Source organism: Ranitomeya imitator, chromosome 8, assembly GCF_032444005.1.
Source record: "Ranitomeya imitator isolate aRanImi1 chromosome 8, aRanImi1.pri, whole genome shotgun sequence".
NCBI classification, from domain to species: Eukaryota; Metazoa; Chordata; class Amphibia; order Anura; family Dendrobatidae; genus Ranitomeya; species Ranitomeya imitator.
Window position 1 is genome coordinate 10,673,565 of NC_091289.1, and position 135,470 is coordinate 10,809,034.

Sequence of the window (135,470 nt, forward strand, 5' to 3'; positions counted from 1 at the left end):
AACTAATTATTGTTGTCTAATGGAGCAGTATTATAGTAGTTATATTCTTGTATATAGGAGCAGTATTATAGTAGTTATATTCTTGTACATAGGAGCAGTATTATAGTAGTTATATTCTTGTACATAGGGGCAGTATTATAGTAGTTATATTCTTATACATAGGGGCAGTATTATAGTAGTTATATTCTTGTACATAGGGGCAGTATTATAGTGGTTATATTCTTGTACATAGGGGCAGTATTATAGTAGTTATATTCTTATACATAGGGGCAGTATTATAGTAGTTATATTCATGTACATAGGGGGCAGTATTATAGTAGTTATATTCTTGTACATAGGGGCAGTATTATAGTAGTTATATTCATGTACATAGGGGGCAGTATTATAGTAGTTATATTCTTGTACATAGGGGGCAGTATTATAGTAGTTATATTCTTGTACATAGGAGCAGTATTATAGTAGTTATATTCTTATACATAGGGGCAGTATTATAGTAGTTATATTCTTATACATAGGGGCAGTATTATAGTAGTTATATTCTTATACATAGGGGCAGTATTATAGTAGTTATATTCATGTACATAGGGGGCAGTATTATAGTAGTTATATTCTTGTATATAGGAGCAGTATTATAGTAGTTATATTCTTGTACATAGGGGCAGTATTATAGTAGTTATATTCTTATACATAGGGGCAGTATTATAGTAGTTATATTCATGTACATAGGGGGCAGTATTATAGTAGTTATATTCTTGTATATAGGAGCAGTATTATAGTAGTTATATTCTTGTACATAGGGGCAGTATTATAGTAGTTATATTCTTATACATAGGGGCAGTATTATAGTAGTTATATTCTTATACATAGGGGCAGTATTATAGTAGTTATATTCTTATACATAGGGGCAGTATTATAGTAGTTATATTCATGTACATAGGGGGCAGTATTATAGTAGTTATATTCTTGTACATAGGGGGCAGTATTATAGTAGTTATATTCTTGTACATAGGAGCAGTGTTATAGTAGTTATATTCTTGTACATAGGAGCAGTGTTATAGTAGTTATATTCTTGTACATAGGAACAGTATTATTGTAGTTATATTCTTGTACATAGGGGCAGTATTATAGTAGTTATATTCATGTACATAGGGGCAGTATTATAGTAGATATAATCTTGTACATAGGGGGCAGTATTATAGTAGATATATTCTTGTACATAGGGGGCAGTATTATAGTAGTTATATTCTTGTACATAGGGGCAGTATTATAGTAGTTATATTCTTGTATATAGGGGCAGTATTATAGTAGATATATTCTTGTACATAGGGGCAGTATTATAGTAGTTATATTCTTGTACATGGGGCAGTATTATAGTAGATATATTCTTGTACATAGGGGCAGTATTATAGTAGATATATTCTTGTACATAGGGGCAGTATTATAGTAGTTATATTCTTGTACATAGGAGCAGTATTATAGTAGATATATTCTTGTACATAGGAGCAGTATTATAGTAGTTATATTCTTGTACATAGGAGCAGTATTATAGTAGTTATATTCTTGTACATAGGAGCAGTATTATAGTAGATATATTCTTGTACATAGGGGGCAGTATTATAGTAGTTATATTCTTGTACATAGGAGCAGTATTATAGTAGTTATATTCTTGTACATAGGAGCAGTATTATAGTAGATATTCTTGTACATAGGGGCAGTATTATAGTAGATATATTCTTGTACATACGGGCAGTATTATAGTAGTTATATTCTTGTACATGGGGCAGTATTATAGTAGTTATATTCTTGTACATACGGGCAGTATTATAGTAGTTATATTCTTGTACATGGGGCAGTATTATAGTAGATATATTCTTGTACATAGGGGCAGTATTATAGTAGTTATATTCTTGTACATAGGGGCAGTATTATAGTAGTTATATTCTTATACATAGGGGGCAGTATTATAGTAGTTATATTCTTGTATATAGGGGCAGTATTATAGTAGTTATATTCTTGTACATAGGGGCAGTATTATAGTAGTTATATTCTTGTACATACGGGCAGTATTATAGTAGTTATATTCTTGTACATGGGGCAGTATTATAGTAGATATATTCTTGTACATAGGGGCAGTATTATAGTAGTTATATTCTTGTACATAGGGGCAGTATTATAGTAGTTATATTCTTGTACATACGGGCAGTATTATAGTTATATTCTTGTACATGGGGCAGTATTATAGTAGATATATTCTTGTACATAGGGGCAGTATTATAGTAGATATATTGTTGTATATAGGGGCAGTATTATAGTAGTTATATTCTTATACATAGGGGGCAGTATTATAGTAGTTATATTGTTGTACATAGGAGCAGTATTATAGTAGTTATATTCTTGTACATAGGGGGCAGTATTATAGTAGTTATATTCTTGTATATAGGGGCAGTATTATAGTAGTTATATTCTTATACATCGGGGCAGTAGTAGTTATATTCTTGCAGATAACCATGTATTTATTGATTCTAACTAAATATCCTTAGTCTCTGTTTTTTTCAATACTAAGAAATTCCCCTAACTGTAATTGTAAGACTTTAGTTTTTTCACATGACAGGACTATATGTGCACACTATTAACATTATTATCTCATGCTGCAAAAAGCCATTGTATAACTTTGTTCATTTCCTTCCAGCACTGTCTCGCCAATAGTTTGACAACATGTCAGGACTTATACATACTTACATAATAGTTTGTGCCTCCGGGGCACATTGCGGATATCCCACAATTCGGGATGTAAATGTTTGGGTTCCTAACTTTGTAAATGTTTTTTTCTTAATCCATGGCGATTGCAGTAATGTTTACATAGATGATTAACTGAGAACTAGAGAGGGAAAAGACTGGAGAACAGAAAAAGCACCAGGGTATAATCCAGTTTGACAATAAAGAAAAATATAAATGTGATGCTAAACTGATGATGTTGTGTTCACACATTATTGAGGCATATGATCCAGCTGCTGCAGGTCCACGGGTTCTCAGGCCAGAATTTCTGCATAGATAAGGGGAGTTTTGTGAAAATTTGGAACTCCTGTTGGGGATAGGGGTAAATCCAGATACACAGAAATGAATTTGCGTTTTTCTATTTCGCTATGCGTTTCGAACTACACAAACTTCTTCAGGAGAAAAAAAAACATTTTTTATATTTTTTGTGTCCTGAAAGGCATAAACAAATAAAAAAAAAACACAAATCCATTTTTGTGTACCTGGATTTACCCCTATACCCAACAGCAGCGCGGAATTTCCTCTAAATTCCCTCTATCCTTAAGGGTATGTGCACACGTCAGGATTTCTGGCAGAAATTTTCCTGACAAAAACCGGACATTTCTGCCAGAAATCCTTTTCATAGTAACATAGTAACATAGTAACATAGTTAGTAAGGCCGAAAAAAGACATTTGTCCATCCAGTTCAGCCTATATTCCATCATAATAAATACCCAGATCTACGTCCTTCTACAGAACCTAATAATTGTATGATACAATATTGTTCTGCTCCAGGAAGACATCCAGGCCTCTCTTGAACCCCTCGACTGAGTTCGCCATCACCACCTCCTCAGGCAAGCAATTCCAGATTCTCACTGCCCTAACAGTAAAGAATCCTCTTCTATGTTGGTGGAAAAACCTTCTCTCCTCCAGACGCAAAGAATGCCCCCTTGTGCCCGTCACCTTCCTTGGTATAAACAGATCCTCAGCGAGATATTTGTATTGTCCCCTTATATACTTATACATGGTTATTAGATCGCCCCTCAGTCGTCTTTTTTCTAGACTAAATAATCCTAATTTCGCTAATCTATCTGGGTATTGTAGTTCTCCCATCCCCTTTATTAATTTTGTTGCCCTCCTTTGTACTCTCTCTAGTTCCATTATATCCTTCCTGAGCACCGGTGCCCAAAACTGGACACAGTACTCCATGTGCGGTCTAACTAGGGATTTGTACAGAGGCAGTATAATGCTCTCATCATGTGTATCCAGACCTCTTTTAATGCACCCCATGATCCTGTTTGCCTTGGCAGCTGCTGCCTGGCACTGGCTGCTCCAGGTAAGTTTATCATTAACTAGGATCCCCAAGTCCTTCTCCCTGTCAGATTTACCCAGTGGTTTCCCGTTCAGTGTGTAATGGTGATATTGATTCCCTCTTCCCATGTGTATAACCTTACATTTATCATTGTTAAACCTCATCTGCCACCTTTCAGCCCAAGTTTCCAACTTATTGAGATCCATCTGTAGCAGAATACTATCTTCTCTTGTATTAACTGCTTTACATAGTTTTGTATCATCTGCAAATATCGATATTTTACTGTGTAAACCTTCTACCAGATCATTAATGAATATGTTGAAGAGAACAGGTCCCAATACTGACCCCTGCGGTACCCCACTGGTCACAGCGACCCAGTTAGAGACTATACCATTTATAACCACCCTCTGCTTTCTATCACTAAGCCAGTTACTAACCCATTTACACACATTTTCCCCCAGACCAAGCATTCTCATTTTGTGTACCAACCTCTTGTGCGGCACGGTATCAAACGCTTTGGAAAAATCGAGATATACCACGTCCAATGACTCACCGTGGTCCAGTCTATAGCTTACCTCTTCATAAAAACTGATTAGATTGGTTTGACAGGAGCGATTTCTCATAAACCCATGCTGATATGGAGTTAAACAGTTATTCTCATTGAGATAATCCAGAATAACATCCCTCAGAAACCCTTCAAATATTTTACCAACAATAGAGGTTAGACTTACTGGCCTATAATTTCCAGGTTCACTTTTAGAGCCCTTTTTGAATATTGGCACCACATTTGCTATGCGCCAGTCCTGCGGAACAGACCCTGTCGCTATAGAGTCACTAAAAATAAGAAATAATGGTTTATCTATTACATTACTTAGTTCTCTTAGTACTCGTGGGTGTATGCCATCCGGACCCGGAGATTTATCTATTTTAATCTTATTTAGCCGGTTTCGCACCTCTTCTTGGGTTAGATTGGTGACCCTTAATATAGGGTTTTCATTGTTTCTTGGGATTTCACCTAGCATTTCATTTTCCACCGTGAATACCGTGGAGAAGAAGGTGTTTAATATGTTAGCTTTTTCCTCGTCATCTACAACCATTCTTTCCTCACTATTTTTTAAGGGGCCTACATTTTCTGTTTTTATTCTTTTACTATTGATATAGTTGAAGAACAGTTTGGGATTAGTTTTACTCTCCTTAGCAATGTGCTTCTCTGTTTCCTTTTTGGCAGCTTTAATTAGTTTTTTAGATAAAGTATTTTTCTCCCTATAGTTTTTTAGAGCTTCAATGGTGCCATCCTGCTTTAGTAGTGCAAATGCTTTCTTTTTACTGTTAATTGCCTGTCTTACTTCTTTGTTTAGCCACTTTGGGTTTTTCCTATTTCTAGTCCTTTTATTCCCACAAGGTATAAACCGCTTACACTGCCTATTTAGGATGTTCTTAAACATTTCCCATTTATTATCTGTATTCTCATTTCTGAGGATATTGTCCCAGTCTACCAGATTAAGGGCATCTCTAAGCTGTTCAAACTTTGCCTTCCTAAAGTTCAATGTTTTTGTGACTCCCTGACAAGTCCCCCTAGTGAAAGACAGGTGAAACTGCACAATATTGTGGTCGCTATTTCCTAAATGCCCAACCACCTGCAGATTTGTTATTCTGTCAGGTCTATTAGATAGTATTAGGTCTAAAAGTGCTGCTCCTCTGGTTGGATTCTGCACCAATTGTGAAAGATAATTTTTCTTGGTTATTAGCAGAAACCTGTTGCTTTTATGGGTTTCACAGGTTTCTGTTTCCCAGTTAATATCCGGGTAGTTAAAGTCCCCCATAACCAGGACCTCATTATGGGTTGCAGCTTCATCTATCTGCTTTAGAAGTAGACTTTCCATGCTTTCTGTTATATTTGGGGGTTTGTAACAGACCCCAATGAGAATTTTGTTACCATTTTTCCCTCCATGAATTTCGACCCATATGGACTCGACATCCTCATTTCCTTCGCTAATATCCTCCCTTAAAGTGGACTTTAGACAAGACTTTACATAGAGACAAACCCCTCCTCCTCTCCGATTTTTACGATCCTTTCTAAACAGACTGTAACCCTGTAAGTTAACTGCCCAGTCATAGCTTTCATCTAACCATGTCTCGGTTATTCCCACTATGTCAAAGTTACCTGTAGATATTTCTGCTTCTAGTTCTTCCATCTTGTTTGTCAGGCTTCTGGCGTTTGCGAGCATGCAGTTTAGAGGATTTTGTTTTGTTCCAATCTCCTCACTGTGGATTGTTTAAGAAATGTTCTTACCTCCCTTCAGAGTATGTTTTCCTGGGTCGTCTTTGTTCGAGTCTAATGTTTTTCTTCCCGTCCCCTCTTCTTCTAGTTTAACGCCCTCCTGATGAGTGTAGCGAGTCTTCTGGCGAATGTGTGTTTCCCAGGTTTGTTGAGGTGTAGTCCGTCTCTGGCGAGGAGTCCATCGTACCAGTAATTCACACCGTGGTCCAGGAATCCAAATCCTTGTTGTCTGCACCATCGTCTTAGCCAGTTGTTTGCATCAAGGATCCTGTTCCATCTCCTGGTGCCATGCCCGTCTACTGGAAGGATAGAAGAAAAAACTACCTGTGCATCCAGTTCCTTTACTTTCTTCCCCAACTCTTCAAAGTCCTTGCAGATTGTCGGTAGGTCCTTCCTTGCCGTGTCATTGGTGCCAACATGTATCAGAAGAAATGGGTGGACGTCCTTGGAGCTGAAGAGCTTTGGTATCCTATCGGTCACATCCTTTTTTTTTTCGCGTTTTTGATGTGTTTATTGTGCGTTTTTTATGCGTTTTTTCCAAATGCATAGAATAGCGGGGGAAAAAGCGAAAAAAAACACAAAATTAATGAATATGCTGCTTTTTTTACCGCGATGCGTTTTTTTTTTTCGCGAAAAAAAACGCATCATGTGCACAAAAATTGCAGAATGCATTCTAAATGATAGGATGCATAATGTATGCGGTTTTAATGAGTTTTTATAGCGTTTTTATCACGAAAAAACCTGAAACGTGTGCACATACCCTTAGAACTACAGCACTTTTTTGTTCTTGCACACCAGAGTTGTAGAGCATGCTGGGAGTTGTGGTTTTTCAGGAGCTGGAGAGCCGCAGTTTGGATTCCACTGGGCCAAGGTTTGTTCCTGTTGGTGCAGGTGATTAAGGACCTGGGGACCTGGTATTGTGTTTTACTCTGGGGTCCTGCCTAGTTAGGATGCCCCCTAGTGTCCAGCACCAGTACAGCTGTGTGTTTTTCTCCCTTTCCTCACCTGATCTCTCAGTTTTTCCTAGCTCCTGCCTTCCCTGCAGCCTGGGGCTTTGCTCTGCCTGCTCTCTCCTCCTTACTCACAGTAATTATCAGTAAACCCTCCTGGATCTTGTCCAGCTCCCAGTCTCCTCCTCTGCTCCTTCACCTCCTGCCTCTAGAAACCTGCTCCAAACTCTGCTCTGAGACTTTCCAAGCAGGACCTTTTGCTGTGTCCTGTCCCAGGTGAGTCCTATGGGGGAGATTTCCACCTATGTGGGGTCTTTTTGGCACTTGTGAATTACAGGGGGTTTCTAATCCTTTGTAAGTAGAGGTCAATCATTCTATACAGTTATGTAACTTTCTAATATAATTTGTGCACCAATTATTTCCAAATGTTCAAGCTCTCTGCTTGCTGCCAGTGAATGCAAAGTTTCTTGTTTACACACAAATGCTGAAAAAAGTCACAGATCTGACATTCCCACAGCTGAGGGTTTGTTACAGTTGTCCCTAATGTAGACAATTATAACTCTAAGCACATCTGGAAAACACATTTTTCCCGTTGTCCTGATTAATTGTTACTAGGTATCAGTGAAGTCCAGACTGTGCAGCTGCCACCAGAATGTACAGAATGGAAACAACTGCAGCTTGTGTCTTGGAGACTGCATGATGATACATTTGCTGCACTGATACATTGTAGCAAACAATCAGGACAGGAAAGAGATGGTGTAGACTGGATGCATTGTACATTGTCGGCCTTCAGATGTCAACAAGAAGGTTCTCATTTACTGACAGCAAGCAGAGATCTTGGAAAGCGTAAAGAATCTAAATCCAATGTGTATTAGAGAGTTTTAGAACTTTTTGCAATACAATGAATAAACTTAATTTACATAAAGCCATTTGAATGACCAGGACCCTGCATGTGACATAAGAAGCCCCCGAAACTGCGGATTATTGGAGGTGATCGTGGCGCAGTTTCCTGAGGCTTTTCCAGTTCTACAGGTCACCAGTAAATATGATCTGTGCAGTCATTAAAGGTCAGCGAGTCAGGAGCTGCCAGGACAGTCAGGGCAGCGTGGACTGTCAGTGTTGTCATAGGCACGCAGGGTAACTGCACATTAAATTTTACACTATTTGTTCTCCTACATCAATGAATTTTACAGTCAGTTTATGGTTAATGAATCACAAGTCACTGAACCCGAGTAGCCTGAAGGGTTTACACGTCCGTGTCTGATTGGGCAAGCCCCTCGAGGCTGCGATGGATCGCTCTCCTGATTGGTGAACCCGAGGCAGCGCCCTGACGACACCCCCCAATGTATGGATCATAGGCGACGTATACAGAACAGCATGGCGGACAATGCGGAATGTGGCCGACGAGGACTAGAGACCGTCATTGTACAATAGGTGTTCAAAAGTTGGAGTTTTTTCTTAGGTTTTTTTGTTTTGTTTTATTTGACATAGAGTACCATAAACACAAAAGTTGACGAAGCGGCGCTCCATGGTGTTAAAGTTTTGGGTAAATGTAGTGACCCTGAAAGTTACTGAAAATGCAGACCTTAGTGAGATAAACTTATAAGAGGCACAATTGTCTGAGAACTTGTAAATGATGGACCCAATGCTGCTCCTGTGTCAGATGGCATCTGAACTAACAAAAACAATAATGAGGTAAGGAATATAACCAAGGTCTGACTAATCAAAATGTCCCCCCAATAAAGGATAACCTTTATTTATCACAATTGAAAGGAAAAATATCACAGAAGTCTCTGAAATACCCAAACAATGTTGGCCTGAGTGTTCTTTTGTTTATCCACTACTATGCCAAATAAACTACAGGGTTGGGTAGAACAGGATGGAGGACAATGACGGGACCCGATGCTTTCCCTCAAGGATGTCCTACCTGACCGCACAGGTTGGCACCATACATTGAGGCACTGAAGATTAGCGCCTTCTAACCCTAGGAAACCCCAAGGAGCGCTGTACTCCTATAAGTCACCTCTAATCTGGATGAATTTTTTTTAAAAAAGCAAAAAAATCCATAAATATGGACAGAGTGACTACAAAGGTAATATGTAATTACCGGTAAATATAGATGAAACACACGAATCACATATAGAGGCTGTGAATATTTACTGCCACAACCTACACAGGGGTGTATGATAAACCTTTGGGGGGTATAGAAACAGCCAAAGAAGCACACAGCAAGATACCGTATGACAAAGGGTCAGTGCCGACCATACAACATGATAATATCACAATGATGGTGCAAATAGTGCTCAGGTTGTGAGGATACCTGGTGAATGACCCCTGCTGGATCCAGTGCTTAGGTTGTGAGGGTCCCTGGTTATCACAGTAAATGACCCCTGCTGGATCCAGTGCTTAGGTTGTGAGGATCCCTGGTTATTACAGTAAATGACCCCTGCTGGATCCAGTGCTTAGGTTGTGAGGATCCCTGGTTATTACAGTAAATGACCCCTGTTGGATCCAGTGCTTACGTTGTGAGGGTCCCTGGTTATTACAGTAAATGACCCCTGCTGGATCCAGTGCTTACGTTGTGAGGGTCCCTGGTTGCAGTGAATGACCCCTGCTGGATCCAGTGCTTAGGTTGTGAGGGTCCCTGGTTATCACAGTAAATGACCCCTGCTGGATCCAGTGCTTAGGTTGTGAGGGTCCCTGGTTATTACAGTAAATGACCCCTGCTGGATCCAGTGCTTAGGTTGTGAGGGTCCCTGGTTATTACAGTAAATGACCCCTGCTGGATCCAGTGTTTAGGTTGTGAGGGTCCCTGGTTATTACAGTAAATGACCCCTGCTGGATCCAGTGTTTAGGTTGTGAGGGTCCCTGGTTATTACAGTAAATGACCCCTGTTGGATCCAGTGTTTAGGTTGTGAGGATCCCTGGTTATTACAGTAAATGACCCCTGCTGGATCCAGTGTTTAGGTTGTGAGGATCCCTGGTTATTACAGTAAATGACCCCTGCTGGATCCAGTGCTTAGGTTGTGAGGATCCCTGGTTATTACAGTAAATGACCTCTGCTGGATCCAGTGTTTAGGTTGTGAGGATCCCTGGTTATTACAGTAAATGACCCCTGCTGGATCCAGTGCTTAGGTTATGAGGGTCCCTGGTTATTACAGTAAATGACCCCTGCTGGATCCAGTGTTTAGGTTGTGAGGGTCCCTGGTTATTACAGTGAATGACCCCTGTTGGATCCAGTGTTTAGGTTGTGAGGATCCCTGGTTATTACAGTAAATGACCCCTGCTGGATCCAGTGTTTAGGTTGTGAGGATCCCTGGTTATTACAGTAAATGACCCCTGCTGGATCCAGTGCTTAGGTTGTGAGGATCCCTGGTTATTACAGTAAATGACCCCTGCTGGATCCAGTGTTTAGGTTGTGAGGGTCCCTGGTTATTACAGTGAATGACCCCTGTTGGATCCAGTGTTTAGGTTGTGAGGATCCCTGGTTATTACAGTAAATGACCCCTGCTGGATCCAGTGTTTAGGTTGTGAGGATCCCTGGTTATTACAGTAAATGACCCCTGCTGGATCCAGTGTTTAGGTTGTGAGGATCCCTGGTTATTACAGTAAATGACCCCTGCTGGATCCAGTGCTTAGGTTGTGAGGGTCCCTGGTTATCACAGTAAATGACCCCTGCTGGATCCAGTGTTTAGGTTGTGAGGGTCCCTGGTTATTACAGTAAATGACCCCTGCTGGATCCAGTGCTTAGGTTGTGAGGATCCCTGGTTATTACAGTAAATGACCCCTGCTGGATCCAGTGCTTAGGTTGTGAGGGTCCCTGGTTATTACAGTAAATGACCCCTGCTGGATCCAGTGTTTAGGTTGTGAGGGTCCCTGGTTATTACAGTAAATGACCCCTGCTGGATCCAGTGTTTAGGTTGTGAGGGTCCCTGGTTATTACAGTAAATGACCCCTGCTGGATCCAGTGCTTAGGTTGTGAGGGTCCCTGGTTATTACAGTAAATGACCCCTGCTGGATCCAGTGCTTAGGTTGTGAGGATCCCTGGTTATTACAGTAAATGACCCCTGCTGGATCCAGTGCTTAGGTTGTGAGGGTCCCTGGTTATTACAGTAAATGGCCCCTGCTGGATCCAGTGCTTAGGTTGTGAGGGTCCCTGGTTATCACAGTAAATGACCCCTGCTGGATCCAGTGCTTAGGTTGTGAGGGTCCCTGGTTATTACAGTAAATGACCCCTGCTGGATCCAGTGCTTAGGTTGTGAGGGTCCCTGGTTATTACAGTAAATGACCCCTGCTGGATCCAGTGCTTACGTTGTGAGGGTCCCTGGTTATTACAGTAAATGACCCCTGCTGGATCCAGTGTTTAGGTTGTGAGGGTCCCTGGTTATTACAGTAAATGACCCCTGCTGGATCCAGTGCTTAGGTTGTGAGGATCCCTGGTTATTACAGTAAATGACCCCTGCTGGATCCAGTGTTTAGGTTGTGAGGGTCCCTGGTTATTACAGTAAATGACCCCTGCTGGATCCAGTGCTTAGGTTGTGAGGGTCCCTGGTTATTACAGTAAATGACCCCTGCTGGATCCAGTGCTTAGGTTGTGAGGATCCCTGGTTATTACAGTAAATGACCCCTGCTGGATCCAGTGCTTAGGTTGTGAGGATCCCTGGTTATTACATTAAATGACCCCTGCTGGATCCAGTGCTTACGTTGTGAGCGTCCCTGGTTATTACAGTAAATGACCCCTTATGGATCCAGTGCTTAGGTTGTGAGGGTCCCTGGTTATTACAGTAATTGACCCCTGCTGGATCCAGTGCTTAGGTTGTGAGGGTCCCTGGTTATTACAGTAAATGACCCCTGCTGGATCCAGTGCTTAGGTTGTGAGGGTCCCTGGTTATCACAGTAAATGACCCCTGCTGGATCCAGTGCTTAGGTTGTGAGGGTCACTGGTTATTACAGTAAATGACCTCTGCTGGATCCAGTGCTTAGGTTGTGAGGATCCCTGGTTATTACAGTAAATGACCCCTGCTGGATCCAGTGCTTAGGTTGTGAGGATCCCTGGTTATTACAGTAAATGACCCCTGCTGGATCCAGTGCTTAGGCTGTGAGGGTCCCTGGTTGCCGTGAATGACCCCTGCTGGATCCAGTGTTTACATTGTGAGGGTCCCTGGTTATTACAGTAAATGACCCCTGCTGGATCCAGTGTTTAGGTTGTGAGGGTCCCTGGTTATTACAGTAAATGACCCCTGCTGGATCCAGTGTTTAGGTTGTGAGGATCCCTGGTTATTACATTAAATGACCCCTGCTGGATCCAGTGCTTACGTTGTGAGCGTCCCTGGTTATTACAGTAAATGACCCCTTCTGGATCCAGTGCTTAGGTTGTGAGGGTCCCTGGTTATTACAGTAATTGACCCCTGCTGGATCCAGTGCTTAGGTTGTGAGGGTCCCTGGTTATTACAGTAAATGACTCCTGCTGGATCCAGTGCTTAGGTTGTGAGGGTCCCTGGTTATTACAGTAAATGACCCCTGCTGGATCCAGTGCTTAGGTTGTGAGGGTCCCTGGTTATTACAGTAAATGACCCCTGCTGGATCCAGTGCTTAGGTTGTGAGGGTCCCTGGTTGCAGTGAATGACGCCTGCTGGATCCAGTGCTTAGGTTGCGAGGGTACCTGGTTGCAGTGAATAACCCCTGCTGGATCGAGTGCTTAGGTTGCGAGGGTTCCTGGTTGCAGTGAATGACCCCTGCTGGATCCAGTGCTTAGGTTGCGAGGGTCCCTGGTTGCAGTGAATGACCCCTGCTGATCCAGTGCTTAGGTTATGAGGGTCCCTGGTTGCAGTGAATGACCCCTGCTGGATCCAGTGCTTAGGTTGTGAGGGTCCCTGGTTGCAGTGAATGACCCCTGCTGGATCCAGTGCTTAGGTTGTGAGGATCCCTGGTTATTACAGTAAATGACCCCTGCTGGATCCAGTGCTTAGGTTGTGAGGATCCCTGGTTATTACAGTAAATGACCCCTGCTGGATCCAGTGTTTAGGTTGTGAGGGTCCCTGGTTATTACAGTAAATGACCCCTGCTGGATCCAGTGTTTAGGTTGTGAGGGTCCCTGGTTATTACAGTAAATGACCCCTGCTGGATCCAGTGCTTAGGTTGTGAGGATCCCTGGTTATTACAGTAAATGACCCCTGCTGGATCCAGTGCTTAGGTTGTGAGCGTCCCTGGTTATTACAGTAAATGACCCCTTCTGGATCCAGTGCTTAGGTTGTGAGGGTCCCTGGTTATTACAGTAATTGACCCCTGCTGGATCCAGTGCTTAGGTTGTGAGGGTCCCTGGTTATTACAGTAAATGACTCCTGCTGGATCCAGTGCTTAGGTTGTGAGGGTCCCTGGTTATTACAGTAAATGACCCCTGCTGGATCCAGTGCTTAGGTTGTGAGGGTCCCTGGTTATTACAGTAAATGACCCCTGCTGGATCCAGTGCTTAGGTTGTGAGGGTCCCTGGTTGCAGTGAATGACCCCTGCTGGATCCAGTGCTTAGGTTGCGAGGGTACCTGGTTGCAGTGAATAACCCCTGCTGGATCGAGTGCTTAGGTTGCGAGGGTTCCTGGTTGCAGTGAATGACCCCTGCTGGATCCAGTGCTTAGGTTGCGAGGGTCCCTGGTTGCAGTGAATGACCCCTGCTGATCCAGTGCTTAGGTTGTGAGGGTCCCTGGTTGCAGTGAATGACCCCTGCTGGATCCAGTGCTTAGGTTGTGAGGGTCCCTGGTTGCAGTGAATGACCCCTGCTGGATCCAGTGCTTAGGTTGTGAGGATCCCTGGTTATTACAGTAAATGACCCCTGCTGGATCCAGTGCTTAGGTTGTGAGGATCCCTGGTTATTACAGTAAATGACCCCTGCTGGATCCAGTGTTTAGGTTGTGAGGGTCCCTGGTTATTACAGTAAATGACCCCTGCTGGATCCAGTGTTTAGGTTGTGAGGGTCCCTGGTTATTACAGTAAATGACCCCTGCTGGATCCAGTGCTTAGGTTGTGAGGATCCCTGGTTATTACAGTAAATGACCCCTGCTGGATCCAGTGCTTAGGTTGTGAGGATCCCTGGTTATTACAGTAAATGACCCCTGCTGGATCCAGTGCTTAGGTTGTGAGGATCCCTGGTTATTACATTAAATGACCCCTGCTGGATCCAGTGCTTACGTTGTGAGCGTCCCTGGTTATTACATTAAATGACCCCTTATGGATCCAGTGCTTAGGTTGTGAGGGTCCCTGGTTATTACAGTAATTGACCCCTGCTGGATCCAGTGCTTAGGTTGTGAGGGTCCCTGGTTATTACAGTAAATGACCCCTGCTGGATCCAGTGCTTAGGTTGTGAGGGTCCCTGGTTATCACAGTAAATGACCCCTGCTGGATCCAGTGCTTAGGTTGTGAGGGTCACTGGTTATTACAGTAAATGACCTCTGCTGGATCCAGTGCTTAGGTTGTAAGGATCCCTGGTTATTACAGTAAATGACCCCTGCTGGATCCAGTGCTTAGGTTGTGAGGATCCCTGGTTATTACAGTAAATGACCCCTGCTGGATCCAGTGCTTAGGCTGTGAGGGTCCCTGGTTGCCGTGAATGACCCCTGCTGGATCCAGTGTTTACATTGTGAGGGTCCCTGGTTATTACAGTAAATGACCCCTGCTGGATCCAGTGTTTAGGTTGTGAGGATCCCTGGTTATTACATTAAATGACCCCTGCTGGATCCAGTGCTTACGTTGTGAGCGTCCCTGGTTATTACAGTAAATGACCCCTTCTGGATCCAGTGCTTAGGTTGTGAGGGTCCCTGGTTATTACAGTAATTGACCCCTGCTGGATCCAGTGCTTAGGTTGTGAGGGTCCCTGGTTATTACAGTAAATGACCCCTGCTGGATCCAGTGCTTAGGTTGTGAGGGTCCCTGGTTATTACAGTAAATGACCTCTGCTGGATCCAGTGCTTAGGTTGTGAGGATCCCTGGTTATTACAGTAAATGACCCCTGCTGGATCCAGTGCTTAGGCTGTGAGGGTCCCTGGTTGCCGTGAATGACCCCTGCTGGATCCAGTGCTTAGGTTGTGAAGGTCCCTGGTTGCAGTGAATGACCCTTGCTGGATCCAGTGCTTAGGTTGTGAGGGTCCCTGGTTATTACAGTAAATGACCCCTGCTAGATCCAGTGCTTAGGTTGTGAGGGTCCCTGGTTGCAGTGAATGACCCTTGCTGGATCCAGTGCTTAGGTTGTGAGGGTCCCTGGTTATTACAGTAAATGACCCCTGCTGGATCCAGTGCTTAGGTTGTGAGGGTGCCTGGTTGCAGTGAATGCCCCCTGCTGGATCCAGTGCTTAGGTTATGAGGGTCCCTGGTTGCAGTGAATGACCCCTGCTGGATCCAGTGCTTAGGTTGCGAGGGTCCCTGGTTGCAGTAAATGACCCCTGCTGGATCCAGTGCTTAGGTTGTGAGGGTCCCTGGTTGCAGTGAATGACCCCTGCTGGATCCAGTGCTTAGGTTGTGAGGGTCCCCGGTTGCAGTGAATGACCCCTGCTGGATCCAGTGCTTAGGTTGTGAGGGTCCCTGGTTGCAGTGAATGACCCCTGCTGGATCCATGCTTAGGTTGTGAGGGTACCTGGTTGCAGTGAATGCCCCCTGCTGGATCCAGTGCTTAGGTTATGAGGGTCCCTGGTTGCAGTGAATGACCCCTGCTGGATCCAGTGCTTAGGTTGCGAGGGTCCCTGGTTGCAGTAAATGACCCCTGCTGGATCCAGTGCTTAGGTTGTGAGGGTCCCTGGTTGCAGTGAATGACCCCTGCTGGATCCAGTGCTTAGGTTGTGAGGGTCCCCGGTTGCAGTGAATGACCCCTGCTGGATCCAGTGCTTAGGTTGTGAGGGTCCCTGGTTGCAGTGAATGACCCCTGCTGGATCCAGTGCTTAGGTTGTGAGGGTCCCCGGTTGCAGTGAATGACCCCTGCTGGATCCAGTGCTTAGGTTATGAGGGTCCCTGGTTGCAGTGAATGAGCCCTGCTGGATCCAGTGGGCAGCAATACAGCATCCCATGATCACATGGAATATACGGTAAGTCACTCAATTAGTAAAAGACCCCACATAACTACCAGCTCACTGAGCCCTCGACGCGTTTCGCCATCCTTGACATTGGTTCATCAGGACGTATTAGAGGGTAGCCCAAAACAGTTTCTTACAATCATGATGCCTAAATGAAAGCAATAAAGTGATTGTCTGGTCTAAAATGAAAAGTCTGCAGTCTCTCTGCGCTGCGAAGATTCACCGGTCTCTGAGCCAGGAACGGTGGTGACATAAGTGATGCGCAGACTCCCGGGCAAAAGCGTCTAGTGGACGCGGAATTGCTCCATTCAAGTGTATGGAATAAGGGTACAGCCGTCCGGTGGGCGCAGTCTCCTATTGGGCACGGCCTCACTCCATACACAGTTTCTGCCCAGGAGTATGTATATCGCATATATCACCGCCATTCCAGGCTTAGAAACCAGCAAATCCTCACGGCGCACAGTGCGTGTACTGGGTGGATTCAACAGTCTGCAGTCACACAGAATGAATTTAGATTTTTCGTTTTAGACCACACAACTCCATTAAATAATCACAGCGGTCAGTTAGGGAAAGCATTGGATTCCTTCATTATTGCTATTATTTATTATTATAGCGCCATTTATTCCATGGCGCTTCACATGTAAGGAGGGGTGTACATAATAAAAACAAGTACAATAATCCTAAACAATACAAGTCACAGCTGGCACAGGAGGAGAGAGGACCCTGCCCGCGAGGGCTCACAATCTACAAGGGATGGGTGAGGATACAGGAGGAGTGAGGACCCTGCCCGCGAAGGCTCACAATCTACAAGGGATGGGTGAGGATACAGGAGGAGAGAGGACCCTGCCCGCGAGGGCTCACAATCAACAAGGGATGGGTGAGGATACAGGAGGAGAGAGGACCCTGCCCGCGAAGGCTCACAGTCTACAAGGGATGGGTGAGGATACAGGAGGAGAGAGGACCCTGCCCGCGAGGGCTCACAATCTACAAGGGATGGGTGAGGACACAGGAGGAGAGAGGACACTGCCCGCGAGGGCTCACAATCTACAAGGGATAGGTGAGGACACAGGAGGAGAGAGGACCCTCCCCTAGAGGGCTCACAATCTACAAGGGATGGGTGAGGATACAGGAGGAGAGAGGACCCTGCCCGCGAGGGTTCACAGTCTACAAGGGATAGGTGAGGACACAGGAGGAGAGAGGACCCTGCCCGCGAGGGCTCACAATCTACAAGGGATAGGTGAGTACACAGGAGGAGAGAGGACCCTGCCCGCGAGGGCTCACAATCTACAAGGGATGGGTGAGGATACAGGAGGAGAGAGGACCCTGCCCGCGAGGGCTCACAATCTACAAGGGATGGGTGAGGATACAGGAGGAGAGAGGACCCTGCCCGCGAGGGCTCACAATCTACAAGGGATGGGTGAGGATACAGAAGGAGAGAGGACCCTGCCCGCGAGGGCTCACAGTCTACAAGGGATGGGTGAGGATACAGGAGGAGTGAGGACCCTGCCCGCGAGGGCTCACAATCTACAAGAGATGGGTGAGAATACAGTAGGTGAGGATAGAGCTGGTCGTGCAGCGGTTTGGTGGGCTGTTATGAAAGGCAATTCAGTATAACAATGGACATAGCGGTCAGAGCACACACAGTGATCTGACAATAACCCAAAATAACAGAACGAGCTCTGAGACGTGGGAACTCTGCAGACCGCAATCCCTGATCCTCTCCAAACACAACTAGAGGCAGCCGTGGATTGCGCCTAACGCTCCCTATGCAACTCGGCACAGCCTGAGAAACTAACTAGCCTGAAGATAGAAAAATAAGCCTACCTTGCCTCAGAGAAATACCCCAAAGGAAAAGGCAGCCCCCCACATATAATGACTGTGAGTTAAGATGAAAAGACAAACGTAGGGATGAAATAGATTTAGCAAAGTGAGGCCTGATATTCTAGACAGAACGAGGATAGGAAAGATAACTTTGCGGTCTACACAAAACCCTAAAGAAAACCACGCAAAGGGGCAAAAAGACCCTCCGTACCGAACTAACGGCACGGAGGTACACCCTTTGCGTCCCAGAGCTTCCAGCAAAACAAATAGACAAGCTGGACAGAAAAAATAGCAACAAATAGCAAAGAAGCACTTAGCTATGCAGAGCAGCAGGCCACAGGAATGATCCAGAGAAACACAAGTCCAACACTGGAACATAGACAGGAAGCATGAATCAAAGCATTAGGTGGGGTTAAGTAGAGAAGCACCTAACGACCTCACCAGATCACCTGAGGGAGGAAACTCAGAAGCAGCAGTACCAGTTTCCTCCACAAACGGAAGCTCCCAGAGAGAATCAGCCAAAGTACCACTTGTGACCACAGGAGGGAGCTCTGCCACAGAATTCACAACAGTACCCCCCCCTTGAGGAGGGGTCACCGAACCCTCACCAGAGCCCCCAGGCCGACCAGGATGAGCCACATGAAAGGCACGAACAAGATCGGGAGCATGGACATCAGAGGCAAAAACCCAGGAATTATCTTCCTGAGCATAACCCTTCCATTTAACCAGATACTGGAGTTTCCGTCTTGAAACACGAGAATCCAAAATCTTCTCCACAATATACTCCAATTCCCCCTCCACCAAAACCGGGGCAGGAGGGTCAACAGATGGAACCATAGGTGCCACGTATCTCCGCAACAATGACCTATGGAATACGTTATGTATGGAAAAAGAATCTGGGAGGGTCAGACGAAAAGACACAGGATTAATAACCTCAGAAATCCTATAAGGACCAATGAAACGAGGTTTAAACTTCGGAGAGGAAACCTTCATAGGAATATGACGAGAAGATAACCAAACCAGATCCCCAACACGAAGTCGGGGACCCACACGGCGTCTGCGATTAGCGAAACGTTGAGCCTTCTCCTGGGACAAGGTCAAATTGTCCACTACATGAGTCCAAATCTGCTGCAACCTGTCCACCACAGTATCCACACCAGGACAGTCCGAAGACTCAACCTGTCCTGAAGAGAAACGAGGATGGAACCCAGAATTGCAGAAAAATGGCGAAACCAAGGTAGCCGAGCTGGCCCGATTATTAAGGGCGAACTCAGCCAAAGGCAAAAAGGACACCCAGTCATCCTGATCGGCAGAAACAAAGCATCTCAGATAGGTTTCCAAGGTCTGATTGGTTCGTTCGGTCTGGCCATTAGTCTGAGGATGAAAAGCCGAGGAAAAAGACAAGTCAATGCCCATCCTACCACAAAAGGCTCGCCAAAACCTCGAAACAAACTGGGAACCTCTGTCAGAAACGATATTCTCTGGAATGCCATGCAAACGAACCACATGCTGGAAGAACAATGGCACCAAATCAGAGGAGGAAGGCAACTTGGACAAGGGTACCAGATGGACCATCTTAGAAAAGCGATCACAGACCACCCAAATGACTGACATCCTTTGAGAGACGGGAAGATCTGAAATAAAATCCATAGAGATATGTGTCCAAGGTCTCTTCGGGACCGGCAAGGGCAAAAGCAACCCACTGGCACGAGAACAGCAGGGCTTAGCCCGAGCACAAATCCCACAGGACTGCACAAAAGAACGCACATCCCGCGACAGAGATGGCCACCAAAAGGATCTAGCCACTAACTCTCTGGTACCAAAGATTCCAGGATGACCAGCCAACACCGAACAATGAACCTCAGAGATCACTTTATTTGTCCACCTATCCGGGACAAACAGTTTCTCCGCTGGACAACGATCAGGTTTATTAGCCTGAAATTTTTGCAGCACCCGCCGCAAATCAGGGGAGATGGCAGACACAATTACTCCTTCCTTGAGGATACCCGCCGGCTCAGATAAACCCGGAGAGTCGGGCACAAAACTCCTAGACAGAGCATCCGCCTTCACATTTTTAGAGCCCGGAAGGTACGAAATCACAAAGTCAAAACGGGCGAATAACAGCGACCAACGAGCCTGTCTAGGATTCAAACGCTTAGCAGACTCGAGATAAGTCAGGTTCTTATGATCAGTCAATACCACCACGCGATGCTTAGCTCCTTCAAGCCAATGACGCCACTCCTCGAATGCCCACTTCATGGCCAGCAACTCTCGGTTGCCCACATCATAATTCCGCTCAGCAGGCGAAAACTTCCTGGAAAAAAAAGCGCATGGTTTCATCACTGAACAATCAGAACCTCTCTGCGACAAAACAGCCCCTGCTCCAATCTCAGAAGCATCAACCTCGACCTGGAACGGAAGAGAAACATCTGGTTGACACAACACAGGGGCAGAAGAAAAACGACGCTTCAACTCTTGAAAAGCTTCCACAGCAGCAGAAGACCAATTGACCAAATCAGCACCCTTCTTGGTCAAATCGGTCAATGGTTTGGCAATACTAGAAAAATTGCAGATGAAGCGACGATAAAAATTAGCAAAGCCCAGGAACTTTTGCAGACTTTTCAGAGATGTCGGCTGAGTCCAATCATGGATGGCTTGGACCTTAACAGGATCCATCTCGATAGTAGAAGGGGAAAAGATGAACCCCAAAAATGAAACCTTATGCACACCAAAGAGACACTTTGATCCCTTCACAAACAAAGAATTAGCACGCAGGACCTGAAAAACCGTTCTGACCTGTTTCACATGAGACTCCCAATCATCCGAGAAGATCAAAATGTCATCCAAGTACACAATCAGGAATTTATCCAGATACTCACGGAAGATGTCATGCATAAAGGACTGAAACACTGATGGAGCATTGGCAAGTCCGAATGGCATCACTAGATACTCAAAATGGCCCTCGGGCGTATTAAATGCAGTTTTCCATTCATCGCCTCGCCTGATTCACACCAGATTATACGCACCACGAAGATCAATCTTGGTGAACCAACTAGCCCCCTTAATCCGAGCAAACAAATCAGACAACAAAGGCAAGGGGTACTGAAATTTAACAGTGATCTTATTAAGAAGGCGATAATCTATACAAGGTCTCAGCGAACCATCCTTTTTGGCTACAAAAAAGAACCCTGCTCCTAATGGCGACGATGACGGGCGAATATGCCCCTTCTCCAGGGATTCCTTCACATAACTGCGCATAGCGGTGTGCTCAGGCACGGATAAATTAAACAGTCGACCTTTTGGGAATTTACCACCAGGAATCAAATTGATAGCACAATCACAATTCCTATGCGGAGGTAGGGCATCGGACTTGGGCTCATCAAATACATCCCGGTAATCAGATAAGAACTCTGGAACCTCAGAAGGGGTGGATGACGAAATTGACAAAAATGGAACATCACCATGTACCCCCTGACAACCCCAGCTGGACACCGACATGGATTTCCAATCCAATACTGGATTATGGGCTTGTAGCCATGGCAACCCCAACACGACCACATCATGCAGATTATGCAACACCAGAAAGCGAATAACCTCCTGATGTGCAGGAGCCATGCACATGGTCAGCTGGGTCCAGTACTGAGGCTTATTCTTGGCCAAAGGCGTAGCATCAATTCCTCTCAATGGAATAGGACACTGCAAGGGCTCTAAGAGAAACCCACAACGCTTAGCATATTCCAAGTCCATCAAATTCAGAGCAGCGCCTGAATCCACAAACGCCATGACAGAATATGATGACAAAGAGCAGATCAAGGTAACGGACAGAAGAAATTTTGACTGTACCGTACCAATGGTGGCAGACCTAGCGAACCGCTTAGTGCGCTTAGGACAATCAGAGATAGCATGAGTGGAATCACCACAGTAGAAACACAGCCCATTCAGACGTCTGTGTTCTTGCCGTTCAACTCTGGTCAAAGTCCTATCGCACTGCATAGGCTCAGGTTTAAGCTCAGGTAATACCGCCAAATGGTGCACAGATTTACGCTCACGCAAGCGTCGACCAATCTGAATGGCCAAAGACATAGACTCATTCAAACCAGCAGGCATAGGAAATCCCACCATGACATCCTTAAGGGCTTCAGAGAGACCCTTTCTGAACATAGCTGCCAGCGCAGATTCATTCCATTGAGTGAGCACTGACGATTTTCTAAATTTCTGACAATATACCTCTATCTCATCCTGACCCTGACAAAGAGCCAGCAAATTCTTTTCTGCCTGATCCACTGAATTAGGCTCATCGTACAGCAATCCGAGCGCCAGGAAAAACGCATTGATATTACTTAATGCAGGATCTCCTGGCGCAAGAGAAAATGCCCAGTCCTGAGGGTCGCCGCGCAAAAAAGAAATAATAATCAAAACCTGTTGAACTGGATCACCAGAGGAACGAGGTTTCAAGGCCAGAAATAACTTACAATTATTTTTGAAACTCAGAAACTTAGTTCTATCTCCAAAAAACAAATCAGGAATAGGAATTCTTGGTTCTAACATAGATTTCTGATCAATAGTGTCTTGAATCTTTTGTACTCTTGCCGAGAGCTGATCCACACATGAAGACAGACTTCTAATGTCCATCGCTACACCTGTGTACTGAACCACCCAAATGTCTAGGGGAAAAAAAAGACAAAACACAATGCCAAGAAAAAAAAATGGTCTCAGAACTTCTTTTTTCCCTCTATTGAGAATCATTAGTACTTTTGGCTTCCTGTACTGTTATGAAAGGCAATTCAGTATAACAATGGACATGGAGGTCAGAGCACACACAGTGATCTGACAATAACCCAAAATAACAGAACGAGCTCTGAGACGTGGGAACTCTGCAGACCGCAATCCCTGATCCTCTCCAAACACAACTAGAGGCAGCCGTGGATTGCGCCTAACGCTCCCTATGCAACTCGGCACAGCCTGAGAAACTAACTAGCCTGAAGATAGAAAAATAAGCCTACCTTGCCTCAGAGAAATACCCCAAAGGAAAAGGCAGCCCCCCACATATAATGACTGTGAGTAAGATGAAAAGACAAATGTAGGGATGAAATAGATTCAGCAAAGTGAGGCCCGATATTCTAGACAGAACGAGGATAGGAAAGATAACTTTGCGGTCTACACAAAACCCTAAAGAAAACCACGCAAAGGGGCAAAAAGACCCTCCGTACCGAACTAACGGCACGGAGGTACACCCTTTGCGTCCCAGAGCTTCCAGCAAAACAAATAGACAAGCTGGACAGAAAAAATAGCAACAAATAGCAAAGAAGCACTTAGCTATGCAGAGCAGCAGGCCACAGAAATGATCCAGAGAAACACAAGTCCAACACTGGAACATAGACAGGAAGCATGAATCAAAGCATTAGGTGGGGTTAAGTAGAGAAGCACCTAACGACCTCACCAGATCACCTGAGGGAGGAAACTCAGAAGCAGCAGTACCAGTTTCCTCCACAAACGGAAGCTCCCAGAGAGAATCAGCCAAAGTACCACTTGTGACCACAGGAGGGAGCTCTGCCACAGAATTCACAACAGTACCCCCCCCTTGAGGAGGGGTCACCGAACCCTCACCAGAGCCCCCAGGCCGACCAGGATGAGCCACATGAAAGGCACGAACAAGATCGGGAGCATGGACATCAGAGGCAAAAACCCAGGAATTATCTTCCTGAGCATAACCCTTCCATTTAACCAGATACTGGAGTTTCCGTCTTGAAACACGAGAATCCAAAATCTTCTCCACAATATACTCCAATTCCCCCTCCACCAAAACCGGGGCAGGAGGGTCAACAGATGGAACCATAGGTGCCACGTATCTCCGCAACAATGACCTATGGAATACGTTATGTATGGAAAAAGAATCTGGGAGGGTCAGACGAAAAGACACAGGATTAATAACCTCAGAAATCCTATAAGGACCAACAGTGGGCCTGTAGTTTATTTGACATAGTAGCGGATAACAAAACCTCTCAGACCAACATTATTTGGTATTTCATAAACTTTTGTGATATTTTTCCTTTTAATTGTGATAAATAAAGGTTATCTTTTATTGGGGGCAACTTTTTGATTAGTCAGACCATGATAGCAACTGCAGTAAGTATGGTGCTGAAACGCGTAGCCCCAATTAAGTGACACTACCTCCACCTCAGTGCCCAGAAGTTTCATATTTTTCTTCTACACCCTGCAGCGCAAGTGTTTTAGGCAGGTGTGGAGAAAAGGCTGCACAGTAAGATGCTTGCCCTGATAGAATTGTTTATATTTTATTTTAACAATGAAATATAAATTAACTGAACAAAAAGAGAAATGTAAATCCCATCAGTATCTGGTGACCGTCCATCACCTCCATCATCAGTATCTGGTGACCGCCCATCGCCTCCATCATCGGTATCTGGTGACCGCCCGTCACCTCCATCATCAGTATCTGGTAACCGCCCATCACCTCCATCATCAGTATCTGGTGACCATCCGTCACCTCCATCATCAGTATCTGGTCACCACCCGTCACCTCCATCATCAGTATCTGGTAACCGTCTGTCACCTCCATCATCAGTATCTGGTCACCACCCGTCACCTCCATCATCAGTATCTGGTAACCGTCTGTCACCTCCATCATCAGTGTCTGGTGACTGCCCGTCACCTCCATCATCAGTATCTGGTGACTGCCCATCACCTTCATCATGTATTCTTGGTAACTTGACACAGTGTTTGAAGCATCTCGGCAGGAGAATGTTCCAAACATCTTGGAGACCTGACCCCAGATCTTCTGTGTATGAGGCTTGTGCGGATCCTTCTGTCTCCTCATGTCACCCCAGACAGACTGGATTATGTGAGATCAGGGATCTGTGGGGCCGGATCATCACCTCCAGGACTCCTCGTTCCTAATGACATTATCTGGATGTTTGGGGTGGTTGTCCGGCTGCAGAATACATTTTGAGCCAATCAGATCCCTCCCTTATGGTATTACATAATGGATCAGTATCTGCCTGTGTATAATGTAATACCTTAAGGTCGCATTCCCACGATCAGGATCTAGCAGCATTCTGGATGCAGTGTATGTTCGCTGTATCCAAAGCGCTGCCGTCTATTGAACGCAGGTAAATCCACATGTGTTCACTGAACCGTGCGGATTTACCGCAATCAATACATTTCTATTAGTGAAATTTCTGTTTCGGAGAATAGCTTTTCCGCAAGAGGAATTGACACGCTGCTGTCTTGAAAGACGCGTCACATGTCAGTGTCCACGGATGATCAGCAGGCTCACCTGCACAAATAGTGGACATAATTTCTAGAAATCCCATCCACTATGCTAAAACATCTGGCCGATGCGGATTTGACGCTACAAAAATACACAGCATCAAAGCCGCAGCAGTTCCTGATCGTGGGCACGTACCCGTAGGGAGGCGACTGACTGGCTCCAAATTTATTCTGCAGCCGGACAGTAACCTCCATCATCCAGCCAATTCCTGAACGTGATGATCTGTCCCCACAGATCCCTGATCTCACATGATCTAGTATGTCTGGGATCACATGATCCTCACAAGTCTCATACACAGAAGATAGGGGGTCAGTTCTCCAAGATTTGGAGCAATCTCCCGCCGAGTTTGTTCATAATTCGTGTGCAAGTGACCGAGAAGAAGTGATGGAGGCGACAGGCGCTCACCAAATACTGATGGGATTTGCTCTTCTCATTTGTTCATTCTCTTTGCATTTTGTTAATTGATAAAAAATAAACTATTAACACTTCTAGATTTGGAAGTTCCTTACTTTGCAGTATTACAGGATGTGAATGGAGTAGACCTATGTACAATGTTACTACTTACAATGCTCATTGTTTACACTATATCTATCAATGAGTCACTGATTATCACAGGTATCTGTTAAAAATGCTAAATAGGAGGGTGAACAAAAGGCAGTGAGTCCAAAAAATACAATGTTTATATGAGGAGTCTCTGAAGACATAAACAATGGCTGACAAGCATCTGGCATCAGTCTTTTTATAACATGAAAAGTCCTGATGATAAAGGGGAGTCTGAGTCTGTGGACAGCAGGAGAGCAGACAGCTGTATATTGGGGTATTAAAGCCCCAGGCAGGGCTCAGATGGGGGACGTGCCAGGAAGGGGCTTATCCAGGGGTGTGACAGGGGGACTGACCAGGAAGGAACTAACTTGGGGAACTTCTTGCTCAGGGAGAAAACATTGACTTGACACCGCGTGTATGTGACAAGCTCCTGTATGTTATTTATAATATCACTTCTATGATATTGTGATCATTGTGTCTGTTCTGTAATATTTATTGTTTATGCCGGTAAGTGTACATATATACAAGCGAATCTCACAACTGTAGGAGGAATGTTACACTTTACGCTATATATATATATATATATATATATATATATTTATAGTTACTTACTCTTAATTGTCCAAATCTAAACCACCAAGAAGGGTGAGTATAACAATTATATCATTGTGCATAGAAAGTGATGATGTAGTAGTTATATTCTTGTACATAGGGAGCAGTATTATAGTAGTTATATTCTTGTACATAGGGGCAGTATTATAGTAGTTATATTCTTGTACATAGGAGCAGTATTATAGTAGTTATATTCTTGTACATAGGGGCAGTATTATAGTAGTTATATTATTGTACATAGGAGGCAGTATTATAGTAGTTATATTCTTGTACATAGGGGCAGTATTATAGTAGTTATATTCTTGTACATAGGGGCAGTATTATAGTAGTTATATTCTTGTACATAGGAGCAGTATTATAGTAGTTATATTCTTGTACATAGGGGCAGTATTATAGTAGTTATATTATTGTACATAGGAGGCAGTATTATAGTAGTTATATTCTTGTACATAGGGGCAGTATTATAGTAGTTATATTCTTGTATATAGGAGCAGTATTATAGTAGTTATATTCTTGTACATAGGGGGCAGTATTATAGTAGTTATATTCTTATATATAGGGGCAGTATTATAGTAGTTATATTCTTGCACATAGGGGCAGTATTATAGTAGTTATATTCTTATATATAGGGGCAGTATTATAGTAGTTATATTATTGTACATAGGGGGCAGTATTATAGTAGTTATATTTTTGTACATAGGGGGCAGTATTATAGTAGTTATATTCTTGTACATAGGGACAGTATTATAGTAGTTATATTCTTGTACATAGGGGACAGTATTATAGTAGTTATATTCTTGTACATAGGGGGCAGTATTATAGTAGTTATATTCTTGTACATAGGGGGCAGTATTATAGTAGTTATATTCTTGTACATAAGGGCAGTATTATAGTAGTTATATTATTGTACATAGGGGGCAGTATTATAGTAGTTATATTCCTGTACATAGGGGCAGTATTATTGTAGTTATATTCCTGTACATAGGGGCAGTATTATAGTAGTTATATTCTTGCACATAGGAGCAGTATTATAGTAGTTATATTCTTGTACATAGGGGCAGTATTATAGTAGTTATATTATTGTACATAGGAGCAGTATTATAGTAGTTATATTCTTGCACATAGGGGGCAGTATTATAGTAGTTATATTCTTGCACATAGGGGGCAGTATTATAGTAGTTATATTCTTGTACATAGGGGGCAGTATTATAGTAGTTATATTCTTGTACACAGGAGCAGTATTATAGTAGTTATATTCTTGCACATAGAAGGCAGTATTATTGTTGTAATTTTCCTTCCATCCTCTTGGCAACTAGGGTCACTATCCAGCAGGGGGCAACACTGAACACAGAAGAATGTTGTTCCCGCAAAACTAAAATAAAGAGGATCTGATTATTTTTAATCTCCAGATATTTTTGTTCAATTGATTACTTGATTTGACACATTCTTCTAATATCACCCTATTTCTTTTTAATATATTTTTTTATTAGCCCGTTCCTCCAGCTTTCGTCATGAAGATTGCAGTGATTGGACAGAGCCTGTTTGGAAAAGAAGTGTACAAGGAGCTAGTAAAGGAGGGACACCAAGTGGTTGGAGTATTCACAATTCCTGATAAAGCAGGTGGCAAGCCAGATCCGCTGGGTATGTGCTTCATCGTCATCACTATCACCAGAGTTCTGCTTTTCTGTCTCTGAGCTCTTTTTATTTTTCAAAGCTAACATTATTATTTCTACCGGCCACCACTAGGGGGAGCTCACTGCATACTGATTCACTCTATGTAAAGAGGTCCCTCTAGTGGTGACTGCAGGCATTAGACAAATGTCATTATTTTAGAATAGAGCTGTGTGACTGCTATTCCTTATCAGCGCTCTTAGATGAAAGGTCTATGCACAAAGGTGTAAACCCTTTTCATTTTCTTTAACTTGATGTGGTAGAGCTTCCTCTTGAATTGCAGCTCTAATAAAACATCTTCTTGCTCCCGTAGGAGTAGAATCAGAGAAAGATGGCGTTCCTGTTTTTAAATTCCCGCGTTGGCGAGTGAAGGGTCAGGCTTTGCCGGAGGTGGTGGAACAATACAAATCGGTGGAGGCTGAGCTGAATGTTCTTCCCTTCTGCTCTCAGTTCATCCCCATGGAAGTCATCGATGCTCCGAAACATGGATCCATCATCTACCATCCATCCATCCTGCCTCGTCATCGGGGGGCCTCCGCAATCAACTGGTCAGTATGGGGGCCGTATATGTTATATCCACATTGCACAGGTGAACATTCAGTGTGGAGGAAATGAGATACTTTGCATCACTCTCCTTGACTTATGTAACCTCTAGTCACATCCAGAGCTGCATCGAGTTAATTTTTCTCTTGCAGGACGTTGATGCAGGGAGATAAGATAGGCGGCTTCACCGTGTTCTGGGCTGATGATGGGCTGGACACGGGCGACATTCTACTGCAGAAAGAGTGTGAGGTCCTGCCAGACGACACCGTCAATTCTATATACAACAGATTCCTCTTTCCTGAAGGCGTTAAAGGCATGGTCAGTGTAACATGTGGCCAGGATTTGAAAAACATGGCTTTTTTTTTCTCACAAATAGTGCCACACCTGTCCAATGGTTATATGTGGTATTGCAGCTTCGCTCCATTCACATCAAAACCTGCAATACCAGGCACGACCACTGAGCAGGGGTGGCGCTGTTCCTAGAAGATTTTATAGATGCTAGAAACTCCACTGTGGTCATGGTGGTCATTAACCCCATCAGTGTCATTATTTTGATGCACAGACCAGGTAAAGACCCCACAGGTTGTCTGCAAAAATTCCACGCTTGTTCTGATGTCTTGTGATACTTTGCAGATACCTAACTTTGCTTATCTGTACTGTAGTTCTAAATGTGATTGCAGCTTTGGATGTGACTGGAGTGTTATGTAACCTCGCATTGCTCTCTGTGAAACATCCTTGACATGAAATAGATCCAGAGACTACATTTTTTTTCTTAGGTTAGTAAATATTCATTTTGGCACAGTAAAGAGTAAATGTGATCGGGGTCACGGTCTCATGTTCAGCGGCCGAAAGGTGATTGTTACTCAGCATTTTCCATGCAGAAGACCAGTGGCATCCGGATTATCAGACATTCCACCCCACTAATTCAGCACAAGAGGGCGCTGCTGAGGCCGGAGATCCGTGACTCCCCATGTAATGACCTTAAAGTGAATATGTCATCAGAAAATAACTAATTGTTTAAAACAAGTTTTGTGTTTTATTTTTAAGACAATTTTGGCGGTTTATTTTTTTCTCATATCACGATCTTTATAAAAAAAAATAGTTCTCTTCCAATTCTCACACTGATCACCGGGATTTTTTGAGCCTTGTATAGCCCGTCCTTTCAGGAACAGTTTTCAAAAGTTGTCTTATCATGAGAGACAAGATAACCATGACAGATAACACAGGATCCACAATTTACAATAGGTGATGTCACAGCTCACTTCCTCCTCCTGTACAATGACTGATAACACCTCTATATACAGTAGATAACACAGGATCCACCATTCAAAATAGGCGATGTCACAGTTCACCTCCTCCTCCTCCTGTACAATGATTGATAACACCTCTATATACAGCAAATAACACAGAATCCACCATTCACAATAGGTGATGTCACAGCTCACCTCCTCCTTCTGTACAATGACTGATAACACCTCTATATACAGTAGATAACACATGATCCACCATTCACAATAGGTGATGTCACAGCTCACCTCCTCCTGTACAATGACTGATAACACCTCTATATACAGCAGATAACACAAGATCCGCCATTCACAATAGGTGATGTCACAGCTCACCTCCTCCTTCTGTACAATGACTGATAACACCTCTATATACAGTAGATAACACATGATCCACCATTCACAATAGGCGATGTCACAGTTCACCTCCTCCTGTACAATGACTGATAACACCTCTGTATACAGTAGATAACACAGGATCCACCATTCACAATAGGGGATATCACAGCTCACCTCCTCCTCCTGTACAATGACTGATAACACCTATATATACAGTAGATAAAACAGGATCCACCATTCACAATAGATGATGTCACAGTTCACCTCCTCCTCCCGCTTCACAATGACATTTGCACACGCTCATTAGATGCTTCATTACAAAAGATAAGGTCGGGGTCTGTTCATTACAACTAATGTGCATATGGATTTCCTGAGTTTAGTTTAGTCGCTTTGGTCAGTGTGAAAATTTGCAATTTCTATTTTAATTTTGAATAAAGTTTGAGACATGGGGAAAAAAAACATTTCCAAAAATTAAAAAAAAAAAAACATTTAAAACAAAAACCTGATTTAAACAATAGATTATTATTTAATGACGCATTCCCTTTAAGGAAGCAGAAGGCCCAAAATGTGCTCAGAACAATAGTATTCCCAGCACTGGGATAACTGGATGCGGCTGCAGCCTCGCTTGTCTCTGGTCTGTGACTGTTTGCTGTGAGAGGGGAGAGGGAGCATCCGGGAGGAGACATCGGCCACTGATGAAGACTCCTATGAGACGTTACTACCAGCGATGAGATTTTGTTCCTCTGCCGTCTGTCTTGCAGGTGGAGGCCGTGCGTCTGATTGCACACGGCTCGGCTCCGAGGATCCCACAACCCACTGAAGGGGCCACATATGACCCAATACAGAAGAAGGAAACTGCAAAGGTGACCTGACCTGTTCTACTGGTTCACTCTTACTCTGCTCCACCTCCGCAGGGCTTCACAGTAACATGGCGCCACCCGCCAGTTACCGTCCAACCGCTTTGATAACACCTGTGCCGCAACGTCAGTACTTCTATATAGTAAAAAGTTGCTGATTAACCGCTGCAGAACGTCTGACCATGGACATTCGGAGGTTGTGTCGTTGTTCAGCCCAAGCATGAAACGTTAGAGAATGTGGATTTTTGTAGTTAATGACCGAGTGGGTGATGAGGAATTATTGGGATGGTCGGCCCTTACTCAGGTTTCCTTTGTCCAAATCTGTAGATTAATTGGGATGAGCCGGCAGAAGCGATACACAACTTCATCAGAGGGAACGATAAGGTGCCGGGCGCCTGGACCGAGCTCAACGGCAGCGTAAGTGCAGAGTCTACAGCGCCATCCTCTGGACACCACCGGTGCTGCAGAAAACACGGCAGTGATGAGCGGATCAATTCACAGGAACCGGGGGCCACGTCAGTAGTCCACGGCCGCCAGATGGGAGCCCTGCGTACCCCCTAACTGCTGGCATCCCGGCTCGTCTTCAGATCAGTAGCCTGCCGCGACGTCATCATTGTGGGGTGACGCACACACGACATCCTGCCAGGCGACTACTTATCAGATGCCGGTGAATCGAATCTCTCACCTCCATTAGATACACAGATAATTTACTGATTTATTTATTTTTTCTCTAGAAATTGACTTTTTTCGGTTCATCCTTCACCCCCAATGGACCGAGCCCGGATGGAGAACCTCTGGAAATCCCTGGGGCGTCAAAGCCGGCTGTGGTCACCAAGAACGGTCTGGTGCTTTTTGGAAATGATGGGAAAACTGTAAGTGATGTGATAAAATCTCATCGGGTGATTATAACATCCCGCACTGTAACAACCATAATGTCAATAATCCAACTTTCCGCCATGTTGTGACCTGGGACTTGTGGCGTATTGTGTGAGCGGGTCCCTCAGGGGGAATAATGGGGACACCACAATGTGGGGCCAGTCGGTTTCCATTGGCCGCGTGTCACGGGTTTATATTTCTTCGCAGCTGACAGTGAAGAACCTTCAGTTTGAGGACGGGAAGATGATTCCGGCGTCTCAGTACTTTAAGTCATCGGACAACGCGTCCTTACAGCTGTCCCCGGAGGAGCAAGCCGTGGCGGATGAAATGCGGGTACGTGAGTCCCAGACCTTCCGCCATGACTGTCATCTAGGCCAGTCGGTAGTCTGGTAACCGTCTCTGTGCTTGTGTCCTAGGCCGCCTGGAAGCGCATCCTCACCAACGTCCCCCAGGTTGAAGACTCCACTGATTTCTTCAAGGCCGGAGCAGCATCTATGGACGTTGTCAGGTTAGATAACGACCATCAATAAGTAATTAATGGGAAAGCTACAGAACGTTGTATCTTAATAATCCTAGGATGGTTTAATTCTGGAGTTTACTGCTCACTGCCTGGTTACCGGCCACCTCTGCAGTCTTATCAGCGGAGGTCAGTTCCTACACAAGGAGTGCAGCGATTACAAGCTCTTTATGGAGCTTGTAGCCGCTGCTCTGAAGCTGAATGGATTGCTGGATTCTCTGTGCTCCTCCGATGTTACAGTGACAGGGCGACCTCTGTTTGCCGCAGTGGAGAGTGCAGTTTGGGCCGGTTGGGCAGCGATGCCGCCGGCCTCCACTGCCGGTCATTCAGGAAGCCGGGCGATAGAGGAATGGTGACACGTTGGGAACAAGTCTGTCTATCTCATGGGGACGGAGGGGTGTTTGGACTTTTACGGTGGGCTCCCATGTGCCCTTGATGACTGTCCTCATGTCTCCAGGCTGGTGGAGGAGGTGAAGCTGAAGTGTAAGGGGCTGCAGCTGCAGAATGAAGACGTCTACATGGCCACCAAGTTTGAGGAGTTTGTGCAGATGCTCGTGAGGAGACTGAGAGGCGAAGACGCGGAGGACGAAATACTCATAGATTACGTGAGATGTGTATCAATGATCAGCGTGGAATGTGCAGATATCGCCGTGGTCCAGGAAGCTGAGATACGTGGGGCTGTTTGTTGAGGTCTTCGCTTCATCTCTCCGTCTGCAGGTGGAGAAGGACGTTAATGATATGAAGATCCGGATTCCTCATCAGCTTTTTATCAACGGACAGTTCACAGACGCCGAAGGCGGGAAAACCTATGAGACGATTAACCCCACGGATGGAAATGTAAGAACCGAAATAATACGAGCGCGCTCATAGGCCAACATGGCAGATGGGGCGACTCGCTGCCCTGTGTTCATCCAATTCTCCTCTTTATAGGCCATTTGCAAAGTGTCTCTGGCCCAGGTGTCGGACATCGATAAGGCTGTAGCCGCTGCCAAGGACGCCTTCGAAAAAGGCGAATGGGGAAAAATGAATCCAAGGGATCGAGGCCGCCTGATCTACAGGTGAGTTCCCTGCCAGGTTGGTGCCAGTGTTCCTGCAGTGTGAGATGGTGGTGGTAGCACCACACTGCAGTATCCAGGCACCTAATGCTCAGCACTATATGGCGTAGTGATTTGTATGTCAGACCCCATATAGGACGTAGAGGAGTAAACCTGAAGGCGCCCCGGCTCTTATCCCATGTGCCCTTTTTCTTGCCTCGCTCCAGGCTGGCAGACCTCATGGAGGAACATCAGGAGGAGCTGGCCACCATTGAGTCCATAGACTCTGGAGCGGTTTACACGTTGGCCTTAAAGACCCACGTGGGGATGTCCATACAGACCTTCCGATACTTCGCCGGCTGGTGCGATAAAATTCAGGTAATGGCAGATGTGTCTAAAAGTTATTGCCCCCCAACAGGTGTTATTACGGCACAGTTACTTTATATCGGCGGTGCACGATCCGCGGGGCGATGCCGTCCTGCTGAGCAGAAACTAAGCTGCTGCCACTACTGCTGGTCCGCTAGGGGCCGGCCGCCGGAGCTCTGACATGAGGGTTAAAATAGATTTTAGTTTTAGTGCCCCCTATTGTAAAAATAAATCACTGCACAGTGCTCCCCATTATTAACTACCTAGCAATGCACCATACATTTACAGCCGAGATCTGAGTTATCTCCGATCTCGGCTGCGGCCTCTGGCAGCCGGCTCTCAATGACATCCTTTGGGCTCCCTTCAGCAGTAGCCATACATTTTCCGCTTCGGGTCGGCGCCATTAATGTACGGCACAGTGATGCGGACACAAAGCTTGACGTTGATAGTTGGTCTTCATGGCAACAGCCGAGATTGGAGATAACTCAGATCTCAGCGCATTAGATCTCACTCGGATCATGTCCTCCGAGAACCAACAGATCCACCCATTGTTCACCCCTGTAGACGGCATAAAAAGCACAACAGAAAATGGTGCAATTGATGTTTTATTTCATTCTCCAATAAGCTAAACTGTAGGTGGTAATAGAAATCAGATGTCAGGGAGGCAAAAATCCCCAAGGTCAGGGCCATTCAGGTAGTAAAGGGCACTCTGCAATGTCCTGATGCCCAACGGTGAAGCCTTGACATCCACGAACTGATGCCAGGCAGATCCGCAGAGCCAATATTAGGCAAACGGAGCAAATAATGGCAGAGCAGCGCAATCTATGAGCGATGCGCAATGTCACAGTTTGACCATAGAGGGCGCTCTTCTGTCCGCTTCCTGATATATAGTACAAATATCCATGTTTGTGTCTCCCAGGGCTCCACCATCCCGATTAATCAAGCTCGACCAAATCGGAATTTGACCTTCACCAAGAGAGAGCCCATCGGGTAAGCGCGCCATGCCGAGCTGAATTTCATGCCTGCGTTACCCGTCCGTTAATACAATACAGAATCTTTATGGACTTCAACTCAAGGGATTGACGGGCACCGGTGTATCAGCGACACAACTTTCTTGCACTAATCCCTACAGCGCGAGACAAGCTGAGAATTCTGAGAGATTGAAGCTCCGAAGCGGCAGAATAAGAACCGCAGCTCGGGAATATATTCCCTAAATAACCAAAATGTCTCCATGGGGGAGGAAAGTGGTGAAATCACCATAGATCATCCCCCATAACTGACCTTACGGCACACAGTGGGCACAATTATACAGACATGACACAGGATCTATGAGACACTATAAATTAAAGGGGCAGTTCTGCTGTCAGGTTCCCTTTTAAATTTTCCCGATGTATGCAAAGAATAAAATGTGAGAAAAATGAAAATAATACAGAACAAATGGTAGTAACCTGCGATATTTCATGCAGAGTCTGTGGAATCGTCATCCCCTGGAACTATCCACTCATGATGCTGGCGTGGAAAGCAGCGGCTTGTCTAGCGGCAGGTAACACGGTGGTGCTGAAGCCGGCCCAGGTGAGTGATGGCAGAAACAGGTTGTGAAAGCATGATGGGAGTGGTAGTTTCCAATAACAAGCAGAATAGTGAGTGCAGCTCTGGGGTATAATACATGATGTAACTCAGGGTCAGTAATGTAATGTATGTACACAGTGACTGCACCAGCAGAATAGTGAGTGCAGCTCTGGGGTATAATACAGTATGTAACTCAGGATCAGTAATGTATGTACACAGTGACTGCACCAGCAGAATAGTGAGTGCAGCTCTGGAGTATAATACAGTATGTAACTCAGGATCAGTAACGTATGTACACAGTGACTGCACCAGCAGAATGGTGAGTGCAGCTCTGGAGTATAATACAGTATGTAACTCAGGATCAGTAACGTATGTACACAGTGACTGCACCAGCAGAATGGTGAGTGCAGCTCTGGAGTATAATACAGGATGTAACTCAGGATCAGTAATGTAATGTATGTACACAGTGACTGCACCAGCAGAATAGTGAGTGCAGCTCTGGAGTATAATACAGGATGTAACTCAGGATCAGTAATGTAATGTATGTACACAGTGACTGCACCAGCAGAATAGTGAGTGCAGCTCTGGAGTATAATACAGGATGTAACTCAGGATCAGTAATGTAATGTATGTACACAATGACTGCACCAGCAGAATGGTGAGTGCAGCTCTGGAGTATAATACAGGATGTAACTCAGGATCAGTAATGTATGTATACAGTGACTGCACCAGCAGAATAGTGAGTGCAGCTCTGGGGTATTATACAGGATGTAACTCAGGATCAGTAATGTAATGTATGTACACAGTGACTGCAGCAGCAGAATAGTGAGTGCAGCTCTGGAGTATAATACAGTATGTAACTCAGGATCAGTAATGTAATGTATGTCCACAATGACTGCACCAGCAGAATGGTGAGTGCAGCTCTGGAGTATAAGACAGGATGTAACTCAGGATCAGTAATGTAATGTATGTACACAGTGACTGCACCAGCAGAATAGTGAGTGCAGCTCTGTGGTATTATACAGGATGTAACTCAGGATCAGTAATGTACACAGTGACTGCAGCAGCAGAATAGTGAGTGAAGCTCTGGAGTATAATACAGGAGGTAACTCGGGATCAGTAATGTAATGTATATACACAGTGACTGCACCAGCAGAATAGTGAGTGCAGCTCTGGGGTATAATACAGGATGTAACTCCGGATCAGTAATGTAATGTATGTACACAGTGACTGCACCAGCAGAATAGTAAGTGCAGCTCTGGGGTATAATACAAGAGGTAACTCAGGATCAGTAATGTAATATATGCACACAGTGACTGCACCAGCAGAATAGTGAGCGCAGCTCTGGAGTATAATACAGGATGTAACTCAGGATCAGTAATGTAATGTATGTACACAGTGACTGCACCAGCAGAATGGTGAGTGCAGCTCTGGAGTATAATACAGGATGTAACTCAGGATCAGTAATGTAATGTATGTACACAGTGACTGCACCAGCAGAATAGTGAGTGCAGCTCTGGGGTATAATACAGGATGTAACTCCGGATCAGTAATGTAATGTATGTACACAGTGACTGCACCAGCAGAATAGTGAGTGCAGCTCTGGAGTATAATACAGGAGGTAACTCAGGATAAGTAATGTAATGTATGTACACAGTGACTGCACCAGCAGAATAGTGAGTGCAGCTCTGGGGTATAATGCATGATGTAACTTAGGATCAGTAATGTAATGTATGTACACAGTGACTGCACCAGCAGAATAGTGAGTGCAGCTCTGGAGTATAATACAGGATGTAACTCAGGATCAGTAATGTAATGTATGTACACAGTGACTGCACCAGCAGAATAGTGAGTGCAGCTCTGGAGTATAATACAGGATGTAAATCAGGATCAGTAATGATACAGGAAAGATATATATCTTGGTACCGTGTTAGCCAGTAGATAGAAAAATATTTAGAATTGAGAGTCCTCAGTGGTTGATATCTTTTAATGGCTAGCTGAAAAGATGGTAACAAATTGCAAGCTTTCGAGACTACATACGTCTCTGTTGTGAATTCTGTGGCTGAATTCACTCCTGTGGTCACAAGTGGTATTGCAGTCTCTGGGCTTCCTCCCTCAGGTGTTCTGGTGAGCTCGTTGGCTGCCTTGCTATTTAGCTCCACCTGAGTCTGTCTTCCTTGCTCCTTGTCAATGTTCCAGTGTTGGATCTGAGCTACTGCATCTTTCCTGTGGCCTGCTGCTCTGCTAGATAAGTGTTACTTTGTTTTTGTTTCCGTTTTTTCTGTCCAGCTGTGCTTTTCTCTTTTGCTGGAAGCTCTGAGACGCAAAGGGTGCACCGCCGTGCCGTTAGTTCGGCACGGTGGGTCTTTTTGCCCCCCTTTGCGTGGTTTTTTGCTTTAGGGTTTTTTGTAGACTGCATAGTTCTCTTTGCTATCCTCGCTCTGTCTAGAATATCGGGCCTCACTTTGCTGAATCTATTTCATCCCTACCTTTTGTCTTTTCATCTTGCTAACAGTCATTATATGTGGGGGGCTGCCTATTCCTTTGGGGTATTTCTCTGAGGCAAGTCAGGCTTGTATTTCCATCTTCAGGCTAGTCAGCTCCTCAGGCTGTGCCGAGTTGCATAGGTAGTGTTAGGCGCAATCCACTGCTGCTTTTAGTTGTGTGAGGATAGGTTCAGGTATTGCAGTCTGCAGAGATTCCACGTCTCAGAGCTTGTTCTATTGTTTTTGGGTTATTGCCATATCACTGTATGTGCGCTGATTACTGCACACTGTGTTGCCTGATAGCACAGCATAACACGTCTCTTCATCAGGCAAACACTAAAACAAATTCTGAAGAATCACATACCGTATATACTCGAGTATAAGCCGAGATTTTCAGCCCAAATTTTTGGGCTGAAAGTGCCCCCCTCGGCTTATACTCGAGTCACGGTAGCGGTGGGGTCGGCGGGTGAGGGGGAGAGGGCGCTGAGGTATACTTACCTAGTCCCAGCGATCCTCGCGCTGTCCCTGCCGTCCCACGGGCTTCGGCGCTGCAGTTTCTTCCTCTCTTCAGCGGTCACGTGGGACCGCTCATTACAGAAATGAATAAGCGGCTCCACCTCCCATAGGGGCGGAGCCGCTTATTCATTTCTCTAATCAGCGGTGCCGGTGACCGCTGATAGAGAAAGAAGCTGCGGCACCGAAGACAGGAGGGGACAGCGCGAGGATCGCCAGGACTAGGTGAGTATAGCATATTCACCTGTCCTCGTTCCAGCCGCCGGGCGCCGATCCATCTTCCCGGCCGGCGCCTCCATCTTCCCGGCGTCTCTGCTCTCTGACTGTTCAGGCAGGGGGCGCGATGACGCATATAGTGTGCGCGGCGCCCTCTGCCTGATCAGTCAGAGCAGAGACGCCGGGAAGATGGAGGCGCCGGAACGAGACGCCGGGAGCTGCAATCAAGGGAGGTGAGTATGTGTTTTTTTTTCTTTATTGCGGCAGTAGCAGCGGCAGCACAAATTTATGTGGAACATCTATGGGGCACAGTGAACGGTGCAGAGCACCGTATATGGCACAGCACAGCTATGGGGCACAGTGAACGGTGCAGAGCACCGTATATGGCACAGCACAGCTATGGGGCACAGTGAACGGTGCAGAGCACCGTATATGGCACAGCACAGCTATGGGGCACAGTGAACGGTGCAGAGCACCGTATATGGCACAGCACAGCTATGGGGCACAGTGAACGGTGCAGAGCACCGTATATGGCACAGCACAGCTATAGGGCACAGTGAACGGTGCAGAGCACCGTATATGGCACAGCACAGCTATGGGGCACAGTGAACGGTGCAGAGCACCGTATATGGCACAGCACAGCTATGGGGCACAGTGAACGGTGCAGAGCACCGTATATGGCACAGCACAGCTATGTATGGGGCACAGTGAACGGTGCAGAGCACCGTATATGGCACAGCACAGCTATGGGGCACAGTGAACGGTGCAGAGCACCGTATATGGCACAGCTATGGGGCACAGTGAACGGTGCAGAGCACCGTATATGGCACAGCACAGCTATGGGGCACAGTGAACGGTGCAGAGCACCGTATATGGCACAGCTATGGGGCACAGTGAACGGTGCAGAGCACTGTATATGGCACATCTATGGGGCACAATGAACGGTGCAGAGCACCGTATATGGCACAGCTATGTATGGGGCACAGTGAACGGTGCAGAGCACCGTATATGGCACAGCACAGCTATGGGGCACAGTGAACGGTGCAGAGCACCGTATATGGCACAGCTATGGGGCACAGTGAACGGTGCAGAGCACCGTATATGGCACATCTATGGGGCACAATGAACGGTGCAGAGCACCGTATATGGCACAGCTAGGGGGCACAATGAACGGTGCAGAGCACTATATGGTTCACACCTATGGGGAAATATGAACGGTGCAGAGCACTATATGGCACAGCTATGGGGAAATAATGATCTATTTTTATTTTTGAAATTCACCGGTAAATGCTGCATTTCCACCCTAGGCTTATACTCGAGTCAATAAGTTTTCCCAGTTTTTTGTGGCAAAATTAGGGGGGTCGGCTTATACTCGGGTCGGCTTATACTCGAGTATATACGGTATTTATGCACAACATAGTATAGAAAAAAAAAAGGGGGGGGGGGAAACATGGATAAGACAGGTGACATGAAGCAGAATTATCATGGGTGATAAACAGTTACGTCCATAAATATTGGGCCAATTCTTAGATAAGGATTGTTTTATTGTCCTGTGATTAGGGTCTCTGTTGTGGTGACCCCACATGGTCTGATGGGCTCTCAATTCTAAAGGATCAGTAATGTAATGTATGTACACAGTGACTGCACCAGCAGAATAGTGAGTGCAGCTCTGGAGTATAATACAGGAGGTAACTCAGGATCAGTAATGTATGTACACAGTGACTGCACCAGCAGAATAGTGAGTGCAGCTCTGGAGTATAATACAGGATGTAACTCAGGATCAGTACCAAATTATTTATTATTGGGCAATCTAAAGCAGCTGCTAAATTGTAATACATTTAAATTATAAATTTACATTTTTACATTTAGATTTTTTAAAATGCATAATTGTCCTGCAGGTGACACCATTAACAGCTTTGAAATTTGCTGAATTAACAGTAAAGGCTGGATTTCCTAAAGGAGTGGTTAATATCCTTCCTGGAGCTGGTAAGTAAAGTAGCAAAGTTTGATACCCCTATGGTAAATCTACACCACCTAAAAAAAGCCCACTTCATATATGTTGGGATTCTCTTTCCAAGAAACATATTTACAAAATTACTATGTATTTTTCACCCAGGATCTCTTATTGGGCAACGTCTTTCTGATCACCCCGATGTCAGAAAAATAGGATTTACTGGATCTACACCTATAGGAAAGCAAATAATGAAAAGGTGAGTTATAAAAGGCCTTCATACATCCATGTTTATAAGATCAGTATTATAGTAGTTATATTCTTGTACATAGGGAGCAGTAGTATAGTAGTTATATTCCTGTACATAGGAGCAGTAGTATAGTAGTTATATTCTTGTAAATTGGGGCAGTATTATAGTAGTTATTTTCTTGTAAATTGGGGCAGTATTATAGTAGTTATATTCTTGTACATAAGGGCAGTATTATAGCAGATATATTCTTGTACATAGGGGGCAGTATTATAGTAGTTATATTCTCGTACATAGGGGCAGTATTATAGTAGTTATATTCTTGTACATAGGGGCAGTATTATAGTAGTTATATTCTTGTACATAGGGGCAGTATTATAGTAGTTATATTCTTGTACATAGGGGCAGTATTATAGTAGGTATATTCTAAGGCCGGCGTCACACTGGTGTTTAAAACGGCCGAGTGCAATGCGATAAAAAATCGCATTGCACTCGGACCAATGTTACCATATGGGGCCACTCCCAGCAGCCGACTTTTTGTCGGCCGTTTTCCTCGGTCAGCGTGCTGCGATTGTCTCGGACCGAGGAAAACTCTCGGCTCACTCGCACCCATATAAGCCTATGGGTGCGAGAGAGACAGCGCACACCACTCGGATATCATCCGAGTGATGTGCGCTATAAGCGGACCCCAGCAATGGAGGAGATGGAGAAATTAATTTCTCCGCCTCTTCCGCAGCTGTGCTCCGATCCTCCCTGTGCGAGAGAATCGGAGCACAGACGCATGACTGCGAGCAGGAGCCGAGTGTCATTAGCATATCGTATCCGATGCAATACGTCAGTGTGACCCCGGCCTTATACATAGGGAGCAGTATTATAGTAGCTATATTCTTGTACATAAGAGCAGTATTATAGTAGTTATATTCTTGTACATAGGAGTAGTATTATAGTAGTTATATTCTTTTACATAGGAGCAGTATTATAGTAGTTATATTCTTGTACATAGGGGACAGTATTATAGTAGTTATATTCTTGTACATATAGGGTCAGTATTATAGTAGTTATATTCTTGTACATAGGGGGCAGTATTATAGTAGTTATATTCTTGTACATATGAGCAGTATTATAGTAGTTATATTCTTGTACATAGGAGCAGTATTATAGTAGTTATATTCTTGTACATAGGAGCAGTATTATAGTAGTTATATTCTTGTACATAGGAGCAGTATTATAGTAGTTATATTCTTGTACATATGAGCAGTATTATAGTAGTTATATTCTTGTACATAGGAGCAGTATTATAGTAGTTATATTCTTGTACATAGGGGCAGTATTATAGTAGTTATATTCTTGTACATAGGAGCAGTATTATAGTAGTTATATTCTTGTACATAGGGGCAGTATTATAGTAGTTATATTCTTGTACATAGGAGCAGTATTATAGTAGTTATATTCTTGTACATATGAGCAGTATTATAGTAGTTATATTCTTGTACATAGGAGCAGTATTATAGTAGTTATATTCTTGTACATAGGAGTAGTATTATAGTAGCTATATTCTTGTACATAGGGGCGGTATTATAGTAGTTATATTCTTGTACATAGGGGAGTATTATAGTAGTTATATTCTTGCATGGGGACAGTATTATAGTGATTATATTCCTGTGCATTTGCCTCTTTTTAGATTTTTACTTTACTTTTTATTTCAGTTGTGCAGTGAGTAATGTAAAGAAAGTGTCTTTGGAGTTGGGTGGAAAATCACCTCTGATCATCTTTAAAGACTGTGATTTGGATAAAGCAGTGCGGATGGTGAGCTTTATCTTTATTTTGTGCCTATTATTTGTCACCGTTGGACTTAGCTGCAGACAATTCTTGTGCTCTTTCTTTATTGTTCTTTTTGTCTTTTGCATTTATGTGACTTTGTAATACTACAGATATGATATATATTTATTATCTTTGTCCTGTCCTTCCAGGGGATGGGTGCCGTGTTCTTTAATAAAGGCGAGAACTGCATTGCTGCCGGGCGGTTGTTTGTGGAGGACTCGATTCATGACGAGTTTGTGAAGAGAGTGGTGGGTGTGCAAGTAGCATGAAGATCTAAAGACCCCTGAGCCTGCATCTTCTGACCATAATCATTAATTAAGCCTCGTTCTAGGTGGACGAGGTAAAAAAGATGAAGATTGGGGACCCTCTGGATAGGTCCACAGACCACGGACCCCAGAACCACAAGGCCCACCTGGATAAACTAGTCGAGTATTGCCAAATCGGTGTAAAGGAGGAGGCCACCCTGGTGTATGGTGGAAAACAGGTCCCAAGACCAGGTGAGATCTGGGATCATCATCCTGTGTAGCACTGAAGTCACTTCGGAACCACAGCACCACAAGTTCCAGCTTGTCCTGACTTTTTGCTAGTATCGGAACATGCTGAGGCTTTTAGTACTTGAACAGTCGTAAGCAGCGTTCAGTTATGGGGTCATTGATCTGATTCATGGAGCTGGTCTGGATCTCCTGCCAGTGTGTGCACCAAGCAGCGGGGATCCAGCCAGGAGCGCCATGTGCAGCATTAATGGAGGAAGGGGAGAGCGTCACAGAGCAGCTGAGGACAGGACACGGGCGGCCTACAGGCAGTGATTAGGATGAGGGTCGGGATTACAGGCGGGAAGGGTGGATATCAGAATGCTGCTCCCCGCGGGGTCCGGTCTTGTATGTTTTCTTCTATATGGAACTTCCTGCACATTTCCTCTGTCCGTTCTCTATTGCTGATATGAATAAATCTCAATATTTTATATTTCAAGGCTTCTTCTTCGAGCCGACCATATTTACCGACGTAGCAGATCACATGTTCATTGCTAAAGAAGAGTCGTTCGGTCCAGTGATGATCATCTCGAAGTTCACAGACGGGTAAAGAAGTTATTAATCGGGAGCCCGCCCTGCAAGGAAACTGCAATAAGATGTGATATTCAATAAGCCTGTGCGCGAACAGTGGCGCCCCCTAATGTAGAAACTGGGGTATTGCAGAACGCTAAATGTTCCACTGTACAAATAAGCAGAGTCAGTTCAGGGGCTGCAAAGTCCCCCAGATAAAGCGAATGTGGAAATCCTCCCAGAATGCAGCGTGAAATTATTATTATTATCAACATGATACATTCTTTTCTGGATCAGAATAATACAAACCAAATACGCATACCAAAAATGGCCAATTATTAGTGCACAAGTAACAACATTGTATAATGCCCAAATATTACCGTAGTCCAAATAGGAAAAACAAAAATGCCATTATACAGTGCCTAAATATAAGTGGTGTATACTGCCAAATAACATCTTTATATAATACTCAAACGATAGGGCTATATAGTGTCCAAATAATACCATCAAATGGACAATTAATAGCGCCATATGCAGTGAGAAAGCCAGTGAACAATGAAGAATAGCGCCATCTAGTGAACAAATATCACCAAAATGTCACATTAATAGCGCACAAGTAACAACATTGTAGAACGCCTGAATAATTGTGCGAAAATATTACCACCAAAAATGTCCAATTAATAGCGCCATATAGTGCACACATACCACTCTATGGTGCCTAAATGTGTACAATATAACACCCAAATAAGACTCATCTAATGCCCAAACAATTGTGCTTTAGGCTGTGTGCACATGTTGCTGTTTTTTTCGCGGTTTTCCCCGATAAAAACGCTATAAAACCGCAAAAAAACCCGCACACAGTAAGCATCCCATCATTTAGAATGAATTCCGCATGTTTTGTGCACATGATGCGTTTTTTTCAGCGAAAAAAAAACGCATCGCGGTAAAAAACGCAGCATGTTCATTAAATTTCCGGGTTTTTTGCGGATTTCCCACTACAAAATGCATTGGGAAATGTCCGGAAAAAAACGCATCAAAAACGCGGCAAAAACACATGCAGATTTCTTGCAGAAAATTCCAGGTTTTTCTCAGGAATTTTCTGCGAGAAATCCTGAACGTGTGCACACAGCCGTATAGTGGCCAAATAAACGACCGACCATTACCTACAAGAACCCTGTTCCTCCATTAGAGGGCACTGCCCTGTTCCTCCATTAGAGGGCGCTGCCACCTCTGTTCATATTTATGTACTGTTGTATTGATATGTCCGCTTTCTTTCCCAGTGATGTCGATGGAGTCCTGAAGAGGGCGAATGACACGGAGTTCGGTTTGGCATCTGGAGTATTCACCAGAGACATCAGTAAGGCGCTGTACGTGAGCGAGAAGCTGCAGGCCGGGACCGTCTTCATCAACACCTACAACAAAACTGACGTGGCTGCGCCATTCGGGGGCTTCAAGCAGTCCGGCTTTGGAAAGGATTTGGGTGAGGATCAATGTCGTCTTTTGTTATCCACGACTTCCTGGGAGAGCCGGGTGACAACCACTATGGATGCCATCACTTCTCTTCAGGGGGATTTGTATATCGCCTTCTACTTATGGAGGAGCTACTGCGCCCTAATATAAAATCTGACTTTGAATCCTTTTTCGCCTGTAGGTGAAGAAGCGCTGAATGAATATTTAAAGACAAAAGCCGTCACTATCGAGTACTAGAAATATGACGTCCTAGCGAATAGAACCATCCGGAAGCACGAAACAGCTGAAAATCTCTGCTCTTAGCAAAGATTTTATTTAAAGGGAAACAGTGACTCCCCATTCTGGTTCATAGAGCTGGGGAGAGGGCCCCTTTAATTTCCAAGCCCTGATATCTGAAATGTATTGCTATATACAGTGATAATTAATGACATTATTACAGCTTTCCGAGGATCCTGAATGGCAGATCAGACTGTCGATACGTCTGCTGCTCCAATATGGCTCCATATCACTGCAGATCTGCCATCAACATGACTGTTGTGGAGGCAATAACGGAGACTGGTCACTCAGCTTTCCGAGGAACAGACATGGATCAAAGTGACCCGGAAAACTGTCTATTTACTGGAGATTGTATGAAAATCTGTATATAGAATGACCCTTTATACTTTTGATTGCCGGATCCTCATCTCCGTCCGTCTAAATCAGTGTTTAATAATTGCTTAATAAAATTGTAAAAAATATCAAATCTTGTTCTTATTGAAATTGGCCAGAGCTTGTTCACTTTGCTGGGATCGGATCACAGAATTTTCCCTGTAATGCTGAATTACATACAGGATCCTTCTATTGAGGATATAATGGCCGACGTGGTTGTCCGGCAGCGGTTTAGTCCTGTATTCCTCATGCATGCTCAGAAAGAGTAAGCGTGCATGTGTATGAGGAGCCAAAAATGGTCATCGGCCAAATCAGTGTTGGGACTATGGAGCACGGCTGGTTCCTGTCCCATTTTGAGGTTGTTTTACAAACCAGAACCTCAGGGGCGGTACTTATGGAAATATAACAGGAGGGGAGTTAGTTATGCTAATTTGACACTGAAAGGGTGGGTTTATGCAAAGTTGCATCACAAGGGATGTTTCTGACTGTCTTTTTTTGGGACTGACCCTGGTAGGATGGGGATGATGTGAAGGGATGACGTGAAGACTTCCAGCCGTGTCAGAACTCCTGAATGGTTTATGTACGAAGGTAACTATGATTTTGTCCCTAAGGCCTCGGATTTCTCGCCCTCATACACACGAAGTCACTCAGGACAATTGTTTTTATTGTAAATGGCATAAGATTTCTCTATAAATACAAAGAACTTAATATTTTCCTTATAACTTTGCAGTTTCGGCTGAGATTTCCGTCGCTGGTGATGAATATCACAAGATAAATAGTCCGCATGGTGTCGTCGCCGGTAGAAAAGACAAATTCTTCCATTGTTCCTTTCATGTGCAAGTTTAGTAGCAAAAGAAAAAAGGAGAAGAAAAAAAAAATCAAAAAATCATTTGCTATTAGTCCAGTCAGTCTCCCAGCTCCGACTCTGTGGCAGAAAGGAGCCAGGCGAGCCGGAAACAGAGGGCGAGGAATCCGGTGCCCAGCAGGTCGCCGAGGGCGGTGAGGTACGGGATGGAGAAGTTGTCTGGGTCCAGGGCTCTTCTCCACATGAAGCGAACAATGAGGTCGGCGACGTATAGCAGGATACAGACCTATAATATAAGAGATTGTATACGTGAAACGCTCAGGTTTTCCAACTTTAAAGCCTTCTTTCACTGACAGAAAGCAGAGATCTTGAAGACGCCTAGGAACTGAAGCACAATTTTCAAACACGCTAGGCCTCAGTTACTACAACTGTCTACAGCAACCAGAGGTCAGCTTTCATTTTGTAAAAAGGCGTGATAAAGTGAAAGCTGCATTCTGATTGGTTGCTATGGGCAACACAGTTTTGATAAATTTGCCCCTGTGAATCAACCTTGATTTCTTCTGGTTTTATGTAAATAATTTACAAGGCAACCATGGACCGAGGAGAACCTTATTTCTGGGTTCAGTCATGGACCCATATCTTCCCTCTGCTTCAAATCCATGTAATAGACTTATACAGAAAAGGGGTCTGAGGTTTCAGTATACGGGCCCCATAGTTAACAGTATATGGGTTATATTGCAAATATACAACGATCAGTCATAACATTAAAATCACCTTCCTAATAATGGGTAAACCATCATGCTGGCCCATCGAAACCTTTGGCCCCACTACAGTACATGGTGAGACTTGAGGAGAACCGTATGAGACCCGCCCATAAACTGAGAATATCCTAAGAGACCCGCCGTATACCAAGAACATCCCACGAGACCCACCGTATACCAAGAACATCCCACGAGACCCACGTATACCAAGAACATCCCACGAGACCTGCCGTATACCATGAACACCCCACAAGACCCGCCGTATACCAAGAACATCCCACGAGACCCACCGTATACCAAGAACATCCCACGAGACCCACCGTATACCAAGAACATCCCACGAGACCCGCCGTATACCAAGAACATCCCACGAGACCCACCGTATACCAAGAACATCCCACGAGACCTGCCGTATACCATGAACACCCCACAAGACCCGCCGTATACCAAGAACATCCCACGAGACCCACCGTATACCAAGAACATCCCACGAGACCCACCGTATACCAAGAACATCCCACAAGACCCACCGTATACCAAGAACATCCCACGAGGCCCGCCGTATACCAAGAACATCCTATAAGTCCTACCCTATATGGAGAACATCCCACAACACCCGCCGTATACCAAGAACATCCCACGAGACCCACCGTATACTAAGAACATCCCACGAGACCCGCCGTATACCAAGAACATCCCACGAGACCCGCCGTATACCAAGAACATCCCACGAGACCCGTCGTATACCAAGAACATCCCACGAGACCCGCCAAATACCAAGAACACCCTATAAGTCCCGCCCATATACCGAGACAACCCACAAGATTCACCGTATACTAAGAACACCCCACGAGACCCGCCCTATCCCGAGAAGACCCTATGAGACCTGCCGTACACCAAGAAAACCCCATGAGACCCGCTGTATACTAAAAACGCCCCACGAGATCGTCCAATTTTCCGGAAATATCCTACAAGACCTGCAGTATACTGATAACACTCCACCAGACCTGCAGCATAGCAGGAAGACCCCACAATCACACTTTGCCCCTTGTCACGTCGCTTATTCTTGCCCATTTTTCCTGCTTCCAACACATGAACTTCAAGAACTGCACTTGCTGCCCGATATCTCCCACCTCTGACAGGCGCCATTGTCACTAATTGTAATTATTGTTATTCATGGGTAATGTTATGGCTGATCGCTGTATAGGGTGCACATATTATAATTACCAGCTGATTGGGCACAATTTAAATATGCAAATTTCCCTTGTCCTAAGGACCGCCTCCCTGTGTAGTCCCGCCATTACCTGTAGGAGCGCTGCCACCAGGTAGAAGGTGATGAACAGTGCGGTGAGCGACGTGTGCCCTCCCTGCAGCAGGTGGATGGTGTACAGGAAGACGAGGTGTCCCGGCACCACCAGCAGGAATAACACTCTGGCTGATTTGGAATTAACACCTGCAAAAAGGCGAAGAGAAAAATGATAACTGGACCGAGACTGCAGAGCAGAATCTGCAAAACAATGCAAATCCAATGCCCCGTCATGTCTTGGGGTGAAGCACAGTTTTCGCATTCCCCTCAGAGGTCACTGTCGCCCCCTGCTGCATGATCCCCGGAGAGGAGTGGGGGGACCGGAAGTAACGACTACTCTGAGCACATTTCTCCCCTGGGCAGGTACTCGCCAGCTTCTTACCTGAGGAGAAGAACGTCGTGCACGGATTGGGCCAGTGCTGTCTCATTTTATACGGTAAGACGCCGGGCATGCTCCAGAAATGGAGGAATGTGGAGATCCGACTTGCCTGAATCGCAACGAGATTTCCTGCGACTCCTAGGAATCACAAAGTGGGAAAAAAGGTGAATAAGACTGTAAAGTGAGGAGCAAAAATTACATAAAAAGGCAAAAACATTCTCCATATACCATTTATAACAGGTGTGAAAACCGCCATGCCCTCGAATTTTGGGTCCGTTACAGTCTTGTCTAAGATAAGTCCACCGATACTAGATAGATAGAAGAAAGGAAGAAAAAAATTAGAAATGCAGACTAAAACCAGGACTTGCCCCCCAATTAATATGGCAAAATATAAATATATAATATTTTACAACTTAGCATATTCCTGTACTTAGTTATAATTCCAGTTATTTATATAAATTGCATTAATAACATATTAGCTATAGTTTATACCCCTCCGATAATTACATGCAGGTTATTTATACCCCTCCTACACCACATTTAAAGGGGAAACACTGAGTATCCCCCTGTCAACAGCTAACTGGGGAGAAGGGGGTCTTTGCTGCTGTGAGCCCCACACTGATACCAGCTGGAGTCGCAGCAGTTTTCAACAGCTACTTGGGATCCTGAGGGTCAAGATTGGAGGAGCTCTTGGCCTAACTAGTAGAGGGTGGTCCCCAATTAGGACGTCCCCCGCCTGCAGCGGTTCTGGTGTGATTCTGCAGGTTGACACTGAAGACGTCTCCACCTGTTTCCATTACCTGCTAATAGACATGGCCACAATAACCGGCTGCCAACCAGACTTTAAAACTTCAGCAATGGACGGGCTCTGTTTGGCGATGGCCACCCACAGTGGGATCAGGATGATGAAAAAGGCACAGATCAGAGGAGAGAGGTACTGGACGTCTAGTTGGGGCACAAGAGACCTCACGGTTACACCGCACGTCCGAGCTCGGCTCAATGTCCTTGTCTACCTGAAGTCTCATACCTATGTAGCTGAACAAGGTGCTGCTGATCCCTGCGAGCAGTGACAGAGTGATCAGGTCCCCCAGGCTGGCCGCGATGGGAGTAGCTACGTTGTCGGGGTTAATTCCCAGCTTCCGAGATGCAATGATGACCCCAACCATCACCAGACCTGAAAGGACAAAAGGGCAAAGTGAAGTGACATGGAGCCAACGGTGATCGTGAAGGAGGAAATCACGGGTCTTACCCAAAGACAGGGCAGCGATAAATGCTGTGGTCACGCTGCTGGCGCAGAGGACGGCGGCCTGGTCTAGTTCTACATAACCTTTAGACAGTGCGCCCAAGATAATAGCAGCAACAGCGGCCAATAAACCAACGACTGTGGCCTGAACCTGGAATACAATCATATTGTATGAGGTCTTGTACACGCGGCTATTACTTCTCCATGGTCTCATGTTCTGGCGCACTACAGGTTTGTGATAGGGGCTATAGGCACATAGATCCTTAGAGCTTTACAATAAGCAAACGCCATTTTTACCAAAATGCCCCTTTACGTTGGTTCTCCTGAATTCAGCTCAACAGTTTATATGGAAAGAAGTGGATAAGCAGCTGCCCAAAATTCTGGCACCCCTTATCTTGGGAGAAATAAAGGAGGGAATCATGGATCATGTGATCCCTGCCGTTACTGTAGCCAATATTCATGATAATGGTCACCCATCACCCTTATAAGGGTTATATCACCTGAAATCAATATGTATCTTGACTTTTGTATGAGAACAGTCCAAGTTCTCTATCCAGGATGATAGAGTGACACAGGTTAGGGTTAACTGTAAGGCCCAGGAGACGCAGGAGTCTGTGCTCTGCGCAGCAGCACGCCGCATGGCACAGGCAGCACTCAGACTCCAGCCCGCTGGGAGCAATGAGGTGAGCACGGCTTTTATTATCTTTTACTTCTTTATAACCCATCCTTAGCATTTACACTTTATAACAACACCTTTAGGTGACTACAGTTATTATCAAAACATTTAACGCATGAAGGTGAATAGACGAACCTGAATTAAAGCCAGATTGCTGACGGCCATCTTCCATCGCTCATTGGGGTCATCCAACTGTCCAGTATTTGCCTGCGAACAGGAAAAGGTGAGTGAGGTTTTGAGACACCAGCTGGAAAGACGCCATTGTGTGACTTATGCAAAAGGCTTACAGCGGTGGAGAGCCGAGAGGCCAGGGTCATCTCCAAGTTGCCCTTGAGACCCACCAGTGCTGGAACCAGAATGAAGACCTCGGTGATGGTCCGAAAGACAACCCAATGCTGGAAGAGAGGACGTAAAACCATGAGAGTAGTACTGTCATAGACGAGTAACATGGCTTCTTCATTCAGCTTCCACCAAGGACGATTTTGACCCTTGTGATGAAGGAACTGGTTAAGAACATTTTCACCAATGAAATTGCCACAATTGTTCCTAGTCATAAAGAAGGTGGACACTGTGGATCAGCAACAGTAGAAAAGACCCCAACATTAACCATAAGCCCCAAATTGCTTTCACCTATATGTTACATTAAGACCAGCTGAGCCGGGAGCGCCGACCTTCATGTCACACGATGGGAGAGACCCACAGGCAAAACTATAAACTTCTGCTTCTTCTCTATGAGACTCATCATTCCAGTTCCCGTATATTTCCTGATGGGTAGAAGACGCCGTGTACAGTCCACACGGACAAGAATTCTCTCTCCTTCCATGCATCACACACAACCATCATCGTCCCTGTAATGAAACCTTTGTAATTCTATCATCGTGATTCACATATGAACTTGGCATTTAATCGAATAATTGGAATTATTCGCAAAAATATCATCACTTCAGAAAACTTTCTTCCACCCTTCCATCTGCATTGTGGCTTCAACTTTTTAGGGGCAAAACAGCTGGTGATATGATGGATCTGTCACAGGACAAACATCAATGGCACTTGATGGACCTAATTGGCTTAGAAAGGGGTTCGTAAAGTCTGCCAATGTGTTTTGGGGGTGTCCCATGAACAACATTTATCCCTTCCCTATAGGATAGATGATTAATGTATGATCACCAGCGGTATGACCTTCATAGAACCCTACAAACCCAATGATAACTCAATGGGGTCCGACAGGTGTCAATGGTGGCCATCGTGTAGGGATCAGACTCTGTCCTTTGGTTTCCATTGATAATAGAAACCTTAACCATAATATGAACAGAACCTTAAGAAATCTGCGCCATCAGGGTCATAACCCAACTTTCCTAACCCTGAACGTCCAGTTAGCAGCCTAATTACGCACTAGATATGTGGGGGATGTACATTATTTCTCTGTATGAGCTCAGATGAAAATTCACTGACTCTTTCAACTAAGACAGACCCCAATCCATCCTTGTATAAATCGTACACTAATCCTGGGATACGGCCATGTGCAAACAAGGGGCAATAACTATATACTGCACACTACAAAGTAGAGACTCGCCTTGTTGGGGTAATTTTGCCTATCCAGGATCTTTCCACGATGCTATAAACAATAGGTAATCAGTCACAGACCTGGCTGCTATCTGGGCAACAGGTTATACAAAGAAAGCTTCAAAATCATTCATGTGGATCATTCGACAATACGCACTTGGAAGATATCCATCAGCAGGCCAGCGGACACCATGGCCAGCCCAGACATCAGGAAGGGCAACAGCACTTGGGCGGCGATGGAGAAAACCGTCTCAGGAAAAAACCCATGTGGTGACCGTGACAGCTTGCATCGAAATCCCCTCAACTTCTTTCCCTGGTAGCAGAACTCCAATTCCAAATGAGTAACCACCATTTCTTTGCTTTGCGGCAGCGTTTGCAAAAAATGTGGAGAATCGAGGAGGCTCCAGGATCTTCCAGAGAGATGGGAAAAACTTGCATCCATTGACTTACAGCGAAAGGGAAAGAATTCAAAAAGTTTAGCAAAAAGTTTTCAAAAAAGTTTAAGTTTGTTGGATGCTTCTTAACCCATAATTCGTCCAAGAAGTCACAGGATAGTAGAGTCCGTGAGTTTATCTTGGACAAATCTGCATGATCCGGTCTTGGGAATGTGTCGGGACGTCTTGTAGATGCAAACTAAAAAGTCTTAGAATTTCCTCTAGAGAAATGAATCTTAGTCACTGACAGTCAAAACTGAAGTCTGAAGATTCTCCTGCGACCTTGAACCATAAATTTCAAAACGGTTAAAACGTAAAAAGAAAAACTGTCCAGCCGCGAATGCGACAAGTCCTGGAGCAATGAAAGTATTAACAATGAACCGCGTGGTTATCACTGATAGAGTACGTGTGCCGTGGGCCTGACCTATACATAGGCAGCCTATCTCTCCGACACAAGATCCAAGACCCCGTCACGTAGCCATCATCTTGCTCCACGCCTTCTGTCTATCAGTGGGATGTCAGCGCCGTTTTCTCCTTCAGCTACAGAGAAAAAGAAACTTTTTCTAAGAATGCAAGAATGCAAAAGAGTGAAGAAAATGAGTAACTCACGCTCTCCTGTGCTGGATTGGAAACATCGGGGGGTAATGGGAAAAGTTTCCAAGCGGTATTTGCGGACTGTGTTCCTTAGGAGCAGCCAATCAAAAGCCAAAGACTCCTATAATCCGTCATTGCTCTTTCGCTAGTTTATGAGAACCGAGATAAAGATCCTGAATATGAGACTTTCTCCAAGGTAGAACCGGGATTAAATGTAATGGAGCAAGTTCATGAAAGTACACAAATCAAACCTGACACTAAAAACACTGACACTAAAAACAAGACAAGTATAAAAAATACACTGGAATGTTGGTTTGGAGAACAAAAAAGTTAACAGAAAAATAATAATAATACTACTGCCCTTATATAAAAGAATATACAGTACAGACCAAATGTTTGGACACACCTTCTCATTTAAAGATTTTTCTGTATTTTTATGACTATGAAAATTGTACATTCACACTGAAGGCATCAAAACTATGAATTAACACATGTGGAATTATATACTTAACAAAAAAGTGTGAAACAACTGAAATTATGTCCTATATTCTAGATTCTTCAAAGTAGCCACCTTTTCCTTTGATGACTGCTTTGCACACTCTTGGCATTCTCTTGATGAGCTTCAAGAGGTAGTCACCGGGAATGGTTTTCACTTCACAGGTGTGCCCTGTCAGGTTTAATAAGTGGGATTTCTTGCCTTATAAATGGGGTTGGGACCATCAATTATGTTGAGCAGAAGTCTGGTGGATACACAGCTGATAGTCCTACTGAATAGACTGTTAGAATTTGTATTATGGCAAGAAAAAAGCAGCTAAGTAAAGAAAAACGAGTGGCCATCATTATTTTAAGAAATGAAGGTCAGTCAGTCCAAGAAATTGGAAAAACTTTGAAAGTGTCCCCAAGTGCAGTGGCAAAAACCATCAAGCGCTACAAAGAAACTGGCTCATATGACAACCGCCCCAGGAAAGGAAGACCAAGAGTCTTCGCAGGTTAACAGCAGCTCAGAATAGAGACCAGGTCAATGCCACACAGGGTTCTAGCAGCAGACACATCTCTACAACAACTGTTAAGAGGAGACTTTGTGCAGCAGCCTTCATGGTAAAATAGCTGCTAGGAAACCACTGCTAAGGACAGGCAACAAGCAGAAGAGACTTGTTTGGGCTAAAGAACACAAGGAATGGACATTAGACCAGTGGAAATCTGTGCTTTGGTCTGATGAGTCCAAATTTGAGATCTTTGGTTCCAACCACCGTGTCTTTGTGCGGCGCAGAAAAGGTGAACGGATGGACTCTACATGCCTGGTTCCCACCGTGAAGCATGGAGGAGGAGGTGTGATGGTGTGGGGGGGCTTTACTGGTGACACTGTTAGTAGAAAGACACAGAAGTGACACCTTATTAATATATGTGGTAATAAAATAATATCTATTCTATATTCCCTTCGATATAAGTAAAAGGGTCACCAACAGTGCCACGAATCTAGTGGAAACCCACTAGAAAAGCAAAAAAAGCTCTAAACCCGAAAATAAAACCAATGAGAAAGTGACAGGGGATGAAGTATAAAAGTCAATTTTTATTGGATAGCAGTAGTGACAACAATATTAAAAAATATATTAAAAATATATAAAACGATATAATCCAAAAAGATAGTACATATGTGCACAATTCAAGCTGCACATGACAAGGTAGGCCGAATCATAATAAAATATCAAAGAGTAGAAATGGCAGTCTGTGGCATATGCACACAAAAAATGAAAAACAGGTGTATACTAAACAGCCTATACAATATAATATAAGCACAGGAAAAATCCTCAAATAACGTGTGAAACAATGGTAGAAATTTATCAATAATAAAGTGCTAAGTGCAGTAAACAAATTACCACCTAAGGGGCTTGATGTGCAATATGCTGAAGAAAAACAATCCAGTGCAAAGTGCTATGTGCCAATGCTATAGGGATGCCAGTTACTCACAATGAATGAAGGGAATATTCCCAGGCCACCAGCAGCGAGATAATGTGCACCCCGACGCGCGTTTCAGACACGCAGTCCTTCGTCAGGGGGACGAAGGACTGCGTGTCTGAAACGCGCGTCGGGGTGCACATTATCTCGCTGCTGGTGGCCTGGGAATATTCCCTTCATTCATTGTGAGTAACTGGCATCCCTATAGCATTGGCACATAGCACTTTGCACTGGATTGTTTTTCTTCAGCATATTGCACATCAAGCCCCTTAGGTGGTAATTTGTTTACTGCACTTAGCACTTTATTATTGATAAATTTCTACCATTGTTTCACACGTTATTTGAGGATTTTTCCTGTGCTTATATTATATTGTATAGGCTGTTTAATATACACCTGTTTTTCATTTTTTGTGTGCATATGCCACAGACTGCCATTTCTACTCTTTGATATTTTATTATGATTCGGCCTACCTTGTCATGTGCAGCTTGAATTGTGCACATATGTACTATCTTTTTGGATTATATCGTTTTATATATTTTTAATATATTTTTTAATATTGTTGTCACTACTGCTATCCAATAAAAATTGACTTTTATACTTCATCCCCTGTCACTTTCTCATTGGTTTTATTTTCGGGTTTAGAGCTTTTTTTGGTGACACTGTTGGGGATTTATTCAAAATTGAAGGCATACTGAACCAGCATGGCTACCACAGCATCTTGCAGCGGCATGCTATTCCATCCGGTTTGCGTTTAGTTGGACCATCATTTATTTTTCAACAGGACAATGACCTCAAACACACCTCCAGGCTGTGTAAGGGCTATTTGACCAAGAAGGAGAGTGATGGGGGGCTACGCCAGATGACCTGGCCTCCACAGTCACCAGACCTGAACCCAATCGAGATGGTTTGGGGTGAGCTGGACCGCAGAGCGAAGGCAAAAGGGCCAACAAGTGCTAAGCATCTCTGGGAACTCCTTCAAGATTGTTGGAAGAACATTCCCGGTGACTACCTCTTGAAGCTCATCAAGAGAATGCCAAGAGTGTGCAAAGCAGTCATCAAAGCAAAAGGTGGCTACTTTGAAGAACCTGGAATATAAGACATAATTTCAGTTGTTTCACACTTTTTTGTTAAGTATATAATTCCACATGTGTTAATTCATAGTTTTGATGCCTTCAGTGTGAATGTACAATGTTCATAGGCCTGAAAATACGGAAAAATCTTTAAATGAGAAGGTGTGTCCAAACTTTTGGTCTGTACTGTACATATTCATGAATGTTTCGTTTTAAAATGATGTGTAAATTACTTAAAGAATTTTTCTATGTAAATGCTCATGCTAAAATCGCATTGCAGTCTGATGTAAATCGGATGCTAGGTGTGAAAAATCGGATTGTGCTCGCACAAAAAACGCATGACACTCGCATGACAATTGCATCGCACTCGTCCGACTCTCCTACATCAAAATTGGACCGATTTTTAAATGGCTAGTGTGTCTCCAGCCTAACACTCGGAGACTGTGGCGTTGCTTGGTGCTGGGGTCTGGGTGCTCGCTGAGTAGTGGGTGCAGTACAGTGGCTCAGCAGAGGCGACTACACACTACATCCAGACCGCTGACATGGTGGAGATGCAGCAGGTGAACAATGTACAATACTTTGCAGCTTCTGAATTCTCCATTGCTTCGACCACTGAAGATGGAGTGACAGACATTGTGGCTCTGGTGGGCCGATGCTTTCATTGCTCCCTGTGAATGGTCCCCAGTGTACTCGCCCAGGGCTGGGAATAGTTTGCCACCTAGAAATAGAAGTGGTCACGGCCTCACTGTTGCACCTTTCCTTTACTGACTGCAGGTTTGTAAATCGATTTTCGGGATTTTGCATCGCTCCCTCATTCTCTCCACAGGACTGTATCGTGCAGACGGTTATTTCTTGCCTCCTTACGCTTGTTTTCCAGTATATCCCACCATGTGTCGGCCTCGCTAAGCTGACAAGTCAGTGGCATGAGCACACGCTGTCCGCCGAGTCCTCATCTGATACCAGAGGGCAGGGTGACCCGCTCTCAGTGCCAACAGAATTAAAGGCAACCGGACATAAAATTCACGTCAGCCGGGGCTCAAGTCTCATCAACCCTCGCCCGCTCCTCAGTCCGGTGCCCGGCAATGCTGCCACAAAGTATTCACACCCCCATGTCGTATCGGGAAATACAGGGGCCTGAGAATTTCCGGGGGTCGTCCCCCGACTGCATCTGAATTGAGATTTCAACCTGAAACTGGGGTAGAAAACACTGGGGGGCACGGGAAATGGAGAGAACCCAAAAATGTACAGGTGTGAATACATTTGGGGTCTGGTCTGAGATGTGAATACATTTGGGGTCTGGTCTGAGGTGTGACTACATTTGGGGTCTGAGGTGTGAATACATTTGGGGTCTGGTCTGAGGTGGGAATACATTTGGGGTCTGGTCTGAGGTGGGAATACATTTGGGGTCTGCTCTGAGGTGTGAATACATTTGGGGTCTGGTCTGAGGTGTGAATATATTTGGGGTCTGAGGTGTGAATACATTTGGGGTCTGGTCTGAGGTGTGACTACATTTGGGGTCTGAGGTGTGACTACATTTGGGGTCTGAGGTGTGACTACATTTGGGGTCTGAGGTGTGAATACATTTGGGGTCTGGTCTGAGGTGTGAATATATTTGGGGTCTGGTCTGAGGTGTGAATACATTTGGGGTCTAGTCTGAGGTGTGAATATATTTGGGGTCTGGTCTGAGGTGTGAATATATTTGGGGTCTGAGATGTGAATACATTTGGGGTCTGGTCTGAGGTGTGAATACATTTGGGGTCTGGTCTGAGGTGTGAATATATTTGGGGTCTGGTCTGAGGTGTGAATACATTTGGGGTCTGGTCTGAGATGTGAATACATTTGGGGTCTGGTCTGAGGTGTGAATACATTTGGGGTCTGAGGTGTGACTACATTTGGGGTCTGAGGTGTGAATACATTTGGGGTCTGAGGTGTGAATACATTTGGGGTCTGGTCTGAGGTGGGAATACATTTGGGGTCTGGTCTGAGGTGGGAATACATTTGGGGTCTGGTCTGAGGTGTGAATATATTTGGGGTCTGAGATGTGAATACATTTGGGGTCTGGTCTGAGGTGTGAATATATTTGGGGTCTGAGATGTGAATACATTTGGGGTCTGCTCTGAGGTGTGAATACATTTGGGGTCTAGTCTGAGGTGTGAATATATTTGGGGTCTGGTCTGAGGTGTGAATATATTTGGGGTCTGAGATGTGAATACATTTGGGGTCTGGTCTGAGGTGTGAATATATTTGGGGTCTGGTCTGAGGTGTGAATATATTTGGGGTCTGAGATGTGAATACATTTGGGGTCTGGTCTGAGGTGTGAATACATTTGGGGTCTGGTCTGAGGTGTGAATATATTTGGGGTCTGGTCTGAGGTGTGAATACATTTGGGGTCTGGTCTGAGGTCTGGATTCATTTCAGGGCCTGTAGTATTAATAAGGCTCACATTGTGGTCTGGATTCATTTTGGGGTTTGGTCTGGAGTCTCAATTTAGGGGTCTGAATTCATTTTAGGGTATGGTCTGGTGTTTGGAGGTCGGTGGTCTCAATTTTGGGGTCCAGAGTACTAATTTAGAAGTCTGGATTAATTTTGCAGACTGGTCTGCTCTAAAAAAATCAATTTAGGGGTCAGAACTTATTTTATGGAATGGTCTGGTATCTGGTCCTATTCTGGGGTCTCAATTTAGGTGTCTGAATTTATTTTGGCGATTGCACTAAAGTTCAAATATATTTTAGGGTCTGTTCTGAGATAATTTGGGGGACTGCGATAGACCAGGAGGAGACATTTCTCACGACTCCTCTCAGGATGTATACATCATGTATACAGGGTGAGATTGTGGACGGGGAGAGGTGTTGGGGGGTCGGCAGGCTGCACTTTTGGACCAGGACCCATGAGCCTTGGTCCAAGCCTCTGACAGTCGGTACAACCCATAGAAATACAACAAAATCTCTAGAACCGGATAAATTGCCCAAAACACACACAAGAGCAGATGGAGATGAGAGTCAAAGCTTTTCCAACCGCGTTTCTCCTACCTGCACGATATCCAGCACCATGCCCGCCATCACCATGCCCAGCCCCGCCAGCAGGTATGGGAATAACACCTGCAGGGCGATGGAGATAGAAGACTCATCTCCCGGCCTGGGCATAGGAGCCTTCTTCTCTGGTGGTGGGCGCTTTTCTGGAATGAGTGGCACCTCTTCTTCCACGATCTCCCTGTGGACACCTCGGTTCTCATTCTGTTTGCTTTTGTTCTTTGCTCTGTGTTTGGAGCGCTCTCCATTCCTGGCACGACCCTCCTTCCTCCTCTGTCGGGTCTCCTCACCCTTCATGATGACCGGTCACTCTGCAGAGATAGTAGTGATTATTTACTTTGTTGATTAAAAAATAAATCAATTAAATGAACTTTGACAATTTTTTTTTTTTTGAATTGCAGTACCGGTTATGACCACTGGGTGATGGTGCAAATTAATGTCATTATGATTGGGCAGTAACTTATATATAGAATTATTTAAGTATTTGGGAAGATATCAGGGGGTGACTGGATATAAAAAGCTGGTGCTTCACCCTTCTTGCCAACCAGTGAAGGGTGAAAGCATTTAGAGGGTGAACATGAAAACCCAGTAGACCCAACCAGCACCCGTCCCAGTCCTCTGCGGACACCAGCAGCCCCCACACCAGTGCCCCAGATCAAGTCAGTATCCAGTTCCAAAGTGGCTTCCAATGACCTCAGATGATATAAATAATCTGCACCTGTCTGAAAGCCGGCACCCTGTAGTGTCCTCCGACCGGCCCGGACCCTTCCACATGGAAAAACCTGCAGGGACTGGGGCACAATGACGACCGGCCCGGACCCCTCCACATGGAAAAACCTGCAGGGACTGGGGCACAATGATGACCGGCCCGGACCCCTCCACATGGAAAAACCTGCAGGGACTGGGGCACAATGACGACCGGCCCCATACAGATCGGAAGGAATATTACATGTGCATCTGCCATGATTGCATACACTCTACATGTATGGATTTACGAGCTCTACACCTGTAAGATCTCAGCTTGCTGTCAGGGAATGAAAACATTCTTGTTTACAAACATTAGAACCTTCTCCCAGATTAGGGTGTTAATCAGTGTAATGAGGCAAACAGTCTGATGTCTCCTGCACCGACACATTGTAACAAACCTTCAGGACAGAGGTTTGTGCTCACAGAGCATTGTAAAGACTGGATACAACTGTAACAAAGCTTCAGCTGTGGAAGTATCAGGTCCTGCTCCTATCGATTGGCTGAATCTATTAACGATTTATGTGTTGGAATCACAATATACAAACCCGATATTTGGCTACAAATCAGGGGCAGAAATCCCTCCATTTTCATCTGTGGATCCGCTCCAGGATCGGCCTCCTCCTGTGGGGTAAATCCACCAGTGTTTCTAGGTGGAAAGTGTCTGCCGCATGTGAAATGGGGAGCAGAAATCTCATTCTGGGAAATTTCATGGGATTTCTGCCAGGAACCCAGTGTGAATTTAGGCTTCAACATGTGAACACAAATGACAGCAAGCAGAGATCCTGAAAAGTGATGACGAGAATACACAGATTAGGAGGTGCGGACGATATTGGGGTGCGGCTGTGGACACGGGCAGCTCCTCTCCCCCAGGCTGTGGACACGGGCAGCTCCTCTCCCCCAGGCTGTGGGCACAGAGGCAGCTCCTCTCCCCCAGGCTGTGGACACGGGCAGCTCCTCTCCCCCAGGCTGTGGACACAGAGGCAGCTCCTCTCCCCAGGCTGTGGGCACAGGGGCAGCTCCTCTCCCCCAGGCTGTGGACACGGGCAGCTCCTCTCCCCCAGGCTGTGGACACAGGCAGCTCCTCTCCCCCAGGCTGTGGACACAGGCAGCTCCTCTCCCCCAGGCTGTGGGCACAGGGGCAGCTCCTCTCCCCCAGGCTGTGGGCACAGGGGCAGCTCCTCTCCCCCAGGCTGTGGACACAGGCAGCTCCTCTCCCCCAGGCTGTGGACACGGGCAGCTCCTCTCCCCCAGGCTGTGGGCACAGAGGCAGCTCCTCTCCCCCAGGCTGTGGACACGGGCAGCTCCTCTCCCCCAGGCTGTGGGCACAGAGGCAGCTCCTCTCCCCCAGGCTGTGGACACAGGCAGCTCCTCTCCCCCAGGCTGTGGACACGGGCAGCTCCTCTCCCCCAGGCTGTGGACACGGGCAGCTCCTCTCCCCCAGGCTGTGGGCACAGAGGCAGCTCCTCTCCCCCAGGCTGTGGACACGGGCAGCTCCTCTCCCCCAGGCTGTGGGCACAGGGGCAGCTCCTCTCCCCCAGGCTGTGGGCACAGGGGCAGCTCCTCTCCCCAGGCTGTGGGCACAGGGGCAGCTCCTCTCTGCCAGGCTGTGGGCACAGGGGCAGCTCCTCTCCCCCAGGCTGTGGGCACAGGAGCAGCTCCTCTCCCCCAGGCTGTGGGCACAGAGGCAGCTCCTCTCCCCAGGCTGTGGGCACAGGGGCAGCTCCTCTCCGCCAGGCTGTGGGCACAGGGGCAGCTCCTCTCCCCCAGGCTGTGGACACAGGCAGCTCCTCTCCCCCAGGCTGTGGACACAGGCAGCTCCTCTCCCCCAGGCTGTGGGCACAGGGGCAGCTCCTCTCCCCCAGGCTGTGGGCACAGGGGCAGCTCCTCTCCCCCAGGCTGTGGACACAGGCAGCTCCTCTCCCCCAGGCTGTGGACACGGGCAGCTCCTCTCCCCCAGGCTGTGGACACGGGCAGCTCCTCTCCCCCAGGCTGTGGGCACAGAGGCAGCTCCTCTCCCCCAGGCTGTGGACACGGGCAGCTCCTCTCCCCCAGGCTGTGGGCACAGAGGCAGCTCCTCTCCCCCAGGCTGTGGACACAGGCAGCTCCTCTCCCCCAGGCTGTGGACACGGGCAGCTCCTCTCCCCCAGGCTGTGGACACGGGCAGCTCCTCTCCCCCAGGCTGTGGGCACAGAGGCAGCTCCTCTCCCCCAGGCTGTGGACACGGGCAGCTCCTCTCCCCCAGGCTGTGGGCACAGAGGCAGCTCCTCTCCCCCAGGCTGTGGACACAGGCAGCTCCTCTCCCCCAGGCTGTGGACACGGGCAGCTCCTCTCCCCCAGGCTGTGGACACGGGCAGCTCCTCTCCCCCAGGCTGTGGGCACAGAGGCAGCTCCTCTCCCCCAGGCTGTGGACACGGGCAGCTCCTCTCCCCCAGGCTGTGGGCACAGGGGCAGCTCCTCTCCCCCAGGCTGTGGGCACAGGGGCAGCTCCTCTCCCCAGGCTGTGGGCACAGGGGCAGCTCCTCTCTGCCAGGCTGTGGGCACAGGGGCAGCTCCTCTCCCCCAGGCTGTGGGCACAGGAGCAGCTCCTCTCCCCCAGGCTGTGGGCACAGAGGCAGCTCCTCTCCCCAGGCTGTGGGCACAGGGGCAGCTCCTCTCCGCCAGGCTGTGGGCACAGGGGCAGCTCCTCTCCCCCAGGCTGTGGGCACAGGGGCAGTTCCTCTCCCCCAGGCTGTGGGCACAGAGGCAGCTCCTCTCCCCCAGGCTGTGGGCACAGAGGCAGCTCCTCTCCCCCAGGCTGTGGGCACAGAGGCAGCTCCTCTCCCCCAGGCTGTGGGCACAGGGGCAGCTCCTCTCCCCAGGCTGTGGGCACAGAGGCAGCTCCTATCCCCCAGGCTGTGGGCACAGGGGCAGCTCCTCTCCCCCAGGCTGTGGGCACAGAGGCAGCTCCTCTCCCCCAGGCTGTGGGCACAGAGGCAGCTCCTCTCCCCCAGGCTGTGGGCACAGAGGCAGCTCCTCTCCCCCAGGCTGTGGGCACAGGGGCAGCTCCTCTCCCCAGGCTGTGGGCACAGAGGCAGCTCCTATCCCCCAGGCTGTGGGCACAGGGGCAGCTCCTCTCCCCCAGGCTGTGGACACAGGCAGCTCCTCTCCCCCAGGCTGTGGGCACAAAGGCAGCTCCTCTCCCCCAGGCTGTGGACACGGGCAGCTCCTCTCCCCCAGGCTGTGGGCACAGAGGCAGCTCCTATCCCCCAGGCTGTGGGCACAGAGGCAGCTCCTCTCCCCCAGGCTGTGGGCACAGGGGCAGCTCCTCTCCCCCAGGCTGTGGGCACAGGGGCAGCTCCTCTCCCCAGGCTGTGGGCACAGGGGCAGCTCCTCTCTGCCAGGCTGTGGGCACAGGGGCAGCTCCTCTCCCCCAGGCTGTGGGCACAGGGGCAGCTCCTCTCCCCCAGGCTGTGGGCACAGAGGCAGCTCCTCTCCCCAGGCTGTGGGCACAGGGGCAGCTCCTCTCCGCCAGGCTGTGGGCACAGGGGCAGCTCCTCTCCCCCAGGCTGTGGGCACAGGGGCAGTTCCTCTCCCCCAGGCTGTGGGCACAGAGGCAGCTCCTCTCCCCCAGGCTGTGGGCACAGAGGCAGCTCCTCTCCCCCAGGCTGTGGGCACAGAGGCAGCTCCTCTCCCCCAGGCTGTGGGCACAGGGGCAGCTCCTCTCCCCAGGCTGTGGGCACAGAGGCAGCTCCTCTCCCCCAGGCTGTGGGCACAGGGGCAGCTCCTCTCCCCAGGCTGTGGGCACAGAGGCAGCTCCTATCCCCCAGGCTGTGGGCACAGGGGCAGCTCCTCTCCCCCAGGCTGTGGGCACAGAGGCAGCTCCTCTCCCCCAGGCTGTGGGCACAGAGGCAGCTCCTCTCCCCCAGGCTGTGGGCACAGGGGCAGCTCCTCTCCCCAGGCTGTGGGCACAGAGGCAGCTCCTATCCCCCAGGCTGTGGGCACAGGGGCAGCTCCTATCCCCCAGGCTGTGGGCACAGGGCCAGCTCCTCTCCCCAGGCTGTGGGCACAGGGGCAGCTCCTCTCCCCAGGCTGTGGGCACAGAGGCAGCTCCTCTCCCCAGGCTGTGGGCACAGGGGCAGCTCCTCTCCCCAGGCTGTGGGCACAGGGGCAGCTCCTCTCCCCAGGCTGTGGGCACAGAGGCAGCTCCTATCCCCCAGGCTGTGGGCACAGGGGCAGCTCCTCTCCCCCAGGCTGTGGGCACAGAGGCAGCTCCTCTCCCCCAGGCTGTGGGCACAGAGGCAGCTCCTCTCCCCCAGGCTGTGGGCACAGGGGCAGCTCCTCTCCCCAGGCTGTGGGCACAGAGGCAGCTCCTATCCCCCAGGCTGTGGGCACAGGGGCAGCTCCTATCCCCCAGGCTGTGGGCACAGGGCCAGCTCCTCTCCCCCAGGCTGTGGGCACAGAGGCAGCTCCTCTCCCCAGGCTGTGGGCACAGGGGCAGCTCCTATCCCCCAGGCTGTGGGCACAGAGGCAGATTCCTATGCCCCAGGCTGTGGGCACAGAGGCAGCTCCTCTCCCCCAGGCTGTGGGCACAGAGGCAGCTCCTCTCCCCCAGGCTGTGGGCACAGAGGCAGCTCCTCTCCCCCAGGCTGTGGGCACAGGGGCAGCTCCTCTCCCCAGGCTGTGGGCACAGAGGCAGCTCCTCTCCGCCAGGCTGTGGGCACAGGGGCAGCTCCTCTCCCCAGGCTGTGGGCACAGGGGCAGCTCCTCTCCCCCAGGCTGTGGGCACAGGGGCAGCTCCTCTCCCCAGGCTGTGGGCACAGGGGCAGCTCCTCTCCCCCAGGCTGTGGGCACAGGGGCAGCTCCTCTCCCCAGGCTGTGGGCACAGGGGCAGCTCCTCTCCGCCAGGCTGTGGGCACAGGGGCAGCTCCTCTCCGCCAGGCTGTGGGCACAGGGGCAGCTCCTCTCCCCAGGCTGTGGGCACAGGGGCAGCTCCTCCATCCAATGCGCCCTCTGCTGTGGCTGCACAGGAGGGTACTGGGGGATCTTGGGGGGCACAGGTTTAATGTGATTGTCATGAGCAGAACACCAGGACCCGGTCAGGTCCACCTCGTCTTCCATGTGCCCGGGGACCGTGGATGTGGCTCATTGGGCACCGCAGTGATCTGAGAAGCTGCCCACGTGGCGTGGGGTGTGCCGTGGGTGGGCTGCGCGTTATTCCCCCATAATTACCTTCCTCCTCGGCGGGAGGCGGCGCCGGGCACCATCCGGGGGCACTGGGCAGAGTCCGGGGAGCAGCGGGGACCACAGCGCCCACATAACCGGGAGGAGGATCCCGGAGGAGGAGGACGGGATCCTGCTCCATCTGCGCACATGATGGGGAGCGCGACCCTCAGGACCCTGCACGGAGCGGAGCTGTGACGGTGATGTCCGGGGTCACAGCTCGGTACAACGCCGCCCTCAGCGGATATAACGGCCCCGCGCTTCTGGGAGGGATTTCTACAAGATTTGCCGGGGTCAGTTGGACTATTTGCCCCTTCATCCAGAAGATCATTTGTAGGATCAGACCCTGATGTTGGGGGGTCCGGGTTCACAATCTCCAGTCTAGGAGGGGCTGGGGTCCGGGCTCTGTGCGGCCCCTCATGTTCCCCCATGTCAGTATGGAGCTTGTGCGCTGGGCACGGTCATAGGGGGCAGAGAGGGTCCGGGCACGGTCATGGGGGTAGAGGGTCTGTGCGCTGGGCACAGTCATGGGGGGCAGAGAGGGTCTGGGCACAGTCATGGGGGGCAGAGAGGGTCTGGGCACAGTCATGGGGGGCAGAGAGGGTCTGGGCACAGTCATGGGGGGTAGAGGGTCTGTGCACTGGGCACAGTCATGGGGGGCAGAGAGGGTCTGGGCACAATCATGGGGGTAGAGGGTCTGCGCACAGTCGGAGGGCAGAGAGGGTCTGGGCACAGTCATGGGGGCAGAGAGGGTCTGTGCATCGGGCACAGTCATGGGGATTAGAGGGTCTGTGCACAATCATGGGGATTAGAGGGTCTGTGCACTACGCGCAGTCATGGGGCAGAGAGGTCTGTGCCCACGATCAGGAACTGCTGCGTATTTATACAGTGTCTAACCAGCAGCGTCCAGCTGTTACAGCAAATTGGATGGGATTTCTGGAAATCCCATGTCCACTATGAGTCCACAGATGCCCGCCGATCACTGACACGGTTCAGTGAACACAGAGGATTTACCTGCATTCAATACAAAGCAGCGCTTTACACGCAGCAAACATACATTGTGCTAGTCCGGATCGTGGCCACATGGGTCTCCCCCAAACTGTTCCCACAATCTGGAGCTACAATTGTCTACAATGTCTTGTGCTGAAGCATTAACATTTCCCATCACTGGAGCTGAGGGTCCGAGGCCGCCCCTGATAACAGCCCCTAGCATTATCCTCCTCCACCATCTGTACAGGGGGCACAATGCAGTCAGGGGGTAACGTCCTCCTGGAACCACCAAACCCAGACTCCTCCATCAGACGCAGATAGAGAAGTGTGATCCGTCACTGCACAGAACACGTCTCCTCCAGAGTCCAGTGGTGGCGGCTTTACACCACTCCATCCGACGCTCGGCATTGTGCTTGGTGATGTATGGCTGCATGCAGCACCTCAGCCATGAAGCTCCCGGCGGGGGCGCAGTGTTAGTGCTGATCCTGGAGGAGGTCTGGACTCAGTTATGGGGTCAGCAGAGCGGTGGTGACTTTTCTGCCCTCTGCTCCTCAGCACTCGGCCCCTTGCTCTGTAATCTTACGGGGTCTCCACTTTGTGGCTGAGCTGCTGCGGTTTCTTCCACTTCTCAGAAATGTCCCTCACAGGTGATGGGGAAGATTCAGAAGGTAGAAATGTCATGGACGGACTTGTTACCCCGGTGGATCCTTTTACAGGACCGCACCGAAATCAGGGAGCACCGCCCCACTGGACGATCTGTTACATAGTGGTAAGGCAAACGGCATGGTGGGAGGTTATACATCGGGGGTGATGGGCCACGGGGTCCATACAATAGTACCAGCGATACAGACGATATAACGGCAGCCGCGGGGTCCGTACAATAGTACCAGAGATACAGACCATATAACGGCAGCCACGGGGTCCATACAATAGTACCAGAGATATAGACCATATAACGGCAGCCGCGGGGTCCGTACAATAGTACCAGAGATATAGACCATATAACGGCAGCCGCGGGGTCCGTACAATAGTACCAGCCATACAGACCATATAACGGCAGCCGCGGGGTCCGTACAATAGTACCAGGGATACAGACCATATAACGGCAGCCGCGGGGTCCGTACAATAGTACCAGAGATATAGACCACATAACGGCAGCCGCGGGGTCCGTACAATAGTACCAGGGATATAGACCACATAACGGCAGCCGCGGGGTCCGTACAATAGTACCAGAGATATAGACCATATAACGGCAGCCGCGGGGTCCATACAATAGTACCAGCCATACAGACCATATAACGGCAGCCGCGGAGTCCGTACAATAGTACCAGCGATACAGACGATATAACGGCAGCCGCGGGGTCCGTACAATAGTACCAGCGATATGGACCATATAACGGCAGCCGCGGGGTCCGTACAATAGTACCAGGGATACAGACCATATAACGGCAGCCGCGGGGTCCGTACAATAGTACCAGAGATACAGACCATATAACGGCAGCCGCGGGGTCCATACAATAGTACCAGGGATACAGACCATATAACGGCAGCCGCGGGGTCCGTACAATAGTACCAGAGATATAGACCATATAACGGCAGCCGCGGGGTCCGTACAATAGTACCAGAGATACAGACCATATAACGGCAGCCGCGGGGTCCATACAATAGTACCAGGGATACAGACCATATAACGGCAGCCGCGGGGTCCGTACAATAGTACCAGAGATATAGACCATATAACGGCAGCCGCGGGGTCCGTACAATAGTACCAGCGATATGGACCATATAACGGCAGCCGCGGAGTCCGTACAATAGTACCAGCGATACAGACGATATAACGGCAGCCGCGGGGTCCGTACAATAGTACCAGCGATATGGACCATATAACGGCAGCCGCGGGGTCCGTACAATAGTACCAGGGATACAGACCATATAACGGCAGCCGCGGGGTCCGTACAATAGTACCAGCGATACAGACCATATAACGGCAGCCGCGGGGTCCATACAATAGTACCAGGGATACAGACCATATAACGGCATCCGCGGGGTCCGTACAATAGTACCAGAGATACAGACCATATAACGGCAGCCACGGGGTCCATACAATAGTACCAGGGATACAGACCATATAACGGCATCCGCGGGGTCCGTACAATAGTACCAGAGATACAGACCATATAACGGCAGCCACGGGGTCCATACAATAGTACCAGGGATACAGACCATATAACGGCATCCGCGGGGTCCGTACAATAGTACCAGAGATATAGACCATATAACGGCAGCCGCGGGGTCCGTACAATAGTACCAGAGATACAGACCATATAACGGCAGCCGCGGGGTCCGTACAATAGTACCAGAGATACAGACCATATAACGGCAGCCGCGGGGTCCGTACAATAGTACCAGAGATATAGACCATATAACGGCAGCCGCGGGGTCCGTACAATAGTACCAGAGATACAGACCATATAACGGCAGCCGCGGGGTCCGTACAATAGTACCAGAGATATAGACCATATAACGGCAGCCGCGGAGTCCGTACAATAGTACCAGAGATACAGACCATATAACGGCAGCCGCAGGGTCCGTACAATAGTACCAGCGATATGGACCATATAACGGCAGCCGCGGGGTCCGTACAATAGTACCAGAGATATAGACCATATAACGGCAGCCGCGGGGTCCGTACAATAGTACCAGAGATATAGACCATATAACGGCAGCCGCGGGGTCCGTACAATAGTACCAGAGATATAGACCATATAACGGCAGCCGCGGGGTCCGTACAATAGTACCAGAGATACAGACCATATAACGGCAGCCGCAGGGTCCGTACAATAGTACCAGAGATATAGACCATATAACGGCAGCCGCGGGGTCCGTACAATAGTACCAGAGATACAGACCATATAACGGCAGCCGCGGGGTCCGTACAATAGTACCAGAGATATAGACCATATAACGGCAGCCGCGGAGTCCGTACAATAGTACCAGAGATACAGATCATATAACGGCAGCCGCGGGGTCCGTACAATAGTACCAGAGATATAGACCATATAACGGCAGCCGCAGGGTCCGTACAATAGTACCAGAGATACAGACCATATAACGCAGGCCGCGGGGTCCGTACAATAGTACCAGAGATATAGACCATATAACGGCAGCCGCAGGGTCCGTACAATAGTACCAGAGATACAGACCATATAACGGCAGCCGCGGGGTCCGTACAATAGTACCAGAGATACAGACCATATAACGCAGGCCGCGGGGTCCGTACAATAGTACCAGCTATACAGACCATATAACGGCAGCCGCAGGGTCCGTACAATAGTACCAGAGATATAGACCATATAACGGCAGCCGCGGGGTCCATACAATAGTACCAGAGATATAGACCATATAACGGCAGCCGCAGGGTCCGTACAATAGTACCAGAGATATAGACCATATAACGGCAGCCGCGGGGTCCATACAATAGTACCAGCCATACAGACCATATAACGGCAGCCGCAGGGTCCGTACAATAGTACCAGAGATACAGACCATATAACGGCAGCCGCGGGGTCCATACAATAGTACCAGAGATATAGACCATATAACGGCAGCCGCAGGGTCCGTACAATAGTACCAGAGATACAGACCATATAACGCAGGCCGCGGGGTCCGTACAATAGTACCAGCCATACAGACCATATAACGGCAGCCGCAGGGTCCGTACAATAGTACCAGAGATATAGACCATATAACGGCAGCCGCGGGGTCCGTACAATAGTACCAGAGATATAGACCATATAACGGCAGCCGCGGGGTCCGTACAATAGTACCAGAGATACAGACCATATAACGGCAGCCGCGGGGTCCGTACAATAGTACCAGAGATATAGACCATATAACGGCAGCCGCGGAGTCCGTACAATAGTACCAGAGATACAGACCATATAACGGCAGCCGCGGGGTCCATACAATAGTACCAGAGATATAGACCATATAACGGCAGCCGCGGGGTCCGTACAATAGTACCAGAGATATAGACCATATAACGGCAGCCGCGGGGTCCGTACAATAGTACCAGAGATACAGACCATATAACGGCAGCCGCGGGGTCCGTACAATAGTACCAGAGATATAGACCATATAACGGCAGCCGCGGGGTCCGTACAATAGTACCAGCGATATGGACCATATAACGGCAGCCGCAGGGTCCGTACAATAGTACCAGAGATATAGACCATATAACGGCAGCCGCGGGGTCCGTACAATAGTACCAGAGATATAGACCATATAACGGCAGCCGCGGGGTCCGTACAGTAGTACCAGAGATATAGACCATATAACGGCAGCCGCAGGGTCCGTACAATAGTACCAGAGATACAGACCATATAACGCAGGCCGCGGGGTCCGTACAATAGTACCAGCCATACAGACCATATAACGGCAGCCGCAGGGTCCGTACAATAGTACCAGAGATATAGACCATATAACGGCAGCCGCGGGGTCCGTACAATAGTACCAGAGATATAGACCATATAACGGCAGCCGCGGGGTCCGTACAATAGTACCAGAGATACAGACCATATAACAGCAGCCGCGGGGTCCGTACAATAGTACCAGAGATATAGACCATATAACGGCAGCCGCAGGGTCCGTACAATAGTACCAGAGATATAGACCATATAACGGCAGCCGCGGGGTCCGTACAATAGTACCAGAGATATAGACCATATAACGGCAGCCGCGGGGTCCGTACAATAGTACCAGAGATACAGACCATATAACGGCAGCCGCGGGGTCCGTACAATAGTACCAGAGATATAGACCATATAACGGCAGCCACGGGGTCCGTACAATAGTACCAGAGATACAGACCATATAACGGCAGCCGCGGGGTCCGTACAATAGTACCAGAGATATAGACCATATAACGGCAGCCGCGGGGTCCGTACAATAGTACCAGCCATACAGACCATATAACGGCAGCCGCGGGGTCCGTACAATAGTACCAGAGATACAGACCATATAACAGCAGCCGCGGGGTCCGTACAATAGTACCAGAGATACAGACCATATAAGGGCAGGCCGCGGGGTCCGTACAATAGTACCAGAGATACAGACCATATAACGGCAGCCGTGGGGTCCATACAATAGTACCAGAGATATAGACCATATAACGCAGGCCGCGGGGTCCGTACAATAGTACCAGCCATACAGACCATATAACGGCAGCTGCAGGGTCCGTACAATAGTACCAGAGATATAGACCATATAACGGCAGCCGCGGGGTCCGTACAATAGTACCAGCGATATGGACCATATAACGGCAGCCGCGGGGTCCGTACAATAGTACCAGAGATATAGACCATATAACGGCAGCCGCGGGGTCCATACAATAGTACCAGAGATATAGACCATATAACGCAGGCCGCGGGGTCCGTACAATAGTACCAGCCATACAGACCATATAACGGCAGCCGCAGGGTCCGTACAATAGTACCAGAGATATAGACCATATAACGGCAGCCGCGGGGTCCGTACAATAGTACCAGGGATACAGACCATATAACGGCAGCCGCGGGGTCTGTACAATAGTACCAGAGATATAGACCATATAGCGGCAGCCGCGGGGTCCGTACAATAGTACCAGAGATATAGACCATATAACGGCAGCCGCGGGGTCCGTACAATAGTACCAGAGATACAGACCATATAACGGCAGCCGCGGGGTCCGTACAATAGTACCAGAGATATAGACCATATAACGGCAGCCGCGGGGTCCATACAATAGTACCAGCCATACAGACCATATAACGGCAGCCGCGGGGTCCGTACAATAGTACCAGGGATACAGACCATATAACGGCAGCCGCGGGGTCAGTACAATAGTACCAGAGATATAGACCATATAACGGCAGCCGCGGGGTCCGTACAATAGTACCAGAGATATAGACCATATAACGGCAGCCGCGGGGTCAGTACAATAGTACCAGAGATACAGACCATATAACGGCAGCCGCGGGGTCAGTACAATAGTACCAGGGATATAGACCATATAACGGCAGCCGCGGGGTCCGTACAATAGTACCAGCCATACAGACCATATAACGGCAGCCGCGGGGTCCGTACAATAGTACCAGGGATACAGACCATATAACGGCAGCCGCGGGGTCCGTACAATAGTACCAGAGATACAGACCATATAACGGCAGCCGCGGGGTCCGTACAATAGTACCAGCCATACAGACCATATAACGGCAGCCGCGGGGTCCGTACAATAGTACCAGGGATACAGACCATATAACGGCAGCCGCGGGGTCAGTACAATAGTACCAGGGATATAGACCATATAACGGCAGCCGCGGGGTCCGTACAATAGTACCAGCCATACAGACCATATAACGGCAGCCGCGGGGTCCGTACAATAGTACCAGGGATACAGACCATATAACGGCAGCCGCGGGGTCCGTACAATAGTACCAGGGATACAGACCATATAACGGCAGCCGCGGGGTCAGTACAATAGTACCAGGGATATAGACCATATAACGGCAGCCGCGGGGTCCGTACAATAGTACCAGGGATACAGACCATATAACGGCAGCCGCGGGGTCAGTACAATAGTACCAGCCATACAGACCATATAACGGCAGCCGCGGGGTCCATACAATAGTACCAGAGATATAGACCATATAACGGCAGCCGCGGGGTCCGTACAATAGTACCAGAGATACAGACCATATAACGGCAGCCGCGGGGTCCGTACAATAGTACCAGAGATATAGACCATATAACGGCAGCCGCGGGGTCCGTACAATAGTACCAGGGATATAGACCATATAACGGCAGCCGCGGGGTCCGTACAATAGTACCAGAGATATAGACCATATAACGGCAGCCGCGGGGTCTGTACAATAGTACCAGGGATATAGACCATATAACGGCAGCCGCGGGGTCCGTACAATAGTACCAGAGATACAGACCATATAACGGCAGCCGCGGGGTCCGTACAATAGTACCAGGGATATAGACCATATAACAGCAGCCGCGGGGTCCGTACAATAGTACCAGAGATATAGACCATATAACGGCAGCCGCGGGGTCTGTACAATAGTACCAGGGATATAGACCATATAACGGCAGCCGCGGGGTCCGTACAATAGTACCAGAGATACAGACCATATAACGGCAGCCGCGGGGTCCGTACAATAGTACCAGGGATACAGACCATATAACGGCAGCCGCGGGGTCCGTACAATAGTACCAGCCATACAGACCATATAACGGCAGCCGCGGGGTCCGTACAATAGTACCAGGGATACAGACCATATAACGGCAGGCGCGGGGTCCGTACAATAGTACCAGAGATATAGACCATATAACGGCAGGCGCGGGGTCCGTACAATAGTACCAGAGATATAGACCATATAACGGCAGGCGCGGGGTCCGTACAATAGTACCAGAGATATAGACCATATAACGGCAGCCGCGGGGTCCGTACAATAGTACCAGAGATATAGACCATATAACGGCAGCCGCGGGGTCCGTACAATAGTACCAGAGATATAGACCATATAACGGCAGCCGCGGGGTCCGTACAATAGTACCAGAGATACAGACCATATAACGGCAGCCGCGGGGTCCGTACAATAGTACCAGAGATATAGACCATATAACGGCAGCCGCGGGGTCCGTACAATAGTACCAGAGATATAGACCATATAACGGCAGCCGCGGGGTCCGTACAATAGTACCAGCGATACAGACCATATAACGGCAGCCGCGGGGTCCGTACAATAGTACCAGAGATATAGACCATATAACGGCAGCCGCGGGGTCCGTACAATAGTACCAGCCATACAGACCATATAACGGCAGCCGCGGGGTCCGTACAATAGTACCAGAGATAGACCATATAACGGCAGCCGCGGGGTCCGTACAATAGTACCAGAGATATAGACCATATAACGGCAGCCGCGGGGTCCGTACAATAGTACCAGAGATATAGACCATATAACGGCAGCCGCGGGGTCCATACAATAGTACCAGAGATATAGACCATATAACGGCAGCCGCGGGGTCCGTACAATAATACCAGAGATATAGACCTCATAACGGCAGCCGCGGGGTCCGTACAATAGTACCAGAGATACAGATCATATAACGGCAGCCGCGGGGTCCGTACAATAGTACCAGAGATATAGACCATATAACGGCAGGCGCGGGGTCCGTACAATAGTACCAGAGATATAGACCATATAACGGCAGCCGCGGGGTCCGTACAATAGTACCAGAGATATAGACCATATAACGGCAGCCGCGGGGTCCGTACAATAGTACCAGAGATACAGACCATATAACGGCAGCCGCGGGGTCCGTACAATAGTACCAGAGATACAGACCATATAACGGCAGCCGCGGGGTCCGTACAATAGTACCAGAGATATAGACCATATAATGGCAGCCGCGGGGTCCGTACAATAGTACCAGAGATACAGACCATATAACGGCAGCCGCGGGGTCCGTACAATAGTACCAGCCATACAGACCATATAACGGCAGCCGCGGGGTCCGTACAATAGTACCAGGGATACAGACCATATAACGGCAGCCGCGGGGTCAGTACAATAGTACCAGGGATATAGACCATATAACGGCAGCCGCGGGGTCCGTACAATAGTACCAGCCATACAGACCATATAACGGCAGCCGCGGGGTCCGTACAATAGTACCAGGGATACAGACCATATAACGGCAGCCGCGGGGTCCGTACAATAGTACCAGGGATACAGACCATATAACGGCAGCCGCGGGGTCAGTACAATAGTACCAGGGATATAGACCATATAACGGCAGCCGCGGGGTCCGTACAATAGTACCAGGGATACAGACCATATAACGGCAGCCGCGGGGTCAGTACAATAGTACCAGAGATATAGACCATATAACGGCAGCCGCGGGGTCCGTACAATAGTACCAGGGATATAGACCATATAACGGCAGCCGCGGGGTCCGTACAATAGTACCAGAGATATAGACCATATAACGGCAGCCGCGGGGTCTGTACAATAGTACCAGGGATATAGACCATATAACGGCAGCCGCGGGGTCCGTACAATAGTACCAGAGATACAGACCATATAACGGCAGCCGCGGGGTCCGTACAATAGTACCAGGGATATAGACCATATAACAGCAGCCGCGGGGTCCGTACAATAGTACCAGAGATATAGACCATATAACGGCAGCCGCGGGGTCTGTACAATAGTACCAGGGATATAGACCATATAACGGCAGCCGCGGGGTCCGTACAATAGTACCAGAGATACAGACCATATAACGGCAGCCGCGGGGTCCGTACAATAGTACCAGGGATACAGACCATATAACGGCAGCCGCGGGGTCCGTACAATAGTACCAGCCATACAGACCATATAACGGCAGCCGCGGGGTCCGTACAATAGTACCAGGGATACAGACCATATAACGGCAGCCGCGGGGTCCGTACAATAGTACCAGAGATATAGACCATATAACGGCAGGCGCGGGGTCCGTACAATAGTACCAGAGATATAGACCATATAACGGCAGGCGCGGGGTCCGTACAATAGTACCAGAGATATAGACCATATAACGGCAGCCGCGGGGTCCGTACAATAGTACCAGAGATATAGACCATATAACGGCAGCCGCGGGGTCCGTACAATAGTACCAGAGATATAGACCATATAACGGCAGCCGCGGGGTCCGTACAATAGTACCAGAGATACAGACCATATAACGGCAGCCGCGGGGTCCGTACAATAGTACCAGAGATATAGACCATATAACGGCAGCCGCGGGGTCCGTACAATAGTACCAGAGATATAGACCATATAACGGCAGCCGCGGGGTCCGTACAATAGTACCAGAGATATAGACCATATAACGGCAGCCGCGGGGTCCGTACAATAGTACCAGCGATACAGACCATATAACGGCAGCCGCGGGGTCCGTACAATAGTACCAGAGATATAGACCATATAACGGCAGCCGCGGGGTCCGTACAATAGTACCAGCCATACAGACCATATAACGGCAGCCGCGGGGTCCGTACAATAGTACCAGAGATAGACCATATAACGGCAGCCGCGGGGTCCGTACAATAGTACCAGAGATATAGACCATATAACGGCAGCCGCGGGGTCCGTACAATAGTACCAGAGATATAGACCATATAACGGCAGCCGCGGGGTCCATACAATAGTACCAGAGATATAGACCATATAACGGCAGCCGCGGGGTCCGTACAATAATACCAGAGATATAGACCTCATAACGGCAGCCGCGGGGTCCGTACAATAGTACCAGAGATACAGATCATATAACGGCAGCCGCGGGGTCCGTACAATAGTACCAGAGATATAGACCATATAACGGCAGGCGCGGGGTCCGTACAATAGTACCAGAGATATAGACCATATAACGGCAGCCGCGGGGTCCGTACAATAGTACCAGAGATATAGACCATATAACGGCAGCCGCGGGGTCCGTACAATAGTACCAGAGATACAGACCATATAACGGCAGCCGCGGGGTCCGTACAATAGTACCAGAGATACAGACCATATAACGGCAGCCGCGGGGTCCGTACAATAGTACCAGAGATATAGACCATATAATGGCAGCCGCGGGGTCCGTACAATAGTACCAGAGATACAGACCATATAACGGCAGCCGCGGGGTCCGTACAATAGTACCAGAGATACAGACCATATAACGGCAGCCGCGGGGTCCGTACAATAGTACCAGAGATACAGACCATATAACGGCAGCCGCGGGGTCCGTACAATAGTACCAGAGATATAGACCATATAACGGCAGCCGCGGGGTCCGTACAACAGCATCAGCCATAGTGGACCCAGTAACAGACCGATGGCCGTCTCACTATTCTTGGTTTTTCGCTTGTGTCTTTCACTTAATGGTAATATTGCAGCGAACCCTCATCTGTGTGAAGTATTGGGGTCTATACAAGGTGTTCAGCCTCAAAAACAAGAATAATCCCATTCACTGACAGCATGGAGAGATCTTGAAATTGCAGCTCGAAAGGGTGTTAGAAAGTTCCAGCACTTTCCACGATACAATGCGATCCTCGTCCTCCCCACACTCGGTACCAGGCCCTTGGGGCTGTCGGTCGCCAGCTTTCCCCTTGGACACGGCCCAGCATGGTCTCCGTGTCCCGCACACAATAGCTGCAGATACAGATCCATTACCTGGGATGATCCGAGCTTCATACACCACGGCAGGACGGAGCTGGTGGTCCGGCCCGGTGGTCTCCAGCTGACAGTGACGGCTCTACAGCTGGCGACTCGCTGGGGCCACATTCTCAGCGTCACGGCTAATGTGCCCGGGTTATATTTCTGTCGGCTCAGCTTTACTCTCGGGGGGCGGTGGGCGCAGGAGGGTGGGTGACAGCTGTATCCCGGGGAGGTCACACACCCCTGGGGGCTGCTGCGTAAGGCCCCTTTCACACATCAGTTTTTTGCCGTCAGTCACAATCCATTGGCTCGACGGATCCGTCGCAGAATGTGAAAAACTGATGCGATTAATCCGTTTTTTTGTCGACAGATCCGACTAGGGGGACTGCCTAAAGGATCCTTAAAAAAAAAATCGGAGCATGCTCAGTAAAAAAACGGAATTCGTCGCTGTATTCTGTCATTTGACGGATCCGGCGTCCATAGGCTTCCATTCTAACAAACGACGGATCCGTCGCTGTCTGTTTTTTCGACAGAGACAAAAAACGTTACTATGTCCGTTGTCTCCGGCCGCCGGACGGGCCATTTTCGACGGATCCGGCAAACGACGGATGAAACGTGAGGCCATCCATCGCTAATACAAGTGTATAACACGGCATCATTCGCTGGATCCGTTTTTTCAAAATTCGACTGATGGCAAAAAACTGATGTGTGAAAGGGGCCTTACAAGCGGTCCTCCGTCCTCGAGATCAGTAATGGAAGCTAAAGGGGTATTCCAATCTCAGCCATTCATGGGAATATCAGGTCAAAAGTGTAGAAATACGGAGCTCGGTGGGTTACACTGTATCCATAACCAACAGCGCCACACTTGTCCATAGACCATTTCTGGTATTGCAGGAAACTAGTCAGACTAATACAGGTGGCTGCCAAACTGGAATCCCATCAAACCCTATTGCTTGCATATGGCCTAGTGTCATGTACCACCGTGCACGGCTCATGGTAAACGCTGCACGAAGACCACCCTGTACTTGTGGGGTACAGAGAGTGCTTTACCCTCAAAACTCAATGCAATTTCCAAACCCACAGAGAATTAGTTTTCCCTCATTTATCTGCCTGAACATTCGGAGACCTGGCAGAGCTGTGGGCAGTGCGGTTGGCACAGGGAGGTCTGGTGGAGCAGATTGGAGTGTCACGCTGTGTCCTGTCCTCAGCTGCTCTGTGACTCTCTCCCCTTCCGGCATTAATGCTGGATCCCCGCTGCCGGGCGCACACACTGGCAGGAGATCCAGGCCCGCTCTATGAATCCGTGAATAATAGGTGGCAGCCACCCGGCGACATCACAGGAAGAAAAGGTTGAAGCGTATATGAAATTAATCTACGTCTAATGGATCAAAGCAGAGGAAATCTGGCCAATAAGGGGTTAAACGCGGTCTCAGCCATGCCAATTGGCCGAGAGCCGTAGACAGACGGCACAGTATACAGCCCCTCCAAAGTCAGCAGTCCACATAGCTTCTAATGTGGCTGACACCAGAGGACAATAGCTTGTATTCCACTATACACTAAAGGAGAGGTGTACTAGCACCCCCTTCAGGAAATAAAGCAAATTGCACCTACACACGCCTGTGTGCTCATCATACAGTAGAGAAATTGCTTTTCTTGAAAAGCTATTGTCTCGCAAGATAGATTATAAATATGTGGTCACAGGGACCCCCAATAAAAGGGAGGTGTCAGGTACTTCGCTGTCTGGAGGAGTTTAAAGGGGACCTGTCGCTTGTCATAACTATGTGAGCTCTTTACCTGGTGGTGTAGATGCCGCAGTTCTCCTGAATCCAGTGATGTTTTTCATTTTTTCCTGATCATCTCCATTCTCGAGCCTCTTCTTCCCTGTATAGAACTTAGTTTTATTAACAAATGGGCGTGATCCTCAAATAGACACCCAATGAGAGGATTTGCGAATTACGCCCAATAAAAAGTTCAAATTTATATGGAATAGGCGGCCATATCTCAGAAACAGGAGCAGGATCACAATTAGTAGTCTTCCTCGGTCTGGGTCTCCATGAGAGATCTCACCTCGTGGGGTAAGGATGATTCTGAGAAAGGTCAGGAAGCAGCGCATATCTACACGGGAGGACCTGGACAATGACCTGAAGAGGGCTGGGACCACAGTCTCAAGCATTACTGTTAGTAACACACTATGCCATCATGGATTACAATCCTGCAGGGCACACAAGGTCCCCCTGCTCACCCAGCACATGTCCAGGCCCAATTGAAGTTCGCCGATGACCATCTGGATGATTTGAGGAGGCACGGGAGACGGTGACGTGGTCAGATGATACCAAAAAGTTCTACTTTGGTCTCAACTCCACTCGCCGTGTTTGGAGGAAGAAGAAGGATGAGTACAACTCCAAGAACACCATCCCAACCGTGAAGCATGGTGGGGAAACATCATACTTTGTGAATGCTTTTCTACAAAGGGGATAGGACAACTGCACTGTATTGAAGGGAGGATGGATGGGGTCATGTATCGCGAGATTTTGGCCAACAACCTCCCCTCAGGACTGAAGATGGGTCGTGGCCGAGTCTTCCAGCTTCAATATGACCGGAAACACACAGGTGGGGCAACGAAGGAGCGGCTCCGTAAGAAGCATTTCAAGGTCCTGGAGTGCCTAGCCTGAATCTAGACCTGAACCCAATAGAAAATCTTTGGGAGCGACAGCCCCAATACCTGGAAGATCTGGAGAAGATCTGTATGGAGGAGGGGGCCAATATCCCTGCTGCAGTGTGTGCAAGCCTGGTCAAGATCTACAGGAAACGTCTGACCTCAATAATTGCAAAGAAAGGTTTCTGGACCAAATATTAAGTTCTGTTTTTCTATTGCATCAAATACTTATTTCATGCTATAAAATGCAAATTAATTATGATAAAATTCAGAAAATCACATTGAATTTTTAGTTTCTGTCTCTCACAGGTTAACAGCACTTACAGTAAAAATGACAGACCTCTCCATTTTTTGTAGGTGGGAAAACGTGCAAAATTGGCAGCGTATCAAATACTTATTTTCCCTACGGTATATTACAGGCAACTAGTCACTGAAGTCTAAAACGCCATTTACACCAGATGTGAATAAAACGCGGTGGTTTGTGGTGATGTGCAAGGAAGGACATTACGAAAATCTGGACGCCTGGCATCTAATACTGCAGTCATATCTGGAGCAGCTGTCAGAATCACCAGACGGCGGCTCCGCTGTTCTGCGCTGGGACTCGGGGCTCATTCACACATCAGTGATTTTTCTCACATGCAAAAAAAAAAAAAAAAAAGGCTGAGATTTTCTCCCTCTTTGGTGCAGACGTCAAATAAATAAGGCAGCACTCTGTAGCGCCAAAACTTGCAAATATGAAAATTTAATTGCATTACTGCAATTTTTCATATCTCTAGTGCAGTAATGCAATTCAATTTTCATATTTCATGTTTGGAAGTTTTGGCGCTACAGTGTGCTGCCTTATTTATTTCACTGCATATGAGTTGGTGCCTCTAGGTTCAGCGCCTGTTCACACTTAGTCTATGTTTGGACGTGATGGTCAGGTTTTTTTAATTTGGTGCAGACGTGACAGCAGCAGCGTGAGGAGGTCGGCGGTGACCTTATACCGCAGCACATTGGGTCGGTACCTGATGAGCGCTGCTCTGCCGCTGTGCACATTTGAAAGGCGCACATACAACAGAACACAGAAAGACGTGCCTTGACCCTGTACTGATTCTCCGCAGGCCGCCAGTGTCACTGTCCTTTATCAGCATGAATAGTGGGGGACAAACACAAAAGAGGACCCCTGTGCAAAAACCATATATGGACCCTTCATCATAACGCACAGGTTTATGTGTCCATGACCGAAGCCGCCTACTGCTTTGGAGGTGGAAACAACCGCTTTAAGGCCGCGATCACACATACGTGAGATATGGCCGAGTCTCGCAGGTGAAAACCCAACTCTGGCGCCGGCACTTGGGAGCGGAGCTTTGGGGTATAATACAGGATGTAACTCAGGATCAGTAATGTAATGTATGTGCACAGTGACTGCACCAGCAGAATAGTGAGTGCAGCTCTGGAGTGTAATACAGGATGTAACTCAGGATCAGTAATGTAATGTATGTACACAGTGACTGCACCAGCAGAATAGTGAGTGCAGCTCTGGGGTATAATACAGGATGTAACTCAGGATCAGTAATGTATGTACACAGTGACTGCACCAGCAGAATAGTGAGTGCAGCTCTGGGGTATATAATACAGGATATAACTCAGGATCAGTAGTGTAATGTATGTACACAGTGACTGCACCAGCAGAATAGTGAGTTCAGCTCTGGGGTATAATACAGGATGTAACTCAGGATCAGTAATGTAATGTATGTACACAGTGACTGCACCAGCAGAATAGTGAGTGCAGCTCTGGGGTATAATACAGGAGGTAACTCAGGATCAGTAATGTATGTGCACAGTGACTGCACCAGCAGAATAGTGAGTGCAGCTCTGGGGTATATAATACAGGATATAACTCAGGATCAGTAGTGTAATGTATGTACACAGTGACTGCACCAGCAGAATAGTGAGTTCAGCTCTGGGGTATAATACAGGATGTAACTCAGGATCAGTAATGTAATGTATGTACACAGTGACTGCACCAGCAGAATAGTGAGTGCAGCTCTGGGGTATAATACAGGAGGTAACTCAGGATCAGTAATGTAATGTATGTACACAGTGACTGCACCAGCAGAATAGTGAGTGCAGCTCTGGGGTATAATACAGGAGGTAACTCAGGATCAGTAATGTAATGTATGTGCACAGTGACTGCACCAGCAGAATAGTGAGTGCAGCTCTGGGGTATATAATACAGGATATAACTCAGGATCAGTAGTGTAATGTATGTACGCAGTGACTGCACCAGCAGAATAGTGAGTTCAGCTCTGGGGTATAATACAGGATGTAACTCAGGATCAGTAATGTAATGTATGTACACAGTGACTGCACCAGCAGAATAGTGAGTGCAGCTCTGGGGTATAATACAGGAGGTAACTCAGGATCAGTAATGTAATGTATGTGCACAGTGACTGCACCAGCAGAATAGTGAGTGCAGCTCTGGGGTATATAATACAGGATATAACTCAGGATCAGTAGTGTAATGTATGTACACAGTGACTGCACCAGCAGAATAGTGAGTTCAGCTCTGGGGTATAATACAGGATGTAACTCAGGATCAGTAATGTAATGTATGTACACAGTGACTGCACCAACAGAATAGTGAGTGCAGCTCTGGGGTATAATACAGGAGGTAACTCAGGATCAGTAATGTAATGTATGTGCACAGTGACTGCACCAGCAGAATAGTGAGTGCAGCTCTGGGGTATAATACAGGATGTAACTCAGGATCAGTAGTGTAATGTATGTACACAGTGACTGCACCAGCAGAATAGTGAGTGCAGCTCTGGAGTATAATACAGGATATAACTCAGGATCAGTAGTGTAATGTATGTACACAGTGACTGCACCAGCAGAATAGTGAGTGCAGCTCTGGGGTATAATACAGGATGTAACTCAGGATCAGTAATAAATTCACACAGTAAATAATAAAGTAAGCATTACTCACTGTGACTGTGGCGCCCTGTGGCCTTTTGTTTACTTCCACAGCTGAGGTTTTGTCTAGAGATGAGCGGATTTGATCCGGTTCCTGCTTATTCTGCAAGCTATAGCACTTACCGAATTAGCTGCAGAGGGAACCCGGATACATGGAGCGCGCCGGCTGATTGGCTCCGCAGCTACAGGTGTCGCAGCTGTTTCACTGTCACAGCACATGTACGGACAGCCTGTGTGTTGGGCTCTCCATGCATGCTCTGTACCTGTCACACAGCCACGACACATGTAGCTGCGGTACCGATCAGCCGACGCGCTCCATGTATCCGGGGTTCCCTCTGCAGCTTATTCGGAAAGCGCTATAACTTGCTGAATAAGCCCTGACCCGATCAAATTTGCTCATCTCTAGTCTTGTTGATCCAAGTAGCCACTACAAGCAGTCACTGGCCTCAGCTGTGGGGCTCCCTGCCACCCCCCTCCCCCCTCCATTACTTTGACTCCAGTCAATCCTATTAGGCTGCCGTCACACATTCAGTACTTGGTCAGTATTTTACATCAGTATTTGTAGCCTAAACCAGGAGTGGGTGATAAATGCAGAAGTGGTGCAAATGTTTCTATTATACTTTTCCTCTGATTGTTCCACTCCTGGTTTTGGATACGGATAGTGTGACGGCAGCCTGACAATGCATTTTACAATGTGCAGAGCAGGGAGAGGCCGAAAATGACACAAGGATTCAAAGAACCCCATAGAGAGAATCCCCGTTATCCTTTTCCCTTCAGTTTATGTACGGGGAAGAACACAATTGCAGACAAAAGTTTTGAGACTGACACAAATCATAGTTTTCACAGTTCACTTCCGGGTTTTGGACCCTTGAGGCCTCATTGAGACGTCAGGGTTTATTACACAGAAGAAACACGGACTGAGTTTCACCAGTGATTTTCATCAGATCATCTTTTCTCCATGGATTTTTCACTGACCTTTAGACTTGCATTGAATATTTTTGATCCAACACTGGGATCAATATTGGACATTTCTCCACGTTTTTGCACGAACCACTTGGTCCGTGGGGAAAAAAAATTCAAACATATGACAGTCTATGAGGCTGTTCACAGGTACAAGTGCAAACCGTGAAGAACAAAAAAAAAAAAAAAACCATAACACTAACGTGAAAGGCTGATGTGTAAATGAGATCTTAAAGTTGGATGTTTCTATGGTTACTGACGTAAGTTGTTAAACTATTATTGACAAATACAACAAGTTTATGCAAACATTCAACAGTAAACATCCTGAATCCATTCATGTGTGAGGGTTTCTTATTCACGGAGGGAGGAAAGTTTTTCCCAGGAATACCGCCATGAATAAACCTCCTTCAAGAGCAGCTTCTCCCATCACCCAGGACAATGTGGGGATGACGCTTTTACCATCGTGAGGTCACAAGAAAAAAGCGAGACGTAAGAAAACACTGACATTGAGTCCTCAGTCAGGAAACCCCCCGGATGTCATCCCATTGAGAACCTGCGGTCAGTCCTCAAAAAGTGTTAGAACAAAGAAAAACCCAGAAATTGTGATAACCTCAAAGCTCCGATTATTATTTTTATTATTATTATACATTTTTATAGCGCCATTTATTCCATGGCGCTTTACATGTGAAAAGGGGGCAAATATAGACAAATACAATAAACATGAGCAAAAAACAAGGCACACAGGTACAGTAGGAGGGAGGACCCTGCCCGCGAGACAAGAACGGGCAGCCATCAGTCAGAATCTGCCTGTAAGCCAATATCCAGCTGACCGTGGATGAGGGCAGAAGTCTGGAGAATAAGAAACTGCATGTATTTGTCAATAAAAGTGTAAAATCTTGTGAAATGTTTATAATTGTTCATGAGAAACCAACGGAACATCTAAAGAAAAGATCAAAAACCCTGAAGAGGCAAAATGTGAAAAACAAACTTTGTGTCAGTCTGAGAACTTTTCACCAGGACTACATTGTAGCATTTGTGGCTGGAGAAGCTCAGTCTAATAAATGGCAGGTTATGTAGCATTTACCAGAAACAAAAGCAATAAATGTTGACAGAGTGGAAAATGCTGATTTGGTGGAGATTTAAAGATGAAACACTAGAAAAGCTTGTCAGCAGATACGGCAGATAACGCTCATTTATCATCAACTCTGCATCGGTGTCTGGCCAGTGGTTTTGGTGCAATGTAGGCAGAAGTTATAAACCGGCATGTGATGAGCAGAACTCTCCGGACTGGAGATACCGGTGAGCGGAATATTTTACTAGAAGGGAAATATTGCATTTCCTTCCCTTGATCGTACCCACATATGATGTACACCCCCACACTGCCCTACTAACACCCAGCACTCCGCAACACGACTACACACTGAGCAGTGATGGGGCATGAAGGGAACCGAAATGGATTCTATAAAAAATTATATTAATGATTAAAGATCAATACAAACAAATGTGACATTCATAAATATAGTGGTAGGACATAGTTATATTCTTGTACATAGGGGCAGTATTATAGTACAAAACAATGATGCACCTAAGTGCACTTAGGTGCATCATTGTTTTGTACTATTTATTTTCCCACCAACCTAGTGTGGAGGTTGGTTTGGTATTGCAGCAAGGATTGATAGCCTTTCCCTTCCCCCCCCCCCTTTTTTTCTTACATTTTGCGCCACCATTTACATTTACTTTTATTGGCAGTATTATAGTAGTTATATTCTTGTACATAGGGGCAGTATTATAGTAGTTATATTCTTGTACATAGGGGGCAGTATTATAGTAGTTATATTCTTGTATATAGGGGGCAGTATTATAGTAGTTATATTCTTGTACATAGGGGGCAGTATTATAGTAGTTATATTCTTGTACATAGGGGCAGTATTATAGTAGTTATATTCTTGTACATAGGGGCAGTATTATAGTAGTTATATTCTTGTACATAGGGGCAGTATTATAGTAGTTATATTCTTGTACATAGGGGGCAGTATTATAGTAGTTATATTCTTGTACATAGGGGGCAGTATTATAGTAGTTATATTCTTGTACATAGGAGCAGTATTATAGTAGTTATATTCTTGTACATAGGGGCAGTATTATAGTAGTTATATTCTTGTACATAGGGGCAGTATTATAGTAGTTATATTCTTGTACATAGGGGCAGTATTATAGTAGTTATATTCTTGTACATAGGGGGCAGTATTATAGTAGTTATATTCTTGTACATAGGGGGCAGTATTATAGTAGTTATATTCTTGTACATAGGAGCAGTATTATAGTAGTTATATTCTTGTACATAGGGGCAGTATTATAGTAGTTATATTCCTGTACATAGGAGCAGTATTATAGTAGTTATATTCCTGTTCATAGGGGCAGTATTATAGTAGTTATATTCTTGTACATAGGGAGCAGTATTCTAGTAGTTATATTCTTGTACATAGGGGCAGTATTATAGTAGTTATATTCCTGTACATAGGAGCAGTATTATAGTAGTTATATTCCTGTTCATAGGGGCAGTATTATAGTAGTTATATTCTTGTACATAGGAGCAGTATTATAGTAGTTCTATTCTTGTACATAGGGGCAGTATTATAGCAGTTATATTCTTGTACATAGGGGCAGTATTATAGTAGATATATTCTTGTATATAGGAGCAGTATTATAGTAGTTATATTCTTGTACATAGGGAGGAGTATTATAGTAGTTATATTCTTGTACATAGGAGCAGTATTATAGTAGTTATATTCTTGTACATAGGAGCAGTATTATAGTGGTTATATTCTTGTACATAGGGGCAGTATTATAGCAGTTATATTCTTGTACGTAGGGGGGCAGTATAATAGTTTTAGAGTAGTTGTATTCTTACGATGTTGTCTCTTGTTCAGTCTTAGGCCTCAGTCCCTTGTCCTTATTTTTTTAGTTGCAAGTCAAACCAGTGGCTGCTTAACAGAAGAAGTGTGAATATTTCCATTATTTTTTCTCTCTTTGGGTTCCTAGTTTGGGTTTTGGCCCTGAGACTACATAACAGGAGGTGCCATTGAGCCAATGTTGCTTTCTGAGCTGACGGATGGATCCAAAATAGTAAGAAACATTTCAATAAAATCTCAGCAATTCTTATGAAAAAAAATAAAAAATCCTATGAAAATGCTCCGAAGGGGTTAATTTTTAGGGAATCCCTCCTCTGGTTTTCCTGCATGTGGGGCACAGACCTGAGTTGTAAGAGGATCCCTCTGGGGAATAATGGGCTTGTTGTAGGGTGGGCGATTGCCAGCAGGTAAACAGACTGAACCGCAGCGCACACAGGAGAACAGCAGAGCCTGTTCCCACCTGAATGGAGGCTTATTCTCAGGTCTCGGCCCCTATTTACCAGACTGCTGCCTTTTTCCGATATTTCTCATGCAGGGTAAACTCTCCATGTACAGATTTACAGAGCTGGGTAGAAGTGATGGAGTGGGGAAGACACGTCAGTATAACTTAATGTGCCAGTATGGGAGGGCAGCTGTCATAAATGGAGGTTAATGGACGGAAAAGTGTCTATAGACTAATTCAGGCTCCAAAAAGTTATGATCCTCCAGAGACCATGGAGAGAGGAGCTGCATACAGCACAATCTCTGTGCATACATGAAACATTCTGCTCATGTCCACCATTCACATATATGCTCAGTTTAGGGAACCGTACATGTGTCTTGAACAAGGAGGAGAAGAGTAACTGTGTTGGGACAGAATCAAACAGCCTCCATCAGTTTCCCCGACTCTTCCATGTATGGGTCTCATTACCAATGATAATGAAATGACTCTGCTCATTTGTCCTAGCCTACACAGTAAAGCTTGAAAGTGAGCTGCAGAAAACAGGATAAGCTAAATTATCAATCGGTGTTTCATCAGTCAGTATGACATCTACAATATTTTCGTTTTTTATTATTATAGTCAAATAGAAAAGAAAAAAAAAAAAAAAAAATCACAAAAAAAAAGAGAAAACTTGATTTTGAATAAGATGACATTTTTGAAAGCAGTGATCTTATCAATATTTTTTAATACAGAAGGCCTATGGTGTTCTGTACTACGAGTCCCAGACTGCAGTTGTAGAGCGTTCCTGTTCTGGCTTATCTCCTGATGATCTGGACGTACGCCAGCTTGTCGTGTCTGCGTCTTTAGGCGTTTTAAGGCTATTTTTTTATGCATTTAATATGAAAAATGAAGCAACTTTGCAAATCATAATTTTGGGTTTATAGCTCCTCTACAAGAGACAAAAAACTGACCGGCGCATAGAGATTAGTGTGAATAGGTGCATGCCAGGAGGAGCTACCTACACCTACAATATACAAAATCTGTACTTTATAGCTCCTCTACAGGCCTGGATGCTTCTTCTCACCCCTCAGTCATCATTCCTGCCACCTCTCCTCTAAGATAGTTTATCTTTCTATGCATGTTAATAAAAGGCCCCTATACGCAATAGATAAAAAACACTACATGGTGTACGGCCATTTTTTTAAAAAAAGCATTCTCCAATACTTTTCACTTAATTTAAAAAGTGAGTCCATGATTATCCATATATTTAACACAAATCACATGCCCACCTACCAGACCCCCACATCTCCTATGAAGAGTTTTTTGTTAGGGACCATTTTTTAAATAATTGAAAAAAGCAGGACAACCCCCTTTAAACAATTAAGGGAGTCAATGGATTTCATTTGGACTCTGGAATGAATCTACAAGACTACCTGGAAATATATGGGCCTGCAGAGGAGCTGTAGACACAAAACGATGGCATTATTTTAGATGTTTTAAAGATCTTTTTTTCCCCCATTGGTTGAGAAGGTAGACATGTAACGAAACGGCCAATGACATCACATTTAATTAAAAACACATCTGAAAATACATCCACCGTGAAGAAATCATCGGGCGGTTTGTACGTGGCGTCTTGGCCTCCCATCACTTGAGTCAATGGATGTAGGAGAGGCAGGTGAAAAAACAAACAAACACAAAAATCCTTTCAAGTCATGGATGTGTTTCATATGGGCAATAAGAGAACAAGCAGCCTGATCCAACACCGTACTGTAGCAAATTTGGCCGATTCCTGCAGCCTTATGATGTCGATGAAGAAAGCGACTAGCGAGCGTACCTAACACTACAACATTGACTTCCTGGCGGCCATGAAAGGCCGGCTGGAGACATACATAGCCTGGAGACAATCTTCTCTGCATGAGCATCCAAGGAAAAAAAAAACCAAACCACTCATTGGAGAAGTTAACATTGCAATAAATAAATTTGGCTCCATCATATGTTTTCCCTTCACAGGGGAAAAAAAAAAAAAAAAAAATGCAAGAGCACCAGGCCCCTGCACCAACCTTCTCCTCATCCCAAGCTCAATGTATCTGCAAGTAATGTGGAATACTGTAATTGAAGAGCAAAAAGTCCATCTTGTAGAGATTGAAGAGACGTCGTTGGTAGAAGCGGTTGATGCCCTTGAAGAACTCAGCTGCCATCCCGTCAGTGGTCCGTGTGGTTTTGGAGGAAGATGGAAACTTGATGGAATCTCCTACTCCTATCAGCTGCAGGAGGTAGCTGGCATCTTCCTCTAGAGTTTCGTATTTGCCTACTGCATCATACTGGACAATACAGGGGTGGCATAAGGAATGGACCCTCTCCCAGTGCTCATTGAATGGCTCTTCTCGCTGGGTTTGTGGGTCGACCAAGTAATATAAAAATTCTTCAAATGTGACATCGTCTCCGCGTTCAAGCGCCTCCAGAGATGGGTCTCTGCGATGACGCTCTATGATCTTGGTGCCGTAACGCTTGTGAAAGGCCGTGTTGTACGTGCGAGTAAATTTGTTCCTGTAGGCGGAGATCAGCCTCTCAAAAGGCTCCCTAACGAAGATGAACTTGAGGTAGTTCCGGAGCCGGTAGTTGATCTCAGAGGTGCTAAACTCAGAAAGGGTGCGAAGGTTTGTCGGAATGTGGGCCTCGTTGGCTGGAATGAGTGTAGGGTCCTTATACTTGCCCTGGCCAGTGAGAACCATCATGACCCTCTTCCAGTTGGTGCATGCCACCTTCGGCACATAACAGTACAGCAAACCATGCGTGTCATCCACAATCAGGTGTTTGAGGTCATCGGCGGTGAGGACGCGGCGTTTCCTCGTGTAGGTCTTACAGGCGCTGGCCAGCAGCTCCCGACGATTCTGGTGTGTAGCTTGGATTGGCGAAGGCTCAAACTAAAAGTAAAAAGAAATACATTTATAAATATCTCTCATAATTTCTGTCAAATCCCCTCTCCCATTCCAATCTCACGATGAAAGAAGGAAACAGGTATTGCCTATGTAAATGGCGAGACGTTACTGACGTATTTCCAAAGTCGGTGAAGGAACAGAGATTTGGCCACGTAGAACATGTTCAGTGCTTTCTGTGTGAACAGTAACATGTCCGACGCTTTCGGGAATCTGCCAAATATTAGGATTCCCAGTCCTGAATATGAAACTAGCGTGAATATTAGCCAAAGAAATAACGACAGATGCACGGCACCAAGGTGATACTCCATTTTCAAGTCCAGATAAGATCCTGATTAACTGATGATTATCGGTAATCTGCAGCCGGTACAAGGTGCTCACTATGAAAAAACATTTGTGTGCTCAAAAAAAGTGAAGGCAGTAATGCAGCACTCACCGGATTGCTGTGTGACCAGAATCCTTTATCAAAGGTTTAGACAAGGTGTTGAGGTCGGGCAGGTGTGTACAGGCATGCGGGGAACACAGATGGATGACGGCCGTTTCGCGTGCTTGACGCTTCAACGGGTCCAAGTGTTCAATTACGTGATGTCATTTCCTTTTAAAAGGTTAGTGACTGAAGTACTTTAAAAACATTTGGGAAACATTGAGAAAACAAATAAATTATTAAAAACGTAATTACTTTCAACAGCTGGTTACAAAGCAAGACGATTAATGCAAAAATACTATTTACTTAAAGAAATACAGATAAAATGGTCCAAAGCACAAGGTCCAATAGGACTTAATGATTGGATTTATCTGTATTTCTTTAAGTAAATAGCATTTTTGCATTAATCGCCTTGCTTTGTAATCAGCTGTTGAAAGTAATTAAGTTTTTAATAATTTGTTTTCTCAATGTTTCACAAATGTTTTTAGAGTACTTCGGTCATTAACCTTTAAAAGGAAATGACATCACGTAATTGCACACTTGGACCCGTTGAAGCGTCAAGCACGCGAAGCGTCCGTCTGTGTTCCCCGTATGCCTGTACACACCTGCCCGACCTCAACACCTTCTCTAAACCTTTGATGGTATAATAAAGGATTCTGGTCACACAGCAATCCGGGGAGGGCTGCATTATAGCCTGAACGTTAGGACTTCTAAAAGCGAAAAACAGAAGGTTGGTCAAAGCAGTGTGTGAGCAGCATAGACCAACATCTGTGGGGGGGAAGGACCCGTCTGGTTGCCTCATCCTTCTCCCTACTGATAAAAGCCGATCATGAACAAAATTGCAAAACTGGCAAATAAAGGACCTACATCTACTGAGCCTTGGTGGTTGGATGCTTCAAAGAGGCCCAAAATGATCTTCTGTTCCATAAAAGAAGCCAAGAATGTGTCGTTATTGGGGCCCTATTACAGGTTTGACATTGGGATCCAGAAACTTCAAAAATGAAGCCTTCCTATATGGATGCCTTACTCTTTTTCCTCCTACAGACAGTGGCCATATTTGAGTTGTGGCAGTTTTCCATCTGGATTTGTGAGCAGAAGAGTGGAGGAGTTTACAAATGTGATCCACGCTCCGCAGATAATTTCTGCACATAGATGGATTGTCTGCGGATTTCACCATACGACAGTTTGCCTATTCACGATCAAGGGTTTGTTGCGCAGTTTCACTTTTTAGCTTCTGCAGGTGACATCAGCAAGAAATCCTGCAGCAAAAGATTTGCTGACGCCAATTTACCCATAGGTTCATAGAAAATTGCAGTTGTGAATTGAGTGGTCAGGGTAAGGGGCAGCTACTTACCTGCTCACTGTCGTACAAGGCTTGCAAGGGGCTTAGTCTTCGCTTCCCATTCCAACTGCCCATAGAAAAATGATCCTCACCTTTAAGAGTTAAAAAAAAAGAGAAAAAAAATAAGAATTCAACCAATGAAATTTCCGTTGGGACACGCGGAAGGACGGTGCGTGCCAAGTACGCGGGAATGTCACTAAGCCCCTGTCAGGAACATACCGCTTTAATAGAACTTCTGGCAACTTGCAGATTGTTTAGAAGACGTCCGACTCCATGACATTCTTAAGAAAACTTTATGAGCTACTAACGAAATATCTGAGGTTCTTAAAAAACGTGACTCGGGGGATTCTCCAAATATTTAGTAGCCTCTAATTCCAGAGAACGTGGTAAGTTACTTCATCTCCTGGAGTCAATCCAGCAGCCCGGCATTTCTGCTGTCCTCCCCTTATTATAGACTTTAATTTCCAGCATTTTCTACAATCTATTGCATATATCTTCACACCCACTTCTGTGTCTGAACGGAAAATAAAACAAATAAATAAAATCCAACATTTTTTTCATATAATTTGATTACATTCCTTTAGGTTTTTGAATTTTAGGCAATTGTTTTTCTGCTAGAGAAAGTCACATCTGTCACCGTCACCCCGTCCGTCCGTCCGCTGCTGTGGGAGACGTCAGGCGGCCTCGTGTGAGAGCCGTTCGCTTTGAGCCTCCATCATCAGGATCTAATCCTAAAATATTGGGAGGGGGTTAAAGACTGGAAAGTAATCTCCTGTGGTCCCTCTGGAATCCTAAATCACATCTGGTTTTTATTGCACCCCAGTCATGCAGAAAAGAAAGCAAAAAGAGAAAAAAAAAAAGTGGAAGGAGAACTGGAACAGTTTGGTATGTGATGACATCACGGCACTGAAAATGACATCATAGCAAGAGTATGAGGGATCCTGTCAGTCCGGGCCGCAGTCTGGGCAGTAATATTACACACAGTGGGGCCATCTTTTTAATGTGAGGCTTCTATTCTGTATTCGTCACATTTCTTAATCATTGAGACGATGTAAAAACCTCATGTTCCGCTGACGTACGGAAAGTGTGACTGCTTCTGAGCGCTCTCAACGATTGTCTCCCGCTAATGCTTAAAACATAAGACGACAGACAATATATAGTGAAGTGCTGGGCGTCAGCCAGTAGTATCACTCCATGGTGGGCCGTAACAAGAGACCCCCAGTGTGAGGTTAAGACCGTGTATTGTCCACAATGCCTGGAAGGTCTGCAAGTCCCACCGCAGCTGCAGTCCATATACTACTGTCTGAACATGGCCCTAAGAGGACTATGGGGGAAAAGGCTTTTGTACGTGGTTATATCCTGGTAAAGTCTCAAAACGCGTTGATAAAACCGAATAAAGTCTACGGTGTATCCAGAACCATTCTTTCGGATCTCCATCAGCAGCGCATAAGACCCACCTATGTGTTTCACTTCTGACATGACGAGTTTAGATACAGCAGCTCAGAAGACAGTACAATACATGATGGGCTTAGATACACTACCGTGTTGCTACGCTACGGTATCACAAGTGATTAGATACAGCAGAAGTCAACAGCCTCAGATACAGCAGACAATATTACATGATAGGCTTAGATATCATGTTGAAGTAGACAGCAATACACAAGGGAAGGGGGTTAGATACAGTGGCTACAATATATGACTACAATATATGACCTATTAGATACAGTACCCAAGAGTGCGGCACATAACAGTCATGGATACAGTAGCACTACAGACAACCACTAGTGGATTAGATACAGCACCCTAGTAGACAGTGCGGCACATACAGTAACTGCATTAGATACAGCACGTAATAGGCTTAGATACATTGCATCACAATAGGCTTGGATAGTGTGGCTTAGCAGCACAGTATCACATAAGTCTATTAGATAGATACTGCACCCCGCTAGATAGTATGGCATAGTGTTGGATACAGCAGCTAGGCTTTGATACATTTGCTCAGCAGACAGTATCACACATGATGTAAGGGCTATTCCAGTATTCAGAAGCGATCATATAACCACACAAAAGAGGATAATTAAAGTTCTGGTAGATGTTAGTGTTTGGATATCCAAAAACAGGGACTTGTGTAGCTGGGCCGCAGGAGAGCGGTGACCATGGCAAGGGGAATTTCCATGGAGCGGCCAGACACGGTTCATGTTGTATGGAGGTGACGATAATCACCCAGCAATCTAACGATTATCACTTATCTAGTATGGAAATCTATGGGGCAGGAGGTATCTCCCGGGACGTCCAAAAACTTTAATCTGGTCCATCCAAGAAAGATGGACTTCATATTCTGTACATATTTCTTGAAAACTTCCTCGGCTCTCCAGTATATAGGGAAAAAAAAAAAAGGATTGACTTCCCCAGAGTCGGACAAGTCCATACGGAGCCACAGAAGGACAAGTCCTGTCCTGAAGGAAACCACCAAATCCTGGAGATGAAGAACAGTACGAACAACCAGATTGTGATGGGGAAAGCATCTTCATCTGTGGTACTCATCGATGGGCGCACCCATAAATCAGGCAATCCACTCTGCTCATTTGGTCCTCCATCTCAGGGGCTCTAGAAAGCTCTCACATCGCCGGTGTGGTTTTCCAGATTCTCCACGAAGAATTGTTAATAGACTCCTGTTTTCTGGAGCATTTTTTTTTTATCTATTTCGTCCCTTGCCTCATCCAGTCACTGGTCTCAGCCCTCATCTGTGATTACTGAACTCTGCTCTCCTGAATCCGGACATGAACGTAGTAGCGGCTCCACATCTGGAGAGGATTAGACCTTCAGATGACACCGTGGACAGTAGAGCAGAATTGATGTCTTTGTAAAATATGGTTCTAGGCGGTCACAGGTCTGTAATTGTGTATACATTATCGTTCTGGAGATAATGCCACTGTTCATTGGCCTGTTATATGATATTAAGATTTAATTAAAGGCCACTGTGGAAGGTCCATGGCTGCTCTTTGATCAAGTGTTCGCACGGGGAAAACCTGAGCATAGATTAGGGCTCGGAGGGGATGAAAGGATATGGCAATGTGTGGTAAACATGCGGGTGGTATGGAAAGCACAGACCAGAAGGATAAAGTAAGGTCATTAGGCCATGGTCAAGGTTGAGAAGCAATCTAAAGTCAGGAAGACCACCAGGAACAAGTCGAGGATAACTGCTACACAGATTTCTACATCCCAAGTGCCAGGCACCGCACCCTCCCCAAGTACTGGTTGTCCAATCATTTTACAGCACATTTTAAAACTTACCACTCTCCATCTACCACCCTAACCAGGCTCTATGCTCTGGTAATGTTCTAAGAATATCAGCCATTATCCAAATCTCCAAGACTTTTCTAGTGCTGCACCATTTTTCTAGGATGCGCTACTCGGGAAAAAATCAGATTAAATTCACCCACTTTGAAATTTGTATTAAAAGCACATATATTTTGCAGGTCTACCACATTCCCTGATCCAATTCTGCTCAGTTTAACCCCCTCTTCTACATTACACCTCTGAACCTGAATGGAACATTCTCTATATTCCTTGCACTTCATATCAGATTATATACAGATACAGGCTTATGGAGCTTTACATGTACAAGCACCTTGCACCATTTGTGTCTAGTACTCCAGAGGGCGAGCCATCTTCCACTGTCTCCTCTTGAGTATTAATATATACTTCCACTGCTTGTGGGTGATATCACAGAGGCCTACAAGACTATGGGCACCTTCAAGCATTACCTGTATGCTACATGTGGTACTGCAATAAAGACCCAGCACATAAAGGAGCAGCTGCTTGGCAAACAGGGTAAAACTCAGTAATAAATAACTATGATGGGAAACTAACAATTGCACGGAGAAAGGTTCTTTGGAGGTCAAAAATTAGTTTTGTAGTAGAAAACTTAAAAAGAATTGCTCCCAAAAGAAAAATCTTTAAAAAGGAGTTTCTTGCTTCCTGAAGCAGTTTTGGAGAAGTCTTTCTGGGAAGTTTTTTTTTGCATCCTTTCCATTGAACAATGCTTAGTTTGGAGCATTTTCCATCAAGAGCCTCTTCAGAGAGGTAACATGCACTTTATTTTCCCGCCTCCCAGGTGTTTTTAAAAATCTGAAGTAGAAAATTAAATATATATTTAATATATATCCCATATATATATATATATATATATATATATATATATATATATATACTAGCTATTGAACCCGTTCTACGCCCGGGTGGCGAGCATTTATATTGGTATATGGTCTCCATCCTGGTATGTGCTGCTCCATCCTGCGCCCCCATCCTGTCATGTGCTGCTGCCATCCTGCGCCCGTTCTGTCATGTGCTGCTGCCATCCTGCGCCCGTTCTGTCATGTGCTGCTGCCATCCTTCGCCCGTTCTGTCATGTGCTGCTGCCATCCTGCGCCCGTTCTGTCATGTGCTGCGGCCATCCTGCGCCCGTTCTGTCATGTGCTGCGGCCATCCTGCGCCCGTTCTGTCATGTGTTGCGGCCATCCTGCGCCCGTTCTGTCATGTGCTGCTGCCATCCTGCGCCCGTTCTGTCATGTGCTGCGGCCATCCTGCGCCCGTTCTGACATGTGCTGCTGCCATCCTGCGCCCGTTCTGTCATGTGCTGCTGCCATCCTGCGCCCGTTCTGTCATGTGCTGCTGCCATCCTGCGCCCGTTCTGTCATGTGCTGCTGCCATCCTGCGCCCGTTCTGTCATGTGCTGCTGCCATCCTGCGCCCGTTCTGTCATTTGCTGCTGCCATTCTGCGCCCGTTCTGTCATGTGCTGCTGCCATCCTGCGCCCGTTCTGTCATGTGCTGCTGCCATCCTGCGCCCGTTCTGTCATGTGCTGCTGCCATCCTGCGCCCGTTCTGTCATGTGCTGCTGCCATCCTGCGCCCGTTCTGTCATGTGCTGCTCCCATCCTGCGCCCGTCCTGTCATGTGCTGCTCCCATCCTGCGCCCGTTCTGTCATGTGCTGCTGCCATCCTGCGCCCGTTCTGTCATGTGCTGCTGCCATCCTGCGCCCGTTCTGTCATGTGCTGCTGCCATCCTTCGCCCGTTCTGTCATGTGCTGCTGCCATCCTTCGCCCGTTCTGTCATGTGCTGCTGCCATCCTGCGCCCGTTCTGTCATGTGCTGCGGCCATCCTGCGCCCGTTCTGACATGTGCTGCTGCCATCCTGCGCCCGTTCTGTCATGTGCTGCTGCCATCCTGCGCCCGTTCTGTCATGTGCTGCTGCCATCCTGCGCCCGTTCTGTCATGTGCTGCTGCCATCCTGCGCCCGTTCTGACATGTGCTGCTGCCATCCTGCGCCCGTTCTGTCATGTGCTGCTGCCATCCTGCGCCCGTTCTGTCATGTGCTGCTGCCATCCTGCGCCCGTTCTGTCATGTGCTGCTGCCATCCTGCGCCCGTTCTGTCATGTGCTGCTGCCATCCTGCGCCCGTTCTGTCATGTGCTGCTGCCATCCTGCGCCCGTTCTGTCATGTGCTGCGGCCATCCTGCGCCCGTTCTGTCATGTGCTGCGGCCATCCTGCGCCCGTTCTGTCATGTGCTGCGGCCATCCTGCGCCCGTTCTGTCATGTGCTGCGGCCATCCTGCGCCCGTTCTGTCATGTGCTGCGGCCATCCTGCGCCCGTTCTGTCATGTGCTGCGGCCATCCTGCGCCCGTTCTGTCATGTGCTGCTGCCATCCTGCGCCCGTTCTGTCATGTGCTGCTCCCATCCTGCGCCACCATTGTATTATATGCCCCCCGCTCCAGTGTGTATGCCCCCGAATGCTGCTGCCATATAAAAAAAAAAAAAATACCATACTCACCTATCGTCCGGCTCCACTGCAGGTATGTCTTCAAGAAAATGGCGCCGGAAAGCGGGGACTGCGCAGGCGCCGATTCCGGCAGCAGGAATCGGCGCCTGCGCAGTCCGCGCTTTCCGGCGCCATTTTCTTGAAGACACACCTGCAGTGGAGCCGGAGTGTGTCTTCAAGAAAATGGCGCCGGAAAGCGCGGACTGCGCAGGCGCCGATTCCGGCAGCAGGAATCGGCGCCTGCGCAGTCCGCGCCCTCCGGAGCCGGGAGCAGAGGAGCTGGGAGACGGAGCCGCAAGCAGCGCTGGAACCGGGAAAGGTGAGTATACTTACCCTCCCTCCTGGCGGTCCCTGACTCTCCGGTGGAGATCGCGGTATGCGTTCAGTGCTTACGCATACCGCGATCTCCCGGGAGCGTCGCTCTGTGAGGCCCAGACTGCGCTTGCGCAGTCTATAGAGGCTTCGGACAGAGTGACGCTCCCAACGTTATATTATAGATATATATATATAAACCCCCTTACAAAAATGAACATCTGACCAGCAAGACGTTTACTATAGGAAGACTGAAAAATTCTTTCAAGTGTTCGTTGTGTAATTTTCCAGAGCAGAGTCACTCCAAAAGATTCCTAAAAAAAAAACCAAAGTGTGCACATACCCAGTGTCCTCACAGTTATTTACGTTTTTAACAAAACCGTCATTATAGCCATTGTGCAATAACGTTTTGTCCAAGTAATAAAAATTCCCTGCGTCACTGATTTTTTCCCAACTCTGTGGTTTGGCTTACCAGTGGTTTCTCTTTTGCCCAATCATCTGCCCACAGGATATATAGAAATTCTTAATTGTTTCAGCAATGCAGTTTGCAAAATAACTATGTGTGGAAAGATCAGAACTGAGCGTTTGAAGGGCTGAGTGCCCAGCGGAGCAATAGGGTTATAGCTTATTAAAGGGACTGTTTGGTCAAGACCGTGCTCCAAAATGCTCCATCCACATCTAGAAAGCTGAAGATATGCGAGCGCTGCACTTTGTTAGATTCATCAGTGTCACTTAACAGTTTTCAGCTCAATCTCGAGCCATGGCGACTTGATGGGTGAATTATCTGTAGGAAGATCGATCTTGTGTAAGTCTAGGTATGTCCACCAGGGTCTTTTCTGCCGTTTTGTTGCTCGTCTTACTCTTCACTTTGTTACTTCTATTCTTCCAACCATGATGTCCTCCTTCAGTGATTGGACACATCATACGAAGAGAGAAAAGTAGGCAAGTCATAGGCTAGAATGGAGCAGAAGGATTCATGAGCAACCTGCCTATCATTCAAGTCCTCCTGACCAAGGTCGTATGGAAGATCTAGAGCTTTGTGAGACCTCCCACCGACCCAACAGTTATTGCTTATCCAGTGGTAGCATGAACAAGTCCATAGAATTATATCCTTCCATTAATTTACTAACTTTGGAAACTTGGCTCCAAACTTCTCATTGTTGGAAACATCAGATTTCCAAAAAGTTTTCTACAAATTGCGATTCCCTATCTGTACCTCCCTGGTCAGCATGTCTCTCAAACATCAGAATAGAGCAGTGGAAAATTACCAGCCGATATTTCTCCCAGAATCATAAACTTAGAATCCACAGTTATCCCGAGGTCCGGATCTAGAGGCTCTCAATAGAGTCCTATCATCGGATGGTCGCAGAAGGTTTACCGGACACATTATTATTCTAGTCTCCTGCCAAAACTTTCCTTGCTGCAGTTCAAGATTCTGCACACAGCATATTACAACAATGTTGAGAATTATATTACGTTCCGGTCCAATTTGCATTTAATAAATATATATATATAAGTCCATCTGTTCCTGACACCACAATGGGCTACCATCTGTAGGCAACCATCACTCAACAAATCATCCCCGAGACTACAACTTCACCCTGCTTGGATACCTTTCTATGTCTGCATTAATGCCCTACTGTTATACTCATGAACCAGGTGGCTCAGGAAGAACCGTCCTGAAGTGACCCGAAATTCAAAAATTAAAATGATCACATTATGATGCTTTTGTGGTTGGAACTTAACCCTTTAAACAAAATGACTACCTAAAATATGGCAACCTAAATCTCAAATACGAAGCTTCGGCCCACAAACTCTTCCTACAGACATGCGATACCATTACACTGCGAGTACCTAGAAAGTCCTGGAAAACGGATGATCTAATGCAAGGCCAGAGTTCTCTGGTTACACAGACAAAACCTTGGCTCCAGTTTCTGGGAATCTGACTTTCCTTATTCAATATTAACCACGTCAGCACCCAGAAGACCAATCCAGCCTGAAGTAACATAGAAGGAGAGAATTGGGATGTGATAGACATTAAACATCTCAACCAATGTTCTTTACTTGCCCCAGGAAACTCTGATTTTGCCCTCTTCCGATAGAGCTAAGACCGCTGCATCCATGACGGGAGGCCACTTGCTGCAGCAACCTCCCTCCATTGCTCAGCCTTCAGTAGAGACCAAATAAGCCTAGCAATGCCCAATTCTTTCTCCAATCCAACACGGAGCCGAGCAAACAAAGGACGACATTTTCTTTCCCTACTTTTATTTCATCAGCTGGTGAAAGGTCTTGTAATCTAATATGCCGTTGCTAACATGATCCAGAGATTCTATTGCTTCATATTAGCAATTTTGCGAAATATGGGCCAAATATTGGCTTACGAAAAAATTTCATTTATATATACAATTACCTCTGACAAGAGTAGAGGGAAGAGTGAGGTCTGCAGTGACTTTTAACCCCTGTGTGGAGTTGGAGATGGCAAATATCACACAGAGTACTGAGCAAACAGTTCCCCTCCTGACACTTTCACTACTGTTTTAACCCTTTAGGGTTAGTGGGATATTATGTTTATTGCTGTAAATCTAATCAGAAGTGACTGTAATAGGACTATTCAGTGCAACCACGGTTGAGAGCCTCTGTGTCCCCTCACTGGGCGGAAAAAGATTGCAAAAACAAGTCACGCATACTAGTTGCCATTTTTTTTGCATTGGGATTTATCAATATTTTTGCTGTGAGCTCTATCTACATAAATTCTTTGCCTTCCATCCACTCCGAACATTTCTCTAATTCCCGTCTTAATGGAGACCTCAGTGGAACAAGGTGGACCCCTTTAGGGTATGTATACACGTTGCGGATTTTGCTGCGGATCCGCAGCAGATTGGCTGCTGCAGATTCGCAGCAGTTTTCCATGCGTTTACAGTACCATGTAAACCTATGGAAAACAAAATCCGCAGTGCCCATGTTGTGGAAAAAAAATGTGCAGAAACGTAGCGCTGTTTATTCCGCAGCGTGTCAATTCTTTGTGCGGATTCCGCAGCGGTTTACACCTGCTCCATAATAGGAATCCGCAGGTGTAAAACCGCAGGTGGAATCCGCAAAGAAAAAAAAAAAAATGCGGTAAATCCGCAGTAGTTTACCAAAATCAGTCCAGAAAAATCCGCAGAGTAATCCGCAGCGTGTGCACGGATTTGACGCTGCGGATTCGTATCAGTTTTCCATGCGTTGTGCCCCTGAAAAACAAAATCCACAGTGCCCACGCTGCGGAAAATTCTGCGGTTTATTTTCCGCAGCATGTCAATTCTTTGTGCTGATTCCGCAGCGTTTTACACCTATTCCTTTATAGGAATCTACAGGTGTAAAAACACAGGTGAATTCCACACAAAATCCACAGTTAAAAACGCAGGGCGTTTTACCTGCGGATTTTTTTAGAATCCGCGCGTAAAAATCCGCAATTGAATCCGCAACGTGTGCACATACCCTTTGAAGTCATGGAGGTCTGCCAGGAGCCGCTGGTTTCCGTTGTGTTAAGGATATGAGACTGCGGTGTGGTTATATTTATGGCATCACAAAACAACAATTATCTGGGTCAGTGAAGGAGCCATTGTGACGTTTAGAAACATATACCCCAATATAAAGTCTGTGGGGGTCACAGATCGAACAAAGTTTAAAGGGAAACAAGAACTGTTCTTTACTCACTCTCCAGCGATGAATCTCCACTGTTGCTCTCGGTGTTCGGCTGCAGCGCTGTTGATGTTATTGTCTGCAGTGCTGACACCACAATCAGTCAGCTTAGCGGCTCGTGCTGTCAACTCTGCAGACGAAGACACCGTGGGCAATGGCAGAGACTTCAGCGTTGGACCTGGGGAAGGCGAGTAAAGAAGGTTTTTTTTTCGTTTTGTTTTAACAAACTGCAAATGAGGAAAGAAAACCTCTTTAAGTCCAAATGTCTGTTTTTTTTCTTTGCATAGACACCACTGGTTTCCATTTTGATGCATTTTGGTCCCTGTATAATAATAATCATCTTTATTTTTATATAGTGCTAACATATTCCGCAGCGCTTTACAGGTTGCACACATTGTCATCTCTGTCCCCGATGGGGCTCACAATCTAAATTCCCTATCAGTATGTCTTTGGAGTGAGGGAGGAGACCGGAGTACCTGGAGGAAACCCACGCAAACACGGGGAGAACATACAAACTCTTTGCAGATGTTGTCGTTGGTGGGATTTGAACCCAGGACCCCAGCGCTGCAAGGCTGCAGTTCTATCCACTGAGTCACCAAGCTGCCCATGTGTATCCGTTTAAGGCCGGGATCACACATGCGAGAAACACGTCCGTGTCTCGCATGTGAAATCCAAGCTCTGGCGCCGGCACTGTTGAGCGGAGAGTGCGGCCGCATAGCAACACATGGAGCCGCACGCTCCGCTCTGGAGTGGCGGCGCCAGAGCTTGGATTTCACATGCGAGACACGGACGTGTTTCTCGCATGTGTGATCCCGGCCTAAGGCATCCATTTTTCTCACGTGCCAAAAAAAAAAAAAAAAATACAATTCCAAGCTTCTATTAAACAGTAAAAAACCTAACAGGATTCAGGACAGGGATGTCATCATTGTACGATTCATTTTTTTTATACACAGACCCATTGATTTGAATGAGTAAATTTAATCCTTGTCGTGGCTAAAAAAAAATAAATAAATCTGATATATGAACTTCGCCACAGACTATAGTATGTCGTGTTCTGGCCATGAAAAACGGACATCTGAAAGAGGCCTGGAGGGCTTTAGATAGAAGCCCATCGCTGGGAAGCGGAATACTTGAAAAACAGAAAAGAAAAAGTCTCTGGATGCCACTGCTTGCTGGAACTTGTAGTTCTACAGGATTCAATAAAGAGGGTTCTGAGGCCTGCTGTAAGCAATCAGAGACACTTCGGAGTCACATTCCTCGACATCATGAGTATTACTCAGACCTGATTGCTCTCGGATCAGTTTTCAAGCAAGAAGTTCATGAAGCCTGCAATTAAACATGCTCCATGCAATGTCTCTGGGGCAAAATGAATGAGAGGGGCCAAAAACACACCAACGCCATACAGAAATAGGCTACAACGTGCGGTCCTCCAGTTAGTCTAGAACTGCAAGTCCCAGCAGGATGAAAACCACAGTCGGGCACAGTACAAACGCTCTGCCTACAGTTAGTGCTGGGACCTTCCTCATTTTACATCCATCTCCAGGTTAAAGGGGTGCAGCCATTTTAATGCCTATTACACATGTAGTATTGTGGCATTCGGGGTCCTAATAAACCACTGGTCAGATACGGCTTTTAGCAACCTCATACTGCAAAAAAGTTTAATGGGAAAAAAAAAAATCACAATAAAATAATGAAGTCTGGAAAAGCCCTTCAAGCGTGACAATGAACTGATAAATGGTGGACAACTGCTCAACATTCAGGGCAATGACCAAGCAATGGGCTGTATATGAGGTGTTAATATTTCCTAATATGTGTCTCCTGGGGTGTGACAGGGACATCCGCCATCTGTAGCAACAACTGCACCACAGCAATACTGTGGAAACGGCACTGGGCCTCATTTATCAAAGCTGTCAAGCACAAGAACTAGGCCTCGTTTCCCATAGCAACCAATCCGAATGCAGCTTACATCTCCAGATATGCTCTGCAGAAACGAAAGCTGTGCTGTTATTGGTTGTTATGGGTCAACAATTCCACTTGGACAGTTTTGAAAAGAAAAAAAAAAAAGTAAGAGGTCCATTTGTTGTGCTCCAGGACTGACTGGGATGCCAGACCCCCTTAGTCCTTAAAAGGGAGAGTGCCCCAAGATACAGCCGTCAGCCAAATGGAGGCACCTCCTCAGTCTGCCTCATGGTTCCTGGGCTGTCAAAGCAAGAAAACAAAGATATAGACAGACATAATTCTGACTGTTCGATCTCCACCTATATCTCACCGCCTGTGTAACAGCCGTATGTGTAAGGCCAGGGGTGTAACTACCACAGGTGCAGGGGTTGCAATTGCACCCGGGCACTGGAGTCTAGGGGGCCCTAAAAGTCCCTTTAGCCTATTGAAAAAAAGACTATTGCTATTAAAGATTTAAAATATTTGGGGGCCCCGTTGGAGCTTTCGCATCGAGGCCCGTGAGTTATGCCACCGTGTAAGGTTATAGCTCCCTGTTACCAACCATCAATCACTATGGTGATTTTCAAAGTGATGATTGATCAGAAGTCTGACTCCCACAATTACTACTTGGGTGTCACATCTCCTTTACTGACACCTACAGATCTTGTTCACATGCTGTTAAGGTTGGGATTAGATGGAGACTTTGGCTGTGACACAAAAAGTTGTTGTCTCACACTGTAATGCAGGTGAATGGGGGCGCCGGCGAGCAAGTCATAAGAGAAAAAAAAATAAAAAATCAACTTTGTGCGATTTGCTTGTGACCGTCGTCGTGCCTTCTGGTCGTTATGTGACACCGTACACACTTGACTTACGCTGCGATCTGGTAGTATTCTTTAGCTGCCTGCCCTGTGTCGTCATGTAGACCTAGCCTAATGGCCTCCAGCTACCGTGTACACCAGGAAAGGTTCCTAACATACACACCAGGCCTCACCACATGGCGCCATTAACAGAGGGTCATCGGGCCTTTACTAGAAAATAAAAAATACTGCACCATATTATTCATTCACAATGGGACCATGTCTCACCCTCTGCCTATACAGTGGGATACATCACATATTTTCAGGTGTTTACGTCACAGGGGCTGGACTATAAAATCGGACACGAGTCAGTGGCCCTTTAAATTTTTTTTTTTTTTTTAAATATTGTACATAACTTACGGTAATTAAAAAATAGCAACCGGGAGACTGAGGTCCTGGTGTGACGTCAACCTTAAACATTTTAGTGTTTTTTTTTTTTTTGCCTCCAGAGTAACTTCCACAATGCGGCCAGACACCAGGAACATGTGGGGAAGGGGGGCAGGGTACACAGAGGTGTTTATTTTGATCTGCCACATTGGCAGAAACTATGAGAGGGGAGTGAAGACTAAACGGTTAACCCATTCAATGCCAGCTAATTTTAGAGCCGCTGCGGTGAGAAGATATTTATATCGTCTGGACCACAGAATGAATGAATAAATGAACTTTTCCATAGGGGGCGGAGCTAAAACTAATTTAACCATTGATTTCACACAGTCCTATGTAACAGCACTGTGATAACGCCACGAGCAGGTTAGTTCCGCTACACCATCACCTTCCACTACATTTTAGGGCGCACACAGAATTGTATGAGCTTGGCGAATATCAAATTCCCTATAAAAGGGTTAACAGAAGAGTAGTGGGGGTACAATTAACCCCGTGAAGCGCAGGCACTAAAGTGGAAATCTAAAGAGACTTGCTGAGAGGTTCCATTCATTAGCTGCTAACCCAAAGCAGGAACATTCCAGGAGCCGAGTCCTGGGAGGCGATGCCCGAATAAAGGGGATATTTCATACCTGTAAGACGGTGAGGGGGACACACATTTATGGGGTGTTAGAGGCGTTAACGCTTTACATGCCACACAATATCCAATAAAACGACAATGTCAATGGTTGAGGTCGTTAGAAAAAAGGGAAGTAGAGGAAAAGTTACGAAGAAGATCTACATGACAATAGTCCTGGGCCAAAGAGCTCGCAATCTGTACCCGCCTGAAGGGCTGAGCCGCCTGTGCCTCAGGTAGATGCAGGTTTTGCATTTTTCTGATCTGCTGATCTTCTGGTTTACGCAGATTGTGATTTGCAGGCTACTTTTTTTTTTACTTTTCAACCCCAGATGTTGCGTTTTTTTTTGCGCAGCCACATCCGATACATTAGGAAATAGGATCTTTCGTTGACATCAATAATTTAGATGCTGCGATTGTCCCTACGATGCTTCTATTGGGGAATCTATGGCCAGAATTGCATTATTTATAAGCGGTGCAGATAGGGGAGAAGTTTGGGGGCTGAGTCCCTTCTCCCTGCCCCCCACCCTTCCCAGGGGAGAGTGCCCCCTTACCTGAGCTCAGGCTGCTCTGGAAGTAGAAGATGATCATTATGAAGGAGCCCAGACAGGTCGCCAGGACCATCACTTTGCTTCTCCTCATGCTGCACAGGGAGCCAGCCCTGGGTGCTCATTGCCTGCAGAGAGGGCACAGATCCGCTCAGCCCCTGCACTCTCCCTGCACAGCCAGAGAGCCCACAAAGGAGGCTACCACCTGCCCCCACCTCCACGGGGGAGGACCAGTCCTCGCAGCCTGGGACAAGTTTTTGTTAAACCCACCCTACAATTGTTGTCACCTACTATACAACATCCCACAGCCTATTGCTCCCTTATAAGTGATCGCATGATTTAAGGAGCTTCTAAAGCCAAAAATAACCTTCCCTTTATACAACCTCCCCCCTTCTATGTTAGACATGGTGTAGACCGTCCTGGGAGCTTCTGTTCTCAGTCTGCTGGAGCTGCAAAGTTTGATAGTGTGTACAAATGAAGTGTGATACAAAGGCTCCTTGTGTGATACATTGTATCACTGTGTGCAAATAAAGTGTGATCCAAAAGATGGAAGATTGTGCAACATGAGAAATTAGTTATAATCTTTAGTCAAATTTCATCAAGGAAAAAGTTAAAAGAATTTGGCTTTGTTCACACTTGCATTTGTCTGTTCTGTTTTTAGGAACAGATAAACAGAATTGGACCATTTTCACAGTCAGTATTGGGTCAGTATTTTACATCAGTATTTGTAGCCAAAACCAGGAGTGGAACAAGTAGAGGAAAAGTATAATAGAAACATCTGCACCACTTCTGTATTTATCACCCACTCCTGGTTTTGGCTACAAATACTGATGTAAAATACTGACCGAATACTGATAGTGTTACTGTAGCATTATTATAAAAAAATGGATCCATTGTAACTGGTGCAAGAGATAGTAGAGGAAGCAGAGATGTCTCATTGATTATTTTGGGGTCTATCGGGGTTCTGATATTTGTCAGTTTTTAGAAAAAGCTCATCAAAATTTACATACATCATGAAACATGCAGAAAGTTCCAGATGGTAAGCTTTTATCTTTGGTTCTTAAAACGGACACAAAACCCAGATGGATCCCAAAATAATCAATGGGCCCCTCTGCTTCCATTTGCATCAATCAGTTTTTACATTAATTCTGTTTGTTCCTGAGACCATAACATAATGTGTGTAATGTCTAAACGCAAATGTGAATTCAGCCTTACATAGAAACCAGTTAAGGCTATGTGCACACGTAGGAAATGTGGTGCAGAATTGTCTGCACAAAATCCGCATCTCCTGGCAGAATCCGCAGCTGTGGATTTACCGTGGATTTTCTGTGGTTTTTGCCACTGCGGATTTCTATCATGGAGGGGTGCAGAAATGCTGCAGATCCGCACAAAAGAAGTGACATGCACTTCTTTTAAATCCGCAGCAATTCCGCACTGATTCTTCCGCATCATCTGCACAACTTTTTTTTTACCCATTGATTTGCATTGTACTGAAAATCACAGTGCGGATCTGCAGCGTTTCTGCGTGGAAAAATCCGCTGCGGATCCGCACAAAATCCGCATCGTGTGCACAATAGTTTACAAAAAAAAATGGCAACATCAACCAGAAGGAACCATGCAGGGAGAAGAGAATAAGATTGCAGAAGACAAATAAGAATAAAAACAGAGTCTTTCATCCATGGTGCTCCCTATGTGTTTCATATCTGTATGTTTTTCTTTACATTCATAATTTAAAAAAAATAAACAAATGGCCAAACAGTTTCCTATTTAATCTTTGCAAGGGATTTGCTAAGGTTGGATGACATACAGGTCGTTTTTTAATGCACCTCTGAGTTTAATAGTTGAGTCTTACCCAAAAATTGGAAGAAACTATTGCAATGTTTTCTTTTTTTTCGCACGGTATGTTTGAAATAACATCACTCATCTGTACTTCACCATTCACTTACATTGATTTATGTGTGTTTTGCACAAAGACAACACATGGATTGAAAAAATGGTCCCATTGTGCCCTCCAATTCCTGCACGGCACCAGCCCCATTGTACTTTTCGGCACAGTCTTTATTGGCTGTCTGTGGGATACATTGTACCTCTATATTAGCCGTTTTGTACTTTTCTGTGATACATTGTAGCAATGGTGGACTTTTCTGTAGCATACAATGTCATTTCCTGAGTGGCTATATTTCAATAATACGTTTACATAATGGATTCGCCCCAAATTTTTCTATCCAGATTTCTGCACAGAAAATTTACAGTAGCAGTCAAACGGATTTTTATTAAATCTCATTTCAGGAGCTTAGAAATCGCATCATGTTTTTATATGCACAGTATGAGAATTTGTGCAGCAGATTGTTCATGGATTTGTTGCAGATTCATCCCATTTGCCTCAATAACAAATTCCACAATTATGGATTTCTAAAAGTTTGGGGTTTTCTTATATAGTCTATGCGAAAAAAAACCCAAACAAATGTCACAAAATTTGCTGTCAATTTATCTTGAAGATTTTCCTGCAGATTATTTTACATTTTTCAGCATCAAATCCAATCCTGACCAGTCGCATCATACAACCGCAGATAGGTCGTTTCATAGTTTAATTACACCGGAAGACCACAGTAAAGGATTGTACTTACCGAACAACCTGTACTTACCGAACAACCTGTCATCCATCGCTCACAGCACATTCACCGCCACAATTCTTGGCAGCACGAGTTCACAGAACAGTGCGCCGCTGAGAACAATGACCTTTTGTTCTGCGCAAAAGATAATTTCACCCGACAAACGAGCATTTCTCTCATTAATTGGTAGTGATGAGCGAATATACTCGTTACTCGAGATTTCTCGAGTATGTTCGGGTGACCTCCGAGTGTTTTTTAGTGCTCGGAGATTTAGTTTTCATCGCTGCAGCTGGATGATTTACATCTGTTAGCCAGCATAAGTACATGTGGGGGTTCCCTGGTTGCTGGGGAAACAAACTACTAGATGAAACAAAAAAAAAAGAAGAGGAAAGTATCATTGACCGCAGTACGTAAAGGTGGAATTCCCCTTTAAGCATCATGCATTGCCAGCCAAACTCAAGGTCACGGACTTTTCATTATATACTGCAATGAGGGTCTGAGCACAAAATAGACTTTACAATTTTTTCAGAACATCCTGATGTTAATTACCCCGGCCCTGTACTCGAGCGAGCACTTGCCTTGTATATTAACCAAATGAACAGACGGCACTTTCTTAACCTGAAAACAGAAGGCCTATGTTTTTTTGCAATACTGACTAAATGCAGCATAAAATTCTCTTATTCCATGTACGGAGCTACAGCTTTGTTGCTTTTTACTTTTCACATTGCATAAGTGAGTTGCATTAATGTGTTATTATTGGAAATACACTATTTATAAGCAAAGTGATGGAAAAGACAAGTTCTAATGAAGTAGAGTTCTCCTAAGGAGCTCATGAAAAACTCCTCCACCCTCTAAGCTGGAGGATGGCTGGATTTGGGGACTTGTTTCCCCAACTTGCCACAACAATGACATATTGACATCTTGCAGCAACCACTAGAAGAAGCTCACTGCATACTGATATGTATACAGGTGTATGCCGAAAAACATAAAAGCAGGAATTTGTGTGTTTTGTACTTGAGGGATATCTCAGTGTAACATGAGGCCCATTTAAGAGTTTCCTACGGATCCCCAGTATTTCTGCGCACATCCCTGGGTAAGAGTTAGATAAAAACAAAAAAAGGAAGGAGGAAGTTCCAAGTTTGTCATTGTGAAAGTCCCATTTCCCCAATTGCTGTGGGCAGATTTGAATTAAATAAAATTATTACAGATGCGGTTGTTTTGCAGAGTCCTAGTCTTTCCACTGTGTCTTTTCACAATTATGGGTGATTCCATAATTTGTCCCTCAGAATTGAGTGATTCCATAATTTTTCCCCTATGCTTGGTTAAAAAAAGTAACCATTACTGACTAGCACATTTTTTTGTTCTTGATTTCTTTTACGGTTTCTTAAAGCCAGAAAGTTGTCATTTGAAATTTATTTAGTTTTGTGCCGTGTCTGTGATCTGCTTTATCTACAAAAGTAAACAACTGAATGAACGTCCTCCAAGGCTGGTGATTCCATAATTTTTGCCAGGGGTTGTATAATACTGCCCTATGTACAAGAATATAACTACTATAATACTGCTCATATATACAAGAATATAACTATTATAATACTGCCCCTATGTACATGAATATAACTACTATAATACTGCCCTCATGTACATGAATATAACTATAATACTGCTCCTATGTACACGAATATAACTACTATAATACTGCTCCTATGTACAAGAATATAACTACTATAATACTGCCCCTATGTACAAGAATATAACTATTATAATACTGCTCCTATGTACAAGAATATAACTACTATAATACTGCTCCTATGTACAAGAATATAACTACTATAATACTGCTCCGATGTACAAGAATATAACTACCATAATACTGCTCCTATGTACAAGAATATAACTACTATAATACTACTCCTATATACAAGAATATAACTACTATAATACTGCCCCCTATGTACAAGAATAGAACTACTACTAGATGGTGGCCCGATTCTAACACATCGGGTATTCTAGAATATGCATGTCCACGTAGTATATTGCCTAGCCACGTAGTATATTGCTGTTACGTAGTATATTGCCCAGCCACGTAGTATATTGCCCAGCGACGTAGTATATTGCACAGCCACATAGTATATTGCCCAGCCACGTAGCATATTGCCCAGCCACGTAGTATATTGCCCAGTCATGTAGTATATTACCCAGCCACGTAGTATATTGGCCAGCCACGTAGTATATTGGCCAGTCACGTAGTATATTGCCCAGCCACGTATGTCACAGGTTAAAAAATAAAAATATGCTCACCTTCCGAGTGAGCCCTTGTAGTCATGTCGCCTGTGTGCGGTGCACTCGGCAACTTCCGGTCCCAGGGTTGGTAGCGCAGGACCCGTGATGAGGTCGCGGTCATATGACCGTGACCTCATGGCAGGTCCTTGTCGCATATCATCCTTGCCACCGGAACCTGCCGCTTGCATGGTGCGGTTACCGGAGCGTCGCGAGGAGCGGGAAAGGCGGCAGAACGTGAGTATATAATGATTTTTTTTTATTATTATTTTTATCATTAGATCCTTTTACTATTGACGCTGCATAGGCAGCATCAATAGTAAACACTTTTAATAGCGGCGGTAACCGAGTGAGTTACCCGCGGCATAACGCGGTCCGTTACCGCTGGCATTAACCCTGTGTGAGCGGTGACTGCAGGGAGTATGGAGCGGGCGTCGGGCACTGACTGCAGGGGAGTAGGGAGGGACTTATCGGACTGTGGCCGTCGCTGATTGGTCGCAGCAGCCATGACAGGCAGCTGGCGAGACCAATCAGCGACTTGGATTGCATGACAGACAGAGGCCGCAACCAATGAATATCCGTGACAGACAGAAGGACAGAGACGGAAGTGACCCTTAGACAATTATATAGTAGATAATAGTGTCCCTATCCCTATATACAAGAATATAACTACTATAATACTGCCCATATATACAAGAATATAACTACTATAATACTGCTCCTATGTTCAAGAATATAACTAATATAATACTGCTCCTATGTACAAGAATATAGCTACTATAATACTGCTCCCTATATACAAGAATATAACTACTATAATACTGCGCATATATACAAGAATATAACTACTATAATAATGCCCCTATGTTCAAGAATATAACTACTATAATACTGCTCCTATGTACAAGAATATAGCTACTATAATACTACCCCTATGTACAAGAATATAACTACTATAATACTGCCCATATATACAAGAATATAACTACTATAATAATGCCCCTATGTTCAAGAATATAACTACTATAATACTGCCCCTATGTACAAGAATATAACTACTATAATACCGTCCTATGTACAAGAATATAACTACTATAATACTGCTCCTATGTACAAGAATATAACTACTATAATACTGCCCCTATGTTCAAGAATATAACTACTATAATACTGCCCCGTATGTACAAGAATATAGCTACTATAATACTGCCCCTATGTACAAGAATATAACTACTATAATACTGCTCCTATGTACAAGAATATAACTACTATAATACTGCCCCCTATGTACAAGAATATAACTACTATAATACTGCTCCTATGTACAAGAATATAACTACTATAATACTGCCCCTATGTACAAGAATATAACTACTATAATACTGCCCCCTATGTACAAGAATATAACTACTATAATACTGCCCCTATGTACAAGAATATAACTACTATAATACTGCCCCTATGTACAAGAATATAACTACTATAATACTGCCCCCTATGTACAAGAATATAACTACTATAATACTGCCCCCTATGTACAAGAATAAAACTACTATAATACTGCTCCTATGTACAAGAATATAACTACTATAATACTGCCCCTATGTACAAGAATATAACTACTATAATACTGCCCCCTATGTACAAGAATATAACTACTATAATACTGCCCCTATGTACAAGAATATAACTACTATAATACTGCCCCTATGTACAAGAATATAACTACTATAATACTGCCCCCTGTGTACAAGAATATAACTACTATAATACTGCCCCCTATGTACAAGAATATAACTACTATAATACTGCCCCTATGTACAAGAATATAACTACTATAATACTGCCCCCTATGTACAAGAATATAACTACTATAATACTGCCCCCTATGTACAAGAATATAACTACTATAATACTGCTCCTATGTACAAGAATATAACTACTATAATACTGCCCCTATGTACAAGAATATAACTACTATAATACTGCCCCCTATGTACAAGAATATAACTACTATAATACTGCCCCCTATGTACAAGAATATAACTACTATAATACTGCTCCTATGTACAAGAATATAGCTACTATAATACTTCCCCTATGTACAAGAATATAACTACTATAATACTGCCTCTATGTACAAGAATATAACTACTATAATACTGCCTCTATGTACAAGAATATAACTACTATAATACTGCTCCTATGTACAAGAATATAACTACTATAATACTGCTCCTATGTACAAGAATATAACTACTATAATACTGCTCCTATGTACAAGAATATAACTACTATAATACTGCTCCTATGTACAAGAATATAACTACTATAATACTGCTCCCATGTACAAGAATATAGCTACTATAATACTGCCCCTATGTACTAGAATATAACTACTATAATATTGCCCCCCCCCCCTGTATTTTCCAAAATATAACTACTACAATACTGACATATTACAGGATGATTTTAATATTAAGACCAATATGTCCATTCTTGAAAATAATTTAACGCAGGAGTTAAAAACATAGTGGGATTTAATTCCGCTAAAAAAAAAAAAATATGCGGAAAGAAACATGATTACTACGGGCCTCAGAATAAGCAAATCTCCATCCACCACGTACTCTGATGAGAGGGAGTCTATATTATCGGACTGTTCTCTTAAATTAATCAATATCATCATTTAGTATGAAGACAGAAAACGGTCAGTATTGCAAATCAACATTAAGGACGTTCTTGCATCGCTGTCTACAGTGGAAACGTCTACTTTATTTACAGAGCAGGATGTTAAAAATTAAAAATAATTTGGCTAAAATCGAATCCACTACACCCAAATCAAACAAACTAAATTTTCTCGTTCCTTCAAGATTATAAAATGGACACAGTTTATCCTTGGCCTAAACCATATTATCAGCGACCAAAATCGATTCTGAAAACAATGCAGCAGTGCCGCAAACATTGTACACGGAGGGCGAGTTTCAAATCCGCGGACATGGACTCTTCTGATGCTGATATGTCTTCATTAACTGCCAATAATGATCAGGACATTTTATTGGGCAGTGTTGGAGAGAGAAAACAGAAAAACAAACAAACAAGAAAAACAAAAAAAAAACAACGAGCTGGGAGAACACATGGAAAATCATACATATTATCTAAAGAGAAGTTAGAAATAACTGATATACAAGTCTGTAATCTTTCCGCTAAAACCCTTTCACAGATACAAGTTGATGTATTGGCTAAGGCGTTATCATTTTCACCTTCATGTAACTTTGACCTGTATCGCACCATAATGGATGTTAATAAATTAGCGAGAAAGTAAAGAAACATTTTTACACTGAAACTGTCAGTTCTGATGATACTTCTGCTTCTTTAGACAGATCTAATCATATACCTTTGTCTAATTTAAATCTTATGTTTTCTGAACAGGTTGTTATCTCTAGTTTACAGCCCAATTTTGCTTGCGATTTAGGTGGCATCTACTGTCCCTCTTCCTTTAAACCACTTAATCTTGATTTCTCTCCTATAAACTCTCGAACCTCAATGTTTGGATAAATTCCAAGAGTTGGTGAAGGAAAAGTTAACAGGAAAAATAAGAGAGAAAAAAACTATTATGTTCAAAATCTATCTAAAAGAGAGAAAAAAAGTTCACGCTGCATTAAAGCAAACGGGGGATTTGGTTATTTGTCACTCTGATAACGGGGCATGGTGGCTATGCTAGATAAGGCTATGGACAAACAACAAAACAAAAGATAGATAAACCTACAAGCCAACGGCCTCTATTAATGGCACTTCCCAAATTATAAACAAATCCTAATAGAACAAGGAAGCATAAGCCAAAAAAGTAAAATAAATCACCTTTATTGAAAAAAAAAATATATTAAAAAAGGAGTAAACATGGAAATACAAATACAGAGAAAAATACTGCCTAATAAGTAATAAACCCATATCTAAATAGACCATCCGAATTTTATCGGATGACGGAAATCTAATTGCTCCTGGATCACAGCTGATGTGCATGCCCTTTATTCTTCGATTCAACAGTATACTATGTCTGAGTGTCCACCTCCAGTAGGCATACATGCCTGAAAATGATGCACATCAGCACGATCGCTCTGCTGTCACCATTATAGTCTATGGCCCTGTCGGCGGATCACATTTTGCGGGGGATTTGGACATAATGCTTAATGGGGTCACCAAACCGATGCCTGAACACAATGTGAAACCACCCTTACTGCAATGTTTTAGTTGAGTTTCTAAACTGACCATCATGTGTAACCAAACGTACAATTACATACAGTACAGGACATCATAGAAGCGCAACCGCAAACTACAGGGTTCTAGGGAACTATGCATAAAAGTCTGCATAGTGAAAAACCTGTTATTGCTCTGACTACACGTTTCCAAATGCAGCGTTGTGACATCCGGAGAAGGTGAACATTTTTATCCAAGTCATACAGTGTATAGAGAAGCTGAGGAGTATGAAGGCCCAATGTATCTAGAATGGTTTAAGTGGTTGTGATTGTACTGAGCTTTGAAAGGTCACTAACCCCCAAATCAACAATCAACTATTATATTTTTCTTTGCAAAATTCCATTTAGCATAAATTATGGGTACCATAATGGGCACCGCATTCATCCCAATCTTTCCAAATTATCTCAAAGAACTCATAAACTTGTCTTATGTAAGCCCTACAAATGTTTACAGGGTCACAAAGAAAGCCAAAATAAATTAACTAAATCAACATTTCATAAATTAAGGAAGAGGGTCCTCAGCAGCATAGAGTATTTAACACGGAGCTGAAATTACAGCCACAATAGTGAAGAATCCCACAATGTCAAATCTTCCTCTGTATAAAGTCATCTTCAGACCCACATATCAATTACTTTAAAGTCTTACAGTAGAATCCACCATCTCCTCCACGCTCTATTGTGGTCAGCTCCTCACATTTCTTTCTAGCTTCTGCCATTCCTAAAACCACAGTGTTGTGGGGAATTGAGAGATGAGACATTTTCCAAATTTCGTGGAGAGCTTAGAATGATTATAAATAGAAGAGTAATAAAGTGGAGGAAGAAATGTGTTTTGTGGGGTCTGGCAGATTCTCTCGCCCATCCCTACCCCCACCATAGGTCCTGATCCACTCATTGTCATAATGTAGATCCCAGAACACAGCATGTGATCTGCCAAGAAGCTTGTGACTCCTGTACTTCTGAAACTTATAGAATTGCTAACTGATTCTGAGAAGTCTGGGAGATCATTAACCTGCACCACTTACATCTCCCACAGGGGCCAACTTTTCTAGAGCCCTGAAAGCCAGATCAGATCTTACACACATTCTGGATACTTGCCGTCACCACTAGGGGGAGCTCACTGGACACTCTTATTATTAAGTTAAACATATAAATGTTTCCCCCTAGTGCAGGGATGTCAAACTCAAATACATAGAGGGCCAAAACTAAAAGCATGGACAAAGTCGCGGGCCAACCTTGATATTAAATAAATGTCTACAATTGAGGTGGCTTTTCCGTATCATCAAATATAATGATTAACTTTTTCATATGGAAACAAAGAAAGGTGTCACCCCATGAACAAAATACATTTTAATTAATATATCTTAGAATAAATTATTGGAATAATATCATATGTAAGTGCAGTATAAAGTATGACCCAATGACCTAATTTAAATATGTAATAACAAGGGATAAAAAATCTCCAATAATACAGAAAAAAGGAGTGATGCAAAGAAAAGTTCCCCAAAATACAGTATAATACCCCACTGTGAATTCCCCCACAGCACCCTCTACCTGCATGATATGATGACCCTACTGTACCTTCCCCCTTTAATCCCCCTGACAAAGAATGGTCACAAAGTATGGTTCTCCAACTCTAATCTCCACACAGTCCTCCATAATAGGCCCCACATAGTCTTCAATACAGTACAAAGGGGCCTTACATTGCCTTCCATACAGTATAATGGCTCCACATAATGCCCTATACAGTAAAATGACCCCACATAGTCCTTCATACTGTGTAATGGCCTTCCACATAGTATAAATGCCTTACAGAGTGCTACATACAGTATAAAGACCCCACATAGTGCTCAATACAGTATAATGGCCACACATAGGGCTCAATGCAGTATAATGGCCCAGCATAGGGCTCAATACAGTATAAAGACCCCACATAGTGCTCAATTCAGTAGAATGGCCACACATAGGGCTCAATGCAGTATAATAACCTTCCACACAGTATAATGGCCTTTACACAGTGCTCCATACAGTATAATGGCCCCACATTGTCACCCATACAGTATAATGGCCCCACATTGTCACCCATACAGTATACTGGGCCCCACATAGTGCTCCATACAGAATAATGGGCCCCACATAGTGCTCCATATAGTATAATGGCCCCACATAGTGCACCATACAGTATAATGGCCCCACCTAGTGCTCTATACAATATAATGACCCCCACATAGTGCTCCATACAATATTATGGCCCCACAGTCACCCATACAGTATAATGGGCCCCACATAGTGCTCCATACAGTATAATGGCCCCAAATAGTCACCCATACAGTATAATGGGCCCCACATAGTGCTCAATACAGAATAATGGGCCCCACATAGTGCTCCATACAGAATAATGGGCCCCACATAGTGCTCCATATAGTATAATGGCCCCACATAGTGCTCCATACAGAATAATGGGCACCACATAGTGTTCCATACAGTATAATGGCCCCACATAGTGCTTCATAAAGAATAATGGGCCCCACATAGTGCTCCATACAGTATAATGGCCCCATGTAGTGCTCCATGAAGTATAATGACCCCACATGTTCCATACAGTATGATGGGCTCCACATAGTGCTGCGTAAAGTATAATAGCTGTTGTGAATTCTGTTCTCGGGCTCCCTCCTGTGGTCATGAGCGGTACTTCGGCTGGTTCTGTCTATGAGCTTCCTCTGGTGGATGTGAGTGGGGCTGCGGCTTCTGAGTTTCCTTCCTCAGGTGACGAGGTTAAGTCGTTAGGTGCTGCTCTATTTAACTCCACCTAGTTCTTTGTTCCTGGCCTCCAGTCAATGTTCCAGTATTGGTTGTTTGTAGGTTTTTGTGCTGACCGCAAAGCTATCTTTCCTATCCTCGGTCTATTTAGTAAGTCGGGCCTCACTTTGCTAAAATCTATTTCATCTCTGTGTTTGCTGTTATGAACAGGTAATTCAGAACCACAATGGACATAGAGGTACTGAGCACACAAAGTGACCTGACAATTACCAAAAACAAAGGACGAGCTCTGAGACGTGGGAACTCTGCTGACCGCAATCCCTAATCCTAACACACCACACTAGAGGTAGCCGTGGATTGCGCCTAACGCTCCCTATGCAACTCGGCACAGCCTGAGAAACTAACTAGCCCTGAAGATAGAAAAAAATGCCTACCCTGCCTCAGAGAAATTCCCCAAAGGAAAAGGCAGCCCCCCACATATAATGACTGTGAGTAAAGATGAAATACAAACACAGAGATGAAATAGATTTAGCAAAGTGAGGCCCGACTTACTGAATAGACCGAGGAAAGGAAAGATAGCTTTGCGGTCAACACAAAAACCTACAAACAACCACGCAGAGGGGCAAAAAGACCCTCCGCACTGACTAACGGTACGGAGGTGCTCCCTCTGCGTCTCAGAGCTTCCAGCAAGCAAGAAAAACCAAAATAGCAAGCTGGACAGAAACTATAGCAAACAAAAAATAACACAAGCAGAACTTAGCTTATGCAGGATAGAGAGGCCACAGGAACGATCCAGGAGGAAGCAAGACCAATACTAGAACATTGACTGGAGGCCAGGATCAAAGCACCAGGTGGAGTTAAATAGAGCAGCACCTAACGACCTAACCTCATCACCTGAGGAAGGAAACTCAGAAGCCGCAGTACCACTCTCATCCACCAAAGGAAGCTTATAGACAGAATCAGCCGCAGTACCACTCATGACCACAGGAGGGAGCTTGGCCACAGAATTCACAACAGTACCCCCCCCTTGAGGAGGGGTCACCGAACCCTCACCAGGGCCCCCAGGCCGACCAGGATGAGCCACATGAAAGGCACGAACCAGATCGGCAGCATGGACATCAGAGGCAAAGACCCAGGAATTATCTTCCTGACCATAACCTTTCCACTTAACCAGATACTGGAGTTTCCGTCTCGAAACACGAGAATCCAAAATCTTCTCCACAATATACTCCAATTCCCCTTCAACCAAAACCGGAGCAGGAGGATCAATAGATGGAACCACAGGTGCCACGTATCTCCGCAACAATGACCTATGGAACACGTTATGGATGAAAAAAGAAGCTGGAAGAGTCAAACGAAAAGACACAGGATTAAGAACCTCAGAAATCCTATATGGACCAATGAAACGAGGCTTAAATTTAGGAGAGGAAACCTTCATAGGAATATAACGAGATGACAACCAAACCAAATCCCCAACACGAAGTTGGGGACCCACACAGCGTCTGCGATTAGCGAAACGTTGAGCCTTCTCCTGGGACAAAGTCAGATTGTCCACTACATGAGTCCAAATCTGCTGCAACCTATCCACCACAGTATCCACAGCAGGACAGTCCGAAGACTCAACCTGCCCTGAAAAGAAACGAGGGTGGAACCCAGAATTGCAGAAAAACGGCGAAACCAAAGTAGCCGAGCTGGCCCGATTATTAAGGGCGAACTCAGCCAAAGGCAAAAAGGACACCCAATCATCCTGATCAGCAGAAACAAAACATCTCAGATATGTTTCCAAGGTCTGATTGGTTCGTTCAGTCTGGCCATTTGTCTGAGGATAGAAAACCGAGGAAAAAGACAAATCAATGCCCATCCTAGCACAAAAAGCTCGCCAAAACCTCGAAACAAACTGGGAACCTCTGTCAGAAACGATGTTCTCTGGAAAGCCATGTAAACAAACCACATGCTGAAAAAACAATGGCACCAAATCAGAGGAGGAAGGCAATTTAGACAAGGGCACCAAATGGACCATCTTAGAGAAGCGATCACAAACCACCCAAATGACCGACATTCTTTGAGAGACGGGGAGATCCAAAATAAAATCCATAGAGATATGCGTCCAAGGCCTCTTCGGGACCGGCAAGGGCAAAAGCAACCCACTGGCACGAGAACAGCAGGGCTTAGCCCGAGCACAAATCCCACAGCACTGCACAAAAGAACGCACATCCCGCGACAGAGACGGCCACCAAAAGGATCTAGCCACCAACTCTCTGGTACCAAAGATTCCAGGATGACCAGCCAACACCGAACAATGAACCTCAGAGATAACTTTATTCGTCCACCTATCAGGGACAGTTTCTCCGCTGGGCAACGGTCAGGTCTATTAGCCTGAAATTTTTGCAGCACCCGCCGCAAATCAGGGGAGATGGCAGACAAAATTACCCCCTCTTTGAGAATACCCGCCGGCTCAGACAAACCCGGAGAATCGGGCAAAAAACTCCTAGACAGGGCATCCGCCTTCACATTTTTAGAGCCCGGAAGGTACGAAACCACAAAGTCAAAACGGGAGAAAAACAGCGACCAACGAGCCTGTCTAGGATTCAACCGTTTGGCAGACTCGAGATAAGTCAAGTTCTTGTGATCAGTCAAGACCACCACGCGATGCTTAGCTCCTTCAAGCCAATGACGCCACTCCTCAAATGCCCACTTCATGGCTAGCAACTCTCGATTGCCAACATCAATTTCGCTCAGCAGGCGAAAATTTCCTGGAAAAGAAGGTGCATGGTTTCATCACCGAGCAATCAGAACCTCTCTGAGACAAAACAGCCCCTGCTCCAATTTCGGAAGCATCAACCTCGACCTGGAACGGAAGCGAAACATCTGGTTGGCACAACACAGGGGCAGAAGAAAAACGTCGCTTCAACTCCTGAAAAGCTTCCACAGCAGCAGAAGACCAATTGACCACATCAGCACCCTTCTTGGTTAAATCAGTCAACGGTTTAGCAATGCTAGAAAAATTAGCGATGAAGCGACGATAAAAATTAGCAAAGCCCAGGAACTTCTGCAGACTCTTCAGAGATGTTGGCTGAGTCCAATCATAAATGGCCTGAACTTTAACAGGGTCCATCTCGATAGTAGAAGGAGAAAAAATGAACCCCAAAAATGAAATCTTCTGAACACCAAAGAGACACTTTGACCCCTTCACAAACAAAGAATTAGCACGCAGGACCTGGAACACCATTCTGACCTGCTTCACATGAGACTCCCAATCATCCGAGAAGACCAAAATATCATCCAAGTATACAATCAGGAATTTATCCAGGTACTCTCGGAAGATGTCATGCATAAAGGACTGAAACACTGATGGAGCATTAGAAAGCCCGAATGGCATAACCAGGTACTCAAAATGGCCTTCGGGCGTATTAAATGCTGTCTTCCATTCATCGCCCCGTTTGATACGCACAAGATTATACGCACCACGAAGATCTATCTTGGTGAACCAACTAGCCCCCTTAATCCGAGCAAACAAATCAGACAGCACGGCAAGGGGTACTGAAATTTGACCGTAATTTTATTTAGAAGGCGGTAATCAATACAAGGTCTCAGCGAACCATCCTTCTTGGCCACAAAAAAGAAACCCGCTCCCAATGGCGACGATGACCCTTCTCCAAAGACTCCTTCACGTAACTCCGCATAGCGGCGTGCTCAGGTACAGATAAATTAAACAATCTACCCTTAGGAAACTTACTACCAGGAATCAAATCGATAGCACAATCACAATCCCTATGCGGAGGTAGGGCATTGGACTTGGGCTCATCGAATACATCCCGGTAATCAGACAAGAACTCTGGGACCTCAGAAGGGGTGGATAATGAGATAGACAGAAATGGAACATCACCATGTACCCCCTGACAACCCCAGCTGGACACAGACATTGATTTCCAATCTAATACTGGGTTATGGACTTGTAGCCATGGCAACCCCAACACGACCACATCATGCAGATTATGCAACACCAGAAAGCGAATATCCTCCTGGTGCGCAGGAGCCATGCACATGGTCAGCTGGGTCCAATACTGAGGCTTATTCTTGGCCAAAGGCGTAGCATCAATTCCTCTCAATGGAATAGGACACTGCAAGGGCTCCAAGACAAACCCACAGCGCCTAGCATACTCCAAGTCCATCAAATTCAGGGCAGCGCCTGAATCCACAAATGCCATGACAGAATAGGAAGACAAAGAGCAGATCAAAGTAACGGACAAAAGAAATTTCGACTGTACCGTACCAATGGTGGCAGACCTAGCGAACCGCTTAGTGCGCTTAGGACAATCGGAGATAGCATGAGTGGAATCACCACAGTAAAAACACAGCCCATTCTGACGTCTGTGTTCTTGCCGTTCAACTCTGGTCAAAGTCCTATCGCACTGCATAGGCTCAGATTTATGCTCAGATAATACCGCCAAATGGTGCACAGATTTACGCTCACACAAGTGTCGCCCGATCTGAATGGCCAAAGACAGACTCATTCAGACCAGCAGGCATAGGAAATCCCACCATGACATCCTTAAGGGCTTCAGAGAGACCGTTTCTGAAAATAGCTGCCAGCGCACTTTCATTCCATTGAGTGAGCACGGACCACTTTCTAAACTTCTGACAATAAATCTCTATCTCATCCTGACCCTGACACAGAGCCAGCAAATTTTTCTCTGCCTGATCCACTGAATTGGGTTCGTCGTACAGCAATCCGAGCGCCAGAAAAAACGCATCAATATTACATAATGCCGGATCTCCTGGCGCAAGGGAAAATGCCCAGTCTTGAGGGTCGCCACGTAATAAAGAAATAATGATCTTAACTTGTTGAACTGGATCATCAGAGAAGCGGGGTTTCAGAGCCAGAAATAGTTTACAATTATTTTTAAAATTCAAAAACTTTGCTCTATCGCCAGAAAATAACTCAGGAATAGGAATCTTAGGTTCCAAAATAGGATTCTGAACCACTAAATCTTGAATATTCTGTACATTTATAGCGAGATTATCCATCAAAGAGGACAGACCTTGAATGTCCATGTCCACACCTGTGTTCTGAACCACCCTGATGTAAAGGGGAAAAGAAAGACAAAACACAGTGCAAAGAAGATGCAGATGGCAGAATAAACTTTGGAGCTGTCTTTTCACAATTGCTGTGGTGCTGTCCTTTTCTTCATGTGCTTCTGGATTTACCTACTGGGATGGATCCCCTGGTGAGGACGTGCACTCTGCTGTCCATAGAGACATTGCCATTATAGGGTGCGGCTTTACTATTTATATTTGATACTTCCAGCTGGGGTTGTCAGGGGGTACATGGTGATGTTCCATTTCTGTCTATTTCATCATCCACCCCTTCTGAGGTCCCAGAGTTCTTGTCAGATTACCGGGATGTATTTGATGAGCCCAAGTCCAGTGCCCTACCTCCGCATAGGGATTGCGATTGTGCTATCGATTTGATTCCTGGTAGTAAGTTTCCTAAAGGTCGACTGTTTAATTTGTCTGTACCTGAGCACGCCGCTATGCGGAGTTACGTAAAGGAATCCTTGGAGAAGGGTCATATTCGCCCCTCGTCGTCGCCATTGGGGGCAGGGTTCTTTTTTGTGGCCAAGAAGGATGGTTCGCTGAGACCTTGTATTGATTACCGCCTTCTAAATAAAATCACAGTCAAATTTCAGTACCCCTTGCCGCTGCTGTCTGATTTGTTTGCCCGGATTAAGGGGGCTAGTTGGTTCACCAAGATAGATCTTCGTGGTGCGTATAATCTTGTGCGTATTAAACAGGGCGATGAATGGAAAACAGCATTTAATACGCCCGAGGGCCATTTTGAGTACCTGGTTATGCCATTCGGGCTTTCTAATGCTCCATCAGTGTTTCAGTCCTTTATGCATGACATCTTCCGAGAGTACCTGGATAAATTCCTGATTGTATACTTGGATGATATTTTGGTCTTCTCGGATGATTGGGAGTCTCACGTTAAGCAGGTCAGAATGGTGTTCAAGGTCCTGCGTGCTAATTCTTTGTTTGTGAAGGGGTCAAAGTGTCTCTTTGGTGTTCAGAAGGTTTCATTTTTGGGTTTCATTTTTTCCCCTTCTACTATCGAGATGGACCCTGTTAAAGTTCAGGCCATTTATGATTGGACTCAGCCAACATCTCTGAAGAGTCTGCAAAAGTTCCTGGGCTTTGCTAATTTTTATCGTCGCTTCATCAATAATTTTTCTAGTATTGCTAAACCGTTGACTGATTTAACCAAGAAGGGTGCTGATGTGGTCAATTGGTCTTCTGCTGCTGTGGAAGCTTCGTTTTTCTTCTGCCCCTGTGTTGTGCCAACCAGATGTTTCGCTCCCGTTCCAGGTCGAGGTTGATGCTTCTGAGATTGGAGCAGGGGCTGTTTTGTCGCAAAGAAGTTCTGATGGCTCGGTGATGAAACCATGCGCCTTCTTTTCCAGGAAGTTTTCGCCTGCTGAGCGTAATTATGATGTTGGCAATCGAGAGTTGCTGGCCATGAAGTGGGCATTCGAAGAGTGGCGTCATTGGCTTGAAGGAGCCAAGCATCGCGTGGTGGTCTTGACTGATCACAAGAACTTGACTTCTCGAGTCTGCCAAACGGTTGAATCCTAGACAGGCTCGTTGGTCGCCGTTTTTCTCCCGTTTTGACTTTGTGGTTTCGTACCTTCCGGGCTCTAAAAATGTGAAGGCGGATGCCCTGTCTAGGAGTTTTGTGCCCGACTCTCCGGGTTTGCCTGAGCCGGCGGGTATTCTCAAGGAGGGGGTAATTTTGTCTGCCATCTCCCCTGATTTGCGGCGGGTGCTGCAAAAATTTCAGGCTAATAGACCTGACCGTTGCCCAGCGGAGAAACTGTTTGTTCCTGATAAATGGACGAGTAGAGTTATCTCTGAGGTTCATTGTTCGGTGTTGGCTGGTCATCCTGGAATCTTTGGTACCAGAGATTTGGTGGCTAGATCCTTTTGGTGGCCGTCTCGGTCACGGGATGTGCGTTCGTTTGTGCAGTCCTGTGAGATTTGTGCTCGGGCTAAGCCCTGCTGTTCTCGTGCCAGTGGGTTGCTTTTGCCCTTGCCGGTCCCGAAGAGGCCCTGGACACATATCTCTATGGATTTTATTTTGGATCTCCCCGTCTCTCAAAAAATGTCGGTCAGTTGGGTGGTTTGTGATCGCTTTTCTAAGATGGTCCATTTGGTACCCTTGTCTAAATTGCCTTCCTCCTCTGATTTGGTGCCATTGTTCTTCCAGCATGTGGTTCGTTTACATGGCATTCCGGAGAACATCGTTTCCGACAGAGGTTCCCAGTTTGTTTCGAGGTTTTGGCGAGCCTTTTGTGCTAGGATGGGCATTGATTTGTCTTTTTCCTCGGCTTTCCATCCTCAGACTAATGGCCAGACTGAACGAACCAATCAGACCTTGGAAACATATCTGAGATGTTTTGTTTCTGCTGATCAGGATGATTGGGTGTCCTTTTTGCCTTTGGCTGAGTTCGCCCTTAATAATCGGGCCAGCTCAGCTACTTTGGTTTCGCCGTTTTTCTGCAATTCTGGTTTCCATCCTCGTTTCTATTCAGGGAAGGTTGAGTCTTCTGACTGTCCTGGTGTGGATACTGTGGTGGATAGGTTGCAGCGGATTTGGACTCATGTAGTGGACAATTTGACATTGTCTCAGGAGAAGACTCAACGTTTCGCTAACCGCAGGCGCTGTGTGGGTCCCCGACTTCGAGTTGGGGATTTGGTTTGGTTGTCATCTCGTTCTATTCCTATGAAAGTTTCCTCTCCTAAGTTTAAGCCTAGTTTCATTGGTCCGTATAGGATTTCTGAGGTTCTTAATCCTGTGTCTTTTCGTTTGACCCTTCCAGCTTCTTTTTCCATCCATAACGTGTTCCATAGGTCATTGTTGCGGAGATACGTGGCACCTGTGGTTCCACCCGTTGATCCTCCTGCCCCGGTTTTGGTTGAGGGGGAGTTGGAGTATATAGTGGAGAAAATTTTGGATTCTCGTATTTCGAGACGGAAACTCCAGTACCTGGTTAAGTGGAAGGGTTATGGTCAGGAAGATAATTCCTGGGTCTTTGCCTCTGATGTCCATGCTGCCGATCTGGTTCGTGCCTTTCATTTGGCTCATCCTGGGAGCTCTGGTGAGGGTTCGGTGACCCCTCCTCAAGGGGGGGGTACTGTTGTGAATTCTGTTGTCGGGCTCCCTCCTGTGGTCATGAGCGGTACTTCGGCTGGTTCTGTCTATGAGCTTCCTCTGGTGGATGTGAGTGGGGCTGCGGCTTCTGAGTTTCCTTCCTCAGGTGACGAGGTTAAGTCGTTAGGTGCTGCTCTATTTAACTCCACCTAGTTCTTTGTTCCTGGCCTCCAGTCAATGTTCCAGTATTGGTTTTGCTCTCTCCTGGATCGTTCTTGTGGCCTGACTGCCCTGCATAAGCTAAGTTCTGCTTGTGTTACTTTTGTTTGCTATTTTTTCTGTCCAGCTTGCTATATTGGTTTGTCTTGCTTGCTGGAAGCTCTGGGACGCAGAGGAAGCACCTCCGTACCGTTAGTCGGTGCGGAGGGTCTTTTTGCGCCCTCTGCGTGGTTGTTTGTAGGTTTTTGTGCTGACCGCAAAGCTATCTTTCCTATCCTCGGTCTATTTAGTAAGTCGGGCCTCACTTTGCTAAAATCTATTTCATCTCTGTGTTTGTGTTTTCATCTTTGCTCACAGTCATTATATGTGGGGGGCTGCCTTTTCCTTTGGGGAATTTCTCTGAGGCAAGGTAGGCTTATTTTTCTATCTTCAGGGCTAGCTAGTTTCTCAGGCTGTGCCGAGTTGCATAGGGAGCGTTAGGAGCAATCCACGGCTACCTCTAGTGTGGTGTGATAGGTTTCGGGATTGCGGTCAGCAGAGTTCCCACGTCTCAGAGCTCGTCCTATGTGATTAGCAACTATCAGGTCATTCTCTGTGCTCGTAACCACCAGGTCCATTGGGGTTCTGAATCACCTGTTCATAACAAATAGCCTCCCATAGTGCTCCTAGCAATATAATGCCCCCACATAGTACTCCATACAGTATAATGGTGCCACATGGTGCTAGTATAAAGGCCCCACATAGTGCTCCATACAGTATAATAGGCCCCACATTAAAATAAAAATACTCACCTCTGCCCAAATATATTAGGGGGACCTACCTGGCCAAATATGATCACCCTGTGGGTCAGATTTGGCCTGAGGGCCAGAGTTTGACATATGTGCCCTAGTGGTAGATGCAGGACATACATTGCCTTACTATGCAGTCAGGTGCAGGGTCACTCAAGGATGCTGAACATTGGGATCATTCTGCACTATTGGGTGCCAGACCTCAGGATATTTAACCCTTGACGTCTATCCCTTTAAATATTCCAACCAGTCCCTAAAAATAGTTCTTGAAGTGGAGCAGCACAGCCTCATATTTGTGTCCCTGTGGTCAGAGCTGAGTGAATGCTTCCTCTGTAGCCCGTGTTTACCCTCTATGACTCTATATATACACATACGCTCCATCCATCAGCTGTATACTGTTCTCTGTGGTCTAACATTTCTAGATCTCAAGGTTTTGCTTTCCTGGAAAAGAAAAACTTTTTTTTAATGCAATTACAACTAAATACAGAATATAAATTATTACTAAGGTTTCTTTAAAGGAACACCACTAAACTAGACCGCCATTGGGCCATATATCTTAATGGTCTTTTTCCTTTATTTACTACCACCAGCTTTCTCTTCCTTTTCTAGTGAGGGACTAGGACATGGGACATTTAATATACACGTCCGCCCTGGACAGTGATCAAAGTGATCGTTTGATCGCTGCAGCTGAAACCTGTAGCTAAAAGCAGTTGCACATTTTTACTCAGCGGCCACTACAGGAGGACTGTGGTATTGCACTGTGTCCATTCAAATGAATGGAGAACTATTGTCACGGGTGTGTCAGATGCTACAGACAGTTGCTCTGCATACGGCTGCAGAAGGTCTCTGCGTTTGACATTGCAGACGCCATCTTAATCCTTCTGACTTTTGGACCCAGTGGCAACCTCCCTCCGGCTCTAATTGACACACCGGGACCTAGGTGTTTATAGACTCCCAGTCTGCTTCAGGGAGTCACCATTGATGTTCACATAGCAGTCAGCTTACTTCCACTCTGGTGCTGTTGGAGGACGTTTGGGGTTACCTCACTGAGTCTGATCAAGCTAAGTTGCTTCCCCCTTGTCTCCCTTCTCTTTCGTGTACAGTTGGGACTGACCAGTGCTCATCCCCCTAGCTCTAGGGATATACAAGGCTTAGGTTCAGGCTCGGCGATTGGTGTGGAACCAATATAGGGACGATAGGGGAGGCAGGGTGCTATTAGATCTACCTAGGGGTCTCCATTCCCCCTTTCCCTAGCATTTGGGCTTCCTTCCCCTCGTGTTGCACTTAGTTGTCACGCACAGTGTGGGAAGACTATGTGATACAGGGTCATGCTAAGTCCTCCAGACCAAGGGGCCCTGTGCTCTAATAGAGATAACCCCACATCTATAATGTCCATAGGCCCTAATGGGTGATCATCTTCCTTGCATTGTGCACCGTACACGTTAACGTCTCCATATTTGTGTTCAGGAAAATAAAGTCTGTGCAGTAAAATATTTCAGCCTCTGAACACAATTTTCACCTCTTTCCACCCCATGGCACATAACCGGCAGCAAGGGTGAGAAAAAGTAAAAAAAAAAAAAAAAATTCTTATGCACAAAACCCGTTGTGTCGCCGGCGGCATCAGAGCTCTGGAATGTGAGCAGAGGGGAGGGGCGGCCGGTATAAGACCCAACATGTCACCGACACACGGCGGAGCCCCGTCATGAATGCAGCATGCATGTGCTCTATAATGCAGGAATGTCAGATATGCAGCGTCAGCGACTGCGAACTCACCGGAGGAAGAATATCACCCGGAGGAAAAGTCACTCAATACCATCATTAAAGATGACGCCCCTTACTGAGGCGCATTCCCATCCTGACACTCAGTTCTGCCTCTGGTCAAAATCAGCTCTGATCAATTGTGAGCAGCTAAGAAATTGCAAATGAGCAGAGATGCAGTGTAAAGCATGGGAAAGAAAAAGAATAATAGTTTGTACATTTATCTCCCGTCATAAAAAAACACAATGACCTGAATGCAAGAATCAGTTCAGATATTCAGGAAGCCTAATAAATGATATTTCCTACTCCAGAGCAGGCACTGGACGCAGAATCTGCCTTTATTGCTGACCACCATGAACCACCGCCTGCTTGAAGCGCATCACCAATTTTTTTAAGACTCCGGTCCATTTAAATCAAACAAAGAAGCTACTATGCAAATAGTTTCAGTTAAAAATCTCCTACCGTTTTGCGTCTACAGCTCCAATGCAGAGCTATAGGTCACCATGGTAACAGACTACAAAAAAAGTGTAGTCTGATCCCTTATTCTTGCCAGTGGACTGACAGAAGGAAGTGTGACTGCAGAATCCGATGACAAAGGGTTTATCAGTAGTCTGTAACCATGGCGACACATACAGTAGGTGAGAGTGGTAGCTGTATATACTAAACGACAGCTGATTTTTTAAAAAATAATTGCAATGTTGCTTAATGTTTGATTTCCGTTATGGATCTGAGGATTTATTGGGGATGTGACGCTTCTTCTTTGGTGGGAGATCCTGGAGCTGTCGGTAGGGCTGTGCTGCCATTTTTTCAGACTCCTGAAAGGATTTTCCGGAATCCTTGGCCACGAGGGATGAAGTGGGGACGTGAGGCGATCTGTACAGAAGCATAAACATAGTTAATTCCGGGAATCAGCGCTCTCCAAACACCGCCATCCTCCATCCGCCTATAATCGTGTTTAAGGGGCAAATATCATCAGGAAGAGTAATAATATCACACAAAGGGGTCTTTGTATTTTTAGAGGAAGCTGGGGGGGGCGACAAATAAAATATTTGTCAGAACTATATGTGGTTCATGAGTCGCAAGGTGGAAAATACTGACGTAAAAATTGAAAATTAAAAAAAGTAAAAAAAAAAAAAAAAACACAACCGTGAAGTCTATGGCCTTATATGTTAGCGCACTTCACCACCTAGTGGCAGACAGCTGACACTGCGCCGCAGACACAGCTCTTTCCTTCTGTATCACCAATTTGTATATTTTTTTTTCCCATAGAGCTTTGCCTCAATGAAAGCCTGGACCCGCAAGAGCAAATCTCAGGGAAAGCGATGAATTCATTCCTAATATTTGACTCTCTGGTTATTGGAAAACTATGACATTGTGCAGCCTGGGAGTTGTAGTTTCCCTATAGCTGCGGAGCTGAATCTTGGGGACATTGCCCTATACCTACACCATGAACAACACTGACATCGTGGACCCAAGAGAGGAAATATTGATGTGACCTGTCGGGGTTTGCTGCTGTGACTCGGAGGCTTGGGATACAGGATAATGGGGGGATACAGGATAATGGGGGGATAGAGATGGCCGGGGGTCCGGATGGAGAGTGTGTTCACCCCCCTCCCCAAGTTATAATTACCCCTCCCCAACTTATAATTACCCCTCATGTTTCTTGTTTCTAGTTGCTCACCATTGGGGATTTATGATTTATTTTTACCTGCAGTTATTTAACTCTGCACGTTTGTGTGAAAATAGTAACCAAGAATCTTTCATTTTCTGTATTAATGATTCAATGATTGATGCGTTTTTATAATTTGGGTGAATTGTCTGACGACATCTGTACATCTGAGGTTTCTTGAGATATTTTTGATTATTGTATGATTTGTTGTATCTTTCACGTTTACCCTACTAAATTTATAGGCTGTTGTCATTTAACTTTAGATTCTTAAACTAAACATTGAAAACAAAATTAATGATAACACCAAGACTTTTTCTCCACTCACGGTTAGTGGTTGGGTGAAGCCATTTATTATCAGACTTCTGTGTTTTCTCTTTATAAATCATAACGACAACCAAAAACATCCAAATGACCCTGATCAAAAGTTTACATACCCCGGTGATTTTGGCCTGATAACATGCACAGAAGTTGACACAAATGGGTTTGAATGGCTACTAAAGGTAATACAAAAAGATATCCAAGGAATTGATAACGCCAGTCAGCAGTGTTCACACTGTGATTAACAAATGGAAAATCAGGGGCTCTGTAAAAACAAAACCACAGTTTTCCACAGTTGTCCACAACTGCCAGAAAAATAGTTCAGGATGCAAAGAAAAACTCACAAATATCAGCTGAAATACAGGACGCTGTGAAAACTAGCGGTGTGGCTGTTTCAAGATGCACAATAAGGAGGCACTTGAATTAAAATGGGCTGCATGGTCGAATCACCAGAACAAAGCCATTACTGCGCAAATGCCACAAAGTATCTCGCCTACAATACGCAAAACAGCACAGAGACAAGCATCAAAACTTCTGGAACAAGGTAACTTGGAGTGATGAGACCAAAATTGAACTTTTTGGCCACAACTATAAACGTTACATTCAACAAGGCCTACGATGAAAGGAACACCATTCCTACTGTAAAGCACGGAGGTGGACCGCTGATGTTTTGGGGATGTGTGAGCTACAAAGGCACAGGACACTTAATGAAAGTGGAAGGAAAGATGAATGCAGCACGTTATCAGCAAATACTGGAGGCAAATTTGCACTGGAAGCTGTACATGGGACGTACTTGGATGTTCCAACATGACAATGATCCAAAACACAAGGCCAAGTAGACCTGTCATTGGCTACAGCAGAACAAAGTGAAGGTTCTGGAGTGGCCATCTCAGTCTCCTGACCTCAATATCATTGAGCCACTCTGGGGAGATCTAAGTGCAGTTCATGCTAGACAGCCCAGGAATTTACAGGAACCGGAGGCTTTTTGCCAAGAAGAGTGGGCAGCTTTACCATCTTAGAAAATAAAGAACCTCATCCACAACTACCACAAAAGACTTCAAGCTGCCATTGATGTTAGAGGGCGCAATACACAGTATTAAGAAATGGGGGGTGTGAACTTTTGATCAGGGTCATTTGGATGTTTTGGGTTGTCATTATGATTTAAAAAGAGAAAACACAGTAGTCTGACAATAAATGGCTTCACCCAACCACTAACCACGACTGGAGAAAAAGTTTTGGTGTTATCATTCATATTTCTCTGAAAAAAAGGCCAACAACGCAAAAATTCCGCCGGGGTATGTAAACTTTTGAGCACAAACTGTATATTTATATACATTCTCCCTCTGTGATCGCGCCTCCTGCGATGGCCATGGTGCGGATATAGGGGCGCAGAGGTAGCAGTGGCAGCCGGGCCCTGGGGGTTTGAAGGAGCCCAAAGACCAAACCTCCCAAATGGCCCGAATCCATTGGGACAGTCCTGCGTTTGGGCAGTTGTCCCTGGAGGTTGGGATTTGTCTTCAGGGCACAGATACAGCTGATTACACTGGCGGGGTCCACTGGGGGCATCACCTCTCCTGTTACGTTGTATCTTGTTCTCCTTCTCAGGCTTTGTCACTAGATATAAAGTTCTTTCTTCTTTACATCGGTACTTGTCTTTGATCCGGATGATTTTTGCTCATTCTTTTCTCTTTTTTCTTTCTCGTCACTCTGTTCTGATCGGGGTCATTTCTGGGATAATTCAATTCAATGAAAAAATAATATTAGGATCAGATGGTTAAATGTTCCTGCAAGGAAGAAGAGTTCCTGGAAAGGTTAACGAGATCAAGATGGAAAAAAAAAAAATCAAAAGGCATCATCAGCTTAAGAGCCGAGGACACCGCGTACTGCACTGATGAGGGCAAAGGAGGCAGGAACAATTATATAAATGCCGAAATCATAGACTCCATCTGCAATACACACCAACGGATCGGAATGTACAAAGAGCCGTACAAGCAGAAACGTACGTATCTATCTAAGCAGTGTCCAAAAGTAGAGGAGTAAAATCCAATTTGAGAATTTGTGATAGAATCTTCGGTATCTTGTCGCTCACTGCTCACCCTCTACTCACCACTAGAGGGCAGTGGAGAATTACAGCAGCTCCAAGACTATGAGACTGTGTAATTGTGGCTGCACCAGTCATCACCCGCCCCAATAATAGGGCGATCTGGTCTCATATGTTGTGCCCCCCATCAAAAAAAGAAAAGTGCATTTTTAATCTTTGTTAGACGTGAGGTGAATGTTACATATGGGATCAGGGGCGGACAATGATCATTGATGACTTAGGAGAGTCAGTAAATCCACACTTTTCCGTGATAGATTTTTTTCAATTCATTATTGTCAAGTTTTGCAATATTTTATTGTTTCCACCTTTGCATTTACGCCTTTTTTTTTTTAGAAGTCTATATTACGTATTCGTCTCTTCTTCTATCGTCTGTCTCTGTGAGTGGGGTTTAGGGTTTTCCAGATATTATTTCCTGATTCGTCATTTACAAATCTTCAAAAAAAGTCAGGAAATTTGTTGCAAATGTTGTCCAGTCCTTCCCCGGAGTGATTCTCTGTCAAATCAGATTTTTTTGGACGCAATTTTTCCAGCCTTTCACAAAAACGTGTAACTGTGTTTGTGACTTTTTAGTGCAAAAAAGTTAAAGACAGAAAAAAGTAAGACCATTTTTTATAATTTGCACAAAATTCACGATCCACATGCGCCATCTTGATGAATTTGGCACAAAAAATCTCAGTGAATGCCACAAGACAATAAAAAGTGACTTAAAAAAATGATTACTCAGGCAATGGAGGGAATAATTAGTGTTGCAGCTTATAAGAATATAACTACTATAATACTGCCCCTATGTACAATAATATAACTACTATAATACTGCCCCTATGTACAAGAATATAACTACTATAATACTGCTCCTATGTACAAGAATATAACTACTATAATACTGCCCCCTATGTACAAGAATATAACTACTATAATACTGCTCTTATGTACAAGAATATAACTACTATAATACTGCTCCTATGTACAAGAATATAACTACTATAATACTGCCCCCTATGTACAAGAATATAACTACTATAATACTGCTCCGTATGTACAAGAATATAACTACTATAATACTGCCCCTATGTACAAGAATATAACTACTATAATACTGCCTCCTATGTACAAGAATATAACTACTATAATACTGCCCCTATGTACAAGAATATAACTACTATAATACTGCCCCCTATATACAAGAATATAACTACTATAATACTGCCCCTATGTACAAGAATATAACTACTATAATACTGCCCCCTATATACAAGAATATAACTACTATAATACTGCCCCCTATATACAAGAATATAACTACTATAATACTGCTCCTATGTACATTGGACCTTTAGTCTCATGATTTCGGCTTACATAATCTGTACTTTATTACGAGCCATTGAGTTTTCCTTCTCACTTGTCATTAATAGTCAATTTCTTTTAGGTGCAATAAATTAATCTTCACCTGATTTGACCATGAACCTGAACATCTAGACTCAGAGGATTACACATAATGGTACTATTGTATAAATGCTGCACTGCCATTATATAGTAATGCTACCTGTCGTCCCCAGGATCATTGCTGATCGCTATGCTCTGTGCAGTAATGTAGAGGGTGTGTATACTTTTGCAAGCACTTTTTCACATTTCTCATCATCTAAAATAAAGCAGATTTTACGATCAGTCTTCTAACCCTCCTGTTTTGTGTACACCGCTCGTATGCAGAAATTAAAAGGCAAATAATCTGTGTAATCTGAGCCTGCAGAAACTCTTCACTAC

General features: G+C 45.7%; 3 protein-coding genes across 11 annotated transcripts; 1 reads left to right on the forward strand and 2 right to left on the reverse strand.

Annotated features, from left to right (window-relative positions):
* Window positions 1–7,372: 7,372 nt before the first annotated feature.
* On the forward strand, window positions 7,373–46,158 carry ALDH1L1 (aldehyde dehydrogenase 1 family member L1). 2 transcript variants are annotated; one of them, XM_069736268.1, is made up of 23 exons: window positions 7,373–7,573; window positions 28,105–28,255; window positions 28,599–28,833; window positions 28,981–29,146; window positions 31,215–31,316; window positions 31,638–31,727; window positions 32,045–32,182; window positions 32,394–32,519; window positions 32,603–32,694; window positions 33,161–33,308; window positions 33,421–33,540; window positions 33,634–33,761; window positions 33,965–34,115; window positions 35,023–35,093; window positions 35,570–35,675; window positions 40,786–40,873; window positions 41,004–41,097; window positions 42,792–42,891; window positions 43,056–43,154; window positions 43,238–43,403; window positions 43,877–43,982; window positions 45,227–45,426; window positions 45,598–46,158. In XM_069736268.1, exons 2-23 carry the CDS (start codon window positions 28,126–28,128, stop codon window positions 45,651–45,653), a joined length of 2,712 nt encoding a protein of 903 aa, XP_069592369.1. In that variant the 5' UTR covers window positions 7,373–7,573; window positions 28,105–28,125; the 3' UTR covers window positions 45,654–46,158. The 2 variants fall into 2 exon arrangements, with proteins under 2 accessions (XP_069592369.1, XP_069592370.1); XM_069736269.1 differs by lacking the exon at window positions 7,373–7,573 and adding an exon at window positions 26,345–26,434.
* Window positions 46,159–46,711: 553 nt separating this feature from the next.
* On the reverse strand, window positions 46,712–106,942 carry SLC41A3 (solute carrier family 41 member 3). 7 transcript variants are annotated; one of them, XM_069736274.1, is made up of 12 exons: window positions 65,837–66,014; window positions 61,174–61,249; window positions 59,882–60,192; window positions 51,522–51,629; window positions 51,370–51,441; window positions 50,565–50,709; window positions 50,343–50,489; window positions 50,116–50,260; window positions 49,544–49,623; window positions 49,319–49,453; window positions 48,935–49,083; window positions 46,712–47,155 (listed from the first exon to the last, which is right to left on the reverse strand). In XM_069736274.1, exons 3-12 carry the CDS (start codon window positions 60,176–60,178, stop codon window positions 46,970–46,972), a joined length of 1,464 nt encoding a protein of 487 aa, XP_069592375.1. In that variant the 5' UTR covers window positions 60,179–60,192; window positions 61,174–61,249; window positions 65,837–66,014; the 3' UTR covers window positions 46,712–46,969. The 7 variants fall into 7 exon arrangements, with proteins under 7 accessions (XP_069592375.1, XP_069592371.1, XP_069592372.1 ...); XM_069736270.1 differs by having other exon boundaries at window positions 61,174–61,410; XM_069736271.1 differs by lacking the exons at window positions 61,174–61,249; window positions 65,837–66,014 and adding an exon at window positions 106,815–106,942.
* On the reverse strand, window positions 89,507–106,952 carry CHST13 (carbohydrate sulfotransferase 13). Of its 2 annotated transcripts, XM_069736279.1 has the most exons (4): window positions 106,815–106,933; window positions 92,877–93,171; window positions 92,670–92,749; window positions 89,507–90,879 (listed from the first exon to the last, which is right to left on the reverse strand). In XM_069736279.1, exons 3-4 carry the CDS (start codon window positions 92,730–92,732, stop codon window positions 90,034–90,036), a joined length of 909 nt encoding a protein of 302 aa, XP_069592380.1. In that variant the 5' UTR covers window positions 92,733–92,749; window positions 92,877–93,171; window positions 106,815–106,933; the 3' UTR covers window positions 89,507–90,033. The 2 variants fall into 2 exon arrangements, with proteins under 2 accessions (XP_069592380.1, XP_069592379.1); XM_069736278.1 differs by lacking the exon at window positions 92,877–93,171 and having other exon boundaries at window positions 106,815–106,952.
* Between the last annotated feature and the right edge of the window lie 28,518 nt (window positions 106,953–135,470).

Excerpts from the sequence above, each read along its gene's own strand:
- SLC41A3 (XM_069736271.1), bottom strand. The coding sequence starts at position 60,178 with ATGAAGGGTGAGGAGACCCGACAGAGGAGGAAGGAGGGTCGTGCCAGG. Across the intron at positions 51,442-51,521 it reads CCTCTCGGCTCTCCACCGCT|GCAAATACTGGACAGTTGGA; the intron begins GTAAGCCTTTTG and ends TCCTGTTCGCAG. Across the intron at positions 50,490-50,564 it reads TATCGCTGCCCTGTCTTTGG|GTCTGGTGATGGTTGGGGTC; the intron begins GTAAGACCCGTG and ends TTGTCCTTTCAG.
- ALDH1L1 (XM_069736268.1), top strand. The coding sequence starts at position 28,126 with ATGAAGATTGCAGTGATTGGACAGAGCCTGTTTGGAAAAGAAGTGTAC. Across the intron at positions 28,256-28,598 it reads TGGCAAGCCAGATCCGCTGG|GAGTAGAATCAGAGAAAGAT; the intron begins GTATGTGCTTCA and ends TTGCTCCCGTAG. Across the intron at positions 43,155-43,237 it reads ACGAGTTTGTGAAGAGAGTG|GTGGACGAGGTAAAAAAGAT; the intron begins GTGGGTGTGCAA and ends GCCTCGTTCTAG.
- CHST13 (XM_069736278.1), bottom strand. The coding sequence starts at position 106,902 with ATGAGGAGAAGCAAAGTGATGGTCCTGGCGACCTGTCTGGGCTCCTTC. Across the intron at positions 92,750-106,814 it reads CCAGAGCAGCCTGAGCTCAG|GTGAGGATCATTTTTCTATG; the intron begins GTAAGGGGGCAC and ends TAACTCTTAAAG. Across the intron at positions 90,880-92,669 it reads CCTTGTACGACAGTGAGCAG|TTTGAGCCTTCGCCAATCCA; the intron begins GTAAGTAGCTGC and ends TTTTACTTTTAG.